The sequence below is a fragment of the Grampus griseus genome, assembly GCF_964374135.1.
Source record: "Grampus griseus genome assembly, chromosome: 1".
Taxonomy (NCBI): domain Eukaryota; kingdom Metazoa; phylum Chordata; class Mammalia; order Artiodactyla; family Delphinidae; genus Grampus; species Grampus griseus.
The window spans coordinates 21,632,758-21,776,936 of record NC_139017.1 but is presented as its reverse complement, the minus strand read 5'-3'; the positions used below and the strand labels follow the sequence as shown (position 1 = coordinate 21,776,936).

The 144,179-nt window shown below is 38.9% G+C and overlaps 2 protein-coding genes and 1 pseudogene across 5 annotated transcripts; 2 read left to right on the top strand and 1 right to left on the bottom strand.

The window, feature by feature from the left end:
- Positions 1-493: 493 nt before the first annotated feature.
- On the bottom strand, positions 494-18,286 carry CNIH4 (cornichon family member 4; the record flags this gene model as incomplete). Of its 2 annotated transcripts, XM_082665117.1 has the most annotated exons (5): positions 18,176-18,286; positions 14,672-14,740; positions 8,530-8,642; positions 3,997-4,137; positions 494-691 (listed from the first exon to the last, which is right to left on the bottom strand). In XM_082665117.1, the coding sequence occupies exons 1-5, from the start codon at positions 18,242-18,244 to the stop codon at positions 664-666; spliced, it is 420 nt and encodes a 139-aa protein (XP_082521243.1). In that variant the 5' UTR covers positions 18,245-18,286. The 2 variants fall into 2 exon arrangements, with proteins under 2 accessions (XP_082521243.1, XP_082521244.1); XM_082665118.1 differs by lacking the exon at positions 494-691 and having other exon boundaries at positions 3,997-4,090.
- A 22,444-nt stretch (positions 18,287-40,730) lies between these two features.
- On the top strand, positions 40,731-138,622 carry NVL (nuclear VCP like). 2 transcript variants are annotated; one of them, XM_082660598.1, is made up of 23 exons: positions 40,731-40,806; positions 44,432-44,505; positions 46,266-46,318; positions 46,405-46,504; positions 50,496-50,553; positions 51,313-51,585; positions 54,235-54,367; positions 54,561-54,637; positions 55,165-55,299; positions 57,275-57,376; positions 60,456-60,573; positions 65,919-66,063; positions 77,663-77,912; positions 79,617-79,835; positions 80,682-80,786; positions 84,932-84,994; positions 89,598-89,717; positions 93,138-93,237; positions 108,636-108,742; positions 119,818-119,894; positions 122,528-122,616; positions 125,755-125,825; positions 138,338-138,622. In XM_082660598.1, the coding sequence occupies exons 1-23, from the start codon at positions 40,750-40,752 to the stop codon at positions 138,380-138,382; spliced, it is 2,571 nt and encodes an 856-aa protein (XP_082516724.1). In that variant the 5' UTR covers positions 40,731-40,749; the 3' UTR covers positions 138,383-138,622. The 2 variants fall into 2 exon arrangements, with proteins under 2 accessions (XP_082516724.1, XP_082516725.1); XM_082660599.1 differs by having other exon boundaries at positions 40,756-40,806; positions 46,271-46,318.
- Positions 101,354-105,902, top strand: LOC309827968 (serine/arginine-rich splicing factor 3-like; annotated as a pseudogene). The gene is made up of 4 exons: positions 101,354-101,395; positions 104,824-105,046; positions 105,279-105,370; positions 105,717-105,902. The product of its transcript is annotated as a serine/arginine-rich splicing factor 3-like (transcript).
- Positions 138,623-144,179: the final 5,557 nt, after the last annotated feature.

Sequence of the window (144,179 nt, the reverse complement as noted above, 5' to 3'; positions counted from 1 at the left end):
AATGAAAGCTCTTGATAAAGTTTTGCTTTTTTGGTTTATTTTCCTTTCTATAAGCAGGAATTACATCGTATGTGTAATGGCTTATAAGGGTTCACAGATTCAGCAAAGAAATATTATTTTTTGAAATGTCATTTTCTGTTAACATTCTTGTGAAAAGACATTTGGCTTACAGCCCCATAAATCTGTAAACCATATTAAATACAGGAAGCTGCCGCAATATAGACAAAAGGGTAGTTTAGTTTCTTTCTTCCTTTGCCCAGACTAACAGTATCGCTTTGTACTCTGACTTCTCAGTAGACCTGAAGAGCCACTTTGCTCATCTATTACATTTTCCCTTTAAAGCGTGTCCTCTATTTCTTTGGCATGCAAGGCTGGAATGACAGTCCTATTCCTACATACAAATAACTATCTTCAACATACAGATGATGAAAAACACCTTCACATGTTGGGGGTGCAGGCTAAAGTTGAGAACCAGAAAGCTACAAAAACTCAATTCATGTTTTTTAAATACTTTATATGGTAAAAATACAGCAAAAATATTTTTTGTTCAAAGAGGAAAAAATATACTGCTATGGTCATGGTTCTAAGGATGATTTAAGTCGTCTCTGGCTCCTCAACTGTGCACTGTAGTGTGGGCTGACTTCAACTACGGCTTCTCCAGCTTCAGTCATTTATCAAAGCTAAAATCATACTGTGGAGAGAAGAAATTAATGTTACTAATGTTTCCTTAGGAATGTTCCTACAGAGTCTGGTCTGTCCAGACTTGCATCCGTAAGGCTCAGCAAGGAACACTCATTTAAGTAAAAAGCAAAAGCAATCATTTACACCTAAAGGAAAGAATATCTATATTAGGACATCAAAAGGCCCTAACGTTTTCACTAAAAGAAAAAAAAAGAAAGAAAGAAAGAAAGAAAACCGGGGTAGAGGTGGCGGTAGGGAGCATAACCTAAAAGCACTGCTGGGCTCTAGCTTAGAGAAAACAAGCTGTGTCTAGGAAAAAACTTTAATTCTCCATGGAGATCTTTGCACATGTTGTTCCTGCCCCTGGAACCCCTCCTCTCATCCCCCATCAACCCAGTAACTTCCTCTCAGACTTCAGGATCCAGCAGGCTCCATCAGGCTCCAGCACGGCCTCTGGGAAGCCAGCCTCTCGGCCCAGGGCCGTTGCCCTGCCTCTTCCTGCACACCTCAGCTCATACCCACTTTCATTCTCCAGGATGACACCCGCGTGCTGCAATCAGCAGGCTCCCAGCTTTGACACAGGGATTCTGCGCTGCTCCTTTTGTGTCACACGCAGTGCCTTACACAGTGTCTTTGACACATGGCGGTCACTCAGTAAATACTCTGTTAAAACCACCACACTTAACAAGAGTAAGAAGACTATCATTTTTTTACTGAAATCAGCCTTGCTATGCTGAGAGCAAATGACTAAAACACAGAAATACCCTTACACTACTAATGGTATAAGTGATGCGTTGTCCAAATTTAAACAAACTAAGGGTACACAGTGCACAGCACAAATTAATGGTAGTAACCAATATTTTTGAACACTTTGTTAGAGCTTACAAGAGGTCAGCACAAACCAAAGTGCTTTATGTGCATTATCTCATTTAATCCACATCACAAGCCCATAAGGCAGGTACTATTATTATCCCATTTTCAGATGAAGAAATTGAGGCACAGAGAGGATAAGAAACTTGCCCCAGGTCACACAGTGAGGGAGTGGTAGATTACACCAGGCTGGCACCTAACCAAACACCAAAGGCATAGATTCCACCAATCTCCAAAGAAGATGGGAATTTTTTCCTTTAATTCTATTTAACAAACGCTGAATGTCTGCTATGTGCAAGGCACCATACAAGTGGTAGCAGGCGATACAGAAGGAGCAGCATAAATCCCTACATTAGAAATCGGATGATTTAGAATAGTAAACACTTTTTAAAAACAGCAACCAAAGCTAAGAGAAAAGTGTTACAAGAACATCTGCGATTACTCTTCCATCCTGATCCCTTGAGCTACAAGGAACGCCAAGGGGGAAGGAAATAGCAACATGGCTAAAAATGACAAGCTGAGAAGGGAAGGGAAAAGAAAGAAAAAGAAAGGATGCATCCAGTGAGCAATGCAGCTACTCAGGCAAACCAGTTATACTGGTTGCCTATCTTTTATTTCATTGTAAAGAACCATACCTTAAACCTGCCCCAAAATTGCTTCCTGATTCCTCCAATCCCCAGTCTTCAGTCCATCTTCCCACTGCTTTAAATTCAACAACTGAGAGGTAAGAAACACTTGTCCATTTTTAAATCCTAAGACTTTGGGTCTTACTAAGCAAGATACTGCTCCCTAATCCTACATTTACACCCAAAAGTGTGACTACATTAGCTTTGCTCCCAGATGTCTCAAGAAGCTCATGTTATCAAGACCTAGGGGATGTCCACTCTAGTTTATTCTCCAAAGCATAAAACCTGGAGGGGAGAGAAGGATGAAGAAAGGATAACCACCTTGCTTTTTGTCTCCGACAAATAGAAGGGAACATATATGATGGTAAAGATACCTTCATATGGTTTGACTTTAAAAAGTAATAAAAATAAGAATAGGGCTTCCCTGGTGGCGCAGTGGTTGGGAGTCCGCCTGCCGATGCAGGGGACACGGGTTCGTGCCTCGGTCTGGGAAGATCCCACATGCCACAGAGCGGCTGGGCTCGTGAGCCATGGCCACTGAGCCTGCGCATCCGGAGCCTGTGCCCCACAAAGGGAGAGGCCACAACAGTGAGAGGCCCGCATACCACAAAAAAAAAATAATAAGAATAAGAATAGGTGTATCATTGTATTCTTCATGTTAAATTTTGCTCTTTATTCTCCATCTTTAATGCTAGGATTAAAAATTAAGCACGTTAGCAATGAGGTATGAGAACCAGAAATGTTATTAGTGTGGTTTTTCTGTCCTATTTTTTAAAATACAGAAAAGCAAATATGATAAATAGTCAAAAGGAAACCACCTAAACTCTAATTTCAATCTAATCTGTGTGTGGAATTAGCATAGCAAAAGGATTTAGGAAGCCTGCTTTTTCAGGCAGAGGCTAAAATGGCTCTGACTTCTAAGCTATTTCAGACAAAATAGCAGGTTTTTAAAACTCTTACCTTTGTACAGTTTCTAATTATTAGGACTTTTTTGAGTGACAGAAGTTTAGTTCAGTACAAGTTTTTTCCTACTTGTCTCATGCCCATGTGAAAATTAAAATTTACCTCAGAAAAAAACAGGAATGATACAATTAAGCTTGGATACAAAAGCTTGACTTTTAGCCTCTTAAAGGCTTAATCAAATCATACACACATGACAATTTTTTTCTCTTCTTTGCTGCACTCTATGGGTCTATAATGGGTAAAGGAAAAGGTGGCATGTTATCTCTAAAACTTAAGGTAATAAATATAAGTTTAAACAGGACTGCATGAGGCTTCCAGTGTCTGATAGCCAATCCTTCATATTAATTCTTACTTCCAATCTAACTGGAAGACTGATGAAATTTTACCCGAACAGACCACTTGCATCCCGGAGAAAAGGCATCACACCTAAATTCCTTAATGCCAAGAAAGATCAGCCCAACGTGGATATAAGTTGTTGAGAGCTGCTGCCAGTGCTCTGGTCCCCCGAAGACCCAGGAGTGGGAAACTCTCTGGGGGTACATATAGTAATGTTTATAACAGGCAGTGAGACCTCACAGCTGGATACCAGGGGAGCGAAAGAACAGCAAAGACAGTTTAAAGCATGTTGATAGCCTCAACAGCTAAGGAGTAACTAATAACACAGAGTAACTCTACTCCAGGTCAGACAGAATGGAATCCTGATTCAATGACATGACATAAAAAATCTACACAGCCACAAGAAATTCACATAATCCCCAAAAGCTCTGCAATGTTAATACAAAATCCTACGGTATAGTAATACCTCACCCGTCAAAAGCATATGGCATCCAGGAAAACGCCAGGACTGTAAACTCACCTATAAAGATACATGAAGAAACAGAGCAGGTGGAAACCAAGCTTGATCATGGCTTCTTTCATGTGTGACTTCAGCTGCCCTCGATTGTGTATTTCTGTTGGATCAAACACTCCCATGTTACCACTTGGCACCATAATGAACCTGGTAAATTAAAGGATGCACACACATTAGAAGGAAAATCAAATCATCAGCATAAATATTCAAAAATAAGTAAACCAGTAATAATCAACCTTCAAAAATGAACCAATCATAGCCGCCTTATATGACCAAATATGGACAAGGTATTATAATGATGTCACAGGCCATGCCTTAGTCTTCCTTTGAAAATACAATACTATTAATTTTAGGTATAATTTCTGCCCTCTGAAACAAATACATTAACACTCTAGAGAAGGATATTTTATGCACTGAGACCCTTTTACCCATCTTCTGTAGAAAACTACTGAATCGGTAATACCTATAGCTGTCTTCCATGAGACACAAGTGAAGGGGGCCCCAAAACCAAACCAACTTTATCAAGTTCTTAGAAACTTCTTTATCTACAAGGTTCTAACTTAATTAATGCAATTCTCTTCACCTTCACAACATCTCTGCAAGTTGTCTTTATGTTTAACACTTACATCTTTGTGTCAAACATAATTATTCCCATTTCACAGATGATACTAAAAAGAGAGATTCTATATCCCAAATAGAATCCTCATGTTTGGTGCTCCTGCTGATCAACAGATATGTCTCAATCTGCACTGTTAATAAACGGTACCTACTTGAAAAGAGCAATTTAAAGAAGGCAGAAATGATTTCGAATAAATGCTACTGTGGTAAAATAAAACTCTTCAGTTAAGACAGTAAATGGAGAGTTCAGATGCAAACGCAGTGCCTAACTTTACATGACACTTAAAAAGTACAGATTACATTTAATTAAAATATAAATTTTATTTTAAATTAATTTTTATGTAAATATTAAGTTAAATAATAATATTTTGACAAATAAGAGATGTACATTTTATAGTGATGGAGGTATGACCACAGTGAGGGAATGAGAACAGGGCTACAAAGACAATACGGAACCTAAAGGGCACAGTAAGCACACACCGAGTTCCATATCCAGACCAATTCAACTCAGTGCTCACACAGACTCAGACTCAAACTTAAAAAAAAATCTTCAAGATACTGTGTTTAACACGCTGTGGAGTCTTTGGGCCTCTTGAGATAACACATAACATTTCATATTTATTAAATACCACTGTGTATATAGTATTACATATGATAATCTTCTCCTTCTTCCCCAAATGATTCCTTTTACAAATAAGAAAATTGGGTTACTTTGAGAGGATCAGTGAGTTTAAGCGTCTAGGCTTCTGCATCCCAACTGTGCCATCTGCACAGCATGCACGTCCTAACCTAGCACTGATCATGACCTCTTCCTTCTCGCACGTCCAAGCTTCTCTAGTCCAACTTTGGGTTCCTCACTCTCGCCACACATTTGGTTTCTCAATTATGACTTCTTTGAAATGCAAATGGCTCTCTGAGTTTCACAAATCTAAATTCTCCCCCCAATCCCAGTAGCCCATCTATGGCTGAATAAACGGTATATATGGTATTTACAAATGAATATCTGGATAGCATCTCAACTCAATACCTATTTTCCTCGATTTACAATGGTATTATATCATGATAAACCCATCAAAAATTGAAAATGCAATTAACACACCTAACCTACCGAACATCACAGCTTAGCCTAGCCTACCTTAAACATGCTCAGAACACTTACATTAGCCTACAGTTGGGCAAAATCGTCTAATACAAAGCCTATTTTATAACATTACAAGAAAGTTTCGTACCGCATATCGCTAGTCCAGAAACAGATCAAAATTCAAAATTCGAAATACGGTTTATACTGAAATGTGTATCATTTTCACACCATCATGAAGTTGAAAAATCAAAAGTCAAACTATTGTAAATCGAGGACCATCTGTAGTCTCAAAGAGTCTTATCCTTCTCTGACTGCTAGCTTATCTAACAGGAGTGTCACCACTTCCTCAGTAGTCCTTAAAAACTTTCTCTTACTCAATTGTGACTTCTCTCTTCATCTTTCATAGGCAATAGGTTAAACTCTTGTCCATTCTTCCTTCCTATCACCACTTATATAGCCCTATCTTGTTGTTTGTTTTTTTTTTGGTACGCGGGCCTCTCACTGTTGTGGCCTCTCACGTTGCGGAGCACAGGCTCCGGACGCGCAGGCTCAGCGGCCATGGCTCACGGGCCCAGCTGCTCCGCGGCATGTGGGATCTTCCTGGACCGGGGCACGAACCCATGTCCCCTGCATCGGCAGGTGGACTCTCAACCACTGCGCCACCAGGGAAGCCCTAGCCCTATCTTTTTCATTCCCACTATCACAACTCTATTCCAGTACTATATTATCTCACCCCCGTCTCTGAACTGGTTTCCCTACCTCCTGCCTCTTTTCCATCCAATCAATACTATATAATCCTTCCAGAAAAATCTTCCCAAAGAATAATTTATATCATGCCAACTTAGCTAATCAAAAACATATGCAGCAAATGTATAAAATAAGCTACAAGGATATACTGTACAACACAGAATATAACCAATATTCTATAATAGCTATAAATGGAGTATAACCTCTAAAAATTGTGAATCACCATACTGTACACCTGTAACATATAATATTGTACATGAACTATAATTCAATAAAAAAGAAATTAACTAAAAACATATAGAGCAAGGAAGATATATGAATGGCTAATAAGCACATTAAAAAGTACTCAACATCATTAGTCACTAGGGAATGTAAATCGAAACCACAATGAGATACCACTTCACATTCAATAAGACAGCTAAAATAAAAAAGACACAACAAAAAGTGTTGGCAGGGATGTGGAGAAACTGCAACCTTCATACACAGTTGGTGGAAACGTAAAATAGTGCAGCTGCTTTTGAACACTCAGGTAGTTCCTCAAAAGGTCAAACCATAGAGTTATACCATATGACCCAGCAATTCCACTCCTAAAAGAAATGAAAATATATGTCCACACAAAAATATGCACATGAACATGAAAGGATGCTCTACATCACTAATCATTAGAGAAATGCAAAGCAAAACTACTATGAGATATTACCTCACACTGGTCAGAATGGCCTTCATCAAAAAATCTACGAACAATAAATGCTGGAGAGGGTGTGGAGAAAAGGGAACCCTCTTGCACTGTTGATGGGAATGTAAATTAATACAGCCACTATGGACAACAGTATGGAGGTTCCTTAAAAAACTAAAAATAGAACTACCATATGACCCAGCAATCCCACCACTGGGCGTATACCCTGAGAAAATCATAATTCAGAAAGAGTCATGTACCAAAATGTTCATTGCAGCTCTATTTACAATAGCCAGGACATGTAAGCAACCTAAGTGTCCATCAACAGATGAATGGATAAAGAAGATGTGGCACATACATACAATGGAATATTACTCAACCATAAAAAGAAACGAAATTGAGTTATTTGTAGTGAGGCGGATGGACCTAGAGTCTGTCATACAGAGTAAAGTAAGTCAGAAAGAGAAAAACAAATACCATATGCTAACACATATATATGGAATCTTAAGAAAGAAAAAAATTCCCTGGGCAGGGACAGGGGCAGGACAGGAATAAAGATGCAGACGTAGAGAATGGACTTGAGGACATGGGGAGGGGGAAGGGTAAGCTGGGATGAAGTGAGAGAGTGGCATGGACATATATACACTACCAAACGTAAAATCGATAGCTAGTGGGAAGCAGCCACATAGCACAGGGAGATCAGCTCGTTGCTTTGTGACCACCTAGAGGGGTGGGATAGGGAGGGTGGGAGGGAGACGCAAGAGGGAGGAGATATGGGGATATATGTATATGTATGGCTGATTCACTTTGTTATAAAGCAGAAACTAACACACCATTGTAGAGCAATTATACTCCAATAAAGATGTTAATAATAAAAAAAAGACATGATCACATTGCATTTTGGTAAATTAAAAGAATAATTTTAATGAAAAAAAATATGCACATGAATGTTCATAGAATTATTTATAATAGGCAAAAAGTGGAAACTCAAATGCCCATTAATTGCAAATGGATAAGCAAAATGTAGTACTGCCATACAATGGAATATTATTCCACAATAAAAAGAAATAAAGTACTGATACATGACACGGCATGGATGAACCCTGAAAATATTATGCTAAGTGAAAGAAGCCATAAAAGATCACATATTGATCTCTTTTAAATGATATGTCTGTCCAGAACAGGTTATTTTACAAAGACAGAAAGGAGACTAGCAGTTGCCTAGAGCTGGGGGAGGGGAGTGACTTCTAAAGGACATAGGGCTTCTTTTGGGGGTGATGAAAATGTTCTTAAATACGTTGTGGTGATGGTTGCTTACATCTATAAATATACCAAAAACATATTGGATAGTATAGTTTAAATGGGTGAACTTTATGCTACCAGTACTCATATGTATAAATAAACAAACTGTACTCACCGATATATATTCCAAGTGGCAACAGGCAAGTTGAGAAGGAAGATGAACCAGTGCAATGAAATGAGCATTAATACAGTGACAACAGTATGGCCAACCAATTCTGGAATTACCCACTGCAAGGGAAGAACACAGTATTACATCTCACTGCTGTGTCCTTCCGGAATGTACATGTTACTTGAAATTAAATCAAAGAAAGTACAGAGAATTTCCAAGCTAGTGTTTCAAGATTATTTTTAGGCTCGGATATCCCAGATTTGCATACTGCTATCACTGCTTACCCAGTGCAAATAAATCAGGACACAGCTTAAAAATGATACACTTAGTCTTTAATTACATTTTACCCTAAGCAAAGATTCAGATTCATTCTCTAAGCAGGTACAAATGACAACTAGAGAAAAAATAGAGTATTATTTACTTTCTATTCCAATATCTGTGCTAAAGCCTCTTACTCTAATTTGGGATGGTTTATATCCACATACATGCTGCCTTTCAGGTCAGAATACCGATCCTAAACATTTCCAAGCTCCAGAACCCTGAGGGAAATCATCTCACATCCACCAAAAAAAAAAAGTACTTTAACAGCTTACAATATCAGCTCAAAGTTAAACAAATATGATAATGGACCAGGATAACAGAATCCCAGACTATTGGCTTTATAGCACCCAGTGCCCTTATCTATGTTCTTTGTTTATTGTGCAATATTATAGTTCTCATATATCAACAGCTATTGTGGCAGGTTCTCAATTCACCAATAGTTTTCCTCTCCTATGAGTAGAGATTTTTCTTTTAATGGAAGTTAATAGCTAGTATTTATTGAGCCACAAACTGGCACTCCCAACTTATAGAAATGAGGAAAATAAAATTCAAGAGAGATTAAGTAACTTGCCCAAGGTCACACAGCTACTTAGTGGCAGAGCTATATAACAGAAGCCCAGACACACTGGTCCCAGGTCTCTTGCATTTAGATTTCAGATACATTTTTTTCTTTTTTCCTGGGGGGGACGGTGTCACTCTGCGACGCCTGCAGGATCTTATTTCCCCAACCAGGGAATGAACCCATGCCCTGGGCAGTGAAAGCACGGAGTCCTAACCACTGGACCACCAGGAAATTCCCTTAGATACGTTTTTTTTTTTTTTTTTGGCTGCATTGGGTCTTTGTTGCTGCGCGTGGGCTTTCTCTAGTTGCGGCGAGCAGGGGCTACTCTTCGTTGCAGTGCACGGGCTTCTCATTGGGGTGGCTTCTCTTGTTGCAGAGCACAGGCTCTAGGCTTCAGTAGTTGTGGCTCACGGGCTCTAGCGCTCAGACTCAGTAGTTGTGGTGCATGGGCTTAGTTGCTCTGCAGCATGTGGGATCTTCCCAGACAAGGGCTCAAACCCATGTCCCCTGCATTGGCAGATGGATTCTCTGCACCACCAGGGATATCCCACTTTTTCTTAATAAACAAAGAAGAAGGGCCTTAAACCTAATTTGCAATCAACCAAAATATTTTTAAGTATGTAAATGCATTTTTAAAGTGTAACCAATTTAACATAATGCTAATATGTGTAAGCTGCAAAATCAGATAAACCTGGAGTAAAACTCATGCTCTATCCTATTTATTAGCTGTGCAATTTTAGGAAGTTATCTACCCTCTCTAAATTATGACTTTCTCATCTGTAAAATGGAGATAATACTTACACCTCATGAGGTTGTTTCAGAGAATTAGACAAAATAATATATGTAAGCCACACACAAAGTAAGCACTCAATTCACATTCCCACCAGCAGTGCAAGAGTGTTCCCTTTTCTCCACACCCTCTCCAGCATTTATTGTTTCTAGATTTTTTAATGATGGCCATTCTGATACTTATCTTCTGAAAGATAGATCAGTGGAACAGGATAGAAAGCCCAGAGACAAACCCACGCACATATGGTCACCTTATCTTTGGTAAACGAGGCAGGAATGTACAGTGGAGAAAGGACAGCCTCTTCAATAAGTGGTGCTGGGAAAACTGGACAGGTACATGTAAAAGTATGAGATTAGATCACTCCCTAACACCATACACAAAAATAAGCTCAAAATGGATTAAAGACCTAAATGTAAGGCCAGAAACTATCAAACTCTTAGAGGAAAACATAGGCAGAACACTCTATGACATAAATCACAGCAAGATCCTTTTTGACCCACCTCCTAGAGAAATGGAAAGAAAAACAAAAATAAACAAATGGGACCTAATGAAACTTCAAAGTTTTTGCACAGCAGAGGAAACCATAAACAAGACGAAAAGACAACCCTCAGAATGGGAACAAGTATTTGCAAATGAAGCAACTGACAAAGGATTAATCTCTAAAATTTATAAGCAGCTCATGCAGCTCAATATCAAAAAAACAAACAACCCAATCCAAAAATGGGCAGAAGACCTAAATAGACATTTCTCCAAAGAAGATATACAGACTGCCAACAAACACATGAAAGAATGCTCAACATCATTAATCATTAGAGAAATGCAAATCAAAACTACAATGAGATATCATCAGAAGTGAGAGAGTGGCATGGACATATATATACTACCAAACGTAAAATAGATAGCTAGTGGGGGACAGCCGCATAGCACAGGGAGATCAGCTCGGTGCTTTTTGACCACCTAGAGGGGTGGGATAGGGAGGGTGGGAGGGAGGGAGACGCAAGAGGGAAGAGATATGGGAGCATATGTATATGTATAACTGATTCACTTTGTTATAAAGCAGAAACTAACACACCATTGTAAAGCAATTATACTCCAGTAAAGATGTAAAAAAAAAAAAAAGTAAGCCCTCAATAAATGTTAGCTGATGTTACTACTACTCCCCTCCATGCTATCACTTCTACCACATAGAAGTAGCTTTCAAACTTTGGATTTCTTACTGTGGGCTGCATTTTGGTTTACATAAACAAAAACCTAAAACAAACGTTTCAGGAAGCGGTACTTGACCTTATTATACTTGGATACTGACTTTCTACCAAGCCCTCTGTTCTCTTTCTCTTCCCTCCTTAATAATGTGTTCTTCCCCTAACTTAGGGGTAAGAAGCTCTAGGCTTATTTCACCCAGGCAGGAGTTTGAAAGATTCTTCTCTGGAGTAACTTAATGGCACAAGAGAAAACACCTACAAAAAAACTGCTATTTCAGGTACCCCCAAAAAAGGTAGACACCAACTACCCTCAGTGAAGTCTTACCTACCAGTCAGTCAACAGCCTGGACCACCCAATGAGCTTCCAATGAGTATTTTCGTGCCTTACCCTAAAGTATGACTAGATAGCCATGTATCAGAAATTGAGGAAAGCCCTCAATATGAAAGAAGGGGGAAAAACAAAGAGAAAGGAACTTGGAAAAAAACAGATATAATGTAGGAAGCAGAAGGAAATTTCAAAACTACTATAATCAATATCCTTGAGAACAAAGAGAGTCAAGCATGAACCAAGAGAACAAAAAGCTCTTAGAAATTAAAAATTTGACATAAATGATATACATACAAGAAAATTCAGAAGATAAAACAGAGGAAATCTTAAAACAAGAAGGTAGAAAAAAAGACAAAGGGACAAAAATAAGAAAAAGAAGAACTGGGAGATCAATCCAGCAGATAAATTATCCAGCAAATCCAAGTTACTGAAAGAGAAGAGAGAAAATAGAAGGGGAAGACATTATCAAAGAAAGAAGTAGAAGAAAATTTCCCAGATTCAAAGAACCTCTCAGATGCCCAAAACAATGAGTGAAAAAGGCCTAAACAAAGGTATACCACTGCAAAATTCCCAAACACCAAGGATTACCATAAATAAACCCAACCAAGGATAAAGGTTAAGATTCTAAAACTTCTGGAGAGGATGGAGGTAGGGGTGGGAGGAGAGGGAAAAGAGAGATCCCATCAAGACGATAAGAAATAAAAATGGCACCAGACTTCCCAACTTGAACAACACTAGAAGTTAAAAGACCTTGACCAAGCAAACTCTGAAAAAAAAATCTTTTCTAACCTAGAATTCTACACTCAGAGAACCTATCAATCAAGGGAAAGGATAAGACATTTTCAAACATGCAAGTTCTCAAAATTTAATTCCCATGTACCAAATCTCAAGAAGCTACTCCAGCAAAACGAGGTAGTAAGCCAAGAGAAAGGAAGACATGATTTCCAAGAATCAGGGGATCCAACCAGGAGTCCCAGGATGCAGACTGTGAAACAGGCCTAAAGAGCAACCAGTCCAGACTATAGCAAGAGGATGTAGGTCTTGAGGGGAAATGTCACCTAGAAACAAACAACTGACAGATTATTTTAGCATGTTTGAAACATGCAGAAAATAGTACTGAATGGCTTTAAAAGATGTTATCTGAAAAGACAAAGCTATGCAGAAAAAAAAATTGGAAAGAAAAATATGATCACTGTCTACCATAAGGCTCGGCAATAAAAAATGTTTATATAATATAATAGTATATCATAATGATATAAACATTGAATATAAACTTAAAAAGAAAATGGAAAAATAGGAGAGATGTTTAGAAGGGGGTACCTAAGAACTAAATCTGTCATATTGACTCAGAAGTCAATAGGTAATATGTAAAACTGATAAATCAAGAAATAGTGGGAGGGACTTCCCTGCTGGCGCAGTGGTTAAGAATCTGCTTGCCAATGCAGGGGACATGGGTTCAAGTTCTGGTCCAGGAAGATCCCACATGCCGCGGAGCAACTAAGCCCGTGTGCCACAACTACTGAGCCTGCACTTTAGAGCCCGTGAGCCACAACTACTGAGCCCACGTGCCACAACTACTGAAGCCCGCACGCCTAGAGCCCGTGCTCCGCAACGAGAAGCCACCGCAATGACAAGCCCGTGCACCGCAACGAAGAGTAGCCCCCACTTGCCACAACTAGAGAAAGCCCACACACAGCAACGAAGACCCAACACAGCCATAAATAAATAAATAAATAAAAAGAAATTTATAAAAAAGAAATAGTGGGAGTTCTCTGGTGGCCTACTGGTTACGATTCTGGGCATTCACTGCCGTGGTCTGGGTTCAATCCCTGGTTGGGGAACTTAGATCCTGCAAGCCATGCACCACGGCCAAAAAAAATGAAAAAGAAATAGTAGTGCAAGCACATAGAGAAATATGAATATAAGTATCAGAAAAAAATTAACAGCTCAAGTGTTGAAATCAGTTGCCCCTAAGAAGCAAGACAGATAGGATTTAAAAGGGTCAGGAAGGAACTGCTGTTTTTCACTACAAGCTTTGTAGTACCTCTGACTTTAGTTGTATGCAAGTATAACTTTCACAAAAACAAAAATTAACGTTAAAAAAACTACTTAACTTCAAACTGAAGGAGTAACTTTCTCAATAGAAGAATCCAGGTAACCTTTTTTTGTGTGTTTATTTGTATTTTTGTAAAAGAAAACCCACAAAATACCCACCTAAAATAGTGAGTAAGCAAGAAATATAAAAAGAAATACAATCCATCTGAAAAAATATATATATTATTAGATGGATCTATCTATCAGTATAAAATCATTCTTCTAAAGATGAGGAGGCCTAATCAACCATACTTCAATTTTTTAAAAAAGCAGAGGGCCCTGCCTGGCACACAGCAGGAACTTAATTTGTTTAAAATTAATTAAATTTCAATTTTTAAAAAATTAAAAATAAAGATGAGGAGGCCTGAAACTAATGCAATGTTACATGTCAATTATATCTCAAGAAAAAAAAAGAACTCTGAAAGCATAGCAGATAAACAAAATCTTTTATTTAAATCTATCACTGTATTAAACCATGTTCTGGACAATTGCGAAGGAAGGGAGGGAGGGAGAGAAGGAGGGAGGGAGAGAAGGAAGAAGGAAGGAAGGAGAGGAGAGGAGGAATATAATTTACTAGAAATTTAATTTAAATTTAATGGCCTTAAAACAAATCAACTAATTCCATTTCTCAAGGAGCCACAAAAAGGTCCTCTTTCCAGAGTAAAGAAACAAAATTTCAAGTTAGGTCTTCTGGTATAGTTTCATGATCTAAAAATATTGCAAAGCACAGTAGTTCCACAAACATTCCAATGAATATCAAATACACATATGCTGACTATCTGTAATGATCTTTAACACAGAAAATGGAGAACTACCTTCAATGCCAGAAAATGAGGAAAGAGATGTCTTACCTTGTTTAATTTTGAGCAACATGATCTAGCATTAATGTAATCACATTCTAAATCAGACAATGTAATTATCTGACAATCAAGATAAGGAATTATTAGACTTCTTTTATAACAACTATTTAAGTTTCAGAAAGCAATCACAGTTGCAAAGCGGAATTAGATTTTTGACTTGAAAAGATTAAGTTATTTCCTTAAAGTTCATTTATTAGACAACTAAATTTTCTCATTTATGTTCCTTCAGCAAGTGATTTTCACAAAATAATCCTCTTATTATGCACAATTCTAATGTGACCCATACCAGAACATTCAAGCTGGATTCCTCAAATGTCAAACAGTGGCCAAAAGAAATGGAAAATATGACCTATATAAACAGTTTAAATGTTATAAACCTGAATTCCCAATAGTAGAAAAAGTGTTTATTTATGATATATCCATAAAATGTCTTTGAAGACTTAAGATATGAAAAAAAAGGATACAAAACTATAAACTCAGCTTGGTCATATGTTAGCAGTGGTTATGTCTTGAAAGTTGGATTACAGACGGTTTGTTTTCCCAATAGTTTTCTCTATAATCAAACTTTCCACTTACATATATTATACTGGACTTAAACAAAAAGTGGGTTTTAGTACAAAATATAAACTTACAAATAAAAATGTGAGGGACAGATAGACATAAAAAGTCTTCAATTGAATGTGTGGTATTTACTTTAAAATGCACCCCCAGCCTCCCCACAATAGTTGGGAAAAAAATGAAAAAGAACGGCAAAATGTTGAAAATCACTGAAGGTGAGCAATAGAAACATGGGGTTTATTACACTACTCTCTCTACCTTTATGTTCGAAAATGTCCAATAAAATAGGTAAAAAGAAATGTTCTCAACTAAATTCTATACTTTTCCATATGGATAGTCCCCCTATCACCTCAACCCAGTCAAAGTCAAAAGCATCACTTTCTCCACAAATAGTTCCACCTCCAGTTTATTTCTGTCAATGACACAAGCATCATTTGCCCAGGCTCAAAATATGGAAAGTTATTTCTACCTTCTGTTTCATATCTCAGAATCAATCATTACCAGGTCCTATCAATCATTTCTTTTTAACACCACTCACATTAATTCCTCTTTCACCTGTCCACAATTAGTATCCCATTCCAGATCCAAATGAACCCATTCCCTAATGGTTTCTTACCTTCCAATCTTTCCTGTTTCCAACCCACTCTACAGACTTATCTTCATAATACACCACTTTGTTTATGTCAAAAATTTTCAATGGCTCCCTATTGCCTAGAGGCTAAAAATGAAAGCCCTCCTCTCCTTAACATTCAAACCCTCCAAAATCTAATCTAATCTGGCCTTTCCAAACCTGACCTGCTGCCGCCAAAATCAACCTTGTGCTCCAGATGGCCTATTCCTCCATTACCCAGAAATGCCATGAACACACCTTTCTCTTCACCTTTGCTCTTGCCTGTATCTGATTTTGAATATCCACCCCTTTCCTTCTCTGCAGGTTTCTTTATTGGTTCAAAGTCCAGAAAAACTCTTATCCCTACAGAATGTATACCCGATGATTTTCCACCTCTTGGCTCTAATATTAAGCTAGTACAACAATCCCAAAATACAATAATACAATATGCTGAATTTCATCAAAACACATCCTGAACGTACCTTAATATCTAAGTCCAACACTCCACCTAACATGTTTCTATGTACATAAACTGGTATAAGCCAAGGCTTTTTTTATTTTTTGGCTGTGCCGCCCGGCTTGCAGAATCTTAGTTCCCTGACCGGGGATGGAACCCGGGGCCCCGCTGCAGTGAGCGCACCAAGTCCTAACCACTGGACCGTCAGGAAATCCCCTAGCCAACGCTATTTTAAATTATCAAGACTAGTTTTCCAAACTGCAGTAAGATAAATCCAAGTCTCATTTCTCTGAACTTAAGCTCCTGTTCCTTATGCCACAAGAGAGATGTAGGTCATCAAAACTTCCTAAGTGATGCTGCCCTTTCAGTCAGCTCGCCAAGCCTAATAAAATTCAGGGTTCTCCTCGTCAGAAATCATCAGTTAAAGTAAAAACTGCTGTTCAATGCGTGGTAGGGAGGGAAGGCAGAGCAATATTTACTAAACATTGGCCATGGGGTAGGCATTGTGCTGCTAGGTGCTTAACACGCCCTCATTGTGCACATACCTATCTGGGAAGTAAACATTTTCCCCCATTTTAAAGATAAGAAAACTGAGGCTTAGAGAGGTGAAATAATGTGCATAGCAAATAACTAGCTGAGCAAGGAGTCCTGATTCCAAGTTTTGTCCCTTCCCACTTCAACAAGTTGCCAGGCCACAACAAAGCATGAAGCCACACTGAAAACATACTCTGTACAACCATCCTAAAGCCAGAATGCTCTGGCAAACAAACAGTTTAATTCTGTCAGAAAGGGACACATGTAATTTCCAAGGGAAAAAAATACAATGCAGAGCTTCTCATGTTTTTTCTTCGCTTACATTTAATTACTTAAAATTGGATTGTGCGTTGCATCGTTGGGTGACAACTAAGACTAGAAGCTCCCTCGAGAGTAGAGTTGTAGCCCACACGCCTTCTAGAGTGCTAGGTTCAACGACCATTTATTGGCCTGGAAAATACAGTATGAATACTGTAGCAGGAACAGCGATACAAAATACGGAAGTTTTAAACATGGGTCGACACAGAAAAGTGTAAAAGCTGATAAACGACTGAGAACTAAATTACGTGTATAGTTACTGAATTTACAGGTCTGCAACCGACAGGGGCAACCGAAATAATCAGCTGCAGCTGGTTTCTAAAACAAACCCTTCCCAACACTCCCTACAAAAAGGCATCGCGAAGGAAACACTTCACCCGTTTTTGAAATGAATCAACTCCTGGATGTGAAAGGTCGCTACAAGTTCCAACACCCGCGAGAACAAAGGGGAGGGCAGCGGGGGTGTTGCCCAGAGAATGACAAGAGGCGCCAAATCGCCTCCGCCGAGCTCAGCGCGGGACAGTCCACTAGCGACCACCCCTGGGACGTGAGCCGTCGTTCTCGGGACCCCCAGCATCCGGCGAAGGGCCCGGCCTAAGGGAGCTGCAAGAAAAACCACAACCCTGATCTCTCCAGGACCCAAAAGGAGGAAAACCGCGACCCCTCTCTCCTGAGGACCACAAGGGGAGGCCAAGTGCCAGCCCCCGCGCAGGGCAGAGCGGGTCCGGGCGTCACAGGGGCGAGCTGTGGCGGGCAGGCCGGGCCGGGGCGCTTCAAGAGAAAGGCCCGCTCGGACCCCCGAGTGAGGGGCGAAGTTGGGCAGCCGGGGTCCTCCTCCCGCCCGGGCTCGCCACATCGGTCTGGCGGGCCGGGCCAGCGCCCAGGGTACCCGCGCCGGCCGCCGGCCGCCTGCCTTGCTCCCTCGCACCTGCCCTGGCCCCCACCCAGGCCCACCCCCAGCCTACTCCCTCGGGTGGAGGGCCCCAGGTCGGCCTCCGCCCGCCTCAGGCAAGGATACGAAGTACACTGAGAGGAAGATAAGCGCGCAACAGTCAAGGAGAGAGAAGACGAACACCGCCGCCTCCATTCTACTCCGCCACCGCCGCGCCGCTCCTTCCGTCAAACTGGCTGTGGTGCCCGGACCAGCCCCGCCCCGCCCCCTGATAGGCCCTTACCCCTGCTTGTTGGAGCAACACAGTCCACTCCGCCGGGACGCGGCATGCCGGGAGTTGTAGTCTTTTCTTTTTCCAAAAAACTCTACCGCCGTGAGTCTGATGCATGCTGGGAAATGTAGTTCAGTAGTACGAATACCTATCAAAGCGGTGGGCCGGGTCTCTATCCTAAATCTGATTGATTATTTCCAAAAATGTGACAAGCAAGTAGTCAACGAGTATTTACTGATCGCTTGTAATCTTCTGGACGCAGTAGAACTTCTTTGCCATGTGCTAAATTTTCTTTCGATTCCGCACTGGACCCACTGGATCCCTGACTTGGGAATGGTAAGAGGTTTTCAAGCCACTCCACGCGGCTTCTGGGATCTTAGTTGTGGCTCACGGGCTTAGTTGCTCTGAGGCATGTGGGATCTTCCCGGCAGGGATCGAACCTGTGTCCCCTGCATTGGCAGGTGTATTCTTAACCACTGCACCACCAGGGAAGTCCATTATCCCTCTGTTCTTGCACGTTGTCTACTTTTTCCAGTAGTTCCTTAGCTTATTAATCATAGTTGTTTTAAATTCATAGTCTGATAATTATAACATGCCTGCCACAACTGAGTCTGGATCTGGTTCTTGCTCTGTCTCTTCAGACTGTGTTTTTTTGCCTGTTAGTATGCTTTGTACTAGAGCCATCTGATGGAAAAAACCAAATGAACCTTTTGGACGACCCAATGCATCTTTCTCCATCCCTATCCCCTTGCTTTTTTTTCCCTCTAATTTTATAACATATAATTGATATATAACATTGTGTAAGTTTAAGGTTTACAGTGTGATGATTTGATGCACATATATACTGCAACATAATTACCACAATAAGGTTAGTGAACACATCCTTTGCTTCACATAATTACCATTTTGTTGTTGTTATAGTGAGAACATTAAAGCTCTAATGTCATAGCAACCATGCCTTTACTTTTCATCTATATGTGTTTTTATATTGAAAGTGGGTTTCTTGTAGATGATATATAGTTGGGTTGTATTTTTGGGGAATTCCCTGGTGGTCCAGTGGTTAGGACCCTGCGCTTTCGCTGCTGAGGGCATGGGTTCAATCCCTGGTCGGGGAACTAAAATCCCACAAGCTGTGCTTTGCGGCCAAAAAAATTTTTTTTAAGTGATTATTGATATAGTTGGACCAATATTATATTGGATTCATATTTGTTACTGTTTTATTTTCATATATATATATTTATTTATTGGCTGCATTGGGTCTTCATTGCTGTGCTCAGGTTTTCTCTAGTACAGCAGTGGGGGGCTACTCTTCACTGTGGTGCACGGGCTTCTCACTGCTGTGGCTTCTCTTGTTGTGGAGCACTTTTAAATAACACTATACCATTTTGTGGCTAATGCAAGTATCTTATAATAAATTATTCCTAACTCCTCTCTCCTGTCCCTTGTATCATTTTTTTCTTGAGTCTTTTTTATTTTTTATTGAATGAAACAATAGTGCTTTACAATTTTCAAAAGTTTCACACACGTGATTTCATATAATCCCATAATAACCCTTTTTTAATCCCATAACTCTTTATTGCCCCTCCCCCCTTCCATCCCCACTGATAAGCCCTAGTTTGTGCTCTGTATCTATGAGTCTGCTTTTTTGTTTGCTTTCCTTTTCCTTTTTTTAACATCTTTATTGGAGTATAATTGCTTTACAATGGTGTGTTAGTTTCTGCTTTATAACAAAGTGAATCAGCTATACATATACATATATCTGCATATCCCCGCCCTCTTGCTTCCCCCTCCCACCCTCCCTATCCCACTCCTCTAGGTGGTCACAAAGCACCGAGCAGATCTCCCTGTGCTGAGCTGCTTCCCACTAGCTATCTATTTTACATTTGGTAGTGTATATATGTCCATGCCACTGTCTCACTTCGTCCCAGCTTGTCCTTCCTCCTCCCCACGTACTCAAGTCCATTCTCTACATCTGCATCTTTATTGCTGTCCTGCCCCTAGGTTTTTCGGAACCTTTTTTTTTTTTTTTAGATTCCAGATATATGTATTAACATAGAGTATTTGTTTTTCTCTTTCTGATTTACTTCACTCTGTATGACACTCTAGGTCCATCCACCTCACTACAAATAACTCAATTTCGATTCTTTTTATGGCTCAGTAATATTCCATTGTATGTGCCACATCTTCTTTTATCCATTCATGTGTCAAAGGACACTTAGGTTGCTTCCATGTTCTGGCTATCGTAAATAGAGCTGCAATGAAAATTGTGATACATGACTCTTTTTGAATTATGGTTTTCTCAGGGTATATGCCCAGTAGTGGAATTGCTGGCTTATACGGTAGTTCTATTTTTAGTTTTTTAAGGAACCTCCACACTGTTCTCCATAGTGGCTGTATCAATTTATATGCCCACCAACAGTGCAAGAGGGTTCCCTTTTCTCCACACCCTCTCCAGCATTTATTGTTTGTAGATTTTTTGATGAAGGCCATTCTGATGGGTGTGAGGTGATACCTCATTGTAGTTTTTGATTTGCATTTCTCTAATGATTAGTGATGTTGAGCATCCCTTCATGTGTTTGTTACAATCTGTATGTCTTCTTTGGAGAAATGTCTATTTAGGTCTTCTGCCCATTTTTGGATTGGGTTGTTTGTTTTTTTGATATTGAGCTGCATGAGCTGCTTATAAATTTTAGAGATTAATCCTTTGTCAGTTGCTTCATTTGCAAATACTTGTTCCCATTCTGAGGGTTGTCTTTTCGTCTTGTTTATGGTTTCCTCTGCTGTGCAAAAGCTTTGAAGTTTCATTAGGTCCCATTTGTTTATTTTTGTTTTTCTTTCCATTTCTCTAGGAGGTGGGTCAAAAAGGATCTCGCTGTGATTTATGTCATAGTGTTTTGCCTATGTTTTTCTCTAAGAGTTTGATAGTTTCTGGCCTTACATTTAGGTCTTTAATCCATTTTGAGCTTATTTTTGTGTATGGTGTTAGGGAGTGATCTAATCTCATACTTTTACATGTACCTGTCCAGTTTTCCCAGCACCACTTATTGAAGAGGCTGTCCTTTCTCCACTGTACATTCCTGCCTCCTTTATCAAAGATAAGGTGACCATACGTGTGTGGGTTTATCTCTGGGCTTTCTATCCTGTTCCATTGATCTATATTTCTGTTTTTGTGCCAGTACCATACTGTCTTGATTACTGTAGCTTTGTAGTATAGTCTGAAGTCCGGGAGCCTGATTCCTCCAGCTCCATTTTTCATTCTCAGGATTGCTTTAGCTATTACGGGTTTTTTGTGTTTCCATACAAAATGTGAAATTTTTTGTTCTAGTTCTGTGAAAAATGCCAGTGGTAGTTTGATAGGGATTGCCTTGAATCTGTTGATTGCTTTGGGTAGTAGAGTCATTTTCACAGTGTTGATTCTTCCAATCCAAAAATATGGTATATCTCTCCATCTGTTTGTATCATCTTTAATTTCTTTCATCAGTGTCTTATAGTTTTCTGCATACAGGTATTTTGTCTCCTTAGGTAGGTTGATTCCTAGGTATTTTATTCTATTTGTTGCAATAGTAAATGGGAGTGTTTCCTCAATTTCTCTTTCAGATTTTTCATCATTAGTGTATAGGAATGCAAGAGATTTCTGTGCATTAATTTTGTATCCTGCTACTTTACCAACTTCATTGATTAGCTCTAGTAGTTTTCTGATAGCATCTTTAGGATGCTTTGTGTATAGTATCAGTCATCTGCAAACAGTGACAGCTTTACTTCTTCTTTTCTGATTTGGATTCCTTTTATTTCTTTTTCTTCTCTGATTGCTGTGGCTAAAACTTCAAAAACTATGTTGAATAACAGAAGTGAGAGTGGACAACCTTGTCTTGTTCCTGATCTTAGAGGATATGGTTTCAGTTTTTCACCATTGAGAACAATGTTGGCTGTGGGCTTGTCATATATGGCCTTTATTATGTTCAGGTAAGTTCCCTCTATGCCTACTTTCTAGAGGATTTTTATCATCAATGGGTGTTGAATTTTGTCAAAAGATTTTTCTCCTTCTATTGAGATGATCATATGGCTTTTCTACTTCAATTTGTTAAGATGGTTTATCACATTGATTGATTTGCATATATTGAAGAATCCTTGTATTCATGGGATAAACCCCACTTGATCATGGTGTGTGATCCTTTTAATGGGCTGTTGGATTCTGTTTACTAGTATTTTGTTGAGGATTTTTGCATCTATGTTCATCAGTGATATTGGCCTGTAGTTTTCCTTTTCTGTGGCATCTGGTTTTGGTATCAGGGTGATGGTGGCTTTGTAGAATGAGTTTGGGAGTATTCCTCCCTCTGCTATATTTTGGAAGAGTTTGAGAAGGACAGGTGTTAGCTCTTTTCTAAATGTTTGATAGAATTCACCTGTGAAGCCATCTGGTCCTGGGCTTTTGTTTGTTGGAAGATTTTTAATCATAGTCTTAATTTCAGTGCTTGTGACTGGTCTGTTTAAATTTTCTATTTCTTCCTGGTTCAGTCTTGGAAGGTTGTGCTTTTCTAAGAATTTGTCCATTTCTTCCAGATTGTCCATTTTATTGGCATAGAGTTGCTTGTAGTAATCTCTCATGATCCTTTGTATTTCTGCAATGTCAGTTGTTACGTCTCCTTTTCATTTCTAACTGTTGATTTGAGTCTTCTCCCTTTTTTTCTTGATGAGTCTGGCTAATGATTTATCAATTTTGTTTACCTTCTCAAAGAACCAGCTTTTAGTTTTATTGATCTTTGCTATTGTTTCCTTCATTTCTTTTTCATATATTTCTGATCTGATCCTTATGATTTCTTTCCTTCTGCTAACTTCGGGGTTTTTTTGTTCTTCTTTCTCTAATTGCTTTAGGTGTAAGGTTAGGTTGTTTATTTGAGATATTTCTTGTTTCTTGAGGTAGGATTCTATTGCTATAAACTTCCCTCTTAGAAGAGCTTTTTCTGAATCCCATAGGTTTTGTGTCTTCGTGTTTTCATTGTCATTTGTTTCTAGGTAATTTCTGATTTCCTTTTTGCTTTCTTCAGTGACGTCTTGGTTATTTAGTAGTGTACTGTTTAGCCTCCATGTGTTTGTACTTTTTACAGATTTTTTCCTGTAATTGATATCTACTCTCACAGCATTGTGGTCAGAAAAGATACTTGATACGATTTCAATTTTCTTAAATTTACCAAGATTTGATTTGTGACCCAAGATATGATCTATCCTGGAGAATGTTCCATGAGCACTTGAGAAGAAAGTGTATTCTGTTGTTTTTGGATGGAATGTCTGGTAACTATCAATTAAGTCCATCTTGTTTAATATATCATTCATTTAAAGCTTGTGTTTCCTTATTTATTTTCATTTTGGATGATCTGTCCATTGGTGAAAGTGGGGTGTTAAAGTCCCCTACTATGATTGTGTTACTGTCGTTTTCCCCATTTATGGCTGTTAGCATTTGCCTTATGTATTGAGGTGCTCCTATGTTGGGTGCATAAATATGTACAATTGTTGTATCTTCTTCTTGGATTGGTCCCTTGATCATTATGTAGTGTCCTTCTTTGTCTCTTGTAATAGTCTTTATTTTAAAGTCTATTTTGTCTGATATGAGAATTGCTACTCCAGCTTTCTTTTGATTTCCACTTGCATGGAATATCTTTTTCCATCCCTTCACTTTCAGTCTGTATGTGTCCCTAGGTCTGAAGGGGGTCTCTTGTAGACAGCATGTATACGTGTCTTGTTTTTGTATCCATTCAGCCAGTCTATATCTTTTGGATGGAGCATTTAATCCATTTACATTTAAGGTAATTATTGATATGTGTGATCCTATTACCATTTTCTTAATTGTTTTGGGTTTGTTATTGTAGGTCTTTTCCTTCTCTTGTGTTTCCTGCCTGGAGAGGTTCCTTTAGCATTTGTTGTAAAGCTGGTTTGGTGGTGCTGAATTCTCTTAGCTTTTGCTTGTCTGTAAAGGTTTTAATTTCTCCATCAACTCTGAATGAGATTCTTGCTGGGTAGAGTAATCTTGGTTGTAGGTTTTTCCCTTTTATCACTTTAAATATGTGCTGCCACTCCCTTCTGGCTTGCAGAGTTCCTGCTGAAAGATCAGCTGTTAACCTTATGGGGACTCCCTTTTATGTTATTTGTTGTTTTTCCCTTGCTGCTTTCAATATTTTTTCTTTGTATTTAAGTTTTGATAGTTTGATTAATACGTGTCTTGGCATGTTTCTCCTTGGATTTATACTGTATGGGACTCTCTGCACTTCCTGGACCTGATTGACTATTTCCTTTCCCATATTAGGGAAGTTTTCAACTATAATCTCTTTAAATATTTTCTCAGTCCCTTTGTTTTACTCTTCTTCTTCTGGGACCCCTATAATTTGAATGTTCATGCATTTAATGTTGTCCCAGAGGTCTCTAAGTCTGTCCTAAATTCTTTTCATTCTTTTTTCTTTATTCTGCTCTGTGGTAGTTATTTCCATTATTTTATCTTCCAGATCACTTATCCATTCTTCTGCCTAAGTTATTCTGCTATTAATTCTTTCTAGAGAATTTTTAGTTTCATTTATTGTGCTGTTTATCATTGTTTGTTTGCTCTTTAGTTCTTCTAGGTTCTTGTTAAACATTTCTTGTATTTTCTCCATTGTATTTCCAAGATTTTGGATCATCTTTCCTGTAATTACTCTGAATTCTTCTTCAGGTAGTCTGCTTATTTCCTCTTCATTTGTTTGGTCTGGTAGATTTTTACCTTGCTCCTTCATCTGCTGTATATTTCTCTGTCTTCTCATTTTGCTTCACTTACTGTGTTTGGGGTCTCCTTTTCTCAGGCTGCAGGTTCGTAGTTCCCATTGTTTTTGATGTCTGTCCCCAGTGGCTAAGGTTGGTTCAGTGGGTTGTGTAGGCTTCCTGGTGGAGGGGACTAGTGCCTGCGTTCTGGTGGATGAGGCTGGATCTTGTCTTTCTGGTGGGCAGGTCCACGTCTGGTGGTGTGTTTTGGGGTGTCTGTGGACCTATTATGATTTTAGGCAGCCTCTCTGCTAATGGGTGGGGTTGTGTTCCTGTCTTGCTAGTTGTTTGGGATAGGGTGTCGAGCCCTGTACCTTGCTGGTCGTTGAGTGGAGCTGGGTCTTAGCATTGAGATGGAGACCTCTGGGAGAGCTTTTACTGTTTGATATTACGTGGAGCTGGGAGGTCTCTGGTGGACCAATGTCCTGAACTCGGCTCTCGCACCTCAGAGGCACAGGCCTGACACCCAGCCATAGCACCAAGGCTCTGTCAGCCACACGGCCAGGTATGTGGGAAGTTTCTTGCCTTTTGGGAAGTCTCAGGTCTTCTGCCAGCATTCAGTAGGTCTTCTGTAGGAGTTGTTCCACAAGTAGATGTATTTCTGATGTATTTGTGGGGAGTAAGGTGATCTCCATGTCTTACTCCTCCACCATCTTGAAGGTCTCTCCTCCCTTGTATCTTGTCATTCATTTCACTTATACATAAGCATGTATATATGTATATATATATTTGAATACATTGTTGCTATTATTATTTTGAACAAACTTAGAACAATCAAGAATAAGAAAAAGGTTTTATTTTCCTTCATTTATTCCTTCTCTAAAGATCTTCCTTTCTTTATATGCATCCGAGTTTCTGACTTATACTGGCTTCCTTCTCCCCAAAAAACTTCTTTTAACATTTCTTCCAAGGCAAGTCAACTGGCAACGAATTCTCTGTTTCTGTTTGTCTGAGAAAGTGTTTATTTCTCCCTCACATTTGAAGGATAATTTTGCAGGATACAGAATTCTAGGTTCGTGGTATTTTTCTCTCAACACTATTACTATGCTAACACTAATCAAAAGAAAGCAGGAGAAGCTATATTAATTTCAGACAGAGCAGTCTTCAGAGCAAGAAAAATTATCAGATATAAGAAAGAGCATTGCATGATGATAAAAGATCAAATCTCCAAGAAGACACAACAATATTTAATGTGTATGCACCTAACAACAGAGAATCAAAATATGTGAGCCAGAAATTGACAGAACTGCAAGGAGAAATACATGAATCTACCATTACAGTTGGAGACCTCAACAGCTCTCTAACAGAAATAGATACAGCAGGCAGAAAATCAGTAAGGACATAGCTGATCCCAATAATACCATCAATCAACTGGATGTAATTGATATCTAAGATCACTTCAAGAGCAGAATATACATTTGCTTCTCAAATTGAACTGTTCCCTCACTTGCTGGATGGCTTCTTTCAGTAGATTCTGGAGAAAGGATACATGGATGTAAGGATACATAGAAGCATAGTATGTCTAAGGATAGCTTCGTTCTACTCCTACCTTGAATTAGTACAGAATTATAGGTTGAAAATTATTTTCCAGAATAATTTTGACACCATTACTCTACTGTTTTCTAGCTTGTATTAGTGCACACATTGAAAATTTTGTGCCGTTCTAAAATTCTTGATACTATGGATGTATCCTATTTGTTCTCCCTGGAAGATTTAGGATCTTCTCTTAGCCCTGACCTGCTAAAATGTCATGATAACATGTCTTCTTCATTGTGCAAGGCACTCAGTAGGCTTGTTGAATATAAATACTAATGCCTTCCAGTTCTGATACATTTCAAGGGTTGCTTCTTTGATTATTTTTTAAAATAGTTCATTTGTTTTCTTTTTTTATAAATTTATTTATTTTATTTATTTATTTTTGGCTGCACTGGGTCTTCGTTGCTGTGCATGGGCTTTTTCTAGTTGTGACGAGCAGGGGTACTCTTCGTTGTGGTGCGCAGGCTTCTCCTTGCAGTGGCTTCTCTTGTCGCAGAGCACAGGCTCTAGGTGTGTGGGCTTCAGTAGTTGTGGCATGAGGGCTTAGTAGTTGTGGCTCGCGGGCTGTAGAGCGCAGGCTCAGTAGTTGTGGCTCACGGGCATAGTTGCTCCGTGGCATGTGGGATTTTCCCGGACCAAGACTCGAACCCATGTCCTCTGCATTGGCAAGCAGATTCTTAACCACTGTACCACCAGGGAAGTCCGTACTTCTTTGATTATTATTTTTTATTTCTGCTTTCTCCCTTCTAGCTTCATAAAACTTCTTTTAATTATAATTGAGACCTCCTAGCCTGAGGCTATTTCCTCTCCTCTTTCCATCCCTGCTGTATTTTGTGTTTTGTCCTCTGATTGTTCTTTTTTATAGCATCCTCTTCTTATTTCAGTGATACAGAATCTTCTCATTTCTATGAGGGTATAAATTTTAGTATACTTTAAATATTTTGCTCTGTGCTTTGCCTCTGTTTCCTCTCTTCTCTTCCCCCATTACTTTGTTTTGGTCTCTTCAGTTCATGTTGCTGATTACTGGCAAGCACACTTTGATCCTTGCCAGTCTTTGCATATGTTAAAAAAAAACCCAAACACTAAAAAGGTGGTTGGGGGAATTCCCTAGCAGTCCAGTGGTTGGGACTCCACGCCTTCACTGCCGAGGGCCCAGGTTCGAGCCCTGGTCAGGGAACTAAGATCCCACAAGCCATGCGGCATGGCCAAAAGAAAAAAAAAGGTGGTTGGAAGCTCAGTGTGGATGGGCAGGGCTGGTTGATTAATGGTTTCATGTGTGTTGATCAGTCATGACCTAGTTGATCAGTGGTTGACTCTCACCTCCTCAAATGTGGATCTTTTCCCTAGGGCCCTGCAGTTATTCCAGAAAAGAATCCAAGCTCTTGACTACAGTAGTATAAGCCAGGCTGCTAGTGTTCTGAGAGACAAATGGGGAAATGGAACTGTGGTTTCATATTTGAAGACTTTCACTTAATCTTCTTGTTTTCAGTGTTGTGCCTCCTTTCTGTTCTCTGCTATGTCTAGTCAGTACAATAAGGGAAGAAAAAATACTTACGGGCTGGAAAGGAGGATATTAATTTTGTCTGTGTAGATTGTCTTATTGACAAGGTTGGAGGACACAAAGTCAATACACAAGAACCAAGTGCATTTTTATATACTACCAATTAACAGTTAGAAATGAAAATTTAAAAACAGTACCACTTACAATATCACCAGAAAAGCATGAGATATTTTAGGGATAAATCTAATAAATTATCTCCAGGATCTTTTTGTGATAATTACAAAACATTCATGAAATAAATCAAACATTTAATGAATAGAGAGATAAAGCATGTTGTGGATTAGAATACTCAAAATGGTTAAAATGTCAATTCCTCCAAAACTGGTCTATAGGTTCAATGAAATTCTAATCAAAACCATAGCAGGGGGACTTCCCTGGTGTCACAGTGGTTAAGAATCTGCCTGCCAATGCAGGGGACACAGGTTCAATCCCTGGTCGGGGAAGATCCCACATGCCGTGGAGCAACTAAGCCCGTGTGCCACAACTACTGAGCCTGTGTGCCACAACTACTGAGCCTACCTACCTAGAGCCCATGCTCCGCAACAAGAGAAGCCACTGCAATAAGAAGCCTGTGCACTGCAATGGAGAGTAGCCCCTGCTCGCCACAACTAGAGAAAGCCTGTGTGTAGCAACGAAGACCCAATGCAGCCAAAAATAAAATTAAAATTAAAAAGAAAAAATAGCAGGATTTCTTTTATAGAAGTATCAACCTTATACTAAAATGTATGTGAAAATGCAAAGGAAATATAATAGCCAAGACAATTTTGAAAAACAAAGTTGAAGAATTCACATTACCTGATTTCAAGATATGTTAAAATCTATAGCAATCAAGACTTTGTGGGACTTCCTAGTGGCACAGTGTTAAGAATCTGCCTGCCAATGCAGGGGACATGGGTTCGAGCCCTGCTCCGGGAAGATCCCACATGCTGCGGAGCAACTAAGCCCGTGCACCACAACTACTGAGCCTGCATGCTGCAACTACTGAAGCCCATGTGCCTAGAGCCTGTGCTCTGCAACAAGAGAAGCCACTGCAATGAGAAGCCCATGCACCGCAACAAAGAGTAGCCTCTGCTTGCCGCAACTAGAAAAACCTGCATGCAGCAGCAAAGACCCAACACAGCCAAAAATAAATAAATAAATAGATAAAATTTTAAAAAAGGACATTGTGATATTAATAAAAATAGAGACACATAGGTAAACGGAACAAAATAGAATATTCATAAAAGACACACATATATGTGGTCAATATATCTTTTTTGATAAAGATGCAAAGACAATTGAATAATCTTTTCCAGAACATGTTATTCAGTAACTATTGGATATCCATAGGCAAAAAATGAACCTTGGCCCATAATCCTCACCTCATTCACAAATTAACTCAAAATGGAACCAGACCTAACTATAAAACCTAAAAGTACAAAAGGAAAAGACTGGGATGAAACTTTTCATTGGTGACCCCATACGCAGTAAAGCAGGAACGCAACATCCTCAGTCTTCTAAGGGAAAAATTCAACTGATATTGATTGAACATTATATCAATTAACCAAGCTGACATATAACTTACATGTCTTCCATCTAGTGCCAAACACAAAGAAATGTCACAGAAAATGAAGCATAAAAAATAAACACTAAGGTAATAAATTAAAAGGTGGGATTACCCTAGTTTCATAAACCCAAATCAGAGTAAAGCACTAAAACAGGGCTGAAAATCTCATGAGAGAATGTTAGCTATGTATAGACTGCAATCATCACAAGCTGAGACTTCAATGTCCAACTAGGAAAGTAAATCTAAGACCAAAACCTCATATGCAGGAGAGGAATGGCATAAATTACAGGAATCCTATAGAACAGCTCCATTTATAAGCAGAGTTGAGGATTAATAGAGACATAAAAAGCATATGGAAGTATCAAGGAAGCTTTACTTTGGATAGAAAAAAGAGTCACCCAAAAGGAATCAGAATTCCCATTCAGGGCCATGCTTGTATTTGATCTCATTCACACGCACATTTACACTACACACACAGGATAGATTTCTAAGGTCTGAACTTAATAGGGAAAAAATTTGTTCATGAATGAGGGAAGCACTGACAGAAGCAAACTACCAACTGAACAAAATAAAATATAAAGAAAAGACATTCGAATATCTGAGGTAATGTAATATTAAAAAGGTGCACTTTAAAAGAGTGGAGAGGGACCTCCCTGGTAGCGCAGTTGTTAAGAACCCGCCTACCAAGGCAGGGGACACGGGTTCCAGCCCGTCCGGGAAGATCCCACATGCCGCGGAGCAGCTAAGCCCGTGAGCCACGACTACTGAGCCTGCGCTCTAGAGCCCATGAGCCACAACTTTTGAGCCAATGTGCCACAACTACTGAAGCCCGCACACCTAGAGCCTGTGCTCCGCAACAAGAGAAGCCACCGCAATGAGAAGCCCGTGCACCGCAACAAAGAGTAGCCACCACTCGCCGCAACTAGAGAAGGCGTACGTGCAGCAACAAAGACCCAATGCAGCCAAAAATAAAAATAAATAAATAAATAATAAATTAAAAATATATATATATAAAATAGTGGAGAAAATAAAAAAAATAGAAATCACCCAACAATTGTGAATAGACAAATGGGTAAGAAAAAATTGTGGTGTAAACATACGATGGAATACTACCCAGCAATAAAAACAACAAACTACTGATATTATGCAAAACATGGATAAATCTCAAAGATATTACATTGAGCAAAAGAAATCAGAAACAAAAGAATACATACTATATGATTCTATTATATGAAACTTGACAAATTAAAATCTAATATAAAGTAACAGAAAACATTTCACTGGTGGCCTATATCTAGGGGACAGTGGATTGACTGGGATGAGGCATAAGGTAACATTTCAGGGTTGATAGAAATGATCTCTATCTTTGTACTGATTATACAGGTCCACATATTGTCAAAACCAATCGAATTTGAGTGACATCAGTAAAGCTGGTGGAGTAAGGAACTCCAAAAATATCTCTCTCCACAAAATATCCAAAAATAAACTGGCAAAAACTGTCAGAATCAACTTTATCAAAACCTCAGAAACTAGTCAGAAGGTTACAGCACTGAGACAAAAACAACAAGAAAAAAACAGCTAAATTTTGGCAGTTAAGAAAATCTCTGTTGAATCACTTGCTGGCCACTAAACTAAAGGAACAGAGACCTTAGTTGCCACACACAACAAAGAATACAGACTTAATAAAATTAGTTCAGAAAAGTACTAAACAAGCAAATAACAATTACAACAAGCTGAAACAATAAAACCTGGGGAGGGAGTTGTCTTATTATAACATTCAAAATGTCCAGTTTTCAACAACAACAACAAAAAAAACGAGGCATGCAAAGAAATAAGAAAGTAGGCCAATACACAAGATGCAAAGAAATTAACAGAAACTGTCTCTGAGGAAGCCCAGACACTGGATTTAATAAACAAAGACTTTAGGGACTTGCCTGGTGGTGCAGTGGTTAAGAATCTGCCTGCCAATGCAGGGGACACAGGTTCGAGCCCTGGTCTGGGAAGATCCCATATGCCGCAGAGCAACTAAGCCCGTGTGCCACAACTACTGAGCTTGTGCTCTAGAGCCTGTGAGCCACAACTACTGAGCCCACGTTACAAATACTGAAGCCCGCGTGCCACAACTACTGAAGCCTGCGTGCCTAGAGCCTGTGCTCCGAAACAAGAGAAGCCACCGCAATGAGAAGCCTGCACATCACAACCAAGAGTAGCCCCTGCTAGCCGTAACTAGAAAAAGCCCGTGCACAGCAATGAAGACCCAATGCAGTCAAAAGTAACTAAAATAAAATAAATAATTTTTTTAAATAAATAAAGATTTTAAATAAACTATTTAAAACATGCTCAAAAATCTAAAGAAAACCATTTACAAAAACACTAAAGGACACTGTGAGAATGATGTCTCACCAAATACAGAAATTAATAAAGAGATAGAAATTATGAAAAAGAATCAAATAGAAATTAAGGAGTTGAAAAGTAAAATAACTGAAATGAAAAATTCACTGGAGGGTTTTAACAGCAGATTTAGGTAGGCAGAAAAAAAATCTGCAAACTTAAAGAATAGTCAATTGAAATTACCTACTTTGAGAAGCAGAAAGAAATATGAATAAAGAAAACTAGTCAGCTTATATGAAACCTGTGGGACATTATCAAAGGTACTAACATGTATAATGGTAGTTCCAGAAGAGGAGAGAGAGAAAAGAATAGGAAGTATATTTCAAAAAATACTGACCGGGCTTCCCTGGTGGTGCAGTGGTTGAGAGTCTGCCTGCTGATGCAGGGGACACAGGTTTGTGCCCTGGTCTGGGAAGATCCCACATGCCGCGGAGCGGCTGGGCCTGTGAGCCACGGCCACTGAGCCTGCGCATCTGGAGCCTGTGCTCCGCAACGGGAGAGGCCACAACAGTGAGAGGCCCGCGTACCACACACACAAAAAAAATACTGACCAATGACTTCTCAACTTTGATGAAAGACATGAATCTGCACATCCAGGGACTTCCCTGGTGGTGCAGTGGTTAAGAATTTGCCTAACAATGCAGGGGACACAGGCTCAATCCCTGGTCCAGGAAGATCCCATGTGCCGCGGAGCAACTAAGCCCGTGTGCCACAACTACTGAGCCTGCACTCTAGAGCCCGCAAGCCACAACTACTGAGCTCACGCACCACAACTACTGAAGCCCATGCGCCCTAGAGCCTGCACGCCACAACTATTGCGCCCACACGCTGCAACTACTGAAGCCTGCGTGCTCTAGGTCCCACGTGCTGCAACTACTGAGCCCAGGTGCTGCAACTACTGAAGCCATGCACCTAGAGCCTGTGCTCTGCAACAAGAGAAGCCACCACAGCAAGAAGCCTGTGCAACACAACGAAGAGCATCCCCCACTCACTGCAGCTAGAGAAAACCCACATGCAGCAACGAAGACCCAACACAGCCAAAAAAAAATACACATTCAACAAGCGCATCAAATACCAAGTAGAAACTCTGAAAGAAAACTCAAAGAGATTCACACCAAGACACATTGTAATCAAATTATTTAAAGCCAAAGGTGGAATTCCAAAATCAGCAAGAGAGAAGTGACTAGTCTTGTACAAGGGAACCTCAATAAGATGAACAGCTGATTTCTGATCAAAAAAATCACAGACACCAGAAGACACTGGGATAACATAATTAAAGTACTGAAAGAAAAGAAACAAAACACAACAAAATTCTAAATGAAGAATTCTAGATCCAACAAAACTATTCTTAAAAAGTAAAACATAAGACCTAAAAATATAAAATGCCTAGAAGAAAACATATAGGAAAGCTTCATGACATTGGATTTGGCAAAGATTTCTTGCATATGACACCAAAAGCACAGGGAAAAAAAGCAAAAAAATAAACAAATGGAACTATATCAAACTTTAAAACTTCTGTGTTTTAAAGGAAACACAGTGCATCAAAGGAAACAACAGAGTGAAAAGGTAACCAATGGAATGGAAGAAAATATTTGAAATCATATATCTGATAAGGGATTAACATCGAGAATATATAAAGAACTGCAAATCAACAACACAAAACCAAATAACCCAATTACAAAATAGGCAAGAACTCAAATAGACATTTCTCCAAAAAAGATATACAAATAGCCAACAAGCATATGAAAGGATACTCAACATCATTAATAATCAGTATATGGCAAATCAAAACCATAATGAGATATTTCTTCACACCCACTAGGTTGACCACTGTCAAAAAAAAAAAAAAAGAAAAAAAACAGAAAATACCAAGTATTGGTGAAGATATGGAGAAAATGGAACTCTTGTGTACCGTTGATGAGAATGTAAAATGGTGCAGCCCTTATAAAAAACAGAATGGAGGTTTCTTAAAAAATTCAAAATAGAATTACCATATGATCCAGCAATCTCACTTCTGGGTATATATACAAAAGAATTGAAAGCAAAATCTTGAAGGGATATTTGCACACCACTGCAGTATTTTTCACAGTAGCAAAGAGGTGAAAACAACCCAAATGTCCCTTGACAGATAAATGGATAAAGAAAATGTGGTATACAATAGAACATTATTCAGCCTTTCAAAAGAAGGATACCCTGTCACATGCTATGACATGGATAAACCTTTACGATATTATGCTAAGTTGAAATAAGCCACCACAAAAAGACAAATACTGAATGATTCCACTTATATGAGATACTCTAGTAGTCAAACTCATAGAAACAGAGAGTAGAATGGTGGTTTCCAGGGGCTGGATTGAAGAGGAAATGGGGACTTTTTGTTCAATGCATACAGAGTTTCAGTTTTGCAAGAGGAAAAAGTTCTAGAGATGTGTTGCCCAACAATGTTAATATGACTAACACTACTAAAATGTACACTTAGAAATGGTTAAGATGGTAAACTCTGTTACACGTTTTTTACTGAAATTTAAAATGGTTTTAAATGAAGCAAGAATAAAGACATTCCCAGATAAACAAAAACTGAGAGATTGCTTTGCCAGTAGACCTGCCCTACAAAAAAGGTAAAGGGTGTCAGTCCTTTAGGCTGAAATGAAGGACATTAACTTGAAACCATATGAGGAAATAAAGAATTCCGGTAAAAGTAACTACATAAGTAAATTTAAAAGTCGGTATTAATTTAATTTTGGTTTGTAATTCTTCTTTCTTTCCTATATGATTTAAAATACAGCTACATAAAACTATAAAGCTATTGATGGGCACACAATGTATAAATATGTAATATGTGACAAGGTAATGAGGGGGACAAAGCTATATATATAGTAGCAGCAAAGTTTATTCAAAGTAAATTGTTATAAATTAACATGTTTAATTGTACTTTCCAGGGCAGCTATTAAGAAATTAACTTTAGGGAAATGCAAATCAAAATCACAATGAGATTATCATTTCACACCCACTAGGATGGCTGTAATTAAGAAAATAAAAAGACAGAAAAAAGGTTTGGGCAGGATATGGAGAAACTGGAACCTTCATACACTGCTGGTGGGAATGTAAAATAGTGCAGCTCCTGTGGAAAACAGTTTGGTTGTTTTTCAAAAAGATAAACATTGAATGCCCACATGACCTAGCAATCCCAATCTTAGGTATATACCCAAAAAAACTGAAACCAGGTATTCATAGAAAAATTTGTATACAAATGCTCATAGCAGCATTATTCTTACAAGCTAAAAAGATGAAATAATCCTAAATGTCAACCAACTGATTAATTGATAAGTAAAATGTGACATATCTTTACAATGAAATCTTATTCAACCACAAAAAGGAATGAAAAAAAAAAAAAAAGAATGAAGTACCAGTACATGCTACAACCTGGATAAACCTTGGAAAGAAACTATGCTGAGTGAAAGAAGCCAGACACAAAAAGTCACATATTGTAACGTTCCATGCATATGAAATGTCCATAATAGGCAAATCCACAGAGATAAAAAGTAGCTCAGGGCTTCCCTGGTGGTGTAGTGGTTAAGAATTCGCCTGCCAATGCAGGGGACACAGGTTCAAGCCCTGGTCTGGGAAGATCCCACATGCTGCAGAGCAACTAAGCCCGTGGGCTGAGCCTGTGCGCCACAACTACTGAGCCCATGTGCCACAACTACTGAAGCCCGTGCGCCTAGAGCCCGTGCTCCGCAAGAAGAGAAGCCACTGCAATGAGAAGCCTGCTCACCGCAACAAAGAGTAGCCCCCGCTCGCCACAACTAGAGAAAGCCCGCGCACAGCAACGAAGACCAAACACAGCCAAAATAAATAAAATTTAAAAATTTATTAAAAAAAAAAGTAGCTTAGTGTTTTCCAGGGGCTGGGAAAAGGGAGGAACTGGGAGTGATTGGTTAAGGTATACGGGGCTTCTTTTGGGGATGATGAAAATGTTCTCGAACTGTGTATTCATGATACTGGCCCAACACTGTAAATATACTTAAAGCTACTAAATTTTATCTGTGATATAGTTTAAATGGTGAATTTTATGTTAATTTTACCTCAATTTTTAAAATATTGAACCATACACTAAAATGGACACATTTTATTATAGATAAAAGATACATCAATAGTTTTTTTTTAAAAAAAAGAGTAATGATATTGAATTCTTATTCAAGAATCTTTTGCTCTTCTTGACCATTTGTTCTTTCACATTAATCTTAGACTCAACTTTTGAAATTCCTCCAAATTACCCATATCCACTCAAATTAATGTTGGTTGTGAATGACAGAAACCTCAAATACTGGTGATTTAAACAAGAAAGAAGTATATTTTCTCTCTTTCTCTTCCTAGAACAGGTCAACATCTTTCCTGCTTTAGGGACTTTGCACACTCTATCTGAAATTCTCTTTCAGCAACCAGTTCTGCTATCTTTAAGGTTCTCACATGTCACATTCTCAGAAATTCTTCTGCTAACTACTGAGACTGAGGTAGGCTGCTTTTGCTATTCTTTATCACAGTACCCTGATTATTTATGTCACAGTTTTCATTCATTTACTTAGCAATCATTCACTGAAAACCTATATAAAAGGTACAGTTCCAAGGGCTATGAAATCCTCATTATTTTTCATTTTTGTAATTATATGTTAATTGTTTTGCCAGCCCACCGCTTGACCCTCTCACTAGAACATAAGTTCCCAGACCATATCTGTTTGATCATCACTGTATCCTCTGACTTTAGCATAGTAACTGCTATATAGTAGACAAACGTTTGTAGATCGAATGCATAAAATGCCAGCTCAGATATTATTTTTATTCTATTCAAGATTAGAGACATGAATGAGGCATTCATCTCAAAGGAGAACAAACTTGATTAGAAATCGGAATTATTGGCCTTTACAAAATAAATCAAATCAAAGATTTTTTTTCTTAACCTCAGGAAACATGGATACAGACTCAGTCTCCAGCTCCCAGCAAGCAGGCAACCTCCTTTTTGAACCTTGGTAAGGAACCTCGGTCATGCACACTCTCACCGTTTTTCTCCATGTTCCTATTATACATTGATGACCATATAATTAATTGTCCAAACTGGAACCCTATGAGAGATAAAGATGAGAAACTGAATATACAAATAAACAATGGCCAGACCCTGTAAAAAAAATAAAAAACAAAACAATACTCTGACTTATAATCTGCAGCAACCAGTCCAGGAAACCAACCTACTATCTGCAGGTACCAAACCAGGAAGCCAGCCTGCTATCTACAGGTTGGACTTGTAGGAAGTCAGAACAATATCTCTAGCAAACAATCCGGGAAGCCAAACAATAAACCCTGTAGCACTGGCCCCAAATGTCCAGAACTCCATTGACAGCTTCTCTAATTTTCGTCCCTGCTTCAAACTTAGGACTCACCAGAGAAAGCCAAATATACTCCCCTAACTAGTCACATAGGATGCCCTGCTTTTAGTTAGCCCTCCTACAGCTTCCCCATACCAACAGTCTTCAATCAGGGCATATCTGAAACCTTCCCTTTTTCAGCTATAAAGCTTTCCCAATCCTTTACCTGCCTTTGAGTGTCTGCCAAAATGCAAGTGATGGTGGCCAACTCCCTTGCTATTATTGCAAGCTCTGAATAGTCTTTGCCTGTTCTCATTTGGGTGACTTTCATTTATTTCCACAAAAGGAATACTGTTAATAATTGTGCTTGATCAAGAGGCAAAAATCGGGACTGTCTTGAGTAAATCAGGACATAGATCACCCTAATTAAGAAGCACAATTAGACAAGAGGCTGTTTGCTAGTGAGATACGAAATTTGGGAGGGCAAAGGTATGATGAACAGAAGGTAAAATGTGCCACTACCACTAGGTGGGGTTGCACCATTAAAGAATGGAGGACAATTCAATTACTGCAGGAAGTTCTTGAGATGTATATGCACTCAAGTTACTATTCAGTAATGTTTTTGGTTTAGGTGTATGGTACTGTAAAATCTAAACCCTGGAATTAAGGTAAAATTGTCTTCAGGGCAATGATTACTGGAAATAATTCCAATGGGAAATGTTCTAGCCTACAGTTATTGATGCCTAGTATTAACTTACTTTCAGTTATCACCTACTGCACCTGATGCAGTAAATAGGTGAAAAACACACTGCTTGCCCTTAACAAGTTTGCATTCTAGAGTACTTAAGGTTCAAATGAGTTACATAATTTTCAGGGCCCAATGCAAAATTAAAATAAGGGGCCACTTGTTCAAACAGTATTAAGAATTTCAAGATAGCAACTGCAGAGCATTAAACCAAGCGTGGAGCCCTTCTGAGCACAAAGCCCTTTGCGGCTGCACAGATCACACACCCATGAAGCTGACCCTAAGTGTAGAATAGTACTCTCCAACAAATTATAGACTAATACACTATGCTGCTTGGTATATGTTGTAATGTTGCTGGGCCCTTTAGCCTGTTTTATTCTATGTGGTACATTTGGTATGCACAGAATAAAATTACATTTAAAAAGTTACTGGGCAATGAGTATATTTGTGCTATTTGCTGTAAGGAATCTTCACTAAAGTTTAATCAAGCACGTAAATACTTAATCTAATTTAAAATATTATAAAAGTTACAATTATAATTATTTTGCTTTTCCCCACAAGACTCACGGGCAGGGCAGGGACTTATACTGGTAGGTATTCAGTAAATACTTGTTGAATGAATGAAAGGAGGCTTCACTGGGTGGAGATTTTAATAAAAGGAAATATCAGGAAAGGCTGTAAGGGAATGGTTAGCTAGGATGCTGAAACTCATAGGCTGGCCAGGAAGGACATTGTAGATAAGAGGAAATGTCAGTGAAAGCAAAGTGCTGTGTATAATTTATTTATCTGTTTATCATTATTACCTTCCAATAGAACTATAAGTCCCATAGAAGCAGGAATCTTTTCTGTTTCTTCATAGCTGTACTCAGTGCCTGTGACATAGTAGGTCTTCAATAAATATTCATTGGCTGAATAAATGCAGGCAATGCTGCTTAGCTAAAAGCAGAGTACCTATATAGTGAAGAAGTAGGAAATGAAGTTGGAGCCACGTTGCCCAACGTTTTGAATATCAGAGTGAGAATCTATACTTCATCCAGTATACAGATAACAACCATTAAAAAGAACAGTGTTATACTCTAAACTCTGAACAGAAAGTAAGTCAGTGGTACCCTGGCTAGAAGATTATCTGTTGTCGACTGAAAAAATGCATACCCTAAAAGTTGAGGATTATGTTTTATTTGGCAGACTTACTGAGGACTATACCCCTGGGAACCAGCCTCTGTGATAGCTGTGTGATCCAAAGAGGTAAGGGAGGAGCCAGGATGCATAGGAAGTTTTGCTGAAAACAAAAACAAAAACCTTTAGTTGAACATCAAAAGATTACCGCTAATCACAAAAAACAGACATCTCAGTCAATGATTTTAGTGCTTTTTTATGTACGGGAAGATGCAAGAGTCTGGCCTTATTGAAATTATACCTTTGATATGCACCTTAACTATCTAGGGTCAGTATCCTGTTTTTCTCCATCCTGAATTCCTCTCAGGGTGCACCACTGGGGGCAGCAAGAGTGGCTGATGGCTTTATGGCCACAATATCCTTTGTTTACTAAAATGGCAGGCAACATGCTTTAGCCACACTGTCAACATCTCACCATCTTCTCTTAATTCCATCACTACTTAGGCCACACTTAATATTGTCATAAGCCAAGTAAGCCTCAAATAAGAATACTGAAAACACGATTAAAACAAGCAAACAAACAGAAACTAAAGCCAGTAAATTTTTTGATAATGGTTCCTTTATTTGTGTCTCCTTCGCTGCAAGATGAACTTCTTGCGGGCAAACAGATACGTTTAATAAAATTCTGGGCAGTTTCTAAGCCAAGATGGAGTCTGCCACTGGATGTGCTCAATGAATTATCTGTCGAAAATACCATAATAGCAAGTAATTTCCAAATGTAACAGATGGTTTGGTTATCTGGGTAAGCTAATCTTTCCTTCTCTTTTGACACCAAGCCCCTTTGTCGGGTCTCAGTAATGCGCGTCACTGGGTGGGAAAGCAAGCAGCAGGGTGGCGGTGTGTTTTTATCCTGATCTAATCGTCCCAAGTATCTAGTTTTTGTTTTGTTAAGATTCTAAGTCAAGATTAACTTTACATTCGCAAACGGTGCGCCTGGAACGCCTAGAATCTGACAACCGAAACCGGCTACAAACAGATGCGTGGGACCAGGCGCCCGCACTAACCTCCCCGCAGACGCCTATGCGCTTCACCTCACAGTTGGGAACAATAAAGTTGAGCGTGTTCAAACAGGTCCTTGTCTTCCAGGGCCTCTCGGACAAGCCTGTAAAATAAGACTCCTAGAAACTCCCTACTGCTTTCAAGTCTTCTCTGTGTGTTTTCGGTAGTTTTTTTTCCTCACTCGCCATACAAAACTCCTGAGGGGAACGGCACGGGCTAGGCCGGCTTGGGGAGCATTTCTCGGAGAAGCCGGCCCGGCGTTCGCCGCGGGCAGCCTCGGGGAGGCCCTCGGTTCACGTGAAGCCCAGGCTGCGGCGACGGAAGCAGAAGCGATGAAGCCCAGGCCCGCGAGGTTTGTGGATAATAAGCTGAAGCAGCGCGTCGTCCAGGTGTGTATCCCGAACGGCCAGGCCTCACAGTGGTCCGCGTTCGGTGCCCAGGGTCACCGCAGGCCCCTTCTCGGGGGGCTCCCAGCTCGAACCCGATTAGCCGCCTGCTCTAGTCTGGGTGCGGGCGTGGAGCTGTTGACAACTCCGCTTCTTTGCGAGCGGTTCGAGGCCTTCCCTTCTCACTGTGGGTCGGGGTTTCACGGAGCAGCCCGAGACCGTGGGAGGCTGCGGCTTGATGGGGCCCAGCCCGGATCTGCTTGACCTCAGTGCAGATCAGCAAGGAGAGTGCAGATGGCCTTTGAGTTTAAATCTTCCTGTCTTGTGAAGTAGGGACGGAAACATTCTTCGAAAGCCCGTGTGGGCGAAGCGCTTTGGGGGCCATGAAGAATACGTAAATTTCCATTCTCAGGAAATTTGGGGTCGGGTTGGGACACAGTAAAAACAGGTACTCTGGATCTGACTTTATAATGGGCACTTTACCTACGGTTTTTTTTCATTTTCATAATCACCAGTGGAATGCATTGTGTGGTAAATGTCTTGGAATGGTATAGTCAGCACGCAATCTTAGTTAGAAAGAGAGACAGATACTTTAAGAGCTATATACTCTCCTTCTGTCTCTTTTACTTTTCCGGCCACTGTACAGTCTCCTTTTTGGATCTGTCTCTTCCTATCATCTGTTGGAAGTGCCTTTGAGCACCTGTGCTCTTACCTTCTCTTCCGTTATCCTCGTACTTCTCTCTTATCCATCCACACTTCTAGGTGATCTCATGCAGTCTAGTACCTTTAAATACTATTTACACATTCATGACTTCTAAATTTATATTATAATCCAATGCAGATTTTATCTTGAATTCCAGATTGATACGTCTGGCTGCCTACTCAACATCTCCTCTTGAGTGTCTGATAGATATTTCAACTTAACGTATACAAACTAAACTTTTGATATTCTCCTCCAAACCTGTCCTTTCTTAGTGTTCTTTATCTCAGTAAATAACATCCATTTGTTAAGGCCAAAAACCTTAAGACTCATTCTGACTTTTGCTTCCTGTAACCAATTAATCAGCAACCTATTTGGCTTTACCTTCAAAATATACTTCAAACCTAACCACTTTTTACCATCTCCTCCAACATGCTAGTCCATATCACACTCCCTATTAGAGTATTGCAGTAGCTTCCCAATTGATCTCTCTAATTCTGGTTTTACTTAAAGTCTGTTCCCCACAGAGCAGCCAGGAAGATCCTTTTAGAGGGAAAATTGGAGTTTGCCAGGGCCCTGCTCAAAACCCTGTGGTGGACTTTCAGACGTTTGGAGTAAAATCCATCCGAAATAGCCCTATGTACTTTGGCCCCATCTACCTTTTTGTCCCTTTCGATCTCTCCCTTGATTGCCTTGTCTTACATACACGGACCTTCTCAAACATGCCAAGCACAGGACTTTCGCTGTTGTAGTTCACTCCGTCTCAGTTACTCTTCCGCTGGATGTTTGCACAACTTGCTCCTTCACTTTATTCAGGTCTCTGAGCAGTGACTCCTAATGGCTAAATCCAGTGGCCTCTTCTCAGTCCTTGCCACACTTGACTGCTCTTCAGCATTTGACATTAGCAGTTTTCCTCTCTTGCTTTTACTTTGGTTCATTATAAAAGTAGTAGGTTCTTATGGTTTAAAATAAAACCATAAGAGGGAGGGTATAAAATGAAAAGAAAGAATTCCTTTCATCTCCACTCCATTTCTCCACAGGTAATCAGGGAGAGTTTCTGTTGTATCTTTCTTAAAATTTTGTATGCATATATGCCCTTATAGATGTATTAATTTTTTTTAATCACACACATGGGCTCATCTGCATCTATTCTGCTGCCTGCTTGTTTCACTTAGCAGTATGTTTTAGACATCTTCCCACAAGTAGTACACTTGCCTCCTTTTAACTAGCATATTAGTTATCTATTGCTGTATAACAAATTACTCTAAGACTTAGCAGATTAAAGTGGTTTTAGTTCTGTTGCGTTTTGGTTTGCAGTGGGTATGAGATATACATGTATATGTATAATTCAAGATTAACTGTGGTAAATGACAGCATGTTACAGGAGTTCAGAGAAGGGGAAGATTAACAAGAACGGTCCAGCTGTGGATACCTAGTCTCTTGTCATTGGAGGCATTTATGCAGAGACTGTTCTTATGTGTTAGGGATCCTTGAGAAGAAATTGCTGTATGAAATGGGGAACCTAGACTGGATAACTAGCAAGTAGTGAAACTTGAGAGTTGATGGTTAGACCTTCCAGGTTTGAAATCTGGCCGTGTAACTTATGTGCTGGTGAGCAAGTAACTAACCTTTTAAAGCCTCCTATAAAATGGGGGGAGATTGACATCTACCTCATAGCATTGTGAGTACTAAAAGAGATAATGTGTAAAAGGCCCCTAGAACAGGTTTACCAGGCCCTTAGTTTCTTAGTAATTTTTTTCACGATGCTACTAGGCCCAAAGTAATACCTAATGGGTTTGTTTATTAAGTAGTTAGGTTCAAGCAACTTAATAACTATTTAGTCCAAATAACTTATTAGCTTTTTGAACAAATAATACAAAAAGTGCAAGGAAAGTTAATGCATTTGTATTTCATTCTTAAAATAACCACAGTTATTTACTAGTGGGATTTGTGAGTCCATTGGGCACAGCACAACTTCTCATACCTTCGGATCAGATTGACACTGCTCCTCTCATTTCGTGTTCCACCTTGATTTTTTCTTTTCTTTTTTAAAATTAATTAATTAATTAATTTATTTATTTACTTTTGGCTGCATCGGGTGTTCGTTGCTGCACGTGGGCTTTCTCTAGTTGCGGTGAGCGGGGGCCACTCTTCGTTGCGGTGCGCGGGCTTCTCATTGCGGTGGCTTCTCTTGTTGCGGAGCACGGCCACTTTGATTTTTATTACAGCAAATGCTTAAAAAGCCAGTTTTGCAAAGATATGACATCATCAAAAGGTGATTTAATATTGCAGCTGTGAATTGTCTCAGGCTGGTACAGTGGACCCTGGAACAATCCGGGGGTGTGGTGCTGACCACCTCCCCCCACCCCCACCCCTACTCAGTTGAAAATCTGTGTATAAGTGTACAGTTGGCCCTCCATGTGTGGTTCTGCGTTGACATATTCAACCAGCCCTGGGTCACCCAGTACTGTAATACATATTTATTAAAAAAATCTGCTGTAAGTGGACTGGTGCAGTTCAAACCCGTGCTGTTCAAGGGGCAACTGTAGTTCCTGCACTGTTGGACAGATACCGAATATTACCGTGTTCCCTCAAACTTAAATTATCCCTCGGTGCTCTCACAAGTTGAGTGCTTTGTTCTGGTATATTTGGGAACCTAGGGTATAAGAAGCCCTCACCTACTTACTGCCTTATAGCTATCCTAGTTATTATTGTTGTGTTGTCATAGTGATTAATAATGTTAATTAAATTCTTTGATTCAGATTTGATAATTATTTGGTGATTTTTATTTGTATTTCCAGTATACTTTATTAATGGAGAGTTTACATTAACATATGACATGTTTGAGTAGCTCAGTCGCTTACTTGTCGATTAAAGTCACTGAGTTTGAACTATATTGTCTTGTATTTATCATGTTTTCTGTTTTAGTACCTCACCAGTAACCGATGTGGCAAATATGTGGACACTGGAGTCTTAGCATCCGATTTACAAAGAATGTACAGGTAAAGAAATGTAGTCTCCAGATTCTTGCTTTTCTTTCCTACCATTTTTAAAGTTTACATCTTGCCTAAATTTCCAACCGATATTAATAGCCGCTGGCAGTAGTTCACCAGTCCATACGTTTAGAATTCAGTTTATCTATACAAACATTTATCAGGCACTTGTGATGTGTAAGGAGCCGTCCTTGTTGCTAAGGAGAATGGCTGCTTCTTATGTTTCGCACACGACTCTGGTCAGGAGTATACTGCTTTTCCTGCTTCATTAAAAAATTAAAACCGTTAGGCATGATCTCCCTCAGTCTCCTGACTATCTAAAAATGTGTAGTAGTCTTTGAGTAGTCTTTCCACTGAAGATTAAATCCTCCTTTTGTGCCTCTAATCCCACTTCTTCTGCTCTGTTGCCTCTCTAATTGTCTCTGCTTTGTGTATTTCACTATTTCTATTTTCTTGACTTCCTTAGTCTGTATATTAGTTTGCTAAGGCTGCTGTAAGAAAGTATCACAGAGTAGGTGGCTTGAACAACAGAAATTTTATTTCCTAATGTTGTGGAGGCTCCAAGTCCATGATCTAGGCATTGTCAGGGTTGGTTTCTTTCGAGCTCTCTCCCTGGCTTACAGGTGGCTGTCTTCTCCCTGTGTCTTTACATGGTCTTTCCTCTGTGTGTGTCTGTATCCTAATCTCTTATTTTTATAAAGACACCAGTCATGTTGGATTAGGGCCCACCCATATGACTTCATTTTACCTTATTTACCGCTTAAAAGGCCATGCCTCCAAATGCAGTCACATCCTGAGGTGCTGGGGTTAGGACTTAAAACATACGAATTTTGGAGGGACACAGTTGAGCCCATAACACTCTGCCCTCTTGCCCCCCACATTCATGTCTTTATTGTTTGCACATATACTCCCTCCATCCCAGCGGCCCTGGAAGTCTTAACCAATTTCAACATCAACTCTAAATCCACAGTCTCATCTGAATATCATCTAACTCAGGTATGAGTGTGACTGGAAGTATGATTCCTCCTGAGGCGAAATTCCTCTCCAGCTGTGAACTTGTGAAGTCAGGCAACAAGTTATCTGTTCCCAAAATATGATGATGGGACAGGCATACGATAGACATTCTCATTCCAGAGCGGGGAAATTGGGAAGAAGAAAGGGGTCATGGTCTCAAGGAAGTCCGAAACCTAGCAGGGGAAATTCCACTAAACTTTAAGAATAATCCTCTTTGACTCAGTGCTCTGTCCTGTGGGCTCACTGGGATGACTGCCCTGCCATTTGGAACCGAGTGGGAGACTGTGCCTCTCCCTGGACCTGTGTCCTCTGGGCGCGTGGTATCAGTGGCAACCCTGACACCTTCGGAGCCTCCTTTGTAGTCATTCTTTCCTTTTTTTGAAGGATAAATGTGTTCGCAGCTGCATTCCTCTTTTGGCCTGCCCTGTGGAATCCAAGAAGTCCAGTGGCCTTCCTTCATTTCATCCCTTCTCTGTCTTCTTCAGTACAAGCTGGCAATGTTGCTGCTGCTATAACCCTATTTCTAATCTAGAAAAATTACACAGTTGTAAAAATATAAACTCAGAAGTTGTTTGAAAATAGGTTTATGGTCAGTGTGAATACAGTGACATAATTATATATTCAGTGTGAATACAGTGACATAATTATATAAATATATATATATGAGAGCAAATTTATATTCTCAATTTAGATTGAGCTTAATGGGAAAATATTGGTGGAGACCACTGTACTAAACTTCTGGTTATGTTTTTCAGTATAGACTATGGTCGAAGAAAAAGAAATGCTTTTAGGATTCAGGTAGAAAAAGGTGAGTCTTTTAGTGTTAGAGCTGCATTATTAATAAAGTCATAGAAAGAATTGTTTTAGCTCATGGCATTTTTCTTTTCGTTTCAGTATTTAGCATAATTAGTAGTGAGAAGGAACTTAAGGATCTACCAGAATTAGAAGATGAACATCTGGCTAAAAGAGCAAGACACGGTGAAGAGGATAATGAGTAAGGATTATAGAATGGAGACATTTTTCCTAAAACATGAACCTGATCACGTTACATTTCTACTTGTAAAACTTCAGTGGCTCTTCATTGCCAGTGAGGCCCAGCATGATACTTACCTGTCCAGACTTTTACCTCAGACCACTGAATGCTCACTGTTCCCCAGAGAGGTCAGCTTCTTTCTTTGTGCCTTTGTGTGGGTGGTTTTCTGTAGCTGGAATGTTCATTACCCCTTTTGGAACTTTTATTCAGCTTTCAAGAGTTAGCTTTCTTTTTTGGGGTGGGGGGGTTATAACATCTTTATTGGAGTATAATTGCTTTACAATGGTGTGTTAGTTTCTGCAGGAGTCAGCTTTCAAAAGGCTATGTTATTGCTTTTTCACGCCTTTTTGGACTCCTCCTTTCTCAGCATTTCCTTAACTCTTAGTTATAGATATTTAGTGTAGCATGTCTATCATATTATATTGAGAGTATTTGTTTACGTGTTTGTGTTACTAACAGAACTGTCTCATTAGCTCTCTTTTTCTCTGCCCTAATACAATGCCACATACATAAAAAGGTACCAATTAATTTTGTGTTTAAGAAGTAATATTGTTGGGGCTTCCCTGGTGGTGCAGTGGTTGGGGGTCCGCCTGCCGATGCAGGGGACATGGGTTCGTGCCCCGGTCCAGGAGGATCCCACGTGCCGCGGAGTGGCTGGGCCCATGAGCCATGGCCGCTGGGCCTGTGCGTCCGGAGCCTGTTGCTCCGCAACGGGAGAGGCCGTGACGGTGAGAGGCCTGCGTACTGCAAAAAAAAAAAAAAAAAAAAAAAGCAGTGATATTGTTGAGTTTTTTATGACTGTCTTGCAGTAAAATTGACATACAGTAAGCTGTACTTTTTTTTTTAAGTTCCTTTACTCTTTTTTTAAAATTTTATTTATTTATTTTTTGCTGCGCTGGGTCTTGGTTGCTGTGCGTGGGCTTTCTCTAGTTGCGGCGAGCAGGGCTACTCTTCATTGTGGTGCGCGGGCTTCTCATTGCGGTGGCTTCTCTTGTTGCGGAGCACGGGCTGTAGGCACGTGGGCTTCAGTAGTTGTGGCACACGGGCTTAGTTGCTCTGAGGCATGTGGGATCTTCCCAGACCAGGCCTCGAACCTGTGTCCCCTGCATTGGCAGGCAGATTCTAAACCACTGCGCCACCAGGGAAGTCCTAAGCTGTACATTTTTAAAATGTACAATTTGTTGGGTTTTGACATGTGTATATACTCTCATTAAACCATCACCATAAGCAAGTTACTGAACATATCCAACCTCACAGGGTTTTTTTTGCCCACTTGCAATTTGTTTCTCCTTGCATCCCTGTTCCGAGACAGCCGTTGATTTGCTTTCTGTCACTATATGTTTACATTTTCTAGAATTTTATATAAATGGAATCATAGAGTATGTACTTTAAAAATTTGGATTCTTTCAGGATAATGATTTTGAGGCTTATCAACGTTGTGTGTATCAATATTTCATTGCTTTTTATTGCTCTGTATGTATGTATATGCCACTATTTTTTTACCCATCTACCTGCTGTTGGACAGTTGGGTTGTTTCTACTTTTTGGTTATTACAGATAAAGCTACTGTGATAACTTATGTCCAGGAATTTGTGTGGAAAGTGTTTTCATTTCCCTTCGTAAATACCTGAGAGTGGAATAGCTGAGTCACCTGGTAACTGCATATTTAACTTTATAAGAAACTGCCAGACTGTTTCCAAAGTGTTTGTGCCATTTTACATTTATATCAGCAGTATGTGAGAGTTCCACTAGTTCCACATATTACCAACATTTGGTATGGTCAGTTTTTAACTTTAGATAGTCTGTAAGTATAATGTTAGCTGTAGGTTTTTTAAATAGGTACCCTTTATCAGATTGAGAAAATTTCCTAATATTCCTAGTTTGCTCAGAGTTTTTATCATGAATGGGTATAACATTTGTCTAATGCTTTTTATGCAGGTATTGAAAGATTTTATTATTGGCTTTCTCCCCTTATTAATTTGGTGAATTACATTGATTTTTGAGTGTTAAGCCAGTCTTGCCTTCTTGGGATAAACCCTACTTGGTTCTAATATAGTATTCTTTTTATATATTTAATTTTTTTTTAAATAAATTTATTTATTTACTTTTTGGCTGCATTGGGTCTTCATTGCTGTGCGTGGGCTTTCTCTAGTTGCGGCAGGCAGGGCCTACCCTTCGTCGTGGTGTGCGTGCTTCTCTTTGCGGTGGCTTCTCTTACTGCAGAGCATGGGCTCTAGGCGCGGGCTTCAGTAGTTGTGGCACACGGGCTCAGTAGTTGTGGCGCAGAGGCTTAGTTGCTCCACGGCATGTGGGATCTTCCCAGACCAGGGATCAAACCTGGGCCCCCTGCATTGGGAGCGCGAAGTCTTGTCCACTGGGCCACCAGGGAAGTCCCGATTTTTGCCAGTTTTATGGGCAAAAAAATTGATTGTATTATTTTTATTTGTAATTTTTTGAAAACTAGTGAGGTTAAGTTTTTTGATTGTTTCATGTTTCCTTTGTGAATTTCTTGTTTATGGGTTTTATCTCTCATCTGAGAGCTATTTGAATTTTCCTTATTAGTTGTCAGAGCTCTTTGTATAAAATAGCACCTGTTTTTCTATGTATTACAAATGCTTGTCACAGTTTGCCATTTGCCTTTTATTTTTGTTTATGGCATCTTTTAATTAGAGGAGTTTTGCATCTTTACCTAGTCAAGTCTTTCTACCTATTTCTTTATGGTTTGTTTATGCTGATGTACTTAGAAAGACCTCTGTCACAAGAGTGTATAGAATAATTACCTATACATTTTTCTTGTGTCTTTATGGTATTTCATTTAACTCTTTATAATTAATTTTGTTAACTTATAATTAATTTTATTTGTAGGGCATGAATTGTAGAGCAAAACATTTTTTTTCCAAGTATTTGAATAATCCACCTTTTTTTTTTTTTTTTTTTTTGCGATACACGGGCCTCTCACTGCTGTGGCCTCTCCCGTTGCAGAGCACAGGCTCCGGACGCGCAGGCTCAGCGGCCATGGCTCACGGGCCCAGCCGCTCCACGGCATCTGGGATCTTCCCGGACCAGGGCACGAACCCATGTCCCCTGCATCGGCAGGCGGACTCTCAACCACTGAGCCACCAGGGAAGCCCAATCCACCTTTTTTAACTTGATTAGAAATGCCCCAGATTATACTGATTGAATTTAATGAATAACGAAACAATTCATGTCTTAATTATAAAGGTGGGCGTAGAATTTATATAAATCTTTTTACTTAGGAAAGGTCCATTTCTTGTTTATTTTCTAAAGAAACTATATTAAATGGTAACAGAGTCCTATAGTTACTTTAAGCTATTAGATATCAGCTGTCAGTTATAATGAACTGAGATTGCAACTTCAGTTTGTAGTTACTAGGATTTATAGTTGTTTTTGGCCGTATTATATGAAAAACTCTTTGTACCTTCATTTCTCATGAATGGACTTGGAGAAGTTGCATTTGGTTACATGGCTTGGTCCTGTTGAATTTGTTACTCAAACTGCTTTATCATGGCTTGCTGGAATATTTCTTCTGCTGGCATCTCACGTTCCTAAATGAGACCCTTGGATCTGATGGGAATTTGTATGTCACTTTGCTAGAATAAAGATAACCACAATTTATTAAGCGTTTACTATGTGCTAAGGACTTTGCAAGCTTTCATTTAATCCTCTGTTAAGCCAGTGAGATAGACATTATTTATTATCTCCATTTTATAGATAAGGAAGCTGAGGCTCAGAGAGGTTAAGTAGAAGCTAGTAACTTCTAGAAGCTAGAAGCTAGTAAAGCTGGATTTTGAATCCAGATTTCTCTGATTCCAAAGCCTGGACTCTCACTACCATAGTATTTTGCCTCAGTATATTTTCTTGTTTTGGGAAGTAATTTTTTTGGGATGTGGGAGAAAAGCCTTTACAATGTTTCTTTTCTTCTTTTTACTGAGGTATAATGAAAGCTATTCTGATGATGATTCAAATATGGAAGATTACCCAGATCCACAGGTAAGTCAGATATTTAATGGACCAACTTTGATTTTTTAAAAATCATTATGAATCCTTCTTAGAAAAGATCAATAAGGAATAGAATAAGAGACTTTGAACATCTTCATCAGTAAATAATTGAATATTTCTGTGTACAGCCTTGATGAACCCTTGGATTGGCCATCCTTCCAGTATTTGTGTGTATAGCCTATTATATAGTGGAAAGAAGGGAAGAGGATGGCCAGAAATATGGGCAGACAAGAAAAGAACGGGCAATTAATAGTAAAAATGGAGAAAAGAATACCTTTTCTGCCAAAGAGCTGGCATTGACAATAAATAGGCTTGGATTAAAGGGAAGTATGGGAATAATATGTGAAATTATTTATAATTTTCTTTTTTTTTTCCATTGATAATTAAGCTTTTGAATTTATTAACTAAGTCATGATGATACTGTTATATTTGATCCAGTTTTGAATTGATATTTGATCCAACTCATTTTCATTATATTTCATTCTATTATATTTTTTAAAAACAACCATTCTTATTTGGTTTTATTTAACTGCTAATTATGAATTTGTACATTAACTTGGAGTGGAGGGGGTACATCTTTTTGAATAGTAAATGTTTGTGAATTATCCTATTGTAAACTCCTGTATTTTCTGACTGCAGTTGTTTTGAGAAGAGGTGTTGAGAGGAAAAAGTAGAAAGCTTCTTAATATAGGTAATCAAACTTTCATGAGTACCTATTGAGTAATTTATGCTAAAATCATGTTTCTACAGTCAGCAAATCAGATGAACAGTTCCCTGCTCTCCTTATACCGGAAAGGAAATCCTGATTCTGTTTCAAGTACTCCTGACATGGAGCGAAGAGAAACCACGATTTCAACACCACGGATAACTTCCAAAACAGGCTCCATTCGTTTGAAGACCCCTGCCAGAGGTTCTGAAGGAGGATGGTTTATTGACAAAACCCCGGGTGGGAAGAAAGACAGTTTTTTCTCAGACCTATCAGATGAGAAAAGTAATGATAAGAAGCCGATCTCTGAGATAGAGGTATTTTTATAGTGGAATTTTAGCCCCACGTAGTTGGAGCACATTATACCCTTTTCATTGAACGTAATATCAGGCAGATTCTTGTGTTTTGTAAAAGACTTAGAAACTTTGAGATACATGTAGAAGTTGATCACTTCCCACTACCGTCATCATTTTCATCCTAGTCCAAGCCTCTACTCTTTCTTTCCTTAACTATTGAAATAACCTTCCAACTGGAGTCTGCTTCCATTCTTGTTCCCCTAGTTTATTCTTCACACAGAGATAACTTTTTTACAAGTTAAGTCCGATCATTGTCATTCTTTTATTAAAAACTCTCCAGTGGCTTCATTCATTCTACGGTCAGAGATCTTGCAGTTGCCAGGAAAGCCCTATATGATTTGGCTGCCCTGCTGCCCTCCTCCCCCACCTCCCAGCGTTGCTTCAGCCACAGCTGGGCTGTTTCTAGAATATACCAACCAGGGGACTTCCCTGGTGGCACAGTGGTTAAGAATCCGCCTGCCAATGCAGGGGACACGGGTTCGAGCCCTGCTCTGGGAAGATCCCACATGCCACGGAGCAGCTAAGCCCATGTGCCACAACTACTGAACTTGTGCTCTAGAGCCCACAAGCCACAACTACTGAAGCCCGTGTGCCTAGAGCCTGTGCTCTGCAGCAAGAGAAGCCCACAACAAAGAGTAGCCCCGGCTTGCCACAGCTAGAGAAAGCCCGCGCACGGCGACAGAGACCCAACGCAGCCATAAATAAATAAATAAATTTATTTATTTTTAAAAAAGAAAGAATATACCAAACCTTCTCTCACTTGGGGCATTCATACTTGTACTTTCTGTTTAGAACATCTTTCCTGAGATTCCTGTGGCTCACTCCATCATTTCTTCACATCTCTTTTCACATGTAATCTTCGGAGAAGGGCCTTCCCTGACATGTAAACTAGCACATCATTGGATACTTTGTTTCCTAACCCTGCTTTATTTCTTTTTTTTTAAAGTACTTAAAAAATTACTTATTAATCCCTTGAGGGATTAATGACATAAATGGGTACACTATGAAAATGGACAAAATAAGTAGACACTTTTTTTTTATCTTTTTAAATTGAAATATACCATATATAAAGAAAAGTAAAGCTTGATGGATTATCACAAAGCTAGCATAATTGGACATAATTCTTTTTTTTAAAATTAATTTATTTATTTTGGCTGCACCGGGTCTTAGTTACAGTATGTGGGATCTTTAGTTGTGGCATGCGGACTTCTTAGTTGCGGCATGCAGACTCTTAGTTGTGGCACGTGTGTGGGATCTAGTTCCCCGACCAGGGATTGAACCCGGGCTCCCTGCACTGGAGCGTGGAGTCTTACCCACTGGACCACCAGGGAAGTCCCCTGGACATCATTCCTACCTGATTCTTTTAATGCATGGCAAAGAGGGGGTTTAAGGTAATCTGTCTCCCGGTAGAGTGGCTGTCTGTGCTCTGGGGCTTGCTGTCCAGTGTGGGAGATATTAGCTACATGTGGCTGTTGAGCCTTTGAAATGCGGTTAGTGCAAATGAGGAACTGAGTTTTTAATTTAAATTTAAAAACTAATAGTTCAGTTATTAGAAAACTTCTAAGTATACTTAGAATAACTTCTACTTTTTCAGCTGTAAATTTTATAAAATCTAAATACAAATCTAAATACAAAGTATTTCCCATGAAAATTTAGTGTCTGACTTGAGATGTGCAGTAAGCATGAAGTATCCATTGGACTTTGACGACTTACTACAATGTTTTACAAAAACAATGTAAAACATCTCAATAATTTTTATACTGACTATATGTTGAAATAATAATGTTTTGAATATATTTGGTTAAATAAAATAGATTATTAATTTCCCCCCCAAATTATTTTCCCTTGTTTCTTTTTTCCTTTTTTAAATGTGGCTACTAGAATATTTAAAATTACATATGTGGTTGGTATTATATTTCTGTCGGATGATGCTGCTCTAAGTGGTTTTCAAGCACCAAGCCCTTTGATTTGGCAAAACCTCTCCCCTCCCCTTTTGAATTATTAGTGGGCCTTTTCCAAATCTATTTACTTTAGTCATTTGTCTCTAAAGAACATTATTATCGTTGGCAAGGTCAAGGGAAAAACTTGACCCTTATGTTGAATTATACTGTTTTACGGCTGTCAGAGCAGCTCTGTCATCATATTTAATTTAGTGATTGATCAGACATCAAATGAACACCAACTGTGTAAAAGGCTCAGTGAGAAATAAAAGATGAACGTTAGTGTCCTAACTCCAACTCCAGAAGCACACAATTCAGTGACGGAGACATAGACAGGTGAGTCACTCAAATACAAGGCCGACTGTGGTAGGCTGTACTACAGTTGCAAATTTAGTGTTCTGAGTGTGAAGAAGAGATTAATTCTAATTAGAAGAATCAGGAAAGGAGGTTTTCAAATGTTAGGATATAAAATGAGAATTAAGGCTATGGAAAAGGACATCCCCAGCAGAGATCAGCCTTAAGCAAATAGGTTGGGAATAGCTAACAGGTGAAAGTGCTAGGGCAGGAATGATTTTTTTAATAATGCCCATCTTTTAAAAAAACATATTGGCATTATAATTCCAAGCATGGCACATTTAAATTTCCTTCTCCCCCCCCACCCCACCCCCAGAATTCAAAAGATTCTTCTCTTCTGGAGAGTAATAAAAAAAGAAAAGGCAGGCTAAACAGCAAAAGAGGCAAAAGGAAGAAAGAAGATCTTCAGGAAGTAGATGGAGAAATAGAGGCTGTCCTGCTAAAGAAAGGTGAGACGCCAGTCTTGTGGGTGGTGGCAGCTGTGTTTGCTCTGAGAGAGGCATCATGATTCCAAGCTATTTTGCATGGGGGACCTTCTGTGTGCAGAGACATTTACTAGAATTGTTTACTTAAAGATTATTCAATATAGTTCTGATTTGCTACTGAATCACTAATCCTTTCACCTCCTTTTTTGTTTACCAGCTAAAGCCAGGGGGCTAGAATTGCAGATCTCCAAGGTGAAGTTTGAAGATGTTGGAGGCAATGATACGACATTAAAAGTTAGTTCAAATTCAGAATTTCTACCTTAGATGGATATGGCCAATCAGTTATTCAAACAAAGCCTTTCTCTTTTTATCTAATAGGAACTGAGTATAGAAAAGAAAGCCAGGAAGGTGAGAAGGGCAAGCCTGGCTGTACTCTTCAGGGTAGTGAGGGATAAAAGAAACATGTCTTCAACTTTTTTCACCATTTTAATTATAGTGTACATAAGATACATGCTTTATAAGGAGTATTACTTTAACAGTTGTAAAAGTTACTATTTTTTGGTGTTTGTTTCAGTTACAATCTAGTTACTATTCATTGTATTTGCAAGGTAGATATTATTACAGCTTAGGAAATGGAAGCTCAGAGAGGGTATTGCTAAAGTCACAGGACAGGTACTAGAGCTGGGATTCTCAGGTGTAAGCCTAACGCCTGTTCTCTGTCTACTGTACTTTGCTGCTCCAAAGAATAGGTCCTTTCATTACACATTGATCCTTTCTCTTTGGGGCTGTGAAGATCATCATTCCTATTTATTCCCTAACAGGAGGTCTGCAAGATGCTCATACACATGCGTCACCCAGAGGTGTACCACCACCTGGGCGTCATACCCCCACGCGGAGTTCTTCTTCATGGACCACCGGGCTGTGGGAAGACGTTGCTTGCACATGCAATTGCTGGGGTGAGGTTTGCTGACACTTGTTTGCTTTTGTAATTTTTGTTGTTACTCGTTTTTATTTTTTCTCTTTGGTCACCTTGAACCACACTTGGCATATTCTCAGGAGGACTGATCCTTTCTTCATTTTTTTACCTCTTTTCATGCTGCTATGTGTGAGATGCTGTTTTAATGTATCCAGTTATTTATATGGCAGGGGTTGGGTGGGAAGCAAAATAATACAGCTGTAAACAACTCTTTTTTTAACCACACAGTTTACATTTTAGTCACTTCTCTTTCTCTTTAAGCCAGTGGTTCTCAAGAGCAGTAAAATAAGAAAACTGAAGATTGTATTGTCCATAGAACTAAATATTCAGAATTTCCATTCAGAGTCATGTTTTTATCCTTTTTAGTGTTAAAATATCTTTTCTAAAATGGTGATACTAGGTACTCACTTGGCAAAATAAAAAGCAATCTTAATTTTAGTCCCATCAGATTTCTTGGAAACTGTGTTGGATGGTAAAATGCAAAATGTCCAAGTAACTTCAGTTTGAAGAATAGCATACTATGCCAATCATTAACAGATAGTGCTCTATGAAAGCAAATTATTTTTATAGGAGAACTTGATTGATTTACCTCATTTATTCATTTATTGAATAAATCTTTTGTGTGACTGCTGCATGCCAGACATTGAAATATAGTGATAAGTAAAACAAACTCGGTTGTTATCTTTAAGGAGTTTTTCAATCAAATGAGAGACAGACATTAAACAGTCTTTCACACAAATAAATGTTGCTCATGATTACAATTACAGTGAGTGAGTGGGAGACACAGGTGTAGAATGCTATGTGGTATGTTGTTGGTATGTTGTCTTAAGCCAAGTTAAGAGTTAGGATCAAAGAGAATATCATTGAGGAAGTGAAATTTCAAGATAGCCAGAAGAATAGTAGGGTTTAGGCAGGGTTGCTGCCATCTGTATTGGTGGGACGGTGGTAGTTTCTCTTCCTTTACTTTAAGAACCTGCCTCCTCTGACTAGTAACTGGCTATTTCTGTGGGTTCAGGGAGGGAGAAACGCCGGTGGGGTGTGTGGGAGACCACTGTGTCACACCCCCCTGCTATTTCCTTTCCAGCAGATAAATAACAGATGAAGTTGTTTTGGCTCAGCTCTAAGTGGGGGCAAACATATTTCTTAAGATTCAAGACCCTTTATTCAGAAGAGATAATAACAGTTTTATAGTGATATCTACAGAGTAAAAACAAGTAGAAGGTATCCAGTCATAAAGAAGATGTGGCACATATATACAATGGAATATTACTCAGCCATAAAAAGAAACGAAATTGAGCTATTTGTAATGAGGTGGATAGACCTAGAGTCTGTCATACAGAGTGAAGTAAGTCAGAAAGAGAAAGACAAATACCGTATGCTAACACATATATGTGGAATTTAAGAAAAAAAAAGTGTCATGAAGAACCTAGGGGTAAGACAGGAATAAAGACACAGACATACTAGAGAATGGACTTGAGGATATGGGGAGGAGGAAGGGTAAGCTGTGACAAAGCGAGAGAGAGGCATGGACATATATACACTACCAAACGTAGCTAGTGGGAAGCAGCCTCATAGCACAGGGAGATCATCTCGGTGCTTTGTGACCGCCTGGAGGGGTGGAATAGGAAGGGAGACGCAAGAGGGAAGAGATATGGGAACATATGTGTATGTATAACTGATTCACTTTGTTATAAAGCAGAAACTAACGCACCATTGTAAAAAAAAAAGAATAAACCATTTCTCTATCATCAAAAAAAAAAAAAGGTATCCAGTCAAAGTGTTTGGATTAAATTTTAGATTTTTAGGTAATGTTTTTCATTGGACCAACACAAGATGAGGTTCCTCAGAAAATTGGTCATTTATAAAATGTAATTTTGAGAGAGGGACTGAGTGAGGAAAAAGTAGGGAAGTGAAAATTTGACAATTTGGTCATTCTTTTATATATTTGTGCATAGGAACTTGACCTTCCAATATTGAAAGTAGCTGCTACAGAGATTGTATCTGGAGTATCTGGAGAATCGGAACAGAAGCTGAGAGAGCTATTTGAACAAGCTGTGGTGAGTCAGCTAATGGCTCTAATTTTAGGTGTTCAAATATAAGGCTACGTGGAAGATCCTATTTTCTCTAACGCTGGTATTTGTTAACCTGTTCACTGGCCATTCTTTTCTAAACATGGTAGTTTGTTACTCATGGTGGCTAAATGTTTAAAGTAGATTAACTAACATAGACTGTTGGATAAAATAATCTGTTTAATCTGAAAATAACGTAATTGGTGAGAAGTTCTGGGCTGTCATACCCAATAGCGATATGCTGAAAGGAGATTTTCTTTGTGATACTTTTTTCACTTTTACTTTCCTTAACGTAGGTTTGACCGAACAACCTGTAAGCAGTGTGAACATTTTTAACATTTAAGGATTATCACATTATAAAAGCACCCATGGACATGCCAGGATAAACTCTTCTCTATTTGTATAATTGAAGCTGTGAAAAGAAAATTCTGTTACCAGAGAAATTACAGATTGGATATTATTCTGATTATAATTCATGTTATCAAAATTTGGATGCTTAAGAACTTATGAGGAAGATGACATTTGTATCTCATGAAAGTTTTATCTTCAGTGTAGTGTTATGGTTAAATGTACTCTCAAGTCAGAAACATGGGTTCAGTTCCTTATGCCACCACATACTAATTGTGTAATCTTGGGCAAGAGATTTAACCACTCTAACCCTTAGTTTCCTTACTAGTAAACTGTTAATAATACTACTTAAATCTCATGAGGTTGTTGATTGTATTAAATGAGAGGGTTCATATAAAATCTTTAATGTAGTGTTTAGCACACAGCAAAAGCCAAAAACGTTAGCTATGACGTGCTCACTTGAGCAGTCACTAGTCATCACTGGTTGAAAACTAAAAAATAGCAAAAAGTTTAAATTTATGTTGTCATCATTTGCACCCCAATTATATAGGGCCTGGTGAACATGGCCAATGCATCTGAAATGCAAAGCTGATGGGAAATTAGAAGAGAAAGTGTATTTTATCAGTACTTGAAAATGTTTTTTTAAATGGCAAGAATGTAGCAAAATTTGTTACCTAGTCCAAGCTAGTATTGTTTGCTGCCGTAGGCCAGTAAATGGGGAGACAAGTTGTTGGAGCAAGGAATAGAGACTTTATTTGGAAAGCCAGCCAACGAAAAAGAAGGCTTCTTTTATTCTAAAATGGGGAAGAGGTAAAGTCCTGGTTCTGGTCAGACCCCAGAAGGGATGTGTTGATTTTTTCCTTCCTGCAGTTATTCACACAGGTGAGCCTGGTCAGGATGTTTCCTGTGACTTAAACATAGACTGTCATTGGAAAAGCTGTGGATGCACAAGGAAGGTGCAGAGGAAGGGTGGGAAGGGTACTGTGCAGAGCAAATCTAAATTCTTTCAGGTGTTACCTGTTTTCCAAAATGAGCTTGATTTGATTGTTAATTGGCACACAGCTGGAAGACAAGTAATAACTTTCGTGTTTATGGTAAACACAATGATGAATGAGGATAAAAGAGGCAAAGGGCAAAATTAGTTTGTTAGTTGTGTGTTTATATCTCTCTCGAACCAGTACTGAGCTGGTACTATGCCTAACAGCAGATGCTCAGTAAATGTATGGTCTAGCTCCCCTCTTTCCTGGACCCCCTGTTTCCTGATGAAAGTCAGTACAATAAGGTATGTGTGAATCAGAGAACAAAAAGGTAAAATCAGATCAAATCGTTCTTTGTTGAAAACTACATGCTTGCTTTAGGCTAAATTCTGATGACCATCATTTATTCTTTTTTCCTTTTTTTCTCATTCAGTTTTCCAGAACATTGACAAATACTATTGCCCTTGCTTTCTGAGACCTTTGCTGTCTGTAACTTTACTCTTTTGTAACTGGGTAATGTGTCGAGCAGTCAGAGGTTCTCCTTTGCAAACATTATCATGAAGAGGATTGGAAAGAGAGGCAGCTAGTGGCAGGCCAAATTTCTTTCCCTTTAAAATGCAGTGGTTCACACACTTTTTAGATATCTTAGCCAGGCTGGCAGTCTGACTCTTAGCATAATCAGTGTCGCTCCTAACTAAATAACTAAGGATGAGCTGTGCTTTAGATTGTAAATCTACATCTTTTTATTTAAATTTCTCATTTTAACTGATTCTTAATCTGTTTGTTTTTTATTGTGGTAAAATATATTTAACATAAAACGTGCCATTTTAAACATTTTTACAGTTTGGTGGCATTAAGCACACTCATATTGTTATGTGACCATCACCCCTATCCATCTCCAGAACTTTCCATCTTCCCAAGCTGAAACTCTGTACCCAGTAATCACTAACTTTTCATTTTCCCCTGCCCCTAGCCCCTGGCAACTGCTGTGCTACTTTCCGCCTCTGTGAATTTGACTATTCCAGGTAGTTGTTGCTTATATTGTATCTTAACTTAACTCTCTCTGAACTCTATCTAGTTTATGTTTAAAAAAAGACTGAAGGTGATCGTTGTCCACATTGAATGTATTGGAACTTTAGCCTCCTTTCTTACTCAATGTAGTCTTCAAACTAAGCCTCTGGTATTTTCAGTTGGGGATGATGAAAACAACGTAAACGTATTTAATGCCACTAAAGCATACACTTAAAATGGTTAAGATGGTACCACAATAAAAAAAATAAAAGCAAAGCCTCTGGTGCTTCCTAAATTCCTCTTATAGCAGATTCTAGGGAAAAGCTTGGATGTTTTTATGTTGGTAGGAACATTCATGAAACGTTTGTAGTGAACTTAGTTTTTCTAGTTTAAAATTTATAAACTTATACTATTTTTAAATTTCAGAACATAGCAAATGTGCCTAATTTACGAAAGAATTTCAGTAGTTTTATCATCACAGAACATGGATTGATAAGAAGACTATAAATGTGTTATCCTATATGTAGTCTCTTACTGTTCTCTTTTAATCCTTTCAGTTCTCCTAAGTCAGATAAAAATCAGAAGTAAATCACTGTGAACTGCCTTCTTTAGGGTTATTCTTTTGGTGAATGATCCTTGAACTTTAAGATTGAAAAAATGTATATACTTAACTATGCTGCAGTACAGGGAATACATTTATGATTGTATTTTTGTGATATTCTTATTTCTAGTCAAATGCACCATGTATCCTTTTTATTGATGAAATTGATGCTATTACCCCCAAAAGAGAAGTTGCTTCAAAAGATATGGAACGAAGAATTGTAGCCCAGCTCCTAACCTGCATGGACGGTCAGTTTGAAATAATGAATTCATTTTAAGAAAATGAATTTTCTTTTTTTAGTGTAAGATGTGAAGATATGAAACATTCAAGTAGCATAAAAGAGTAAAAGCAGAAATCTTTTCTTTTCATAAAAGATTGCATCGTTAATTTTTGGAGTATATCTTACAGTTATTTTTAATGCATTTACACACACTGTATAAATACAGTAACATTGTTTTGCTTTTTACAATACTCTGATTGCACCATACACACTATTCTATAACTTGCTCTTTGTATCTTAATATTTCTTGGAAATGTTGCCACTTTAATGCATTTGTATCTACCTCTTTTTAATTGCTGCTTGGTATCCTTTAGGATAAATTTATCACATTGTACTTAAATATTTCCATTTTGATGGATATTCAAGTTGTTTTGGTTTTTGCTTTACAACAAGTTGTAGGGAATATCCTTAAATGGTCCTTTTTGATACACATGTATTTTTCTAAGACGAAGCAATGGTTAAAGAGTGTACATTTAAAATTTTTATAGGAAATGGCAAATTGCCTTCCAAAAAGACTGCCATTTACATCTTTACCGGCGCTATATGAGAATCACTCTTTCTCCAGATCCTTCACAACATTGAATTGTTTTAATTTTTGCCAGTCTGAAGGATGAAAATTGGTATCTTTGTTGTAATTTGCATTTCCCTGATTACCATTGATGTAGATCATCTTTCCATACTTTTTTGGCTGTTCATATTATTTACAAAGTCCCTTTTCTCATCCTTTTCCCATTGTTCTATTGAATTTTTAAAAAAATTTGAGTGAATATTATATTTCAATATACTATGGAAACAAATCTTTTGTTAAATATACTGCAATTACTTCCTATCTGTAATTTGTTTTTCAATTTTGTTTAATGGTTTTTGGATACAAATTTGGAGGAAAGGACTCAGCACGAGTAGAACTTTTGGAACTAAATCTTACCTACTGTGAAATAGCATGTTTTATGTACATAAGAAAATTTGAAGTAATACATATTTTGCATTCCTTGGGATGCTAGGTTGTAGATTGCTTATTCTGCTGTTTTATTTTTATGTAAAATTTTCTTGCCATGTTTTAAGGACTATGTTCTTTTTTTTAAATATCTGCATCAATTCTTTTTTTTTTAATTAATTTATTCATTTATTTATTTTTGGCTGCATTGGGTCTTCATTGCTGCACGCGGGCTTTCTCTAGTTGCGGCGAGCGGGGGCTACTCTTCGTTGTGGGGCGCGGGCTTCTCATTGCGGTGGCTTCTCTTGTTGTGGAGCACGGGTTCTAGGCAAGTGGGCTTTGGTAGTTGTGGCACGTGGGCTCAGTAGTTGTGGCTTGCAGGCTCTAGAGCGCAGGCTCAGCAGTTGTGGCGCACGGGCTTACTTGCTCCGCGGCATGTGGGATCTTCCCGGACCAGGACTCGAACCCTTGTCCCCTGCACTGGCAGGCGGATTCTTAACCACTGCACCACCAGGGAAGTCCCAGGACTGTGTTCTGAATTATGATTATTTTATTGAAGCTAATTTGTTATCAGTTATAAGATACACCATTATTTTATGTACCTCTGAGAAGGAAAATGGCAAAACACCAATCAAAGTATGACATAACGCTTATCACATTGATAGTATAAGCATTCTGATTTCAGAGATACTAAAATGTGGAAAAATGAACAAGTACAGGAATTAAGCAGACTACTTATTACTAGAACATTACTGAAAGCCCTGTTAGTTGGGATTTTTGGTGTGTCTTTGTGTGTTTTAAGTTTCCCCTTTATAAACCAAAGTAAGGAAAACAGTAAATAATTCAACTTACATAGTCATCCTTTTACTGAACTGAACTTGGATCCAGTTGCCCAATGCCCAGCAAAGCCAGTTTACTGACATGGGTTGTGGTGAAGGAAAGCACAGTGTTTATTGCAGGGCACCAAGCAAGGAGAGTAGGCAGCTAATGCTTAAAAGACCTGAAGTCCTGATGCTTTCAGGCAAGGTTTTTTAAAGGTGATATTAGGGGAGGGTCTCAGGGTACATGATCAGCTCCTGGGCATTTTTCTGATTGGTTGGTGGAAAGGTAACAGGGTGATGTTTTGGGAATTTTAATCACCAGCCAGTCTGGGGGCTCTGTGCTTGTGGTCAGCATGTAGTTACCATCCTCCACTGGGTGGAGGGTCTTAGTTTCTGTAGAACCACTGAAAGGTATGCGTCAGATTGTTATCTATATATCCCTTCTGGAGGAACTATGAGTCCTGTGACTCTGTTGTTGTAATTGTTAGCTGCTTGGGTTCACTTTTTAGAACTCGGCAAAGGCCAAACAAGAAGCAGAGGACACAGAGGGGCTTGTACGCAGGAGGGCTCTGCAGAGTCCTGCTCACTCTCAGTTCTCCCTTTTCTTTCATACTCCTTAATCCTGAGGGGAACAGGGGTGGGACAAGAAACGGAATAAAGTTTTGCATAGAGATGTGAATCATAAACTCAGTGGAGGAACTCGGTTTTATGGGGACTTGTTACTTTCTCTCGCCCCAAATAGCCTGTACCATGTGGTCATTTTTTTCCCTACGGTTTGAGAATTTTGTAAAACCTTATTATTAAATCAGAGTTTATAAATCTGAAATTGTAAGAAGTTAACACTTTTAGGTAAATTAATATGAACAAGATAATTAAGGAGACCACTTAAAAAAAACTAATTTCACCTAATTTTAAAAACTTAAACTCAGACATAATTCTAATTATTAAGATCTGCGAAGGATCTTAAAATATCATCATTTGTTTATGAGGAAACTGATGCACAGAGAGCTAAGGGCCAGATACATACAGTGAGTCATTAGCAAAGCATAGGCCAGAATCCAGATGTTTATTTATACATATGCAATTAATGAGCTACCACAAATACTTTATTTATGAGAATTATTATCCCAGAAACACATTAACTAGTTTTTGTTTTTGTTTTTTTTTACTCTGTGTAAAAACAAGTAAAACTTCATTTTTTTAATAATCAGAAATTCATACTTTTGACTAATGTAACTTCAATTTAAAATGATCAGATCCTCTAAAAGTGAGAAAAAGAATGGGATTTATCTTGTAGTAAGTGGCCAATCCTAGCTAGGGTCTGATTTTTATCTTTCTAGCTTTTGAAACAGCACTTGTGTTACTAAGTATTGACTTCCTGTGGAAGGATATTTTCATTACTGAAGATTTAACAGATTTCCATGATTGTTCTTGTTGAATTCTGTTATTAACCCTTGCTATGTTTAGAGCATATCACCAAGACTGTAGTGTCTGAGCAACGTGAACTAGAAAAAGGAATCAGACTCCTACCCTAGGTCATTGTTTTAGCTGTGAGACGGAAAGCATCCCTGAATCAGCAGTGGAACAGCTTTGGCTCTATACCAGCATTAGTGCAGGGAGGGTTCAGCATAGGAACATCTTCCTGTGACTGCAAGTTTGTAGCTTGTGGTGCTACGTCAATTCTGAGGTGTCACCTCGTTTTCTGTAAAGTAGTTCTGCTTGTTCAGGGATCTCCTCTTGTAGCGTGAGTCTCTTTTTTAAACTGATTCCTTTTATTCAGTTTTCAAAAAATATTAAAGAGCTTTTTGTCTCGCTCAAACGTATACCTTATGCCTCTTTTCTTTTCAATCCAAATTTATCCAAAGAGTAGTCACTGCCAATTAAATGTTTCTATTTCAGTTCTATTCTGTAACCCCACCCCTACAGTTGTCTCTCTGCCTCTACCATTCCACTGAAACAGTCATAGAAAAACCGTTGATGATCACCGTTGGCCACATCTTTTGGTTTGCTCTTAGCCCTCACCCCTCTGAACCCACCTCTTACAGTTGTTATCTGGGGATAGCGATTGTACCTAGAGTAGTTCCTGGCGCGGGGTGAGCACCCAGTGAGTGTTACTGGTGGTGGTTGAGAGCATTTGATACTGTGATCACCTTGTCCTTGTCGTTGTTATCACACTTGGCTTGAGTAACACTCTGTCCTTCTGTTCTCTGACAACTCCCTACTGCTTTCCTTCACTTACTTGCCTCCTTTTCTCCATCCCTTAAAGAAAGATATCCCATAAGCACTTACACTTGATCTTCTTTTCTTCTTGCCCTCGCCACTTCCCAACTATCTCCTGTTCAGTGCATTGAAAAACCGTCAAATTACATCTCTAATCTTCATTTCTGGTAGGCGTGCAACCCATCTTCGCAGCTGCCTGTCAGATACTTGCAGGTGACTGTCCCACGTGCCCTCACACTCGGTGTGTCCAGAGCTCCACTGGCTTCCCCTGTGGCCCTTTCTGCATGTCTGACCTCCCTCCTGTATTCCATATTTAAGTTAACAGCATCCAAACTGAGTTGTCTTTGTCTCTTCCTTCTCTTCCGCCTTCACATTGAATCATTTGCTTAGTGCTTTTGATTCTATCTACAACTTGGACCTTAAACTGGGCTTTTCGTTTTCATCTCCTATGTTCCTGCCTTCACTCATCTCTCACCTGATTATTGTATTCAAATCACAACAAACTCTTTTTGCATTTATTCCTCTTTATTCGATTCAAAATTATTATTAGAGTTATCTTTCTAAAATACAAATGTTACCAGAGGAACCTTTCATGGCTTCCTGTTGGCAAAAGAATATCCTCTAAATTCCTCACTACTTGGCTGATAGAGGACTTAGTTACCTGTGAGGGGGTGTAACCTCAGACTCTCTGCTAGTCACCCCTGGTTCAGTTGAGAGAAATAATACTTGTGGAAAATACACTTTAGGCCCTGCATTCTGTCCATTAATAAAAATCTGTATCTGGATTAGGCCAGAGCAACTGGAGACTATATTGTATTCCCCGATCTCAGTGCTGTGAGTCTGTTTTGAGATACATACTACTCTGTCTTGCCGAGGCTCCCTATTGGTGGACCACTCACCTTGTCTTAACATGCCACACCTGTTTGTACCTCTGTGCTTTTCGCTCATTCCATTTCTTCCATGTAAAATTGCATTAACCTATGTTTCAGCTTATCAATATCCTATTTACCCTTCAAGCCTTTTCTAGAATGTTACCTCCTCCCTAAGTTCTCCCTGATTCCTCAGTCTGAATTCATATCTTCCATCGTATCACTGTGGTGCTTTGTTTATGCTTACTGTGCTTCAAATAGATTGAGCTGCTTGAGGACAAAGTTTGTATTTTCCTTACATCTTTCCCATACTAGACATTTAGTGAATGTTAGTTTTATATACATGTATATATATTGCTATCAGTGTGTAATACTCTCTCTCTAACCACGTAAATGACTTGTGTAAGCATTATTATCCTTAACGTCAAGTGTCTTGTTCACCACTCATCCTGTGTCTGGTTCTTACTAGATCTGAATGACATGGCCGCTACAGCTCGGGTCCTAGTCATCGGAGCTACTAACCGACCAGACTCCTTAGACCCTGCTTTGAGACGTGCAGGAAGGTTCGACCGAGAGATATGCCTAGGTATCCCAGATGAAGCATCCAGGGAAAGGTATACTCTTAGAGAATGAAGTTTATATGCCACTACATCATCTGAACTGAATGCTTTGAAAATGAGGGTTGAGAAATATGATGTAGCCTTTTCTTTCTCTCTCTCTTTATGTGTCAGTGAAATTGATTTGGAAAGGAAAAAGCCCACATTAAATTAATGCTTAAGAAAACAATTTACTCATTAATACGGCAGTTGTTTCAGGCTGCTTTTTTCAGTAGTGATATTGGACTTATGTATCCATACTCATTTATCTGGTCTTATTAAAAGTGTCTTGTGTTTTTTAGGTGGCCGATCAGCCTAGGGAGAGTGTCTAGAGCTATGGAATAGTGCTCACTGGTCCACATGCAGGCTAAATCTGCGTTTAACAAGTATTTTAACTTGTTGCACTAATCTGCCTAAGGTCACAGGTTCCCTGACAAATAATTAAATGGTAGCCAGAGAGTTGAAAGCTGTCTGTTTGCTCTAGGACCAACCTTTCCTAGTAATTGGGGTTGAATGTCCATAGAGCAAAGAAACACCCACCAATATCTCAGTAACAAAAATATCTCGGGAGGCACTGTTGAGGCAATGGAGTAAAGAAAATCTAGTAATGTGCTGAAGTACCGTATTTTTTTTTTTTTTTAGCTGAGTTGGGTCTTCGTTGCTGCGCGCAGACTTTTTCTAGTTGCGGTGAGCAGGGGCTACTCTCCATTGCGGTGCGCAGGCTTCTAATCGTGGTGGCGTCTCGGATTCTTAATCACTGTGCCACCAGGGAAGCCCTGAAATACCGTATTTACAATGACTTTCAGCTTAAGTTAGACACTGAATTGCTGTACACGATCGCCAGTGGCTTTTAGAGAAAGTGGTATGTAGTGAAAGGATAGTTAAGGGGACAGTGGAGAAGGGAAGAGGTGAAGGACAGGAGACTTCATGAATGCAGAACATAAAAGTGATCAGAAGACACTTTGGACAGGAGAAAGCATTCGAAAGGAACAGGTCATCCTTACCTTCTTCCCAGTGATTAATGTGACTTCAACTTTTCATTCATTGACATTTTCTTCTTAAGCTGTTGTATTCAGTGTCATCTATAGGTATGCTCATTGCATTCTCACATATATAATCTTTAAATAGTTACTCAGCCATTCAGGTTTCTTTACTAACATGTTTATACCCACAGCAAAATAATATTATTTAGTATTTAAGTTGTCTGTATTTATTCAGCAAACATGTATTGAGCATATAGTATATGTATATACCACTGGGGTAGGTAATGAGGAATATAAAAAATTGTAAGTCCTTGCTTTCAGGATGCTTATAGTACAGAAAGAGAAATAAGGCCTGTATCCTTTATCAAGCCTTTTTTTGATTAAGTGCCAAACTTAATGGTAGAGACATAGACACAGTAGAGCCCATCATCCCTGCTAGATAAAATCCTTTGTCCATTGATCACTATTCCATAATCAACAAAGTTCTTAAAGGGCTTTCCTAGATAGCCATATTTTGAAAATTTTCAAGCCTACGGAAAAGTTGAAAAAATAATACAATAAATATCTGTCCTTTAGCTGAATTTATCACTTGTTAACATTTTACCATATTTACTTTCACTCTGTATATAAAAACGTCAGGGCTTCCCTGGTGGCACAGTGGTTGAGAGTCTGCCTGCCAATGCAGGGGACACGGGTTCGTGCCCCGGTCCGGGAGGATCCCACATGCCGCTGAGCCTGCGCGTCTGGCGCCTGTGCTCCGCAATGGGAGAGGCCACAACAGTGAGAGGCCCGCATACCGCAAAAAAAACCCAAAAAACCACAAAATGTCATATATTTGTGTGTGTGTGTATATTTTATTTTATTTTATTTTATTTTATTTTTATTTATTTATTTTATTTTTTGCGGTACGCGGGCCTCTCACTGTTGTGGCCTCTCCCGTTGCGGAGCACAGGCGCCAGACGCGCAGGCTCAGCGGTCATGGCTCACGGGCCTAGCTGCTCCGCGGCATGTGGGATCCTCCTGGACCGGGGCACGAACCCGTGTCCCCTGCATCGGCAGGCGGACTCTCAACCGCTGTGCCACCAGGGAAGCCCTATTTTATTTTTTTTGCCAGCCCATTTGAAGGATAGTTGAAGACATCATGACACTTTAGCTGTAAATACTTCTCCTGTGTAACTATCATACCATTTTCCATACTAAAGCAATTTAACACTGACAATAATATTATTTAATACACAATCTATTCTAATTTTCCCAGTTGCCCCAAAACTGTCCATTGTACCTTTAATCTTTCATTTTGTTTAGCTTTTTTTTTTACCCTGGATTCAATAAAGAGCAAACCTACTATGTAGCTGGCATGTCCCTTTAATCTCCTTGAATCTGCCTTTTTGGGGGGGAGAGTACTTTCATGACATCGACATTTTTTTTTTTTTTTTTTTTTTTTGCGGTACGTGGGCCTCTCCCACCGCGGAGCACAGGCTCCGGACGCGCAGGCTCAGCGGCCATGGCTCACAGGCCCAGCCGCTCCGCGGCACGTGGGATCCTCCCGGACCGGGGCACGAACCCGTGTCCGCTGCATCGGCAGGCGGACTCTCAACCACTGCGCCACCAGGGAAGCCCGACATCGACATTTTTGAATTGTCTAGATAAGTCTTTTGTAGATCACTCTACAACTTAAATTTATCTGATTGCTTTTTCACGATTAGATTCGGGTTAAATATTTTGAGCAAGAATGCTACATTCATGGTGAGGTGTCTCAGAACATTTCAGGAAGTTTGTAGTGTCAGTTTGTATCGTTGTTGATGTTAAGTTTGATCACTTGAAAAATTTGTCAGAGTTCTCTCCTCTAAAGGTACCTTTTCTTTTGTACTTAATAAATAAAATCCATCTGTTTCTGGTATCTACAGTTATTTATGATTGCCTTTTGTTGGTTTGTTCAAACTCCATTTTAGATTCAGGAAGTAAATTCTATAGGCATACATGGTGTTTTATGTAGGCTGTAATCGTCTAGCTAAGTCTTAGACGGCTAGGGGAAGAATTTTTATGAGACTAAAGAGGGGTATTAAATGTTTACTATGTTTAAGGCCAATTGGGAAGAGCAAGGTCAAGCCTGAAAGAAGATAGCTCTTGAATATAATTATGAGGTAGAATTTTTTAAGGAAGAAGTTTTGTTTTTTCTTAAAATTTTTTGTGGTAAAAAAACACAAACTTTGATATCTTAACCTTTTTTTTTTTTTTTTTTTTGCGGTACGCGGGCCTCTCACAGCTGTGGCCTCTCACAGCTGTGGCCCCTCCCACTGCGGAGCACAGGCTCCGGACGCCCAGGCTCAGCAGCCATGGCTCACGGGCCCAGCTGCTCTGCGGCATGTGGGATCCTCCCAGACCGGGGCACGAACCTGCGCCTCCTGCATCGGCAGGCGGACTCTCAACCACTGCGCCACCAGGGAAGCCCTTAACCATTTTTAAGAGTACAGTTCGGTAGTGTTATATATACTCACATTGTAATGAATCTCTAGAACTTTTTCTGTCTTACAAAACTGAAACTCCATACCCATTAAACACGAATTTCCCCTCCTAAGGAAGTGTGTCTCTCTTTTTCTTTCTTTTTTTTAATAGTTTTAAAAAATTAATTAATTTATTTTGGCCGTGCTGGGTCTTTGTTGGGGCTCTCGGGCTCTTTGTTGCAGCGCACAGGCTTCTCTAGTTGCAGTGCGCGGGCTCAGTAGTTGTGGTGTGTGGGCTTAGTTGCCGTATGTGAGATCTTAGTTCGCCGACCAGGAATCGAACCCGGGCCCGCTGCATTGGGAGCGCAGAGTCTAAACCACTGGACCACCAGGGAAGTCCCGGAAGAGTATTTCTGATTGAGTCTTTGACAAAGGCAGAATACAGTTTTCTTATTTTTATACTTTTGTCTAGCTCTGAAGGCAGAAGCAAACTAGTTATATTATTATATGTAGATGTTAATGAGTTAAATTCTAAGATGGGGAAATTATATAAATAGAATTAATATATTAATAGAATTACATCAGTGTTTATTTTATCAATAATTCTTAGAAATAATAATTCTTAGGAAGTCATTAATTGAAGAAATATTTAAGCACCTGTTGTTTACCAAGGAGACACAATGGTTGGCACTTCAGTCACCACTTTAAATAATCAGAAGTGTGATGAGTACAAAAAGACAAAGACAGGGTCTTAGGGAGGATATATATATCAGGCAAAGCTAACATGGTCTGGAGGTTCTCTTTTTTTTTAAATTTAATTTAATTTAATGTTTTTTTAATTTATTTGTTGTTTATTTGGCTGCACCTGGTCTTAGTTGTGGCATGCAGAATCTAGTTCCCTGACCAGGGATCGAACCCAGGCCCCCTGCATTGGGAGGGCGGAGTCTTAGCCACTTGACCACCAGGGAAGTCCCGGTCTGGCGGTTCTTAGGTTCTTAAAGACGTCTCTGAGGAAGCTGAGACTCAAAGAATAAATAGCAATTAACTGATCACATGGTGAGAGTGATGAGAGTATTGGTAGGAATAGCATGTGTAAAGGCCCTAAGGTGACTGAGAGCTTAGTGTGTCCAGGGAACTGGAAGAAGAATATGGCTATAGAAGTAGAGATAGGATGTGGAAAGGCTGCAGAGGTGTACAGAATCCAGCTCACAGATACCTTGGTAAGGGTTTTGGACTTATTCTGTAAGTGGTAGGAAGCAATTAAATTAAGCAGGACAGTGATAGAAACAGATTTTTGTTTTGAGAAGGTCGCTGTAGCTGCAGTGTGAATAAGGAATGACAGGAGAGCAAGATGGGTTGTGGTAGCCCAGTGAGGGAGCTGTTGTGATATCCAGAGGCAATGGTGGGTGGGCTTAAAGAGGTGGGAGTGCAAATCGAGATAACTGGAGACATTTAGGAAGTAGAATCAATAAGTTATGTTTATCAATAGAATATATGTGTGGAGAGGTGAGGGCTATGAACAAGAGGGAAATATTCCCAGATTTCTCGCTTAAGCACCTGATGGTTTTCAGGTGCTTAAGGGGTGGGAAATACTGGAGGATAAGCAGATTTTAGAAGAGGATTTAGGGATAGATGGAGTTTAGAGGCAATTGCAGGATGTCCAAGTAGAGATGTCAAGTTGGCAATTGGACAAATGAGTCTGGATCTCCACAGAAGCCAACATTTAGGAATCATCAATGTATTGATGGCAGTTGGAGTTAAAGTAGATGAGATTGTCCAGAGAGAGTGTGAAGAGAACATGTCAGAGGTTCTGGGACAGGCCCGAAGAGGCCAACAGGCTCAGGATGTAGGAAGAGCAGCCAGAAGCATTGGGAAAATGAAGAGAAAGTTGCGTAATGGAAGCCAAGAGAAGTCTGTGTTTCCAGAGGGAGGAATGAGAGGTCCAGGGAGGGAGGGCTGAAAAAATGTCTTTGAATTGAGCAGCCTAGAGGTCACCAGTGACCTTAACAAAAAGCTGTTTGAGTGGAATGGTAGAGGTAAACTCCAGGTTGGAATGGTTGAGGAGTAAAGGGAAACTGAGAAAGCGAGAGCAGCAGACTTCCACGGTTCACTCAGGAGAGTCTGCAGCGAGGGAGAAGGCAGAAGGTTGTGGTGGCTTCATGAGGTGGTAATGGGGTGTCTAGAGAGGACTTTTCTAAGGTGGGAGAAGCTTGAGTGGTGTCCTTACGGGTTGATGGAAAGGAGAAATGGGAGGAGCAGGGAGTCAGAGCTTATGTATCGGTGCTGGCCTTAGAACGAGGGTTAATTTGTTGACATGATAGTAAAGGGAGAAAGAATGGATATGCAGGCAAGAAGGATTATCAGTTTGGTACTAGAAAATTGAGGGCGTTGTCTCTATGAATTAAAAAGCGAGATCTTCAGATGAAAGTGAGGCTCATGATGGATAGGTTAGAGGTTTGAGGAGGATGAAGGTCTGAAATTACTTCCTTGGCTAATTTGAGATGAACTGGCTGGGGTAACAGGATTTTCAGGCAGTGTTTAGGATTGGGGTATGGAATGGTACCAGTAGCGCTGGTTTAATGATTTTTTTTCCCATAGCAATGCTCAACATTCTAGGTTCAGGCACAGAGAAAGCAGAGATTTAGAATTTAGATTAAGAAAGAAAAAAAGAGACTATGGACTCTTAATTGTAAAAATAGGACTATTTGATGAGGCGGTGGTGAATCCGAGAACCTACTGAGGTTTGAAAACAGGTGTGTGGGAGACTGAGCAAAGAGGAGATGCTGGAGCTAGTGATTTCAGAGGTGGGACAGATCCAGGTGCTGATAAGGTCCAGGGCATGACGGTCCATGAAGTGGAGAAGAGGGCAGAGGCAGGTGAGACGGGGGTGCAGAGGCCTTCAGTAGGTGCTGGAACTTTGAGTCATTGAAGGAAATTATCTGGGAATCCAAGCGCTGCCCGTATGTCCTGTGCTTTTTTCTAGATGTTTAACATTTCCCAGCTTTAGTTTATTTATCTGAAATACAGTAATAGTAATAATAACAAGACCTTACTTGATTTGTAAAATGATAATAATACTTTAACTTGAAGGCTTCTCGTAAGAATTAAATCAGTGGACCTAGCATAACATTTGGCACATAGCAGGAAAAGAAGTTTTTGAGGTAGTTATTGGTATTTTTCTGAACTTTAAAAGCATTTTATTATGTAAAATGTGTTCGCAGAAGGAGGCTAATATAATTGTTTCGGTTTCTATTCTTGCAAAACAAAGCACCCCCAAGTTTATTTTTATTGTTTCTCACCATTTCTGTGGATAAAGAATTCAGAGAGGCTCAGCCAGCTGGTTATGTCTCAGGGTCTCCCGTGGCTGCAGAGACTCTAGCTGGAGCTAGAACATGTGGAGGATTGGGGCAGCGGGGCTGTGCTTGTCTGCCTACTTAGCTATCTGTATACCTATCATTTGATCTTGTCTGTTCCTTGCCTCCTGCCCCCCCAACCCCTTTCTCGTCTTGTCCGCTGAAGGCCTCTCACGTGGCACCCTTTACAGGGTAGTGTGGGCTTGCTCAGAGTCGGGCAGCCTCAGGGTGGAAGGGTTCGTCCATGGCAGGTTAGGGCTGCAGCATGAGGATTGCAGGAAACAGGCTGAAGTGACACTGCTGTTCATTTTATGTTATGTTTTGTTATGTTTCCTTATGTTATGTTATAGTTGTGCTGGGTCTTAGTTGCAGCTCGTGGGCTCCTTAGCTGCGGCTCACCGGTTCCTTAGTCATGGCATGCAAACTCTTAGTTGCAGCATGCATGTGGGATCTAGTTCCCTGACCAGGGATGGAACCCGGGCCCCCTGCACTGGGAGCTTGGGCAGCACTGCTGTTCTTGACCTCAGGATTTGTAAAACATTACATCAAAGGGAGGAAAAAACAGCAGTCAAAACCAGCCACTCTTAACACACCCCAGCCCTGTCACCTGGGCGTGTGACTCTCCCCTAGGAGGCCCAGGAAGAGGCAGGTCCTGGGAGCAAGGATCTGCATCCTCCGGTCACCAGTCCACCTGGGGCCATGCTGGAGGGGGTGGCTTGGACTTGGACATTGAGGTCTAAGCTCTTTCTACAGCAGATCTTCTAGCCTTGGAAGTGAGGTCACATAGCATCAATTCCACTATCCTTTGTTGGTTGATTGCTCACTCAGGTCAGCCCAGATTTGAGAAGAGGAGTCATAGCCCCACCTCCCACTGAGAGGAGGGTTGAGAATTTACAAACATGCTTTTTAGAACGGTCACAGTAATGAGCCCCCATGTTTTTATCACCCAGTTTCAATAATTATCAACATTTTCACAGTTTTATTTTATTTATCCCCCACTTTTTTTTTCTTGGAGTGTTTTAATGCAAATCCCAGGCATATCATTTCAGGTATAAATACGTCCATAGCTAATGAATAAAGACTTTTTATTTAGCATTACACAATGCCTTTATATACCTAACAAATAATAATTTATCTGATATCCAAACATGTTCATATATTTGTACTATGTAGTTGTATTATGAAGTTTGACTATATCCATATTTAGCATTTTCATTTCTCATCTTTATAAATATTGTTCCTATATGAGGATCACATTTCATTTATTCACCTTTGTAACTTTTCTGAAATTCATGATTGCCAATTTTTTTTCATTTGCTAGCCCTCTTACAATTTTTTCTGAACTGTTTCCTCCAAGTTTTTTTTTTTTCTTTGTGTATGTATATGTGTTTGTTTGAGTCTGTATATTATACTGCAGTGAGAAATGCTATCTTTATAAAGTCATAATAACAGGACCTGGCATGTGGTAAGTCTTGACAGTTGAGAGCTGTTACTATTACTATTTCATGCTGGCAGCTTAAGAGTGAGGCTGATTGCATGTGTGCAATACAGGCCACTTTGTTGAAGTGTGAGTGCCATTGTAAAGCAGTCATATGACCAGCTAACTTTTGAGCTAGAAAACTCCAAATATCTATTTCTGTAGATTCTTTTTGTTGAACCAATTCAGATTTTTCAGAAAAAGATCTTCAGACAACACCATGGGGCTGTCCATCTAGCTGCTGGTCTTCTGACAGGGGCAGGGGCAGGAGGTTGAGCGACTGGACACAGACTTTGACCTTTTTTTCTGATGGAGTTGATCTTACTGTTGTCCACAAACCTGGGGCTTCCCTCTCCTGGTTCAGTTTCACCAGAGGGTACATTGCTGGTCTCCTGCTGGTTGACAGGGTGGAGGGTATGTGGCGACTTCAGACTTCTTATGCAGATTTTCAGATAATTTCTGTGTTTTGGCTCCCTGCTGTGGCCCTAATTTCTGTAGTTCAACACTTTGGTGCCTCTGGTTCATGGTCTTTGAGGTTCCACCAGACAAATATACTTCCTTCTCAATAGCGCACCTTTCTGCAAAATGTTAATTTTGACTTTGTGCCCTCTGCAGGGTCATTTACCATTCTCCACAAGTTTTTTCATAAATTTTGGTTCAAGATTACAGATAGTCAAGTATTTGTTAGTCTATACTGATAGAAATAAATGATTGAATAAATCAATGGGTGAGAATAGGCAAGTCTCTGGTGCAAAAGAATTTCAAATAATTTTTGTGGTTGCATTGCCCTTAAGGAGGTGGAGTATAGCTCCCTATTTCTTAAATGTGAGCCAGACGTAAGTGACTTACTTCCAGAGAGTGTAGTATGGAAAGGGAGGGAAGAGTAACTTCAAAGGGAAAACCCTTTCAAACACTGTCTCAAGGTAGTCAAGGTTCACATCTACAACAATAAGTCGTGTTGACAGTATGTATCCTTGATAATGAATGATATGATGAGAATGACACTCTACCTCTGTGGTCTTCTTCCCAAAAATGCTTTACTCTAGTCTAATCATGACAAAAATATCAGACCAATCCCAGTTGAAGGACATTCTACAAAATACTGGGCCAGTAATCCTGAAAATTTTCCTTAATGACAGGAGAGGTGTATGAGGTGTACAGAGTTCTCTGGACTATCTTTGCACTAATTCTATAAATCTAAAACTTTATAAAATAAAAGGTTTATTTTTTAAAAATTAGTTAAAACTCATCCCATTTACAGTCAACTATATTATTAAACCTGAGTTTTTATTCTGGGAATTCCTAATACTTGAATATAGGGATTTATAGTTCTTAGGGCACCAGCTAGAGCTGACACGGAGAGACCCATGTTGGGTGGCCTTTGTCTTCTTTGGTAGTAAAATATGCATATATCAGCACCCTCCCACACACAAATATCTGTTTCCTTCAATATCTCACATCAATGTAGATACCTGTCTTTATTATAGAGCCATACTGAAGCCTATAGCCTAAGACAAGTGTTGATAGCTTTTTAAAGACCTCACGGAGATAAAGACTGATCCTCTGTTGCAAATTCTTTGCCGTACTTCCAGGATAGGATGGGGGGGTTTGGGGTGAGGGAGTAGAGTACAGATAATTTCCTAGGTTCTTTGACCATGGAGTTTGTGTTCCTGTTTGTTGTTCTTGTTTTGTTTGTTTGTTTTTGTTTTGGAGGTGGGGTGAGGAGGAAATATTGCTGAAACACTTTTACTCAACCGTGTTGAAACTGGAAATCTCTTAATGGTTATTTTCTCCTCCTGTGGAGTTATAGTATGATGACCAAAATTACATTTTTTCAGGAGTAGACTGTAACTGAAAAAAAGGATGATATTTATTTTATCTTAGCTAGTTTCCTTAACATTCTAAATTTCTTAGTATTCTTATGCATAGCAGCAAATCAGGTCTGTATCTTTAGGAAGCAGTTCTATAATGGGACTTCTTCTTGGCTCCTATTGTTTACAGTATCAAAGTGAATTATTTTTCATTTGTCAGAAATGTTTATCTGCTTCTATTCTATTCACTTACATGATCCCAAATGACATTTGTATAGTAACTTATTCTCCAGTAACTTGACATTTGAAAATATTAGTCTCCTACAAATTTGGAAATTTCAAAATATATTTTCTTGTCCAAGTTAATTTATAATATCACAATATGTAACTAATAATAATAACAAACATTTATTGGGCACTTATTGTGGATCAGTCACTGTTCTAGGAGCTTTGCATGTATTCACTTAACATCCCTACTATTAAGTGCTACTGTAATATATATTTAACAAATGGAAAAACTGGAGTACAAAAATGAAATAACAGAGAGTGACAGAGCTGGCATTCAGACTCAAGTGGTCTGGCATCAGACCTTTTTTTTTTTTTTTCCGCTGCCTTGGGTCTTAGTTGTGGCATGTGGGATCTTTCGTTGCAGCGTGTGGGCTTCTCTTTAGTTGTGGCACATAGGCTTCTCTCTGGTTGTGGCACGTGGGCTCTGTAGTTGCGGCATACGGGCTCTCTAGTTGTGGTGCATGGGCTTAGTTGCCCCATGGCCTGTGGGATCTTAGTTCCCTGACCAGGGACCGAACTGGCGTCCTCTGCATTGCAAGATGGATTCTTAACCATTGGACCACCGGGGAAGTCCCTGGCATCAGACCTTTTGTCCTGAATATCTTTACTGCTTTTAAGTTTTATTCAGTAAATCTTACCAGAAATTGTTTAAGATATTCCTTTAATAATAATAATTATCCAGAGTCCATATTTCATTGACACATACCATGTTGCCAGTTCAGTTGAGCAAAATTTTTCACACATAAGTACAAAGGATGAGCAGTAAATAAAGATGAAGTTGGAGAAGTAACTGTCCTAATATAAAATTGGATATTAAAGTTTGTATCAGTATAACTTTTCATGATGAATAAAATTAATGGTTGATTTTGAGTTTAGAGACTTTTTTATTGCTGGCAGATGTCCATTTAAACTACTCTAAAAGTAGAATTTACCTTATATCCTCATAAATCATTTGTCTTATTTCCTCTGTAATATTGTAAAATTCTTAAAGGCAGAATATTTTTTAAAAACCAATTTTTTATTCTTCACAGAATTTAATATAGTTTCTAAAAAAGCAGATATGTGTATATATTAACCCCTGTTGGAATAAGGTAGGATATATTATAGCGATTTAGCATTTGCTGAATGAGTGAGCTATTTGATCTTATTACCTGTTATGATACCATTGACAGAGAGGAAAGGCTTCAAATAAATATATTCCGTGACTTGTTTTTACTAGTAGGTTAGGAATCTGAATTTCTTTTCCTTGTCTTTTCTACAGAATACTTCAAACTTTGTGCAGAAAAGTAAGACTTCCCGAAACTTTTCATTTTCGTCACTTAGCACACCTAACGCCGGGCTTCGTTGGTGCTGACCTGATGGCACTCTGCCGAGAGGCAGCCATGTGTGCAGTCAACAGGGTCTTAATGAAGCTGCAGGAGCAGCAGCAGAAGAATCCTGAGATTGAAGGTTTGCCCTCTGAAGGAGGCCAGGAAGAAAGGATTGGAACTGAGCCCACTTCTAAAACACAGGTGCTTTCTCTATAGGTACCTTAAACTGTCATTTAAACATTTTTAATATGTGTTATCTTACAAGCAGGCAAGTGTCCATATAGTTGGGGTTTATGATTTTGTTTCATTGGCATTGTATCTTTAGAGTAATTATCAGTTACACCCAGAGTGTCTATAATTTCAAAAGTACAAGTTGTTTTACTTTTTTCAGTTGATTCTGAATAAATTTCTTTTACAATAATGATTATGAAATCTACAGCAGGTGTTGGCAAACTATGGCCCACCTGCTCACTGCCTGTTTTTGTAAATTAAAGTTATATTGGAGCACAGCCATTCTCCTTTATTTTATTTTTTAATACTTTTTTTTTTCTTTTTGGTTGCGCCGGGTCTTAATTGCGGCTCGCGGGCTCCTCAGTTGTGGCATGCGAACTCTTAGTTGTGGCAGGCATGTGAAATCTAGTTCCCTGACCAGGATCCAACCTGGGCCCCCTGTATTGAAGCGCAGAATCTTATAACCACTGTGCCACCAGGGAGGTCCCCATGCGCCTTTGTTGACACGGAGTCTTTTTCTACTTTCACACTTCACAGCTGAATTCGCATAGACGTCCATACAGCAGAGACCGCATGGCCCATAAAGCCTTTGGTGTTTATTCTAATTCTTTACAGAAAATGTTTTCCAGCTCTTATGAGAACATTGGCATTTTGTTATATTTCCAGGTTACCTTTTGGTTTGATATACTAAGATAGTCTGCTGATGCAACCATATCCTTGTCCCTACCTGCAAATGGTGCTGGAGGACAGTGCTGAGAATGTGAGAGGGACATTTATTATCCAAGATCTGTTAAAATTTTGAGTTTTGTGAGTCATGAAAACTCAGTATAACATTTATATAGCATTTTATAGCTGGCACAGGGCGCTTTTACATATTATATAACTTGCTCCATATAACTTTGTTAAGTAAATATCATTACTTTTCCCATTTCATAATCAAAGAAACTAACCTTAAGAGATAGTGACTTGCCCGAGGCTACACGGCCTCTACTTTCCAGAGCAGGAACTTAGATCTAAGTCTTTTGTTTTCAGATCATTTGTTTGTTCCGTACTCATTTGGAACCACAATGATATCTGTTAAAAATAATAGTAAACTCATTCCTTTTATAATATTGCATATAAATTAGACTTTTATAAGTTGAATTATTCAGAGTTACTTTCTACACCTGTTCTTTCATTTTCCTCGCAAAGCAAGAAATCTGCCTTTGAAGTTCAAGATTCATTCGTACTAGGAAAATTGCCTGCTTTCTGTTTAGTTGATAAACTATCACGGAGCCATATTATGAAATTAAACTGCCGCCAGAGTAACTTTGTTTTAATTTCATCAAAATTCAGCTGTTTCATGAATATTTGTAAATGAAAAATGGAAATAACATGATTGTTGAAATGAATATTTGCCAACTGCTTATGTTTGCTATAGCTAGCCCTAGTAGAGTAAATAAAAATCATTCTTCTATAGTTGATGATAGTCGATGTATTTTTGCTTGACTAAATCAAATAATCCATTTGGAGCAAAATAAGTGATCTCTGTCAATAGAGAAAATTATTTTAATGCATAGAAGTTCGTGTAGTTGACAGAAATATTGGAGTAATAATATTTTAAAGTACAAACAATAACGTTTTCAACAAACTTTGTGGTTTTTCATTTTTTCCCCCTCATTTGTTCCCTTTCAGGATGAATTGCAAAGCCTCTTGGGGTTGCTGAGGAACCAAGATCCCCTCTCAGAGGAGCAGCTGCAAGGGCTGTGCCTTGAGTTGAATGATTTCATTGTTGCTCTATCCTCTGTCCAACCCTCTGCTAAAAGGGAAGGCTTTGTCACTGTCCCTAATGTGACATGGGCAGATATTGGTGCCCTGGAAGACATTAGAGAGGAGCTCACCATGGCAATATTGGTAGGTATATCTGCCGCTAACTGTTGTTGGCGTGTATGATGGGTAAACGACCATGCGTGTGTACTAGGTTGTATGTCTAAATTGGCTTAACTATATGTTTCTTTTATCTGTTGTATTATTATTAAGCCCCCAATGATGGTTTTTCATTCTTCTGAGATCTGCTTTAGATTTTTTCTTTTGGTTGTGCTTGAATTCTATGGCAGTGAGTTTAAAGAAGAAAAGAAAAGAAAACATTTTAGGTTTTAACCGAGAATAAATTATTAGAAATACTTTCTGAACTTGATCACGCTTATAAGGGTCAAAGCAGTTTTAATGCCCGTGAAACTTTGGATTTTCATTTACTCCTACTTTTCTACTTCCCTGATCATTTCATGGTTCATTAATGATGTATGATCCATTTAGAGGTGTGTAACTACTGAAAGAGAAAATACGTGGAGATGATAGTGAACAGGTGTCTCTTGCTTTTGATTACACAGAGTACCGCTGCTTCTGATTTCTTAAAGGGGGCCATTGCTTAAAATCTTTATAACCTAGAAATCTAGGTTATAGATTTAGATTATAGATTTAGAAAATCTACGTTTTCTAAAAATTGAGTTTAAAATGTTGAAATACTGTATCTAAAATGTTTTCAGAACTTACATTTAGTATGAATTTTTCAAGAGCAGGGATTTTAAATTTATCATCACTTACCTCATGCTTGAAACAGGGGTAAGCACTCTGTGCCAGGCACTGTTCTTATCTTCAGGCCTCACAATCAGTGTTGAAAATAAGCATCTAGAGATGATTTGAATATGCAGTAGAAAGTGGACATTTGTAACAGATTGATGTTGGGATTGTTTTTTCCAGGCACCAGTACGTAACCCAGATCAGTTCAAAGCTCTTGGGTTGGAGACTCCAGCTGGAGTTCTCCTTGCTGGTCCCCCTGGCTGTGGGAAAACTCTGCTGGCAAAGGTATGGAATAATTCAACTGCATGTATTTTATTTCTTACTATCAGTTAGGATAACATGGATTTAACTTTAAATGTTACAGTGAGATATTTTTGCATATTTTCATATTATTAGAATTTCATTTTGGAAAGACTGACAATTTTCTTCAGGAAAGTTTCCCACTTTAATTTTAATTACACAAGGTATATCATTGCAAATTTGGAAAAGAAAATTTTAAATCTACCATAACCCCATTGATTTTAACACAGAAATTTTCATGTTTTCTTTGTATTATATTCTGAGTTTTTAATGAACATTATTGCATAGTTGTAGTTTATAGCTGACCTTGTTTCCTGCTTTGATATAGTTATTATTTATAAGTTAAGTATTTTACGTTCCTTATTGCAAATGTTATTTTGAAAAATTAGTTTTTTACAATAGAAAATATAGATAAGCAAAGGGAAAAGCATTACTTATAATCCTCTCACTATTGCCTACTAGTAACCACTGTTTCATTTTGTTGTTAGTCCTTCCACATGTTCTTTTGTACATATATATCAAGATAATATGAATAACTTTTATACATATATTTACAACTATAAGGTTTTTAAACATGCATTTCTCACTTATCAATATTTCTTGAACATCTTCCCATGTCAGAATATGCAGATACACATCGGTATTTTTAATGCCTGCGTAGTATTCTGCCATAAAGCTGCTCTATAATTGGGCTCCCCTGGTGGCGCAGTGGTTGAGAGTCCGCCTGCCAATGCAGGGGACACGGGTTCGTGCCCTGGTCCGGGAGGATCCCACATGCCGTGGAGCGGCTGGGCCCGTGAGCCATGGCTTCTGAGCCTGCGCGTCCGGAGCCTGTGCTTCGCGATGGGAGAGGCCACAACAGTGAGAGGCCCGCATACCGCAAAAAAAAAAAAAAAAAAAAAAATTGGATTACTTGTAAATAAGAAATCAAAATTAATGGCATTTTTAATAAGTTTCACAGCAGCCGAATAATCTGCGGCTCCTCAGTAAATACCAAATATCCACAGTGCCATTTGCCCATGTATATATATATACCTATATAATATACATGTACATTTTTAAAAACATTTTTACTTGTATTACTAAATTTCCTTGCTTAATGCTTTCAGTACTCTTACAAGGCATTGCTGTAAAGGAGTTTGGAAACAAAGGAGGGAAAGGAGAACACCACAGTTGCTGGTCTATGTTTTTTCACAACAGTTTTAGAAAATCATAGCCAGAAAGAAGGTCCTGCAAGCTAATATGTGAATTCACTGGGTGGATGCAGTTCCCTTGCCTGAGTGCCTTGTAATGTTTGTTTGTGTTTTAGTTATATCTGCCTTTGACTAATTCTGCTCACAGCAGAAAGGAGATAGCTTAGATCATTTGAAATCCCTAAATAATGTTAAGGCATCATAGATCACATTTTTCCTCTTCTTCCCACCCGCCGCCTCCCCAAATTGCCAACATTTTGGTCCCTCTCTGTTCAGTCAGATTTCTGGTATCTGACCATTTAGAGCAGGGAATCTTACCTAGGACTCCATGGATGGACTTCAACAGCTCACCGGATCCATGAGCCCAGGCAATATATTATGAGTATATGTATTTTTTCCAGGGAGAAAGTTCACACTTTTATTAGATGCTTCAAGAGATTCATGACTACATGCCCTAGAATCTAGAAGTAATAGAAAATGTCCTGGAATGGCAGAAGCAAAGTGTTACTGGAGTAAGGTTATGGAACCACTTATGGGTCAGAACCTGGCAACCTAGAATTGGTTATAAAATTAAGATTTTGGATGACCTTGGTTGTTTTGTTTACTCATGATAACAATAACATAATGAAAAATTTCTAAGCACTAGCACATATTATATAAATAGCATCAAGTAAAGGCATGTGATTGCTGGGGGCCAACACACTGAAAATTGGTGACTAATAAGGAAACTGGAAAGAGAACAGTAAAAATCATTTAGTCATCTGCAACTATATAGTATGGAAGCAAACAGCTCCTAACACTGAGTACAAGATTCATGATGATATCCATGAAAAAATTAAATTATATCCACTGTATTTCATTTATCAATAGAAGACAAAAGATTTCTGATAATTTCAGGAACTCTGTTGGGTGTTTTAATGGGTGAAATCTTAGTTATCTCGCATATGGATGTTGAAAACCTAATGTAGAGGAATCATGCTTTATTAGATGTGTATCCTGACTCTACTTAGAACGTGAGAGGTAGGAAAGTCAAGAAATTGGCAGCCGGAAAGACAGAGATTTCGAGATGTGGATAAGCTACATATTGAGCAGTTTTTGCCTGGCAGCGCCTGCATGCATTCATTTATTCAACCAGTATTTGTTGAGCTACATACACTTTGCCAGAACTTGTGCAAGGTGCTAGGGATAAACTAGTGAACATGACACCTACTCTAATGGAATTTATTGTCTGTCTTGAAGAGGCAGGCAGTAAACAAAACAATAAAATTGCAGATTCAGCTAAGTTATGATGGAAATAAACAAACTGTTGTGGCTATTTTAGGTTTGGTATTTAGGGGATGGTGATATTTAACAGAGTCCTGAAGGACTAGATAGCCACATGAAGAGGCAGGGAAAGAAGGGGAAGAGTCTTCCAGATAGAGGGAACAGCAGTTGCAAAATCCCTGAAGTGGGAAAGGGCTTGGTGAATTCTAGAACCAGAGAAAGATCTAGTGGCTGGGCTAAGAAGAAACTGTCATGTCACAAAATATAGGCTTGCAAGCCATGGTGAATATTTCAATTTGTACTTGAAAATAAATGAGAAACATAGTAAAACTATATGATCTCATTTACATTTAAAAAAATCTTTTATTGGATTATAGTTGATTTACAGTGTTGTGTTAGTTTCAGGTGTACAGCAAAGTGAATCAGTTATACATATATATATCTCCACTCTTTTTTTTTAGATTCTTTTCCCATATAGGCCATTACAGAGTACTGAGTAGAGTTCCCTGTGCTATACAGCAGATTCTTATTATCTATTTTATATATAGTAATGTGTATATGTCAGCCCCAATCTCCCAGTTTATCCCTCCCCCCTTCATTTACATTTTTGAGTTAAGTGGAGAATGGATTGGAGGAAAGCAAAGAGAGAGAGGAAGCCAGTTAGGGTTTTTTTGGTTTGGTTTGGTTTGGTTTTTTTGCATGTCCAGACAGTAGGTGATGCTGGTCTGGATGAGGATTGTGGTATAGTGGAGAAATAGGAAGTATCAGACTCACCTACATTTTAGCATTAGAGCTAATAGAACTTACAGATGGATTGGCTGACCTGACAAGACAAGAGATCAAGGGGAGACACTGGTTTTGGCTTAGAAAATATATTTACTGGGATAGGGAGAAAAAGAGTTTGGGGTGTGGGATTTGGGGAGAGTTGGGAGAAATTCAGGAGTCCTGCTTTGGAAATGACAGATTTGAAAATCCTATGAGATCCAAATGCGAAATGAAAAAAAGAAAAAAAAAATCCAAGGGGAGATGCTGAGGAATGTGTTGAACATAAATCTTGAGCTCAGATATCAGGTTCTAAGAATAGGAAAGAACTTTATTCCCTGATCATTTTGAAGTTGTGAGTGATTTTATTCGGGTTTCATCTCTACATTCTCAGTGTAATTTTTGTATTCTTCTTCACATATAACCATATATTTCTCCTTTGTTATTCTCTTTGGCTTTCAGCCATGCAGTTTAATCTTTATTTATTAAACAAAATAACCTGTAAATACTGTAAAGACTGGTACCGATGCTTTTGACTTCTGGTTTATGAATGATTGCTTTCATTGGGCACAGCATTTGTTTATACAGAGATTATGATTTCACTAGTATTCTAAGCTAAGGCTACAAATATACTTACATATACCATGTTTATGTCAACAAAACATTTACATAAATGTTTCAAGTCATTTCCATCTGATTTCTAGTCTGATTTCTAGTCTGTGGAAAGTTTTAGTTTCACATTTACTTCCTTTGATTTTCTTTTTATTCCCATTTGTCTCCTCTCCTTGAGAAAGAGGCAGCTATAAAAAGGGGAAAGTAGAGTATAAACCACAAAAAGTCCTTGCATTATCACAAATTATTGTTATTATTATTTTATTATATGTTTGTCTTGTGTCTTTTTTCTCTTACTAGGCTGTTGCAAATGAGTCTGGGTTAAATTTTATATCTGTCAAGGGGCCTGAGTTACTAAATATGGTAAGTTGTTGTGGCATTAGCCATTATTTTTGATTAGGAAAAGTAATGGTCATTCAAATTACAGGGTCCTCAGATCATTGAAACAGTTGAGTTTTTTGGTAAAATCACTGCAATAGGAGTGAAGAGATTGAGCTTTGCTCTGCTGTACTATTTACTGTGTATAAATGCTTTCTTAATTAAGTCTGTTAACCTCTAAGCCTAAGTTTTCTCACCAGCAAAATGGAAATAATCAAAATAGTCAACATTAAAAGTGTTAACTCTGAATTTGTCAAGCCCTTTATATATATTATTCTTCAACACCCTGTGAGATGCAAATTGTTTTTTTTCTCTGATTCACAGATGAGGAAACTTAAGTTTGAAGGGGTCGTATAACTTGGCCAATGTCCAACAGCTTGGGGATAGTGGAGCTGACATTTGATCTGCTTTCCTTGTCCTGTTGTTGTATAGCTCAAATGAGTTAAGGATTAATAAATAAAAATACTTGGGAAAGAAATCACTAAACTACTATATAATAACTTCTTTCTGCATTTAAGCAGCTTATATCTTAAATTTAAGAGACTTTGAATTTCTTATTTCTTGTTCATGCCTATGAAGAGTAAAATGCCATTCCATAATATTCAAACAAAGAAGAAATGAAAGTGGTATCATTTGTTTTAAAAGGCTTTTTCAATTTATCCCCCCTCTAATTTTTTTTGTTTCCTATTAAATATGTTACTTTGCTCCTAAAATAAGGATTTGTACTTTTATCTTGACTCTTCTTACACTTCATTTTGGCTTTCTAGTGGAGGAGGTACTCAAAATAAGCGCTGAGGGGAAGGGGTTGATGGGGGGTGAAGGGTGAGGCTGGAAAAAAAGTAATAGCCAGGCAGTGCAGGGCCTTCATACCAAGCTAGAGTCAAAATGTTACCTTTAGCATATTAGAGAGCTAACAGAGTGTAACTTTTTTTTTAAGAGTGTAATATTTTTAAAATTTTACTATGAAATATTTCAAGCATATAACAAGTTATAAAGAGTAATATAATGACCCCTCCATGTATCTAACATCCAGCCTTAAAAAAAAAAACCAATATATACTCAAAGCCCCCTGCAAACCTTCCCTAATCACGTCCTCAATTCTCTTTCCCATAGAATTTACTATAATCCTGAATTTGGTGTTTATTAATTCTGTACACTTCTTTCTACATTTACTGTAAATGTTATATATTTATCCCTAAATAACATGTAGTATTATTTTACATGTTTCAAAAAATAAGTTTATGAGAATTGGAAATGTGAACACCTACTGGACACTTTATATTAAGAAAATAACTTTTAAGTGTGATAATGATGTAGTTATGTTAAAACCATTATCTTTGGACTTCCCTGGTGGCTCAGTGGTTAAGAATCCGCCTGCCAATGCAGGGGACACAGATGCGAGCCCTGGTCCGGGAAGATCCCACGTGCCACAGAGCAACTAAGCCCTGTGTGCCACAACTACTGAGCCCACATGCCACAACTACTGCAGCCCATGCACCTAGAGCCCGTGCTCTGCAACAAGAGAAGCCACCACAATGAGAAGCCCACGCACCACAACAAAGAGTAGCCCCCGCTTGCCGCAACTAGAGAAAGCCTGCACACAGCAACGAAGACCCAACACAGCCATAAATAAATACATTTATAAATGATGGGATTTTAAAATATATATATATTTTAAAACATTATCTTTTAGAGACAATAAAATATTTACAAATAAAGTTATGATGTCTGGGCTTTCCATCAAAATACCAAGTAGAAAGAAAAGTGGACAGAGTATAGATAAAGTAAGTTGATCATGAATTGAGCTGATAATAATGAAGCAGGGTGATGGGTATATCTGGGGTTTATTAAGGTATTATATCTACTTTTATTATATGTTTGGAACTCCTTTTATAAATGGTAAAGCAAAAACAAAGCCACTTTATATAAATGGTATGTGTTCTTTTGTAACTTGATTTTATTGTTATTTTTGTTGAACATTATATTTGTAATATTTATCTTTATTGATATATTTACCTCTAGTTATTAATTCTTTGTACAATAGTCCATTGAATGAGTATAACCACACTTTTAAAAAAATCAGTTTTTTTTCTTTTTTTTTAAAAAAATATTTATTTATTTATTTGGTTGCACCAGGTGTTAGTTGTGGCAGACGGGCTCCTTAGTTGCTGCTCGCCGGCTCCTTAGTTGTGGCATGCAAACTCTTAGTTGCAGCGTGCATGTGGGATCTAGTTCCCTGACCAGGGATGGAACCCAGGCCCCCTGCACTGGGAGCACGGAGTCTTAACCGCTGTGCCACCAGGGAAGTCGCTTAAAAACATCAGTTTTTTTCTTGATTCATGTTTAGGTTGAACATTATATACATATGTCCTTACGCATATTTGTGAGATATTTTCACCCTAGGGTATGTACTCAGCAGTAGAATTGCTGTATCTTACAGTATATACACTTTCAAAAATATTAAGTATTGCCCACTTTTTTCCCAGAGTGGTTCTTATTGAGTTTTACTTTCACCAGCAGTGAATGAAAGTTACTTACGTTTTTGCCAGTCTGATGAGTATGAAATTTTATCTCATTGTCATCTGGTTTGTTTTTTAGAGGTAAATGTGGGAAGAGTTCTGTGGAAGAGTCCAGAATGACTCTGAGAGATTAAGTGATCTAATGAGGAAGATAGACATCTTGGGGTTAGAAAATGAGTTTGCTCTAGGACGTTTTAGATTTAAAGAGCCATTTGGAGGGATTCAGCAAACTATAGGAAATGTGAATCTGGAGCTCTGAAGAGATTTGGGAGTAAGTATCAATCTAAATGGCACCTAAAACCTAGGGAATGGGTAAGGTTGTGTAGTATTGTAAGGTGGTCTCTGACAGAACCTTGGAAGACACCAACATTTACGGGCCAGGAAAGGAAAAGCTGGCAAAGGAGACTGTTCCGAAGGTGGAGGACGCCCAAGACTTTCTAAGCCTGAAAACCTAGGGAAGATAATTTTTTCCACCTGTCAATATAGCCATACAATAGAAAAGAAATTGAAAGAAGGGCTCTGGGTTTAGCAATTAGAATGTCACCAGTGACTTTAGGGAAAATATTTTCAATAATTATGTTTGCAAAAGCCAGATTATAATGGTTGAAAACTGATGGCAAGTAGGAATTAGAAATAATAAGTATAGGATCCTTACTTGAAATAGTTCTTAAAGGCCAATGTAGTGGGAATTTTAATCATTGTTACATTTCTTAAGATGAATTGATTTTAATCTGTCCTTTTGAAACTTTAGGTTTACCTTCCCCTAAATTAAATTTCCTTTTACTTAGTCATTTTGGTTAGCTATATCCAAAGTCCCTTTGCCGGCTGTATTGATTCTTCTCTTTCATCCCTGTTTGAAACTCTCTGTCCCAACCCCCTGATATCTTTTCTTTAAAAATATCTACTGAATGTCTTTTCAGCATTCCAAATATAGTTTTTGCTGATTTAGATTTTTCAGGAAACTAAATAGATCTGCTGTATTTGTACACTGAGCAGGATGTTATGATCAGAGAAAAATTTGAAACTGTCATGACTTCTGCTTTCCAAGGACTTTATGATGTAATATAGTGAAGGTAGAGTAGCTCAGAAGTTATAATAGTAGGAAGTGCTGCAAGAGCAAAGAAGAGAGGGTGGTGGGAAGAAAGATTAGTGATCTTGATCTAGAATGCAAGAGCTGTTTTAGAGGTAGGTTGGAGAAGCAGTTCAAGTGAGAGAAGCAGAATAAGCAAAAGTACAAAGAAAAGTTACAGGACAGATCTGAGGAAAAGAAGTTCTACTCAAATAGAAAATAAAAGTAATCATTGTCATCTGTGATGTATTCTATGCCTTAATTACTTTATTATGACCATATAGTCATAACATAAAAATAATCTTATGATATAATTGGCACCATAAAGACATTTTCAGATTGTCTTATTTAGCAGTATTATTATGAGAAACAAAGCTTTTCTTAGTTAACTAATTTGAAATTTTACAAGAACAATTTCTTGTGCTTAGCTGAAAGTAAAGCTGTATTTTTACATATAACTTTTTATATTAATTAGTCCTCATGTTATAGCTGCTTGTGAATTGCTTTGTATTTTGATTTTACCATACATTATGCATTATGAAACCTGGTAGATGTCTAACTGGCTCAGTTTGCCTCCTCTGATGTTGTATGACCGTTAGCTCTTCCTTTAGCAAGATGGCTTGTGTAGAAACGGCAGTAGAACAGTAAATTGTCTTGTTCACATTTAAAATACTGTTGAATTAATGAAGATTACTGCTGGGTATTTTATATGCATAAAGCTTTGATCCATTCTAAAATACCATATAATTGTGGAATTCTTTTGAGCTAGAGGAGACCTTTCATTCTATTTAGTCTTCATTTTATAAATGAGGAAATTTATAATAAGCTTAAGTAATAGCTAATCTTATTAAGTTGAACCACATATAACTGGCTATTTTTGACATAATACTTTTTGGACTCTGACATATAAATGTCATTTAAAACTAGTACTACTATAATTTGGCCCAGACTCCAAAGTTGAAACATCTCTACATTTTATTTCTTTTCTGTATATGGCTAGTATGTTGGTGAAAGCGAGCGTGCTGTGCGACAGGTTTTTCAGCGAGCCAAGAATTCAGCACCCTGTGTGATATTCTTTGATGAAGTGGATGCCTTATGTCCTCGAAGATCAGTCCGAGAGGTAGGTATCGTAGTTTGGTGATTACAGATTTTTTTTTTAAGCACCATAAACCTTTTGTAAGTTCTTACAAAGTTACGTAAAGTTCAAATAGTTCTTATAAAGTCATTCATTGAGAACACTGAGACTCTTTAAGTGAAGAAACCTAGTAATTTGAAAACAGGGCCTAGGGATAACAATTGTATTTTTATTAGCCTCTGTATCCATTTTTCTTTCTGTGTATTATTTTGGTTGCACATATCTGATTCACACAAATGAGTTTTTGGGAATGGAAATGATTATTAGTTTTGGATAGCCTACCTTGTAATCGTATGATTGTCTTCAGAGTTCTTGGAGAAAATATAATTTAAGACACCATGCACTCAAAGTAGGGTCAGATGATATGCTTTAAGACGTAGCACCATTTCTATCTGGGGAAGATATAAATTCGTGGCATTAAAGACCACTTGCATTACTACACTGAGTCACCATTCTTAGAAATTTTGGTACAGTGATTACCTGGAAAACAGTTATCAGGAATGCTGTTTGAATCATAGTGAAGCATAATATAAAGAATATATTTTAAATATATATATATAACCTTTTGAAGAGGATAGCAAAGACTGTGTAGTAAGTACATTTATTACCAGATGATTGAGGAAATGATTATATTTCTTATGTGATTTGTTTTCACATAGTTACTCTGTGTGTGTTCTTGGGTTGTGAAACATTTATTAGGTGCCTCGTTTTGCTTAAAATTCCCAGCATTCCGAAGTTGCAAAACAAAACTTGACTAGGATAAGTGTGCTTTATATCATAGCAATTTTGTTTGCTCACCCAGCAGTCAGCAATATCACAGAAAATCCTTATTACAGTCTTATCTCTGATAGTGATGTCAGTGGCCAGGGCAGAGATCCTTCCCGGGTTCTCCTGCCGGCCGTCACGTTCCAAAATCTAATGTGGGATCCAGAGCAAAATCCTACACACTATATCCAGCTGGTGGGGGCATGGTATGCTCTGAAATTTACTCCTTTTTATTTATTCCCTTTTGCTGTGAATTAAACCCTTTGTTCATTGATAGCCCATTTCATTGGTTTGCATCTCTCTGTTATCAAGTGGTAATTTAAATTAGGAGGTATATCCAGTCAACTCCTTGCCCTCAGAGAAGTCTGTGTTCTTATGAACTACATTTCTAACTTCTAGGTTATCTCTCTTGGGTGTCAGCTACCACACATCCCTGTAATCAGATACATGTGTTTTGCTTTAACATTTTCACCTGAAGGGGATTCTGAAAATATTTTAAAATTGAACATATTCTTTTTTTAATGATGCAAGTTATTCATGAATACATGCTTGTGAAAAATGCAAATAAATACAAGTATAGAGTCAAGTCTTTCTTCCAGTTCTCCTCCCTGTTACTCTTCTTGCAGGTTACTTCTGCTGACAGTTTAGTGTTTTGCATTTGTGGTCTAGAACTTTTTCTATAAGCTTAAAAACATGTGTGATTGAAACTTATTTTTTTTATATAAATGTGGTCATTCTATCTGACACTTTACCCATGTACTTAATAACTTATTTTGTAACTATTGAATAAATATTCCACAGTCTGGATAGGGAAGAATTAATTCAACAATTCCCCTGTTTTGGACATTTACATTGTTTCCAGTTGTTTCCCCTATAAACACAACTGTGTTAAACATTCTTATCACATATTTTTGTGCACATGTGGGAATATGTGAGACTTTTGGAAGTAGAATTTCTGGGTAGAAGATGTATACAAATATTTTGAAAGCTAAAACAGTCATTCTTTGCAAAAACTACCAGTTACATACACCTACCAACTAAAAATAACCATTTTCTACACCTTTGTCAACAATGGGTAATACCCATCTTTTTATTTTTCTCAATTTTATTGGCAAAACATGATGTTAAATTTTAGTATTCATGTCTCTGACCCTTTTGCTGTTGAAATGTTTTTCTGTGCTCACTTTGGCAGCACATACACTGAAAATGAAATGTTCCCCCCTCCCTTTTTTTAAGATTTTTTTTTTTTTTTGGATGTGGACCATTTTTAAAGTCTCAATTTATTGAATTTGTTACAGTATTGCTTCTGTTTGATGTTTTGGTTTTTTGGCCCCAAGGTACGTGGGATCTTAGCTCCCGCACCAGGGATTGAACCCACACCCCCTGCATTGGAAGGCAAAGTCTTAACCACTGGACCGCCAGGGAAGTTCCATCTTCCCCTTTTTTTGTTGTTAATTTATAAGAGCTTTTTATATGTGATGGAAATTAGTCTATTGTCCAATTATGTGTGTTGGTACTATTTTTCCCAGTTTTATCACTTATCTTTTTTTATTATATAAAATTTTATATATAGTAAAGTCTGTCAGCCTTTTCCTGAATTGATTGTGAGGTTTTTGTCTTGCTTAGGTAGGACAGTGTTTTGGGTTTTTTTTGTTTGTTTGTTTTTTTAAAACCAGTACTTCTTTATTTTTTTGAGTCCTGATTATAATTCTTTTAAGCTCCTAACGGTTAATACTGTGTCTCCAAGGGGTGATAATAAGGTGCACCAAATTTTTTTTCTGGAGAAATCAGTATGTTAAACTCATTACCACCTCTGTACATGAAATTTATGTTGAAGAAAGGCAATTAATGACAAAAAGAAACACAGCACCACTTTTCTCATTTCCTACATTGTGCATTTTAAAAATTTCTGCATTTAAGGGATAAACATCCCCCGATTCACCAACTCCTTGAACGTCTTAGATATTGCCCTGAGGTAGTTTAACTTTGTACTGCATGCTTCAAGGAAAAGAGAAAAGGCCTCAGTGTCCCAGCTGAAAGCTCTGGAATATCCAGTATCCTGGGGAGTCTGATCTGGCATTCAAAAGCTGAGTCTAGATTTGTCCAAAAGGAAATTCGTTGTGGCTATTAGATCTTTTTTTAAAAATTTATTTTATTGGAGTATAATTGATTTACAATGTGTTAATTTCTACTGTACAGCAAATTGATTCAGTTAGACACATATATATTCTTTTTCATATTCATTTCCATTATGGTTTATCACAGGATATTGAATATAATTCTCAGTTCTTAGATCTTTGGATAGCTCAGAGGCATAAGACTGTGGGATCAGCTAAGCCTGAGATTGAATTTCATCTCTACCCTTATGTAGCTTTGAGACCTTGGACAAATAGCCTCTCTAAGCCTCAGTTTCCTCATCTGAATTGTGGATGATAGCAGGATTGCTGGGAAAGCACACTGATGAGAATATGTTTTGCACAGTGCTTAGATATAGTGACTTCTCAGGAAATAATTGTTACATCTTTTGACAAAAGCTTTCATTCAAGTTAGCAAATGTATTATTTTGCATGGAAAAAAAAAAACTGGTGATGTATTTTTCTTTTATTGGGAGCTGATGTAGCTGTATTTATTTGTTTTTAGACAGGGGCAAGTGTCCGGGTGGTAAATCAGCTACTTACAGAGATGGATGGTCTGGAAACACGTCAGCAGGTTTTTATTATGGCAGCCACTAACAGACCAGGTAAGAAAGAAGAATATAAAACAGATGAGTCTAAAAACTTACAGCGTTTACGAACAGTATAATTTATATACGTCCTAGTAAAGGAAGAATAAGTTTGGGATATCCCTTTTTGGTTCATAAGTTGGAATAAAACCTTAGAAAGCTTTTATGTAAGCTATAGTAAAAACAAAAAACAAAAAAAAACAGTATAACATTATTGCTTGGATTCTGTAAGATTTTTTTTCTGTGTTGGTGCATAGAAAATTGTCTTATTAGCAGAGAACCCTTGTAACATACACTTTTGACCACAAAGTATTATCAGAATTTATGTCCCATGGTTTCTCTCAAGCTTATAGGAGACAAGAACCAGTCTCTTTTTCAGTGTATCTGAAGGTTAAAGATAGGTTTTTAAGGTTTTATACTGGAAGCATGTCCATATACCTGCACTTAACTATTTTTTTTAAATTGTTAAAAAGCCTAAGTACTAGTGAGGGATTTAGAAAAAGTCTCAAAACTTCAAAAGTACCGAAGGTGGCTTTTACTTTGGGTCCTCAGTTCTCTTCATATTGTTTAATACTTTGCCATCCATATGCGCCGCTGTATCATAGCTGCTCCTGCATTGATATTTGTGTTAACTATGTCTACCGGCAGTGACTTGGGACTTTAATTGCTTAAATGGATTTTTCAGTTTTCAAGCTGATGTAATTTTTCTTGTAAGTTAGTACAGATACTAAAACCTTCATGAATTATATACCATTTCATTTTAAAATGAAAAATCGAAAGGTTTGAATTAGACTCTTATCTTTGAATTAGAAATACTCTGAGTTAGGCAGAACTGGGTTTGAGTCCTGGCTCTAGCTCTTCATATCTTACTAACTGTTCTCTTTCAACCCTAACTAGTGTATACCAACTGAGTAGATTATAATTCAGGTCTGACACTAACCACCTGAAGTTGATGTCAGAACCTGCAGGTTAAGGGGTCAGTTGTCTACAAGACTGCCCTACTTCAGATACCAGATGCAAGTGGTGTCTCCAGGACACACGCACTTCTGACCAGCCTGCTACAAACTTGGGGATTCCCGTCACCCCTTTCAGGTTCACTAATTTGCTAAAAAGACTAACAAAATGAAGAAAAGCACTATACTTACAATTACAGTTTATTATAAAGGGTACACTTAGGGCTAGGTCTCAGAGGGAGTGCAGAACTTCCATGCCCTCTCTCCATGGAGTCAGGGCACATCACCCTCCTGAGACATCACTGTGTTCATCAGCGAGGAATCTCCCTCAAGTTTGATGTCCAGAGTTTTTATTGGGATTTTGTTATGTATCCATGATTGACTGACTCATTGGCCATGTGATTGAACTCAGTCTCCAGCCCCGCCCTACCTCCCCAGATGTCTGGCTCCAAGTTCCAACCCTCTAATCAGATGGTAAGTTGTTCTGGTAACCAGCCCCATCCTGAAGTTATCTGCAGGGCCAACCTTGAGTCATCTCATTAGCACAACAAAGACACTCCTGTTACTCAGAAAGCTCTAGCCAGGAACCAGGGGCAAAGACCAAATGTATTTATTCCTTATTATGCCACATTAATCCTGGGCATGTATTACTTCATCTTGCTAACCAGTACTTCCTCATCTATAAAATGAGGATAATAACACCTAATAGGCAGTATTGTCCCAAAGCTTAAGTGATATTGGTAATGTATCTATCATAGTGCATGGCAAGTAGCTGTTTAGTATTATTATCATTATCATGAGCACTTTTGGTATTAGCAGTAGGAGCAGTCATTAGGTCATAAAATCTGAGAGTCATCCTCGAAGAAACCTTGAAGGTCTCTCAGATTTGGACAGAATCACATCCTACCTTTCCTGAGCAGCTACAGATTTTTCTAGTAGATTTCAAGAAGACAGTCTTTGGTGTGCTCTAATAACCTATTCTGTCTTTAACCGTACTCACCATTTTTCATATTTATTTATTGTAAGCACTGTTATCTTTTAGTTTAATCTCTGTAGATTAGAAAATAACAGGTCCTTCAGTGTTACTCAAATAATAGGTCCTTAAATGTTACTACTAGGTTTTACTTAAATCCCTTCCTTCAAAAGGGTTCAGGTACGTTACCTTTCCTCATGGGTTTTTTTTTTTCCCTCCGATCTCTTTATTCATCTTTGAATTCCTTAGGATTCTCCAGATTCTCCTTAGTTGTAAAACCCAGAACTGAGTACAGTAGTCTCTTGAGTTTAGCTAGTGAATGACAGGATGAATGTGGTACCTCTGTTTTGTTCTTTCCAGTGTTCTTGAGTATTGTCTTCCTCTCCACTGTACCTCACCCATCCCTTTCTCCCCATAACAAACCCCATTACGTTGAGGATCCACATAAATTTAAAAATAGATGTTTTAGATCTTTTCACTTGTATTGATGCCTGTTTGGCAGTTCTGTTCCATTGTATTCTATCCTGTGACATTTTGTTTGATTGTTTATAACTTGGATTCTGCTCAGCTTTAAGAAACCCCTTCTTGCCCGACGTCCTGGTCAGCTCTTGCTGCATGGTGAACTACTGCGATACTTAGTGGCTTAAAATCACCATTTTTGCATTTTTCAGAATTTTGTAGGTCAGGAATTCAGGGAGGGCTTGTCCAGGTGGTTCGTCTCTGATCCACATGCCACCAGCAGGCATGGCTGGGCCAGAGGATCCCCTTTCAAGGTCACTTCTTTTCTCACATGTCTGGTGCTTTGGTGCGCCTCGGCATTCTGCACACCCCCTCCCCCCAGCCCATCCCCACCACCAGTTGTCATCTTCCAGGGCCTCTCCATGTGGCTTGGCTTCCATTAGAATGGTTCTCTGAGTACTCACATTTCGTACTTGACAGCTGGATTCCAAGAGATAAAGGTGGAAGCTGCCATTCCTTTGAAGGCAAGGCCCAGAATACACAAATTTTCTTGGTCAGGGCAGTGACAGGAAGGGCCAGATTCGAAAGGAGAGAAGTAGAAAGGGAAAAAAAGGGGAGTTTTCTTTAATCTTTCTTATGTATATTTTTCTTTTATCACATTCTTTGTTTTATGGTGCAAGTTATACATTCCGCCTTACAGCTTGGTGTTGTAGGTCAGTCATACCAGTATAATTTTCTTTAGTCTCTCAGGTTTACTCCTTCACTCATCAGATATTTATTGAATTTTTATTATATACCTGATCCTACTGAACTTTGGGAATTCAAAAGTTAACAATTCAGAAAAATTCTTTGCCTGCATGTATTCTGATTTGGGACTGGGGAACAGGGGGTAAATAATAGACAATCAAATAAATAAAATAAAACAGGGTAAGAGGATGGAGAATGACGGGTGTTTGGGGAGAGGAATGCTACTTTAGATATCATAGTCCGGGAAAGCTTCTTCTTCAGAAGTAATGTCAGCACGCACCCAAATAATGTGAAGTATCAAGCCATGCAAAAATCTGGGAGAAGGCATTCCAGGCAGAGAACAAACAATAAGTATAAAGGCCCTGAAGTGAGAAGTTTGGAGAACCAGCAAGAAGGCCAGTGTCTAGAGTGAAAAGAGTTGGGGGGCAGTGATGGAGAAGTGCAAGGGGCCTTTTAGGCCACAGAAAGGGGTGTGGATTTTATTCTGCCATGAAGGGTTTTTAAAATAAATTTATTTATTTATTTATTTTTGGGCTGCGTTGGGTCTTCGTTGCTGTGCACGGGCTTTCTTTAATTGCGGCAGGCAGGGGCTACTCTTTGTTGTGGTGTGCAGCCTTCTCATTGTGGTGGCTTCTCTTTGTTGCGGAGCATGGGCTCTAGGCATAACACGGGCTGCAGTAGCTGTGGCTCGTGGGCTCAGTAGCTGTGGCTCGCGGGCTCTAGAGCTCAGGCTCAGTAGTTGTGGTGCACAGCCTTAGTTGCTCCACGGCACGTGGGATCTTCCCGGACCACCTGTGTCCCCTGCATTGGCAGGTGGATTCTTAACCACTGCACCACCAGGGAAGTCCCATGAACGTTTTCTAAGTGGGGGAGTGAAGTGATCTGATTTTGTTTTTCTTTTTATAAAATATGTGACTTTTATTTTTACTTTGTATTTTGAAACAATTATAAATTCAAAAGAAATTAGAAAAATAATGCACAGAAGTTCCATGTACCCAGTTTAACTCAGTTGTTACATTTTACATAACTATGGTACAAAATCAAAACCAGGAAATAGACATTTGTGTAATTTGTCTATTTTGTTGCCATTTTAGCACACGTGTAGATTCATGTGATCACCACTGCAGTCAATACAGGAACTATTCCATCACCACAAAGATCTCCCTCATGCTATGCTAGTAACAACCACCTCTCTCCCACCATGTCTAACTCAAGGCAACTGCTAATCTGTTCTCCATCTCTATAATTGTGCCACTTTAAGAATTTTATATAAAAGTAATCATACAAAATGTGATCTTTTAGGTTGGCTTTATTCACCTATTCTAACGCCTTGAAATCTATTCAAATACTTGTGTGTATCAGTAGATTGTTCCTTTTCAGTACTGTGTAGTATTCTGTGGTGTGGAGGTTCTAGTTTGTTTAACCATTCTCTTCTGGGGGCATTATGATCATTTCCAGTTTTTGACTGTTTCATATAAAGCTACTCTGAACATCTACATATAGGTTCTTATGCGGACATAAGGTTTCAATTCTTTGGGATAGATGCCCAGGAGCATGATTGCTGGGTCGTATGTTAAGTATACGTTCAGTTTTTTAAAGAGGTTGTCAAAGTCTTCCTGAGTGGCTATAATTTCTATCAGTAATACTAAGGGAGATTCAGTTTCTTTGCATCTTTGCTGGTATTTTGTATTGTCACTGTTTTTATTTTACCTTTTCCAAGAGATGTATAGTGATATCTCATCATGGTTTTATTTGTATTTCTCTGATGGCCGATAAGAACTTCTTTTCATGTGTTTCTTTACCATCCTTATATCTTCTTCAGTGAATTGTCTCTTTGTGTCCTTTGCCCATTTTCTAAAATTGGAATGTGTATTCTTTTTTATTGTTGAGTTTTGAGAGTTCTGTATATATTCTAGATGTGAGTCCTTTGTCAGATACGTAATTTGCAACTTTTTGTCCCAGTCTGCATCTTGTCTTTTCATCTTCTTAATCACAGAGATCCAAATTATTAATATTTCCTTTTATTTTAAATAAAATAATAAATAATTTAAATAATTTAAGGTTATTTCCTTAAGAACTGAGGTGTCTTCAGTTCTAAAGTATCTCTAAAGGGGGTGAAAATAAATCCATCCCATTTTCTTTACTTAAAACTCATCAAATCAACTATACTCCAGTAAAAAAAAATTTTAATTAAAAAAAAAACTCATCAGTGATAATAACTGGAGTTCATGGAGCCTTGCTAAATAAATGCTAAGCACTTTGTTAACACATTTTTGACCAGATGTATTATGGCCACAGGCAGCAGTTTCTGCAAAAATCCCCCAGTCAGTAATGTGTTAAGTGTTCACCTTGTTAAACCTCACAAAAACCCTGTGAGGAAAGTACCATGATGTATATACTTACTGTTGCAAAAGTTAACTTATTTTAATTTAATTAAATTAGGTTAAATTATTTGCCCAAGTAGAACTAAGGGTGGAGCAGCAATTTGAATCTCAGTCTGCCTGAGTCCAAATAATCATAATTATCATGTGAGCACTTGTATTCCAACCAGTGCAGTGAGTGCTTCCCATATTCTGTCAGGTAATCCTCACTGTAAAGCTCACAGTAATTAGTAGATTCCAATTAGTTTGCCACCAGATAAGTTAGCAGTGGCAAAACCAAGATTTGACCCTCAGGCACCAACCAAATTATATTTTCTTTAAAGCACAAGTTCATTTCCTCTACATTCTGTACCATAGTCACCTCTGCATACTGAAGTTTGTTTTGTTATGTCTCAGATTTTGAACAGTGTTTGTTTTGTGTGACACGGCTGTGGTAAATTGACAAACTCCGTAAGAGAATGGCCATAATAAGCCGTGAGGTTGTGGATCCAGTTGGTGAATGGCATGAAAAAGAAAAACCCACACAGGGAGATATCAGTTAAACATCAAATGACACCGAAAAGCTGGGCTTCCCTGGTGGCGCAGTGGTTGAGAGTCCGCCTGCCGATGCAGGGGACACGGGTTCGTGCCCCGGTCTGGGAAGATCCCACATGCCGCAAAGCGGCTGGGCCCGTGAGCCATGGCCGCTGAGCCTGCGCGTCCGGAGCCTGTGCTCCGCAACAGGAGAGGCCACAGCAGTGAGAGGACCGCGTACCGCAAAACAAAACAAAAGAAAACAAAACAAAAAAAACCAAATGACACCGAAAAGCTTATAACAAAAACTGTTGGTCCTCTGTGTCCCCCAGCCCCCATCCCAGAGGCTTCTACTTGTAAAATCCTTGAGCTATTTTTTTTTTTGCTGTATTTCCTCCATATTTTCAAATAATGTGCTCATACTGCTATGTCTTATCAATTTCACACACTACCCATTAACTTCTTTTCAATGAATGAAGATTCATTATCTTACATTCACCCTTTCTCCACACACATAGCCCAGCCCACCATCACTGCCACACCATGCCCACCATCTGTTCTCGCCACTCCAGCCTCCCAATATTATAATATAGATTTATTATAACTTCTGGTTAAATCACTAGTCAACACTTACATTACCATGACTTTGAAAAAATCTCTCTCTGCTGACCCAAGAATCACAGGATGATTAGGTTTCCTTCTCCTAAAACCTTTTTTATTCTTAGATTTAGTAACCCTCATTTTTTTCTTTTGCTTTGTTTTCTGTGTTCCCATTCTTCATCAACTATGTTATACATCAGTCAGTATTATTTATCTAGATGATGTATCAATTCCATTTGACGTTTTGTTTGCTTTTGGAGGTCTCCCTTCTGGAGCTTTCTGTCATGCTCCAGTCTGGACTGGTGCCATCTAGGTCTGTGATATAAATGGCTGTCATTTCAGGACTTCCCTTTCCTGCTTTCCTTTGTTTTGCACTGTTTCTGATCTTATGTTTGTCTCTTGCTTTACTCTTAAATTTTGCTAGAGCTTATCTTTCAGTGGCTTTCTTAAGAAAGGTCATGTAGGAGGTAAATTTTTTTTGAATTCTTATATATGTGAAAATATCTTTATTCTAGTCTCATTATTGATTGGTAGCCTGGCTGGATATAGAATTTTGAGTTGAAAATTTTGTTTTTTGGAATTTGTAGGCATTGCTTTTTCTCTTTTAAAAGTTCTAGGTCATTCTGATCCTTTTTATGTGACTTTTTTGTTTGTTTCACTTGTATGCATCGCACTTGGTGGGTTTTAAACCTCTTGAATTGATCTACTAAAGTTCTTCTTTTCACCTATTTTCCATCTCTTTATCCTTTTTCCCTGATTTTTGAGGTACTGATTTTTAGGAAGTAAATTAAAATCCTGTCCTCTCACCATTCTACCTCTGGTTGTTCTGAGAAACTGTGACAGCCTTCTTCTAACTTGTGGTATACCAAAGTCCATACCCTCTTCTGGAAATAAACCAGTTCCCTGTGCTCAACCAAAGGAGATGGAGCTCCTGGTGCAAATTACATCTTGAGCACAGATGCCCTAAATTTAACTCTCCTGTACACATCTTTGCATTGCATTCTTCAGATACCAAGTCCTGTAAAGGATGTTTTCATTTGAGGAACAGTTCCCACTTAACCCCTGTCTAGCTGGTTAAAAACACTCCTGAGCAGCACGCATAGGTTATGGAACCCAGATGGCCACACTAGCTTATTACTTTTTCTTCTATTGAGTAGGTGTCTATTTCTTACCAGTAGCAATTCAGTATCTAGAATGAGTTTCTGCTCTCCATGTATGGTGCAGTCCAAAAAATAAATAAGTAAATTATGATGTGTAAGCTTCTTCTAGGCAAGGAGTAAGTCTGCAGTCTTATATTTGAGAGAGAGCTTCAAGTTCAGGGTTTCTACCTATTGTACGCCCACAGTTATTTGTCAGATGAAAGAGTGGGTGACTTAAAAGAAGATACTGATTTTATTATAGTAAGATATTCAGCCACTTAAGTACCAAGTCAAATGCAATGCTCCCTTACCTATTTATTCTGAATGGCCTTGGATTATGGTTGAATGCTTCTTGAAGGCAGTTGAACAATGACTTGGTGCCATGGTCAAGCCAGTATATCTTGCCCTTTGGTAAGTACTGCCCTTATAAAATTAACATAGGCCCTGGCATTACTTCTGCTGATATACAGGTACCCTGGTGCATCCTAGAACTCAGTAAATATTTGTTTATGAATCATAAGAAGAGATCTACTTCTGATTCATGAAGGCTGTCTGATCTTATAATAACTTTTATTTCACTGGACATACTGATAATCTCTTCAGTCTGAGGATCTAATTTAAAAAAAACAGCTTTATTTAGATATGTGGTGTACCATAAATTTTCCCCGTTTTAAGTATACAATTCAGTGGTTTTGTGTATATTTACAGAGTTGTGCAGCCATACCAATAATCTAATTTTAGAACATTTCCATCACCCTAAGAAGAAAATCTGTGTCTGTTAGCAGTCACTCCCTATTCTTCCCCCACTGCCAGCCCTAGGCAACCATTAGTCTACTTACTGTCTCTGTAGATTTCCGTATTCTGGATATTTTATGTAAGTGGAATCATACAGTATTTGGGCTATTGTATCTAGCTTCTTTCACTCAGCATGCCTTCAAGTTTCATCCATGTTATAGAATGTATCAATACTTCATTCCTTTTTATTGCTGGATAATATTCCAGTGTATGGATATACCACATACTATTTATTCACCAGTTGATGGACATTTAGGTTGTTTGTACTTTTTAGCTATTATGATAATGCTGCTATGAACATTCATGTACAAGTTTTTGTTTGGATATATGTTATAATTTATCTTAGGCAGATACCCAAGAGTGGAATTGCTGGGTCATACGGTAACTCTATGTTTACCATTTCGAGAAACTGCCAAATTCTTTTCCAAAATGTCTGAATTGTTTTATATTCGCACTAGTAATTGTGACAAGGCAGTGTATGAGGCTTCCAGTTTCTCCACATCCTCACCAACACCTGTTATCGTCTTTTTTATTATAGCCATGTAGTAGATGTGAGGAAGTATTTCATTGTAGTTTGATTTGCATTCCCCTGATAATTAATGATGCTGAACATCTTTTCTTTTGCTTGTTGGCCGTTTATATATCTTCTTTGGAGAAATGTCTGTTTGAATCCTTCCCCCAGTTTTTAATTGGGTTAATGCCTTCTTGTCATTGAGTAGTAAGAGTTCTTTATTTATTCTAGATACAAGTCCATAATCAGATATGTGATTAGCATATATATTTTCTCCCAATCTGTGAGTTTTCTGTTTACTTTCTTGATGGTATCATTTGAAGAACAAAAGTTTTAAATTGGTAAAGTTCAATTTATTTATTTCTTTTTTTAATCACATGTACTTTTGATGTCATACCTAAGAAATCACTGTGTAACCCAGGGTCATGTTTTCTTACAAGAGTTTTAAACTTTTAGTGCTCACATTTAGGTCTTTGGTCCACTTTGAGTTAATTTTTTGTATGTTGTGAAGAAGGTGTCCATTCATCCTTTTGTATGTGGATAGTCACGTGTCTCAGCATCCTTTGTTGCAAAGACTGATCTTTTCCCCATAGAATTGTCTTGGCACCATTGTTGAAAATTGAGGGTCCATTTGTAACAAAATACTGTTTTCCTAAAGTTGAAAGTTGCTACCATTAGCTCTTAAATTTTAGCGCTTTTTTGGTACTTAATAGAATAGTAGTTGCTTTTTAATCAGCAGATCTGAGGGAGAGTTCCTCCTCTTCAGGCATCGGTCTCATTTGTAAGTGAATGGATTTTGTCCTTAGATCTTTGGAATTGTTGGTGACTTCTTCATTGCAAAGATAAGAATTGTTATCTTGCCGTCTTCCACCTAAAATTCTGACACAATTAGGTAGGGAACCACTTAGGAAGTTGTAAAAATAATCTAAGTGCTGCAAGATACTTTGAACCAGGTGACACCTGGGAATGTAGAAGGAATCTGAATATACTGTGTCATACAGTTGACAGGATTTGCTAATGGATTGGATATAGATGTGGAAGAATGAAATCAAACATGACTCCAAGTTTTAGGCCTGAAAAACTGGAAGGATGAATTGCCATTAACCAAGATGGGAAGAGCAATGGTAGGGCCCTGTTTGGGGAGGTGATGGGAAAAGATCTGGATCTCAGTCTTAAATATGCCGTGTTTAAGATGCCTGTTAGTGGGCTTCCCTGGTGGCGCAGTGGTTGAGAGTCCGCCTGCCGATGCAGGGGACACAGGTTCATGCCCTGGTCCGGGAAGATCCCACATGCCACTGAGCCTGCGCGTCCGGAGCCTGTGCTCTGCAACGGGAGAGGCCACAACAGTGAGAGGCCCATGTACCGCAAAAAAAAAAAAAAAAAGATGCCTGTTAGTGAAACAGAATTGTTGAGTATGAGCCAGCTTTTCTTTGAGAAAAGATGTAATATGTAGAATTTTGTAAGAGCTTCTGGTAGAGCATAGTTTAAATCATCTAACACATATATACACACACATACTTTATGGTATATAGATTGCTCAGGATGCTTTTTACTGTAATTAAAATAAGTAAATAATTTCTTAAAATAATAAACAACAAAATACTAAATGTGATGTTGTCAGAGAATTTAAATGATTATAAAAGTCCTAAACTAAGAATACTTTCTAAGTACAATTGGGATTCTTTATATCAAGCTTTATTTTGGGGCATGCAGATCTGGTTTTAAGATCTCTGTTTGTATATTTAAGATAAAAGATGTTTTCACAGTATGGTATTGGCATAGACATAGACATATAGATCATTGGATAGTAGAATTAAAAAATGTTCCCACAAATATCTGGACAATTGATTTTTTTTTTTATAGAGCACAAAGGCAATACAGTGGAAAAAGAATAGCCTTTTCAGTAGTTGCTGGAACAGTTGGATATCCATAGGCAAGAAAAATGAACTTTAATCCCTATCGTTTACCATATGCAAAAATTAACCCAAATGAATCAAAGACCAGTGAAAACCCATAGCTATAAAACTGCTGGAAGAAAACACAGGAGAAAATTTTTTCTATCTTGGATTAAGCAAAGATTTCTTAGATGGATAAATTGAACTGCTCTTCAAAAGATGCCACTAAGAGAATACAGAGACAAACCACAGACTGAGAGAAAATACTTGCAAAGTATATTATTTCTTAAAGAATATATAATGAACTCAACGACATAACTCAAAACTCAACAACAACAAAAAAGGCATTAAAAATACGCAAAAGAATTGTACAGACACCTCACCATAGAAAGTATACAGGTGGCAAATAAACACATGAAAAGGTGCTCAACATTGTTAGTCATCAAGAAAATGCAAATTAAAGCCTCAGTGAGATATCACTGCAAACCTTAGAATGACTGACTAAAATGAAAAAGACTAACTATAGGTCATTTCATGGACGCTGGGTTTGCGAGAGCATCTGCGGGTGCCTGGCGGGAGGGGACCGGAAAGACCCAGCTGAGGGTGTGTGGATTTGAGCCTCCGCGTTTCTAGCCCAGGATCTCGAAATCCATTGTGGTTCCTGTCCATTAGACTGTAAGCTTTATGTAGGTAATCTTAGAAACAATGGTAGTGACCGAATTGGAACAAGCTTTTGGCCATTGTGGACCCATCCAAAGTGTGTGGGTTGCTAGAAACCCTTCTGGCTTTGCTTCTGTGGAATTTGAAGATCCCAGAGAGGCAGAGCTAGATGGCAGAACACTTTGTGGCGGCCGAGTAAGAGTGGAACTGTTTTTGTTTGTTTGTTTGTTTGTTTGTTGCGGTACGCGGGCCTCTCACTGCTGTGGCCTCTCCCATTTCGGAGCACAGCTCCGGACACGCAGGCTCAGCGGCCATGGCTCACGGGCCTAGCCGCTCCGCGGCATGTGGGATCCTCCCGAAACAGGGCACGAACCCGTGTCCCCTGCATCGGCAGGCGGACTCTCAACCACTGTGCCACCAGGGAAGCCCAAGAGTGGAACTGTTAAATGGTGAAAAGAGAAGTCGAAATCTTGGCCCACCTCCTTCTTGGGGTCGTCACCCTCAAGATGATGATTATTTTTATTTATTTTTGGCTGCATTGGGTCTTCGTTGCTGCAGGCAGGCTTTCTCTAGTTGGGGTGAGCAGGGGCTACTCTTTGTTGCGGTGCGCAGGCTTCTCATTGTGGCGGCTTCTCTTGCTGTGGAGCACAGGCTCTAGGCGCGCGGGCTTCAGTAGTTGTGGCACGTGGGCTCAGTAGTTGTGGCTCGCGGGCTCTAGAGTGCAGGCTTAGTAGTTGTGCTGCATGGGCTTAGTTGCTCTGCAGCATGTGGGATCCTCCTGGACCAGGGATCGAACCTGTGTCCCCTGCATTGACAGGTGGATTCTTAACCACCGCGCCACCAGGGAAGTCCCTGAAGATGATTATTGAAGGAGGAGGCCTCCCTCGCCGCAGATCCACAGATTTCCAAGACAGAGAACCTTCTCCTACAGCTGGAGCAGGTCCCTTTCTAGAGATAGGAGAAGAGAGAGAAATCGCCGTTCTGGGAGAGAAATCACAAGCCGTCCTGAACTTTCTCTAGGTCTCGTAGCCGATCTAGGTCAAATGAAAGGAAATAGAAGACCAGTTTGCAAGAGGAGGAGTGTTGTACAGGAAATAACTTCATTTGACAGGAGTATGTACAGAAAAGTCAAGTTTTGTTTGAGAATTCATAAGCTTGGTGCATTTCTTTTTTAATAAATTTATTTATTTTTGGCTGCATTGGGTCTTCGTTGCTGCGCACGGGCTTTCTCTCGCTGCAGCCAGTGGGGGCTACTCTTCGTTGTGGTGTGCAGACTTATTTCGGTGGCTTCTGTTTTGCGGAGCACTGGCTCTAGGTGCACAGGCTTCAGTAGTTGTGGCTCGCGGGCTTAGCTGCTCCGCGGCATGTGGGATCTTCCCAGACCAGGGCTCGAACTCGTGTCCCCTGCATTGGCAGGTGGATTCTTAACACTGTGCCACCAGGGAAATCCAAGCTTGGTGCATTTTTAAGATGTTTTAGCTGTTCACATTTGTCTGTCTGTTGGCACAGTGACGCATAAAGGTGTAATTCTCTGTGGTTTGAAATGGACTATATGAGGCATGTAATATCAAGAATTGTTACTTTACAATGTTCCCTTAAGCAAAATTGAATTTGCTTTGAATTTTAGTCTTGCGTAGACTGATAATAAATCTCCAACTCCTGCCCAGCTAAAGTATGGTGTTTAATATTATGGAAACAAAACTGGCAAAAATTGAGAAGACGTTTTCCATAGCTGGGATATGGTATGCAGCTGTAGTTAAGCAAGCAGTCTTTAAAACCTACTATGAACACAAGCCAGCAGGTAAAAATTAAAGCTGCACCCTTAACCTAGATTAGAGGTTTAAAAATTCCACTAGTGTTCACACTGGACAAGAGGTTGTCCAGTTGGTGTAGAATCGAAGAAGTTTCAAGAAATTAGTTTACCTTTGCTTTAGGTCAGAAGTTCCTTCTGTGATTGCTGTATATGAATACATAGCTCTTTGTAACATGATTTATTTGGAAATTTGAGACTATTTAAGATACCAGTGTCCTGCCAGTTTAAGGGTACATTGTAGAGCTGAACTTTGAGTTGCTGTGCAAGATTTTTTTTCATGCTGTCATTTGTTATATGTTTTGTGAGAATCCTTGGGATTAAAGTTTTGGTTACAAATTGTTGTTTAACCTGAAAGCCTGGTTTTCCTTGCAAAACTAAAATTTGAGCTTGGTACCAAGTCCAGGTATAACATTCCTATTGGAAGCCATACTTATATTTTCTTGTAAAGTACTTCTGAAAATAAAATATTAGCATAACTGTGTAATAGTTGAACCCACCATTACCATAGATAGTTCTTGTCCCATAGAAGGCAATTGGTTACACAAATCTTATTTTGTAAGAAACAGAGTTGCAGCTTTTGAAGTGAAGGGAGTTTTTGGTTGTCCACCTAAGTGATGATAACATTTTTAGGAGTAGAAGCCAGTTCAAAGTCCATGATATTCAGTGATCAACATTTTAAGGTAGAGCCACCTGATACATTATAATCCAAAGTTGCCCATTAAAAAAACGGCTTTTATCGTTAGCATGAAAGCTTTACACAAAGCTTTAAAAATTGCTTCCATTTTATATAATTTGAGGTGTTTCATGGGAATTCGAAGTTGATCCATCATGATGTAAAATTCACTATGTGGTTCAAATGTAACAGTGCAGAATTGAATAGGGAGGTATGCATAACCTTGCTTTTAGAAATCTAGAGGAGGTGTAATTTCAAATTTTTGTGCCATTAGATTAAATCATAATGCAGCAACAACAACAAAAGACTAACGTATTGACAAGGATATAGAGGATCTTGAACTCTCATATACTACTGCTGTTGGGAGTGTAAAATGGTACAACTCATTTGGAAAATAGCTTGTTGATTTTTTAAAGTTAAATGTACACCTACAGGGTGTTATAGCCGTACTGCTTTGCATCCCACACTTAGGTATTTACTAAAGAGAGATGAAAGCATATACAAAGACTTGTACTTGAGCGTTCATAGCAGCTCTATTTGTAGTAGTTCAAAACTAGAAACAAACCAAATGTTTGTCACCAGAAGAACTAAAAAACAAATGTGGCATACCCATACAATGGAATGCTGCTCAGCAATAAAAAAGAATTAAGTACTAATACAAATAACAACCTAGGTGAATCTCAAAATAAGTATGTTGAGTAAAAGAAAGCCAATAGTATATGCTGTATGATAAAGTACAAAGGTTTCCTGAGACCAGAATTTTGAGAACCTTTGCCCTGTAGAGTCAGGTGACCCTTAGACTTTTCGGAGACATGAGGGTGCAAGTGTTAGGCTTCAATCTGCAGTGGGAAGCGGGAGTTGAGAGAATTGAATATGTATTTTAGGAAGATACCCTTGGCAGCATTCTAAGGGGTCCCAGAGAGGGGAAGTTTAGAAATACGACCAGTTAGGAGGGCATTACATTTGGCCTTGACTTAGGGTCTAGGTAATGGGAGGCGGACTCGATAGAATTGATAGAATGTATCTCCAGTTAGAGGGAAGGGAGAAACCTGCCTGGTATGTGGAGGGGCAGGTGGGGGTCTTCATCTGAGATTGAGAATCCTGAAGGAAAAGTAGGTTTGAGGCAGGAAGGAGGCGGGTGGACTTCACTTTCTTAAGGATGAGCAGAATCTTTTAACTGTAAAAAAGTCTAAATTATCAACTTTTTCTCTTAAAAATGTACTCTTCCTGTCTCTCATGTTAATTATATTTTGTAAAAGATTCTGTTTCATTTATTTAAGCCTTTTTCCTCCCTTCGTCTCTAGATATCATTGACCCTGCAATCCTGCGCCCAGGCCGCCTGGACAAAACACTCTTTGTGGGTTTGCCACCCCCAGCAGATCGTCTCGCCATCTTAAAAACTATCACAAAAGTGAGTAAAGGAAATGGTACATTTTTGTGTATGTTTCTTGCATTTTAAATACAGAAAACTAATCATTTACGGTGCCTAATCACTGTCTTTTCTGTAGCTTTAAATATTTGCCCAGCCTATAAGATCTTTGTTACTTTAAAGGAATTGTTCTCAGAGCATATTTGAAATGGAATAGAAGCTTTTGGAGATGAAAAGTAAATAGATAATAGGCCCATTTTAAATATCCAGAGAAAAATTGAGTTTTGAAGCCACAATGTTGAATTCTATCCTCCATGTTGGTATATGCCAACTTTTAAGATGCCTGTACAGTATTGACTTTGCTCTTTTTATAAAAATCATAAGTAGTGCATACAAAATACAAAGAAGAAAGCAGATCACCCTAAATTGAACTACTGCAAAATAATCTGCATTAACATTTAGTGCAGACATCGTTCCAAACATCTTTATACACAGTGGGTTGTTGGATGGCTGGATGGTTGAGTGAATGAGGAGGAAGGGGAATAAATTTAACACATTATTTAAAGTTAAATTTATTTGAAATTTAACAGAAAACAAAACTAAAGGAATTATTAAACTTCCAAGTACACGTTTCATTTTAGATGGCATCAGTTTAATTTCTGCTCTGAAAGTTAATTAGCATTCTTATATTTCCCTTTTTCCACTTACCAGCTTTTCTTCCCTGTATATTTTTTATTTGCCCAGTGTCATCAAGTTTACATTCTGTTCTAGAGTCATATTCTTAGTTTCACATTTATATAGATACAGTACTCACAACCAGCACTTTTGCCACAGCTTTTATGTTTTGTAGTTTAGTTCATTTCGTCATTTGGTTGACTGTATTTCATCATCCGGTTTATTCCATTTATTAATAGTTTATTCAACTGTATTCCTCAAGTTCATGATTAAGAATGTCTGCCTGTTGTCGTTATAATTAAATGATATATTAGCTTTATACTTAAATGATATATTAAATGATATAATTTTTCCTTGGTCACACAGTCTTTCTGGTCTTTGTAGAAATTGCAGCATGAGTTTGGGCATTGAATGTGTTTGTAAAATGTCTGAGGTCAGTCTGATCTTTGTTTTCTCTTTGGTAGGTGACTTGCTTTTTCTGCTTGGATCCCTGAAAAATTCTTTATCTCTGAAGTTTAATAACTGAAATAAGATATGTCCCTGTCAATTTTTTGTTGTTGCTGTTGCTGGTGGTGGTGATAGTGGGGTTTTATTTTGACTAGTGAAGAACTAAAGTCTGGTGTGCCTTTTTATTTTGTAGGTGCAATTCTTCCTTCATTCCAGGGAAATGTTTCTGTGTTGTATGTATGAATACTTTTTCTGTATCATTTGTTGGATTTATTTCTTCAAGGTCACTGATTATTCTTATATTAGATACCCTTTGTCTTCTGTATCTTTTGTCTACTTGTTTTATTTTTTATTTACTTTTTAAATTAATTTATTTAATTTTATTTTTGGCTGCGTTGGGTCTTTGCTGCTGCGCACAGGCTTTCTTCAGTTGAGGCGAGCTGGGGCTACTCTTCATTGTGGTGCGCAGGCTTCTCATTGCGGTGGCCTCTCCTGCCGCGGAGCATGGGCTCCAGGTGTGTGTGTTTCAGTAGTTGTGGCACGTGGGCTCAGTAGTTGTGGCTCACGGGCTCTAGAGTGCAGGCTCAGTAGCTGTGGCGCAAGGGCTCAGCTGCTCCGCGGCCTGTGGGATCTTCCCAGACCAGGGCTCGAACCCATGTCCCCCACATTGGCAGGCAGACTCTTAACCACTGCGCCACCAGGGAAGCCCCAGTCTACTTGCTTTAATTTGTCTTTTTCTGCTGCACTCACTGTGATTAAACTTGAAGTCTTCTCTTTTTTTCCTTTTTTCCTTCCTTTCATTGGAACCCCCAAGTTCATGAAATGAACTTGATGGTTACTTCATCCATACCTTCTCTTTGTCCCAATGTAGAGTGAATGAGTTCTCTCATCACCCTCTCACTCTACCTGGAACTAGTTTTCTTACACTTCCCACATTACAATTTGAGGTCTGGTTAATTGCTTTCTGTCCACATTTTTATAGCCTGGGGGTGGGAAAGAGTGCTAAGCTGGTACTGATTTGACCATTATAAGGAAGCCTGAACTTATTCTCTTCTGAAAGAGACCCTGTGAAATGCATGATGCCTGGACCTGCTTTCTTCATGCAGAGCGTGTCTCATTCCCATGTGCTTGTGCCCCCAGTGCTGCACAGCTCCTGGGGAATGGCATACCTTGGCGTTTCTTCCTGATTCTGCTAAAATCCCGATAGTATATCTGAAGGTTTGTGTTTAGCTTTTCCCAGGGATATCTGCTCCAAAGACTGCTTCTCTCCAGATTGGAATCTTAATGGACATTCATAAGATTTTGTTAGCTTCTTTCCTCAGTGCTGCTTCCCAGGAATGGAGGCCTAATTAATAGCTACTCCAGAATGATCTCTTTCCTTGGAACCCACTTTTCAACATTTACAACATAAAGTTTACCCCCTTTCTTTATGTGGTTGCCACTGGTAAATTTTTAAACTTAACTTTTTTTTTTTAGTATTTTCTTTCTGTGTTGGCAAAGAAAGAGTCTGTGTTCCTACTTCACTGGGCCACCCTTACTTAAAAGTGCATAGAGCAGTGTTCATAACTATCTCCCGCAGGAGGGGAAACAGGAAGATAATCAGCTCTGTGGGTTAACAAGACCCCACTGCCAGCAGTATGGAAGCCAACTTGGAGAAACGTGAAAGTCAAGGTTGTAAAATGAGGCATGCCGGAACTAAGGCAGTATCGGGGGAATAGCAAAGAGGACATAGATGTGGGGACTATTTAAAGGTTTTAGTTAATAGGACATTGGATTAACTATAGAGTTAGGGGGGTAAAGCAAAAGGAAGATGATTTCTCAGCTTGAGCAGCTGAATCGATGGTGTTGTCTATCAACACAAGAGATTGAGGAATGAGGAGGTGATGTCATTTGAGTTTCAGGTGCTTGGGCACTATCCACGGGGAGACGTGTAGCAGGATGTTAGTCCTGTGGTTGGGAGTTCAGAGGAGTCCTCTGGCTGGGTTATGGTTTCACCTGTCATCAGCACATAGCTGGTGGTCAAAGCCATGAAAACACATTGCTTTAGTTCAGTGGCTCTCAACCTAGGTCAGTTTTACCATCACCAACAACCCATCTCACCCCAAGGGCAATGTCTCGGGACATTTGTTTATCACCAAGGCAGGGGAGTGATGGTGCTACTGGACATCCTACAACATACAAAACAGCCCCACAACAAAGAATTTTCCAACTCAAAATATCAATAATGCCAAAATTAAGAACCTCTTCTTTAGTTATATGTACTTGTTTCTTTGTATCATCGAGTTTGATGATGATGCATCAAGGCACTTCTCTCCCTTTCCTTGGCTCTGTCATTAGAGACTATGATAGTGAGATTCTGTTTGCTTTGGTTAATGTCTGTTTAGATCTTCCGCCCATTTTTTGTTTGGGTTGTTTGTTTTTTTGATGTTGAGCTTCATGAGCTGTCTGTATATTTTGGAGATTAATCCCTTGTCGGTTGCTTCATTTGCAAATATTTTCTCCCATTCTGAGGGTTGTCTTTTTGTTTTGTTTACAGTTTCCTTTGCTGTGCAAAAGCTTTTATGTTTAGTTAGATTTGTTTATTTTTGTTTTTGTTTCCATTACTCTAGGAGGTGGATCAAAAAAGATCTTGCTGCAATTTATGTCAAAGTGTGTTCTGCCTATGTTTTCCTCTAAGAGTTTTATAGTGTCCAGCCTTCCATTTAGGTCTTTAATCCATTTTGAGTTTACTTTTGTGTATGATGTTAGGGAGTGTTCTGATTTCATTCTTTTACATGTAGCTGTCCAGTTTTCCCAGGACCACTTATTGAAGAGACTGTCTTCTCCATTGTATATTCTTGCCTCCTTTGTCATAGATTAGGTGACCATAGGTACGTGGGTTTATCTCTGGGCTTTCTGTCCTGTTCCATGGATCTGTATTTCTGTTTTTATGCCAGTACCATATTGTTTTGATTGCTTTGGTTAACGTATGTGTGTATGTATACACACACAAGCACATTTATACAATCCTAATTTGTTTCTGTAAATTTCTTATAGTTATAATGATATAATGATGATACTTTCACACTTGTCTGTGGGAGATCACTAATTAAAGGCAAAGATTGGAGTAATAATTCATGAGGTATTTGGTGTTGAGGGCCTTAGAGATTTGGACCCAGAAGAATGACTGGCTCATTCTTCCAAACGTGTGTCATCCACTGTATGGTACTCAGCACTGTGGAACAACTTTACACTTCCTTCATCTAGAATTTCAGCGCTATTTTCTACAATTGTTAGCTCTTGGACTCAGGGGTAAAGGCCCCACTTCAAAGATAAAATTATTAGGAAAATAAGATACTAGAATATTAACCTAAATGAATGATCTTCTAGTCAGTCAACAAGTATTTATTGTAAACTAAATATATCCCTGGTTGTGTGTATACCATGGGGAGACTAAGACACGGAAGACATAGTCCTTACATATAAGGAGCTTTTCTTCTAGATGAAAAGATAATATGAATGTTTCTAAAACAACAACAGGCATATTAATTCATTCCTTAGAAAGGGAGAAAAATGAAGGCAACTGTAACCTAGAGATTTCAACTATATAAAGAAATATAAAGAAAAAAGTCAAGAAGAAAACATAGCAAAATATGAACAGTGCTTGCCTCTTGGGGATGGGCTTACAGGTTACTTCTTCTGCCTTCTCAGTGCCCTCCAGTCAGAGACCAGGAACACACTTGGAGTTGAACAAGCAGGGCTTGTTTCTCTTTGAAGTGAGGGAGGACCCGCACCACAGAGAACTGTAGGAGTGGGGTGTCTCAGTAAGAGGATGTTAGAAAGGACTTCAGTGATGTGTGTTTGTGTTAGGTTTGGGAAGAGTTTAAGGGGTTTTGCTCTGAATTGCTTTCAAAAACCAGGCATTATTCTGTGATTGAGGGTCTTAATAAATCTTACCAAGAAGGAAGGCTAGACCAAGGCTAAGGCTGTGATTGGGAAAGAAGCAGCTGTCATTTACATTAGCCGGGACAGGCAATGTTTGACCATTCTGTGGTTTGGACAGTGTTTATGTTTTATCTGTGTTCAGACATGATTATGCAGGAATCTTGTTTTTCCCTTGATCCATCCTGGTCATGGAGTGGCCTTCTCTGATGTTGATGTTCTGTGAAATTGTTTATATTCAACAGGAGAGCAGCACTGCCTAGCTGTGAGGGCCCAGCCAGCTCGTAGCAACACCAAAGCCCACTTGCTGGATGTCAGGGCCTGCTTGTCTCTGTCTCAGTGGCTTTATATTTCCAAATTTTCTATCATGAGCATATATGCATATAGCGGGGGGAGGGGTACGGAGAATGTTTTGTGGTTTTTTTTTTTTAAACAAAAACATAAATGTTGAGGTTAAGGAGGAAGGGCCTAGAATTAGATAGAAAGGCCCTTTGGGCAGCCTCCATGCACAAAGTTGTGACTATAGAAAGAAAAGAAACCAGAAAAAGACATTTTGATAAAAATCTATTTGACTTTAAAAGCAACTTTTGTGAGACTGTGGTTTAGACTGTTATATAGTCAGTTCTCAGCATCTGTCTATGCTAAAGGCAAAGGAGGGCTTTTGGCTGTTTAGACTATTTTTGCAGCGGTTATGGGCGTGTCATGTTCTCAGACCCGCTCCAGAGGAAGGGGCCAACACAGGCCTGAGTGACGGTGCACTTGCTGTTGCCCTCTGAGGAGAGCTGCTTGCACTGCATTTCACATCCTTATCTTACTTTTTCAAACCTCCAGAGGCCTTGAATGTTTTTGCTTAAAGATCTTTGTTGATGGCTAAAGCTAAAGCAGGGTAGAGGGAGAGGAAGCAGAATCTCTAATTTCCGGGCAGAGTCCACAAGGCAGACCTCCTCCTCATGGCAGTCTTTATGAAGACTCAGCCAAAAGTGAGAAAAATTGGCCTTTTTAATGTTTAATAAACCTTTCTATTTCAAAGTTTGCTGGCTTTTTACTTAAATTCCCCAGATTGTTTTATATATACTATTTCCTCTTTTTCCAATTAATACTTGAAATATTTTGGGAAGATTAGAATAAAATTCTTTAGTCTTGGTCCTAAAAATCTAAAGATCTGTGGGTCAGAGCAACTTCTCAGTATCTTTTGGAGTCTAAGTTTCTTAAGAGAAAAACGAGCAATGACATAATACTTTTTTATATATTCTATTTGGTGTTTCTGGTAATGTTGTGGTAATAAGAGGTTTATCACTAAAAACCCCTTGGACAAGTAGAACATTTTTTTCTTAATTTCTGTTTCTTCCTATAAATGTCATTAAAACTTGCCCTTATCTCAGAAAGCCAGAAAGGTTATTTGATGTCTGCCAAGTGCTTTGAGGTAATATGCAGTCTTTAAAATAGTAATAAAAATTCCACTAAGAGACCCAAAATTCTCAATATGTTTTTTAAAATGTGCCCCGTAAGACTAAAACATATAATATCTCACCAAGAAACATATCTGTTAAATTTTCATGAGCTAAGATAATAATATCTGATAGAATAAAAAGTGATACTTATTAAGCACTTACTGTGTTCTAGGTACTTCACAGATATGAATATGCTTAATCCTTGCAACTGCCTTTTGAACTGTTTGAATTGAATATTTAAATATTCAAATGAATATTATTTCCATTTTACTGATGAGCAAACTTTATCTCACAAAAACAGGATACAAAGATGTGTTTTTTCTTTTATTGAAGAGATATAGTTGACTTACAATGTTGTGTTAATTTCTGCTATACAACAAAGTGATTCAGTTCTTTATATATATAAAAGAATATATATTCTTTTTCATATTCTTTTCCATTATGGTTTATCACAGGATATTGAATATAATTTCCTGTGCTATACAGTAGGACCTTGTTGTTTATCCATTCTGTATATAATAGTTTGCATCTGCTAATCCCAAACTCCCAATCCATCCCTCCCCCACCCCCCTTGGCAACCACAAGTCTATTCTCTATGTCTGTGAGTCTGTTTCTGTTTCATAGATAAGTTCATTTGTATCATATTTTATTTTATTATTTTTATTTATTTATTTAAAAAAATTTTTTTTTCTTCTGTACGCAGGCCTCTCACTGTTGTGGCCTCTCCCGTCGCGGAGCACAGGCTCCGGACATGCACGCTCAGTGGCCATGGCTCACGGGCCCAGCCGCTCCGCGGCATGTGGGATCCTTCCCGGACCGGGGCACAAACCCGTGTCCCCTGCATCGGCAGGCGGACTCCCAACCACTGCGCCACCAGGGAAGCCCCCATTTTACTTCTTACTGCCACATTTCAGTTAAGAATAATTAGATTTTAATGATACAGAGATTCCTCAGCCCTTATTTCTACTAATTGGAAAGTAATGTTGCTATTGAAACGTTTGGAAGTATGCTATGTAGACCACACTCCCCAAAAACAGGCAGTTTGTTACTTTCTTTCAATTGATAGTATTTTGGGGGTTTATTTTTCTAAAAAACTAATCTCCTAAGAATTAGAAAATTTCTGAGAATCTAAATTTCTAAGAATTAATTATTTTTCTAAAATATTACTTTTAGATAAGCATTTGTTTATTGTGTTCCTTTATATATTGAGCTTTCTCAAAAGATTTAACTTAAAGAGTGCCCTAAATATGGCAAGTTGGCAATTGCTCCCCGTATGCAGTTGTGAGAAAAATTTCTCCTCTGGATTCTCATAAAGAAGACACTCAGTTGTGATAGAAGTTTTTACCAATATCCCTATCATAAACACAATAATAAGCCTTTCAGGACTGAAGCTGGTGGTTCTCCTAATGTAAGCTGCAGACATAACTAAAAGCCAGTTCATTAAAAACAACTTCATGAGAGGTCAAAGAAATGCACTTCGAGGATGTGTGAGCCTTTATGAAAGTCCAGCTTGACCCAAGAGTAGAATTTAGATATTGAGAAGTATAAAAGAATTATCCTTAGGCAGTCCTCCATGAATCAGTTTCTTATGATTGAGCTTTTGATTAAAACAGGACAGTAGGGACTTCCCTGGTAGCACAGTGGTTAAGAATCCACCTGCCAATGCAGGGACACGGGTTCAATCCCTGGTCCGGGAAGATCCTACATGCCGCAGAACAACTAAGCCCGTGTGCCACGACTACTGAGCCTGCGCTCTAGAGCCCATGAGCCACACTACTGAGCCCACGTGCCACAACTACTGAAGCCCACACGCTGTAGGGCCCGAGAGTCGCAACTACTGAGCCCGAGTGCCTCAACTACTGAAGCCCGCATGCCTAGAGCCTGTGTTCCACAACAAGAGAAGCCCCCTCTTGCCACAACTAGAGAAAGCCCGCACGTAGCAACAAAGACCCAACACAGCCAAAAATAAATTAAAAACAAAAAAAAAACAGGACAGTAGATAGTTTGAGGTAAAATTCTCTAGCAGCACAGGGAACATCCATGTGCTGGGTGGCCATCAAGGTAGGGTTGATAGTTCCTTCCTTCCTTCCTTCCTTCCTTCCTTCCTTCCTTCCTTCCTTCCTTCCTTCCTTTCTCATCGCAGTGGCTTCTCTTGTTGCAGAGCACGGGCTCTAGGTGCATGAGCTTCAGTAGTTGTGGCGCGTGGGCTCAGTAGTTGTGGCTCATGGGCTGTAGAGCGCAGGCTCAGTAGTTGTTGCACACGGGCTTAGTTGCCCCGTGCATGTGAGATCTTCCCAGGCCAGGGCTCGAACCCGTGTCCCCTGCATTCGCAGGCGGATTCTTAACCACTGTGCCACCAGGGAAGCCCTAATAGTTTCTTAAGAACATTAAAGAATCTCAAAAGGGTTCATGCCTAATGAGGTAGCCTCTTGCCCCACCTCCTACCTCCTCCTACTAGTAGATTGAGGGACTCAACAGGGCAGTGTCCTCAGGCTTTCCCACTTCCGACATAGCTTGGAAAGTCCAAACATTTCTGTTCGGCATCATGATAAATCCTTATTACCTGTTCATCATCACTATTTAAACAAGACTTCCCCTCCCCCTCCCCTTCCCCTCCCAAATATAGCACCAAATTATCTCTCCTTATCTGGAGATAAGATACTGGGTTTTGGGGGGAATTCCCTGGTCCAGTGGTTAGGACTCAGTGCTGTGAACTCGGGTTCAATCCCTGGTCAGGGAACTAAGATCCCACAAGATGCTTGGCCAAAAATAAAAATTTTTTTAAATTAAAAAAAAAGATGCTGGGTTTTTTTAATTATGAAAATACGCAATAAAGATTTGGGGCCTTACCAACTGTCCATTCAGTTGCAGATTTGAACTTCAGAACTCAAGTTTTTAAATTCCTGGTTCAGTGTTATTTCCACTTTTCAGACCTTTTTATTAAAGTATAATGCACGTACAGAAAAGTGGACATATCATTAAATGTCCAACTTCATGCGTTTTTATAAACAAAACCTTCAAGAAAGAATATTAGCAGTTAATTTCATGGAGACAGAAAGTAGAATGGCGGCTGCCAGGGGCTGGTGGAGCAGGGGGGTGGAATAGGGGAGGGTAGGGTTGTCCCTTAACACAAACAAAGTTCCATTTTGGGAAGGTGGCTGGTTATGTTTTAGAGATTGATGGTTGCACAGTAACAATGTAATTAATGCCACTAAACTATACATTTTTAAATGGTTAAAATGATAAATTTTGTTACATAAATTTTACCACAGTAGAAGAGAGAACATTACCAGAGCCACAGAAGCTGGCCTCCTGCTTCCTTCAGGCATTGCCCACCTCTTCCCGCACAAGGTTAACTGATGAGATTGAAGGAAACTTAGGGATCACACAGTCTGACCATCTAGTTTTACACACAACCAGAGGGAGAAAAGAAAAAAGCACAAAGATTGTTTCCTAAGGTCGCACAGAAAGTTTATCTTCCCATGTTTATTTCGCAGGTCGAAGTGGATTGAATGGGAAACATAACTGTTTCTTGAACCTGTGTTAGATGAACATTTGCATTTTATCAAATAATAGCAGCTAACAGATGTACAGTTGATTAAATTCTTAAACATGCCCAGCTGGGAGGACATGAGAGGACACCCTCTGAGCATGGACCAAGCAGGTGATAGCTCAAGGTGCTGGGTCGTCTGACCCTCTGTTTGGAGCACCTGCCGAGCTAATATTTACACTTGAGGCTTAATGACATATGTTTATTTACTTTTTTCCTGTGTGTTTCTTCTTAAACTGTTTATTTCCATGTAATATTCGCTACCAAGGAAAGACAATATGCAATGTAGATTTAAGTTATGAATCAGAATAAGTCAGAATAATAAAGCAGATACTCACAAACCTACCATCTTAACAATGTCCTGTACTTTAAGTTACTAAGAACTGTTTTGTTTGCCTCTGCAGTTTAAGTCACTAAAAATGTTATTAAGTGTGTACTGTATGCATGCAAGGTACTGTGTTAAGTGTTGTTGGAATTCTAAGGCTGTTCTGATACTTGTCCTTTCTAGCATCTCTTGGTATGAGCTGAAGGGGAATTGGCACCAAAGTCAGGGTTGAGTTTTAGTTAAGGGTTAGGAAAGAACACATTGAGCACAGAGGGCTTTTGGCTTTTTTTTGTAAAACAATTTGCTGATTGTTCTCTCCTGGCCACGTTCAATGTTATTTCTCCCTTCCTAGCCAGCCTCACACCAAAACTAAGCACATATGCACGTCAAAACTTATCACTGTTTATGTACTTGCCATATTTAATCAGGCAAAGGAAATGTGATTCTTCACCATTGGAAAGATTGAGGGTGGTGGGTTTTGTTCTTGGTGTTTTGTTTTTGCTGTAGTACTTACAAATTCTTCAGACTTCACCAGCATAAATTGTTTGCCTTCAGCTTTCCCCAGTTTGGGATCTACTTCTTAACCTCATTTCTCAAAATTGAAATTTGTAAAAATCTGTTACACTAGTCTGGGAGTCAGTTATATTCATTTAGTCAAGCAGCCATTACTATTTATTTAGAACCTATTATGTGGGAAAATATAGATCTTTAAAGCCTCAGTGAAAGTGGATTTTTCTCTCTTACTCAGAATGGCACCAAACCCCCACTGGATGCAGATGTAAATTTGGAAGCAGTTGCTGGTGACCTTCGCTGTGATTGCTATACGTGAGTATCTCCATCTCCAGTCAGTTAACTCTCTGAGGCTCAGTTTTCTCATGTGCAAAATGAGGGAGAATGATGTTGGGAGGGTTAAATTAGGAATCCTGGAAAGCACCCAGCGTCTGGCTTTTCCTCCTTCTTCCTTCTTGGAGAAGGGACTACCCGTTTTGAGGCTCTGAGGAGTTCCCAGGAGTACGGGGAATCCTCTCATATGTTCACTCTTGGTACTCAGCTACCCTGACCACCATCACTGCCTTTCACAAATTGTCTCTGTCGTACCAGAATATTAAAGCAGACATTTCATTACCAGCTGCCAAATTATCGAGGTGCTTCAGCACTTAAAAGAAAATAATCTACAGGTTTTTCAAGGCTCAGAATGCATTTTTCACAGCACACCTGTTAATATTCACACAGCCTGTAGTAAAAGCAGGAGGTCAAATATTTCTGCCTTCAGCTTTCATATGTGTGTGGTGGTTGTTGATTTTGTTGTTTCCTTCATGTGTTTTTAAGTAAATTTGTTAACTTTCCTCATTTTGGTTCATAGGGAAGAAAACGAAATTCACGTTGGACTAACAGGGGACATCTCTCCCTCTGGCTTATTTAAAAAGCCCTGTTGATTGTCCACAATATACTCGGGTGTTCACGGTCAAATAATGTGCTTTCTGAAGCTAAGTCAGTCAAGGAGAGCAGTGTTTTAATCTTTGAGGTCTTCAGGAGTCTGTTGTTCAGCAGTGTAAATTTACATCCAAGGAACATAGCCACCGGTACTGATATAGGCACTCAGTTCTTTCCAGTTCTGGTTGAAGAATTTCACATAACTGTCTGTCTCTTTTTTTTTTTTAAATAAATTTATTTATTTATTTATTCATTTTTGTCTGCGTTGGGTCTTCGTTGCTGTGCGCGGGCTTTCTCTAGTTGTGGCGAGCGGGGGCTACTCTTCATTGTGGTGCGCGGACTTCTCATTGCGTTGGCTTCTCTTGTTGTGGAGCACGGGCTCTAGGCACACAGGCTGCAGTAGTTGTGGCATGTGGGTTCAGTAGTTGCGGCATACGGGCTTCGTTGCTTCGCGGCATGTGGGATCTTCCTGGACCAGGGCTCGAACCCGTGTCCCCTGCATTGGCAGGCGGATTCTTAACCACTGCGCCACCAGGGAAGCCCACATAACCATCTCTTATTAAGATGATTCCACTTGAAACCATGCTGGTCATTTTTAGGGCGTGTGGCCAGGATCCAAAATTTAATGTCCAGTTTTCTCATATATGAACATCTAGGGATCTGAGTCTTGATCTTTGTTCTGCCACCTCAACCCCAACGCACCTGAGAGATTTGCCGCACTCTGGTCAGGACTCTTGGCTCACTTAAGAAAGCAGTGACTGTCTCAGTGAAAGGGAAATGGTCCCCCAGGCCGTGGTGGTGAGGGGCGTATGTAAAAGCCCTACCTTAACTTTAAGGAGAATGTCTCTCTTCCCCTCATTGGGAGTCAAATGCATGCCAGTCTATAATTAATGAACTTACTGCTAAAGAAAATAAGACTTAAGTGAGTAGTTTACATGTTTGAGTGCTAAAATCTGAAGATTTTCAGTTGGTAGCAGAGGCAGTTTTGATGGCAGAACCTTCCCTGGGCCAAATCTTCTGGATTATACCACATAAGGAGTCAGTTAATAAATGGGTTAGGGTTAAAGTTGAATGTTGTATGTTTTGAGTTTTAATGCCACTGTCTTCACAGTTTGAAAGGCAGTATAATACTACAGTCTTCAGCTACTTGTTACATTATTGGTTAATGTGTGTGATTATTAAATAATGTTACAAACCTAACACATAACCAACAGAAAGATTGGATTCAGTTAATAATTTAAACTCTGTGGGTCTTTAATTTTATTAGTTATGTGTGTTGTCACATTATATGTTAAATGTTTGTCTAGAAATGAGGTTCTTATCCCCCAATTCAAAATCTTTCTCAAAGCATCTGTAAGAATCCTGTTAAAGATGTAATGTATTGAAACACCAGTCAGCCCCAATGTCTTTCATTGAACTCAAGAACCATGCTGACTCAGTATATTACACAGAACCATTAAATGAAGGTTTGTTAGTTCTTGTCATATTTTAAGTAATTTATGATGTATGCATTCAGCTTGAGCTTGAATCAAGTGCATCAAAGACTTTTTAGCATTTGTATTTTCCTTTTTTGAACTAAGGGTCATAAATGATTTCTTATATAAGCTTAGTTTAGACATTAGGTAATATACTATTGGTATATACTGGTAATGGGCCAGTTAGCACTTTAGCATGGGCCTTGTGAATGAAAGTTTTACAATAAATAATGTATAAGTTGCTTTCTACTGACTGGTTGTTTTAGACTTTTTATATTATCATTAGTATCTATAGAGATTAGCATGGGAATATTTATGATTCATTGCATTGTTTCCTTCATAATTTCCTTTCTTCTGAAAGTTAGAAATATTTTAGGTGAAAGCTAAAAGCTCTTTCCTACTGACCATGATCAGTTTATCCCACCATTATTGGTTAGTGTCTTTCCTGATTGTTTAATATGTGACTTAAAAAGAAATTGCTGTCAGACTTTTTTCTGGGCTTTTGCAGTGTCTAAGAATAAATGAATAAGAACGGTTCTTTTATTACAGGGGTGCAGATCTCTCTGCTTTGGTACGGGAGGCTTCTATCTGTGCCTTGAAGCAGGAAATGGCAAGACAGAAGAGTGGAAGTGAAAAAGGTACAGTTCTCTACAGAATCTCTCAGTCCTAGTTAATTATGACTCTGGATACCTAAAATCACTGTTAACCTGGAAAATGTCCATTTTCTAACATCTATCATCTGTGATATTAAAACTGACATTTTTCTGATGAGACCTTTAGCAGCTGTTCTGGAATATTACATAACCTCTGTGGCTGACAACTATAATAATAGCAAAGTTATTTGGTGCCTAATAAAATGTTTTCTATCCTTCCTTATCATCATATACAAATGTTTAGAGTTAGGCAAGTAGGTCCATTTACTGTCTTCATCATGAGTTTGGTCTGTTTATCAATACTGGAAAACTTTCTCATTCTTTTTCTAAGGTGATATCTACTTTACTGTTAAAATGTAGCCTAAATTGAAGAGCTTAGAAAACACACAAACAAGTAAAAATTGAAATAACTTCCCATATACTTACATTTTCCTTTGGGGCCATGTCAGCAGCTTTGCATTGTTCCTCACATTTGACAGTGTCTTTGATTGTATTATTTGGGTTACAAAACAATTCATTTGTGACCTGCAGGCCGACCATGCCAAGTACAAAAATAGCCTCTACTTTGCTTGGTTCCTGGGACAGTTGTTTGATCAGTTGCAGTGTGTGGCTATCTTCCTTACAGTACTGTCGAATACCTTCTTCAAAAGACCTGCCTTGTCCTCAAAACCTGTACTTTGATCTGAAGTTCAAGTCTAGGTTGATCTCATTTTATTCAGTAGATTTCCCAGAAGATGTCTTTCTTTATTCATATTTATTTCTTTTATTCTTTTCCCTTTTTTCTTTGGCTACCAGGAATCTTGGAGCTAAATTTTCTTTACAGTTGCAGCAGCATATGCTGAGCTTAGATTTGTCAACATATGTATCTTGATTGTGAAGTCCCTCATTTTTTTGGTTGTTTAAGGTTCAGTTATCTGAACTTCTTTTATTGTAAGCTATTTTAAGTTCATTTTGGAAGTGGGTGGGATATAATTAGCAAAATTAGTATGTCTTATAAGAAATCATTATGTGGTAGTATGCTACCTGAGAGCTGAATCTGATGACTATCTTTGGATTTGTTTGTCACTAAAAATTAGCAGGCCTCTGTATATGTATTAGCTGCTACTAATAATTCTGATTGGGGACTTCCCTGGTGTTCTAGTGGTTAAGACTCCATGCTCCCAATGCATGGGGCCCAGGTTTGATCCCTGGTCAGGGAACTAGATTCCGCATGCCGCAACTAAAGATCCCACATGCCACAACAAAGATCCCGCACATGGCAATGAAGATCCTGCGTGCCGCAACTGAGACCCGGCACAGCCAAATAAATAAATAAATGTTTTTTTTAAAAAAAATAATAATTCTGATTGGATGTTACTTTATAAACATGTGTAACAAATTTTGACATCCCTGCTTTGCTACAGTTTGCATTTGCAGCTGCCTGTCCTTCAGGGACTTTTTTTTTTTTTTTTTTTTGCAGTACGCGGGCCTCTCACTGTTGTGGCCTCTCCCATTGCGGAGCGCAGGCTCCAGACGCGCAGGCTCAGCGGCCATGGCTCACGGGCCCAGCCGCTCTGCGGCATGTGGGATCTTCCCAGACCGGGGCACAAACCCGTGTCTCCTGCATTGGCAGGCGGACTCTCAACCACTGCGCCACCAGGGAAGCCCCTTCAGGGACTTTTCATTGATATCTTATAGAACCTGAAATCAGTAATGCCATTCAACTTCCATTTGACCTGTTCAGCAACACATTGTATTTTACTTTTAAATACACTATCTTAATATCTGTATAAAAGTTTACTATTTTAAGTATAAATTGTCATCACTTAAGTTGTCATACTAAAATTGTAAACCAAGGCTTATTTAACATTTAGTTATTAAATTTCTCTTACTGTGTGATGGCATAACCTTTTAAGGAATTAAAACACCCTTCTATTCCAGTGTTGTGATATGACCTATATATATTATGTATTATGATATAATTCCATAGCATCTAATTACGTGTATGCACTTTTGAATACTATGGAATCCTACTTTCCATTCTTAGTTAAATTTATTTGAATTATCCTGAAAGAGAACAGTTCTACTTTTTCATGAACATTGCCATTAAGTTAAAGTAAACAGTACAAAGATAACAAAGGATTATCTGTTTATGAGTGATAGTTTTCTTTGGGTGGTACTGCATTAAAATCTGAGGAGCAGAATGTGGGGAAAATGGGGAGATACTGGTCAAAGGTTACAAACTTCCTGCTGCAAGATGAGTAAGTTCTGAGGATCCAGTGTAATAATTAGCAATACTGTGTTATATGCAGTTAACCCTTGAACAACATGGGTTTGAACTGTGCAGATGCACTTACACGTGGATTCTTTTCAGTAGATGTGTAGTATAGCACTACACAATCGACAGTCAGTTGAATCCGCAGATAATGGAACCGCAGATTCGGAGGGCCAACTTTAACATTATATGCAGATTTTTGACTGAGGGTCACCACTCCTAACCCTGGCATTGTTCAAGTGTGAGCTGTACTTGAAAGTTGTTTGGAAAGTAGATCTTAAAAATTATCACCACAAAAATTAAAAAGCTGTCATGAGGGGATAGAGGTGTTAACTAACCCTACTGTGATAACTATTTTGCAATATATTCACCCACCATATCATCATGTTGTACTCCTTAAACTTGAATGTGTTATATGCCAACAATATCTCAATAAAGCTGGGGAGAAAAACAAAGTAACAAAACACATGAACTGTTTTCTTTAAAGGATAAGAATCTTTAATTAAGTCTGGACAAAGTACTTTTTGGTGTAATTTGTTCCACAATAAACTGTTTTGATTGCTGGGGGAAAAAAGATTACAAATAAAAAGATTACACTTTTTAATATAGGATATTGTAAACATTACACATTTATGTAAAATTAAATGTGGTCAGGTATTTGTAAATTAAATTAAAATTAAAAAGTGTCTAAAAACTTGAGCAGAATATATCTGGCTTGAGTATTGTTCTGAAAAAGAGTAGAACCACTGTCATCATTAATTTCCTCAGTGTTCCCCTTGAATGCTTAGAAGTCTCTCAAGAGAAATTAAGTTGTAAATCACAATTAGCATACTGTACCAGATATGTATATTTATGCATTTGCTCCACAGGTGAACTCAAGGTTAGTCAGAAGCACTTTGAAGAAGCTTTCAAGAAAGTAAAGTCATCTGTATCAAAAGAGGTAAGCAGTGCTCTTTTTTTTTAACATCTTTATTGGGGTATAATTGCTTTACAATGGTGTGTTAGTTTCTGCTTTATAACAAAGTGAATCAGTTATACATATACATATGCTCCCATATCTCTTCCCTCTTGCGTCTCCCTCCCTCCCACCCTCCCTGTCCCACCCCTCTAGGTGGTCACAGACCACCTAGCTGATCACCCTGTGCTATGCAGCTGCTTCCCACTAGCTATCTACCTTACGTTTGGTAGTGTATATATGTCCATGCCCCTCTCTTGCTTTGTCACAGCTCACCCTTCCCCCTCCCCATATCCTCAAGTCCATTCTCTAGTAGGTCTGTGTCTTTATTCCTGTCTTACCCCTAGGTTCTTCATGACATTTTTTTCCTTAAATTCCATATATATGTGTTAGCATACGGTATTTGTCTTTCTCTTTCTGACTTACTTCACTCTGTATGACAGACTCTAGGTCTATCCACCTCATTACAAATAGCTCAATTTCGTTTCTTTTTATGGCTGAGTAATATTCCATTGTATATATGTGCCACATTTCTTTATCCATTCATCCGATGATGGACACTTAGGTTGTTTCCATCTCCGGGCTATTGTAAATAGAGCTGCAATGAACATTTTGGTACATGACTCTTTTTGAATTATGGTTTTCTCAGGGTATATGCCCAGTAGTGGGATTGCTGGGTCGTATGGTAAGTCTATTTGTAGTTTTTTAAGGAACCTCCATACTGTTCTCCATAGTGGCTGTATCAATTCACATTCCCTCCAGCAGTGCAAGAGTGTTCCCTTTTCTCCACACCCTCTCCAGCATTTATTGTTTCTAGATTTTTTGATGATGGCCATTCTGACTGGTATGAGATGATATCTTATTGTAGTTTTGATTTGCATTTCTTTAATGATTAATGATGTTGAGCATTCTTTCATGTGTTTGTTGGCAATCTGTATATCTTCTTTGGAGAAATGTCTTTTTAGGTCTTCTGCCCATTTTTGGATTGGGTTGTAAGCAGTGCTCTTAAAGGTATAAGAGAAAAGCGACTAGAATTGAGTGTAGTAGGCATGTGAACTCATGAAAACGAGCAAAACAGTTGCCTTTGTGAGAGTGTTCTTGAGAGACTGTAATGTTGAATGTTTTTAGAGACTAAACACAAAGAGAAAATGACCTCTTGTGTCTGTTTCCACAAGCTCAGAATTTTTAATCAGTCTCATTCAAGTATTATTGGACCTGCTTCATTTCACCCTTTTAAACAAATAATTTCTTATCTTCTTCAACCTAAGCTGCCCAGACTAAGCACTATGGACTTACCCGTAGTTTCAGGAGACTAAAATACCTTCACCATAAGGTCAGAGAAGGGTTAAAAATCACTGTGACTTGTCCTTACAAAAACTACCGGACTTTCCCATATTTATTTCTTACTGTGTTGAGGTATTCTGTTTGTAATAAGTTAAATATTTGCTATTAAGGGAAGTCAGGTTACTATGACACTTACAAAGAGAGCAACAAAATATCCAACCCTAAGAGATGCATAAATTGAAAACTGTTGTGATAAGTTTTGTTCACTTGGATATCTTGTGTTTCTGAACTCCTAGAATGTGCCTTAGCCACGAGATCCTGTTTATTGACTATACTAAAAGTTCCTTTAAGTCGTTTGCCATTTATTACTCCAGGCTCAGTGTTTATGATTACTCATTGAAAACACTTAAGTCCAAGTTCAAACACTTACTGGGTTGACCAAAAAAGTTCGTTCAGGTTTTTCCATAACATCTTACAGAAAAACCCGAAAGAACTTTTTTGGCCAACCCAATATATGCGATGGGTTGCTTTGTTCCAGTGCCTCCGGTTTTGGTGTAAATGCTCTAAGTTAGTTGACCATCTTATCACTTTTAACTAAAATAATCAGTTAAGGGGTTTGGGCTGGTGGTGGTATCTTTTAGGCCTATGACTTACTTCTTTTTCTGCTAGAGTAAAGTCAAGTCTGCTGAACTTGGACTGGTTCTTCTACCATATTTGGAGAAACGAAAGTCTGCTTTGACCTCTCAGGCATTTTTGTATACTAGAGGAAATGTTTTTATTTTACTGAATATCTTTGAATAAGATAATCTTATTAATTAAAATCAGAAACAGTTTTACAGTTAATCTTACTGGAAGTTTTCATTCTGATCAACAAGAGAGTACTGATATGTGTCCTCCCAAAGATTTAGTTATTAAAAAAAAATCTTTTTAACTGAAATTGTTTCTTATCTACAGCCAAGTTTTAAGGCTTTTCAGGAATTAGGACATACTGACATAGCTCTGCATTTGGCACTCTCATGCTGTAACCTTTTTTTAATTGAAATTTAATTTACCTATGTAATGCACAAGTACAGTTCTGTAAGTTTTGGCAAATGTAACCAGCACTACAATCAATATAGAGGACATTTTAATCACTTCAGAAAGTCCCTTGTGTTCTTTTGTAGTTGTCAGTCCCTTTCTAAACGCTGCTCTAGGTAACCCCTGATCTGACATCTGTCATCATGCTCAAACTTTGCCTGTTTTAGAACTTTATGTAAATGCAGTCATACATGCAGTCATACAATATATACTCATTTGTCTGGCTTCTTTTGCTCAGTTTATTGTTTTAGAGACTCATCCACTTCACTCAGTTTTTCACTAGCTTGATGTATCCTCTTGCTGAGTAGTTTCCCATTATATGAATATACCACAATTTGCTTATCCTTTCCCCTGTTGGTGGACACTTCAGTTGTTTCCAGTTTTTGGCTTTTATGGATAATGGTGCTCTGAATGTGTGTGGGTTTTTTTTGAGGGGGTGGGGGAACATGTGTTTTTATTTCTCTTGAGTAAATAACCAAGAGAGGGGACTTCCTTGGTGGTCCAGTGGCTAAGACCATGCTGCCAACGCAGGGGGCCCCAGTTCGATCCCTGGTCAGGGAACTAGATCCCACATGCTGCAACTAAAAAATTTACCACAACTAAAAAATCCCAGATGCCGCAACTAAGTCCCAATGCAGCCAAATAAATAAATAAATACACATTAAAGGAAAAAAATGACCAGGAGAGGAATTGGTGGGTCTTATGGTGAATTTATGTTTAACTTTATAGAGAACTGCCAGCCTTCTTTCCAAAGTGGCTGTAATACCGTTTTACATTTTATGAGAGTTCTAGTTGGCTCACAGTCTCACCAACACTTAAATATTTTCAGTCTTTTAATTTTAGCCATTCTACTGGATGTGGAATAGTATCCTTTTGTAGTCTAAATGTGTGTTCCCCTAATGACTAAAATGTTGAGCATTGTTTCATATGCTTATTGGTCATTTGGATATCTTATTTTGTGTCCTCATCTTTTGCTCTTAAAAAATTGAGTTGTTTCCTTATTATTCAGTTGTACAAATTCTTAGTTCATCTTAGATAGAAGCCTTTTATCAGATATGCATATTGAGGATATTTTCTCCTAACCTGTTGTTGACCTTTTTATTTTCTAAAGGCATCTATTGAAGAGCAGAAGTTTTTAATTTAGATGAAGTTCAATTTATCTTTTTTTTTATAATTTGTGTGCTTCTGTCAGAAGAAATCTTGACTATCCTAAGTTTGCAAAAATGTTCTCCTTTGCTTTTTTTCTAGTAGTTTAATAGTTTCTGCTTTATAACAAAGTGAATCAGCTATACATTTACATATATCCCCATATCTCCTCCCTCTTGCATTTCCCTCCCACCCTCTCTATCCCACTGTATCAGTTTATATTGATACAGTGGATGTATCAATTTACATTCCCCCCAACAGTTCAAGAGTGTTCCCTTTTCTCCACACCCTCTCCAGCATTTATTGTTTCTAGATTTTTTGTTGATGACCATTCTGACCGGTGTGAGATGATATCTCATTGTAGTTTTGATTTGCATTTCTCTAATGATTAATGATGTTGAGCATTCTTTCATGTGTTTGTTGGCAGTCTGTATATCTTATTTGGAGAAATGTCTTTTTAGGTCTTCTGCCCATTTTTGGATTGCGTTGTTTGTTTTTTTGTTATTGAGCTGCATGAGCTGCTTGTAAATTTTGGAGATTAATCCTTTGTCAGTTGCTTCATTTACAAATATTTTCTCCCATTCTGAGGGTTGTCTTTTTGTCTTGTTTATGGTTTCCTTTGCTGTGTGAAAGCTTTGAAATTTCATTAGGTCCCATTTGTTTATTTTTGTTTTTCTTTCCATTTCTCTAGGAGGTGGGTCAAAAAGGATCTTGCTGTGATTTATGTCATAGAGTGTTCTGCCTATGTTTTCCTCTAAGAGTTTGATAGTTTCTGGCCTTACATTTAGGTCTTTAATCCATTTTGAGTTTATTTTTGTGTATGGTGTTAGGGAGTGTTCTAATTTCATATTTTTACATGCAGCTGTCCAGTTTTCCCAGCACCACTTCTTGAAGATGCTGTCTTTTCTCCACTGTATATTCTTGCCTCCTTTATCAAAGATAAGGTGACCACATGTGTGTGGGTTTACCTCTGGGATTTCTATCCTGTTATATTGATCAATATTTCGGTTTTTGTGCCAGTACCATACTGTCTTGATTACTGTAGCTTTGTAGTATAGTCTGAAGGCAGGGAGCCTGATTCCTCCAGCTCCATTTTTCGTTCTCAGGATTGCTTTGGCTATTGGGGGTCTTTTGTGTTTCCATATAAATTGTGAAATTTTTTGTTCTAGTTCTGTGAAAAATGCCAGTGGTAGTTTGATAGGGATTGCATTGAATCTGTAGATTGCTTTGGGTAGTAGAGTCATTTTCACAATGTTGATTCTTCCAATCCAAGAACATGGTATATCTGTCCATCTGTTTTATCATCTTTAATTTCTTCCATCAGTGTCTTATAGTTTTCTGCAAACAGGTCTTTTGTCTCCTTAGGTAGGTTTATTCCTAGATACTTTATTCTTTTTGTTGCAGTGGTAAATGGGAGTGTTTTCTTAATTTCTCTTTCAGACTTTTCATCATTAGTGTATAGTAATGCCAGAGATTTCTGTGCATTAATTTTGTATCCTGCTACTTTACCAAATTCATTGATTAGCTCTAGCAGTTTTCTGGTAACATCTTTACGATTCTCTATGGATAGTATCATGCCATCTGCAAACAGTGACAGCTTTACTTCTTCTTTTCCAATTTGGATTCCTTTTATTTCTTTTTCTTCCCTTTGCTGTGACTAAAACTTCCAAAGCTATGTTGAATAATAGTGGTGAGAGTGGGCAACCTTGTCTTGTTCCTGATCTTAGTGGAAATGGTTTCAGTTTTTCACCATTGAGAATGATGTTAGCTGTGGGTTTGTCATATATGGCCTTTATTATGTTGAGGAAAGTTCCCTCTATGCCTACTTCCTGCAGGGTTTTATCATAAATGGGCGTTGAATTTTGTTAAAAGCTTTCTCTGCATCTATTGAGATGATCATATGGTTTTTCTCCTTCAGTTTGTTAATATGGTGTATCACGTTGATTGGTTTGCATGTATTGAAGAATCCTTGCATTCCTGGAATAAACCCTACCTGATCATGGTGTATGATCCTTTTAATGTGCTGTTGGATTCTGTTTGCTAGTATTTTGTTGAGGATTTTTGCATCTGTGTTCATTAGTGATATTGAGGATTTTTGCATCTGTGTTCATTAGTGATATTGGCCTGTAGTTTTCTTTTTTGTGACGTCCTTGTCTGATTTTGGTATCAGGGTGATGGTGGCCTCGTAGAATGAGTTTGGGAGTGTTGCTCCCTCTGCTGTATTTTGGAAGAGTTTGAGAAGGTAAGGTGTTAGCTCTTCTCTAAATGTTTGATATAATTTGCCTGTGAAGCTATCTGTCCTGGGCTTTTGTTTGTTAGAAGATTTTTAATCACAGTTTCAATTTCAGTGCTTGTGATTGGTCTGTTCATATTTTCTGTTTCTTCTTGGTTCAGTCTTGGCAGGTTGTGCATTTCTAAGAATTTGTCCATTTCTTCCAGGTTGTCCATTTTATTGGCATAGAGTTGCTTGTAGTAATCTCCCATGATCCTTTGTATTTCTGCAGTGTCAGTTGTTACTTCTCCTTTTTCATTTGTAGTTCTATTGATTTGAGTCTTCTCCCTTTTTTTTCTTGATGAGTCTGGCTAATGGTTTATCAATTTTGTTTATCTTCTCAAAGAACCACCTTTTAGTTTTATTGATCTTTGTTATCGTTTCCTTCATTTCTTTTTCATTTATTTCTGATCTGATGTTTATGATTTCTTTCCTTCTGCTAACTTTGGGGTTTTGTTGTTCTTCTTTCTCTAATTTGCTTGCTGTAATTTTGAAAAGCTTCTGTGTTCAATGTTCAAGTAATTTTATTACAGATGGCTACAAACATATCATGCAAAGTTTGAAAATTGTTTGGCCTGTCCTTAAATTTGGCCACGTTTTCATCCTTGCAGGTATAATAATTAAAGATTAAATCTTTATTTTACCACCTTTGCTTACTCTTTGCAGGTAAATTTGAAACCAGTGTTACGTTATGTTTATTGGGGCCTCAGTCCTTTCTTGTTCTGGTTCTAGTCCTTCACAGTTCAAAGCTGTACCAAAGAACTTCTTCCTTCCTTAAATTTTTTTTTTAATTGAAGTATAGTTGATTAACAATGTTGTGTTAGTTTCTGGTGTTCAGCAAAGTGATGCAGATATATATATATGTATATGATATGTATGTATATATATTCTTTTTCATTTTCTTTTCCATTATGGTTTATTATGAGATACTAAATATAGTTCCCTGTGCTACACAGTAGGACCTTGTTGTTTATTTTATATACAGTAGTTTGTATCTGCAATCCCAAACTCCTAATTTATCCTTCCCCTTTATAGCCCCTTTGGTAGCCATAAGTTTGTTTTCTATGTCTGTGAGTGTTTCTGTTTTGTAAATAAGTTCATTTGTATCATATTTTAGAGTCTATATATAAGTAATATCATATGGTATTTGTCTTTATCTGACTTACTTCACTTAGTACGATAATCTCTAGGTGTGTCCATGTTGCTTCAAATGGCATTATTTCATTCTTTTTATGGCTGAGTAGTGTTCCATTGTATATATATACTACATCTTCTTTATCCATTCATCTGTTGATGGACATTTAGGTTGCATCCATGTCTTGATTGTTGTAAATAGTGCTGCTGTGAACATTGGGGTACATATATCTTTTCGAACTAGAGTTTTTTTCTGGATATATGCCCAGGGGTGGGATTGCTGGATTCTATGCCAGCTCTATTTTTAGAGGAACTTCTTCCTTCTAATTTAGGAGAATTCAGTTGAAATTAGAGGAGTTGTATGGTCAAATAAAATCCATTTCAAAAATCAGACCAAAAGAAAAACATATCAAACCAAAAGAAAGGTGTGGCATTTGTTGAGATGTTTTTCTGAACGTAAGGTTGAGCAGCTCATTTATCAGCCACCCCTTTCTACTTTTAATATTAGGGCTCTTTTAGTTGTAAATGACAGAAACCCAACTCAAACTAATGTAAGTGGGAAAAAAGAGGAACTTATTGGTCCACATAACAAGGAAGTTGAGAGTACTGCTGGCTTCAGGCATGTGAGATCCATAAACCTCATTGCTTCATCTCATGGGGGTAGATGGCTGCCTGCAGGCCCAGACACACAGGGGGTTTATTAATCCCCAGAGCAAGAGAATTCCCTGATAGCTCTGGCAGGAGAGTTTCAGGGAGCCTGTGATTAGTCCAGCTCAGGTTAGAGCCCATGACAAAACCAATCACTATGACTCACTAGGAAATTAGATACTCTGGCCAGGCAGATCCTAAAGGGCATAGTTTTGTAAAGGTCATGACTTCAAGCCCTAGAATGAAAAGCTGTAGATAAGACACTGGCATCAAGTTAATTGACTTGTTAGCGGCAGGGTAGTGTTTTCACACTAAAAGAGAATCACTAGATTTTGTTAAATGTAAAAGGAACACTTACTACATTTTAACATTTCAGACATACTTACAGAGATAGCAGTTGCTTTGAAGTGAGTTAACATTAAATAAATGATCAGGAGATGTCAAAAAAGGAAAAGGAAAACTGAAAGAAGAAGGGTGTGCACATTCTCTCCCAAAGTCCGCAGAGCTGGTCTTTACAGTTCTGAAATATTCATCATGCTCTCCTGCCAGGTAAATCATTCCTACTAGCTGGTGCCTTCTTCCTTGAAGCAGTTGGCTCCCAGGTGCCACATGGTTGTTAATTTGAGGTTGGGCAACAACGGCATGTGAAGTGAATTCCGTGTCCAGCAATTGGCTGACATGATAGTAGGGTGTAGTTTAGAGGCCAAATGCAGCAACGTGTCACCTGACCCAGTAAATCCTTGGTAACCAGTTGAGGGTGGAAAGTGAACACATGAGCAAATATTCCTTCTCTGAGTCTCTACCCGTATTCCTCATTCATTCCCACTTCATTGGTACCAAACTTTTAGGCTCCATCTGAAGGTACCTGCCCTGTCCTAGTTTCTGGTGAGAGGCCATGTCCTATTGTGGTCCTAAGAAGACTTAATAGACTGGTAATTTGTTATGACAGATATCCCAACAAAGAAGATTGAACTCTTTTTGCCAGTTGCTTCTCAGTCACTGTTAATTCTCTCCCCTCAATTAAGTCAAATTCTCTTGTCCAACATGTGTCACTTCATAGACCTATGAAGCATAACTTATTTTGCTGGTTTGGTTTTTTCAGTAATAACTGCTCACCAGAGACCTGAGGCTAGGTTAACTATTAATAAATGTTGAGACCTTGAGATTATTTTCCCAGCTATTATCTCAAATTATAGCCTTTTCACTCTGCCTACTATTGCATTGTTCAGATGTCAGGAAGGAAACCTCACTCAAACATAAATTATAATTTTTTTTTCCTCCTCTACTAAAGCCACACCATAGAAACTCTCCTGTTTTATTAACTCATTGTTTTAGTGTTTTCCACACCCACTGGCTGGAACACATTGATTCTCTTCTTCACACTCAGGGTTATATGGTTCATCCATTTGCTTGATCAAGCCTGTCACATTGACATTTATGAGAGAAAAACTTCCCAAGTATAGTGCCTCTTGCCTCTAGCTGTGTATTGAGTTGCCTAAGATCCCATCCATCCATAAATATCACATACCTACTGTACATATGCCAGCCTCTGTGCTAGACTCACAAGATATATTTAAAATCACATAAGATGTGGATTAGGAACCATTTTGAGCCATTAAGAGTTGTATGGTAAGCACTACCATAGATGTGTACATAGAATACATATTAACCTGCTCACTCAATTCTGTTAATGTTAGAAAATTGTTTGCAAGCAGCTTTTGCTTCAGAGGTATCAACTACAGTATGACAAAGGCCATATGACTGATTTTATTAAAAAACTGGACCTATAATTCCACACAAGGTAGAATTTTTTTTATCCTCTTAGGAACATCCCTTGGAAGGCTACATGTATGCCCTAGTGATGCTACTTGATTCTAATATATTCTCTTTAATATTTTTGGTGATCATAAATCTTTAAGTATTTGATCTCTGGAAACTACACTAGTGAATAAGAAGATATTCTCTTTTGGAGGTAGGCATGGTATGAATTTTGAGTAAACGATAAATGAGACAGATGACCAAGCTGATTATTACTTTGTTTGATCTTTTAAAAAAATAAGGCACAACATTAAGGTAAAGAGACTACTTTCCTTGTTTGGCATATTAACTGGCCCTTATGAAATTATTACTTATGAAACTAACAGTGGTGGCTTGTGGGAAAAGAAACTGAGTAACTGGAGGACAGAGGTGTGAAAGTTGACCTTCCATCCTGTTTGAATTTTGAACCATGTGAATGTATTACCTATCTTTAAAAATTAAATACTTAAAAAATAATAATTTAAAAGATCTGTAAGGCCAAAATAGTAATAATAGTTATCTTTGGAAATTAAGGATTAATTTCTTTTTTTTTTGCTTATCTGTATTTTCTTTACATTTCTACAAAAATATTGTTTTATAACTTAAAATGTTATTTTATTATTAAAAAGGAATTGCTTTAATCTGGCTATAAGCAAAGCATGCTTAAAATGTCTTTACATATATTATTTAGCAGTGGTGTTGAAATACAGAGGCCCTTTTATCCTATTTCAGAGTTAATTCAGCATTTCACTAATACCTATTTTCTGTTCACCTTTGACACGGTTTGAGAGGTACTTGAGGGGAGTCGGTCCAGTGGTTAGGACTTGGTGCTTTCACTGCCGAGGGCCTGGGTTCGATTGCTGGTCAGGGAACATTACATTTATCATGCACTTTATTGTAATATATAATGAAATAATTATACAACTCACCATAATGCTGACAGGAGGCGGAGCTCAGGCAGTAATGCGAGCGATGGGGAGCGGCTGCAAACACAGATGAAGCTTTGCTCGCTCACCTGCCACTCACCTCCTGCTGTGTGGCCCAGTTCCTAACAGGCCACGGACCAGTACCAGGGGTTGGGGACCCCTGTTCTATGGGATTTGACAAATACGTAATGACATAAATCTACCACCATAGTGTCTTACAGTATAGTTTCACTGCTCTGTGCTCAACACTCCCTCCCCCAACCGCTGATATTTTTACTGTCTCTATAGCTTTGCCTTTTCCAGAATGTCCTACAGTTGGAATCATACATTAGTGTTTTCAGGTTGACTTCTTTCACAGTGATACGCATGTAAGGTTCCTCTCTGTCCTTCATGGCTTGATAGTCCACTTCTTTCTAGCACTAAATGTTCCATTGTCTGGATGTGCCATAATTTATCCATTCACATACTGAAGGCCATCTTGGTTGCTTTCAGGTTTTGGCAATTATGAATAAAGCTGCTGTAAACATTTGTATGCATGTTTTTGTGTGGACATACATTTTCAACTCAGTTGATTAAATACCATGGAGCATGATTGCTGGATTTTCTAGTAAGAGCATGTTTAGTTTGGTAAGAAACTGCCAAACTGTCTTCCAGAATGGCCGCACCATTTTGCATTCCCACCAGCAATAGATGAGAATTCTTGTTGCTCCACAGCCTCACCAAAAAAAAAAAAAAGAAAGTGTGACCACAGTGAGAATCCACTACACATCTACCAGAATGACTAAAATTTAAGGGACTGACAACAGGACTTCCCTGGTGGTTCAGTGGTTAAGAATCCTCCTGCCAATGAAGGGGGCATGGGTTCGAGCCCTGGTCCAGGAAGATCCCACATGCCACAGAGCAACTAAGCCCGTGTGCCACAACTACTGAAGCCCACGTGCCTAGAGCCCGTGCTCCACAACAAAAGAAGCCACTGCAATGAGAAGCCCGCGCACCGCAACAAAAAGTAGCCCCCACTCGCCGCAACTAGAGAAAGCCCGCGCACAGCAACAAAGACCCAACGCAGCCAAACATATATACATAGATAAATAAAAGACTGACAGCACCAAATGGTGGCAGGGATGTGAAGCAACTAGAACTTTCATACATTGTTACTGAAAATGTAGAATGATACCACCAACTGGAAAATGCTGTGGCAGTTTACAAATGTTAATGTAGTATAAGATGCCTCTGCTTCTGCCTCCCATTTTCATCTGGACCCAGTACAGTTTAGAGTTTTGCTTTCTTCATTAAATAGATATAGACATAAGAATCTTTTAATCTGATTTTTACAGCAAACTTTAGTCAACAATTATAAGAGTCGTGGGCATTCCCTGTAAAAAGGAGTCTGTATGGACTTTAGATCAGGGAGGTAAGCCACCTCTCTTTGTTTGCTCCGGTTGCTATAACAAAGTACCACCAACTGGGTGGCTTAAACCACAGAAATTTATTTTCTTACAGATCTGGAAATTAGAAGTCCAAGATCAAGGTACTGGCAGGGTTGGTTTCTTCTGGGCCCTGTTTGGAGATGACGGTCTTCTCCCTGTGTCTTTACATGGTCTTCCCTCTGTGCGTGTCTGTGTCTTAATCATCTCTTCTTTTTTTTTTTTTTTAATTAATTAATTTATTTATTTTTGGCTGTGTTGGGTCTTCGTTGCTGCGTGTGGGCTTTCTCTAGTTGTGGCGAGCGGGGGCTGTTCTTCATTGCCGCCCGCGACTTCTCATTGTGGTGGCTTCTCGTTGCAGAGCATGGGCTCTAGGCACGCAGCCTTCAGTAGTTGTGGCATGCAGGCTCATAGTTGTGGCTCGTGGGCTCTAGAGCACAGGCTCAGTAGTTGTGGCGCGCGGGCTTAGTTGCTCCGCGGCATGTGGGATCTTCCTGGACCAGGGCTCAAACCCATGTCCCCTGTATTGGCAGGAGGATTCTTAACCACTGCACCACCAGGGAAGTCCTTAATCATCTGTTCTTATAAAGACACCAAGTTGTATTGGATGTAGTAGAGCCCACCCTAATGACTTCATTTTAACTTAATCACCACTTTTAAGACCCTGTCTCCAAATCCAGTCACACTCTGAGGTACTGGGGGTGAGGACTTCAACATCTGAATTTTGGGGAACACAGGTAAACCCATGTCAGACAGTGACCAGCTCTATATTCTGTCCTCTCCTCTCAGGATCAAGCAATGTATGAAGCTCTGCAGTGGTCCCTCAGCCGGTGACTTCTCCAGCAGCAGGCCTTCAGGGAGTCCAGGGCATCGAGCTGCCAAAGATACCCACGTGCTCTGAGCTGTCCACTTTCAACTTGACACAGATGTGGTCTCATGTAAGCATTTTATGCTCAAATTAATGAGGCCAAGTCAGAGCTAAAGATTCTTCCCATCTGGCCAACCTTGTACGGAAACACCCTATACCTCCTGTTTAAGAAAAAGAAAATAATTTTTAACTGTCAAAATAAAATAAGATACCTTTTTTAAATAGAATGTTTATTTTGAAACAACCTTGACTCTACTACAGGAAAGTTGCAGTCACAATAGAAAGAACTCCCCCTCCCCCCGAACTGTCTGAGAGTATTGGCCAACCTGATGCCCCATCACCCCCAAATACTTTAATGTACACTTCCTACACACCAGGTTTCCCTGCATAACCAGCCATCAACATCAGGACATCAGCTGTGATACTTTGCTACCATGTAATCCTCAGGCTCCATTCAGGTTTCTCCAGTTGTCCCAATAATGTCCTTTATAACAAAGGGATCTAGTTTAGAATTAGCTATTGCAACCGGTTGCTGTTTCTCTTTAGTTTCCTTAAAGTCTGGAACAGCTCCTGTCTTGACTTTTGACACTCTTGAAGGTTATAGGCCAGTTACTTTGTAAAATGCCCTCAATCTGGATTTGTCTGATGTTTCCTCGTGATTAGACACAGGTTGTGCATCTTTGGCAGGAATATCACGAGGTGATGCTCTTCTCACTGCGTCGTGTCAGGTGATGTGCAGTTTTGATTTGCCCCAATACTGGTGATGTTCACTTTGGTCACTTAATTAAGGTGGTTCTGCCAAGCTTCTTACACTGTAAAGTTACTCTTTTCCTTTGTAATTCATACGTGTGTTGTGTGGAGGTACTTGGAAACTATGTAAATATCCCATTCCTCATCAAACTCAGGTATTACTACTTCTGCAGTGTGTTTTCCATTACTCTCATTATATGATGTTCAGATTGTCTGAGATTCAGCCAGTTGGGAGCCCCTTCACACTGTCCTCTGTGCACCTTTCACAGGTCTCTAGCTGATACTTTGGGGAGGGTTTAATTTGTGTCATGTTTCATCTCATCCCTCATTTACAGTGCTGCTCACGGTGTATTCTTAGGTTGTATAGACGGCCTTGGTTACCTCCTTTTTTCCTTCCAAAATTTCTACTCCACCTCAGTCTATAAAAATGTTTATGCTACTTTTAAGAATGTAATTGATAAGATGGAAAAAATATTAATAGATCAAAGCAAGTCAGGTAAGTAAGACACAGTCCTTTTTTTCAAGGAGTTCACAGATGGATACAGACATCTAAACAGAATATCACAATGCCCAAGGAAGGGGCATGGAAAGGAGGGTGCTGTAGGACCCCAGAGGAAGGAAGACCAAAAGAAAAAGCAAATCAGGATCATGTCCTAGGCAGAGATGATTAGGAATGAAAGTTAAATTAGAAGGTGGGCCAGAAGGTCTTAAACAGTTATGAAATTTGAGGAGTAGATTTGATCGTGCGTGATATCAGCCAGATCAAAAGAGAAACACGCGGAGTTCCCTGGTGGCCTCGTGGTTAGGATTCTGGGCTTTCACTGCCATGGCTCGGGTTCAATCCCTGGTTAGGGACCTGAGATCCCTCAAGCCACATGGTCAAAAAAGAGAGACACAGTCTGGTATATCATATATGTAGGTTATGAGGGATTTTCTTGACGATTGAATTTTCTTGACAATTTCTAGACAATTAGGTCTACCTACCGAACTTTCTGGTAGTTTAGCTTAGCCTAAACATAAAATGTCGACCGCATCAGAGATCAGATGGGCTGCATGTCCATCAGCTTTGCAAATCAGCTGCTGTGTAGGTTGGACAGCGGCAGTTATTGGGCAGAAAGCTAACCAACTAATGTCACAGTGGATATTGCCAGCCCTTCTCCATAAGGAAGGAAAGATAACATGTTCTAAGTACCATCTGTGTGCTAGACACTGTCGTACTCCCCATACAATGGGGATCGGATGGCATCCCCATTAAAAAGAATAAGGTTCAGGGCTTCCCTGGTGGCGCAGTGGTTGAGAGTCCGCCTGCCGATGCAGGGGACACGGGTTCGTGCCCCGGTCTGGGAAGATCCCACATGCTATGGAGTGGCTGGGCCCGTGAGCCATGGCCGCTGAGCCTGCGCGTCCGGAGCCTGTGCTCTGCAATGGGAGAGGCCACAACAGTAAGAGGCCCACGTACCAAAAAAAAAAAAAAAAAAAAGAATAAGGTTCAGAGCTTGTTCAAAGTCACCTGTATGTATACATGCATAAGAAGAGTCAGAATTCTGGTCTACAGCTGTCCAGCTTTTCTTTCTTTTGTGAACAACGTCCAGTCCTCTGTTGAGAAACATCTGGAGTTGTATCCTCTGTAGCATCGTGAAAGATTAGGCAGTTTCATTAAATGCTTTGTGCTGAGCACTGATAACATAATGGTCAACAAACTCAGAACCTACTGCCTAATTTGGCCTAGTTTGTTGCCTAGTTTCCGCCTAATTTGTTAGCAGAAATAGCTGATTGTCCCATACTATCCGTTCATCCCTTCTTCCTTTGAGTAGGAGAGTGATTAAGTTCTGGCTAGTGTGATATGAACTCAGGTGATGAGTGCAGCTTCTGGCCACATCCTTACAAAGAAGCAGCAGCTTGGAGACTTGGCGGTCCGGTGGTTAGGACTCCGCATTTCCATTGCAGGGAGCGTGGGTTCAATCCCCGGTCGCAGAACTAAGATACTGTGTGCCGCCCAGCGAGGGCCACGACCCCCGCCCCCCCCCCCAAAAAAAAGAAGCGGCTTGGACTGCGAACCCATTATTAACTGGGGGCAGCCTGCCTCGAACTCATGCATCTTAGCCCATAGGCAGACTCTGGGAATGTCCTCAGAAACCACAACTGGTTTAAAAAAGAGGAAAACTCTGCTTGCTCTCTTAATTCCACTTTTCCTTTTCCAGGGCTAGAATGTGATGAAGTGATGATGAACCAGCTGTGACCATATAAATGGAGACATTCTAGGGGGTGACAGAGCAATAAGACATAAAAAGCCAAGGTCCCTGGACACTTGTGGAGCAGTTTTCTCACTGCTCAGACACAGTTGGCCTAGACTTTTATATGTGACCTTTATCGTGCTTAAGCAATTATATTTTGATCTCTGTTAAAGCAGCCAAATTAATGTCCTAATTAATACAGTGAAACAAGTAAAGAGGCAGTTGCAAAACAGCCTGAGAATGACTGTGAAGGGATAAGAATAGATGCCATTCATTAGGAGGAGCACAGAGGAAGGGCAGTGGCGTCCAGGGAGAGTTCTCCGGAGAAAATGATGCCTCAGCTGAGTCCTGAAGGCTGAGAGGGAAATGCAGGAAGGGAATACATGATCTAACTGACAATAGAGACCTGCAGAGGGGAGAGGGGCTGGTGTCTGAGAAACTAAAGACAGGTGCGCTCTAACATTCATCCACAGGATATTGCTGAAAACACATCAAAGTTGTGTTTACAGGAGCATCTTATTTCCAAAAGCTAAAATAGTTAGAAAGCACCTAGTTACATGTTAGGCACAATCTTTAGTCATTGTTAATATCTCTCACTGTTGAAGTTCTCACTACCTGAACTCAGGAACTGAATGGATTTGGATACATTTTTGCACTGCCCATGTTCCAGAGCTGAGAGGCCAGATAGATTTGGGGTAAAATGGAATCCCACATCATTCAGAGGCTACCCTTAACTCCATTGCTTTAGGTCCATGAGACCTATGCTTATCACTGGCATCAGCATTTTTAATTTTCAACTTATTTTTACAAAATAAGGACAAACAAAAATATTCAGTTAAATGTGCAGGCATTATAGTTGTCTGACTTGGGGTGTCCTGCTAAGTTTCGTGAGGAAGGGATCCTGTCAGTCTTGTCTCCTTAGCATCCAGCCCAGTGCCTGGATCACAGGAAGCATTTAATAAATGTTAAATGAATTACCTTTCTTAGACAACAGGACTGTCAAAATTAGACTGCTGGCTGTGCCCAGCCCCTCCCTCCACGTGAGAACTAAAAATGTTGATTCATTGGGTAATAGAAATCTCACTTTGTCCTATGAGAAAAGATAAAGGGACATGTGAATAGCTTATAACCCAGCAGTTCCACTCTGACATATGTATCCAACAGAAGTGCACACACCAAAATAGCAAAATTCATAATTGACCAAAAATGGAAACAACTTAAATATCCATCAGCTGTAGAATGGATAAACATGGTGTTTTCATGCACTAGAATACTACACAGCAATGATGAACTGTATGCAACAGCACGGGTGATTCTCACAGATACTGAGAGGAAGATGCCAGTCTTGAAATCATCTCGTGTGATTCTACTTATTAATGTATAAAATTCAAAAAGGCAACTGATCGATACCATTAGAAGTCAGGTTTATGGTTAGTATTGGAGGGCAGTGCCTGGAAGGAGCACCAAGTGGGCCAGCCTCTGGGATGCTGGCCACGCCCTCCTTGATCTGGTGATGGCTTCATGCATGTGTTTTCTTACTGATGATTCATTGCACCGTGTGCTTATCATAGCTCTTTTCTATAAGTATGTTCACTTCAGTTAAAAAGATTTTTTAGGGCTTCCCTGGTGGCACAGTGGTTAAGAACCTGCCTGCCAACGCAGGGGACACGGGTTCGAGCCCTGGTTTGGGAAGATTCCGCATGCCGCGGAGCAACTAAGCCCGTGAGCCACAACTACTGAGCCCACGCACCATAACTATTGAAGCCCACGTGCCTAGAGCCCGTGCTACGCAACAAGAGAAGCCACCACAACCAGAAGCCTGCGCACCGCAACCAAGAGTAGCCCCCGCTCGCCGCAACTAGAGAAAGCCCACACGCAGCAACAAAGACCCAACACAGCCAAAAATAAATAAGTAAAAATAAATAAAATAAATTTATTTTAAAAAAAGGTTTTTTAAAAACTTATGAAAATTTTTTCTGTAATTCATGATTCTTCATCTGATTTTATTTATAATAAACATTTCAAAAATTTAAAACAATAGGAGTATCAATATTGAAAACATGGGTCACTTAAAAGTAAAGAGGTGCATAGAGCCCAGTATACTTGAGGATAAGCCAGCCACTCTTTTCTCTTTCCCCTTAAAACATCAGGCGTTTTGCTCATACTATCCTCCCATCTGGTCAGTGGTGAGAAAATAAAGTTGAAGAGGTGAGTGGGAGTGGAATTTTGTTATTTAAATTAGCCCAACACTAATATTCTCTCTTCCTGGGAGAATATGAGCTTCAAAGATGCCTGCAGCCATCGAGGTTGTCTGGGCCAATGCTGCCTTTGGGAATGTTTCCTTAGATGGCATGTTGCCCATGCAGTCTGGTTCCACTGCCAGGTAGGCCTTGCCCCTGAGAGGGGGAGGGAGGGAGGAACTCACCAAAGTGTGTTCCAAAGAACTTCTTAGGTGTGGAGATAAGCAGTCCATGTTACATCGCAGCCAAGGACGTTCTGTTTTCCAAGACCACAGTAAGTGTCAAGAGGGAGAAACTCGACAGCTCCTTAGCTTCCCTTCCCTCTATCTGAACACCTGCTCTGTCTCCCACAGTCCTCATCACCCAAGCTAGGAAGGTGGAAGGCATCTTCAGTTCTTCTGTTCAGTGATCAGGCATTTATTACTTAGATGTACTTATTCTCACAGACACCTAGCTCAAGCTGTCTTTGTCTTTCATACGTTTACTTTGGCCTCCTATTTAATCTCCTATTCCAATCTCTTACACACTGAAACCGGGGT

What these genes read in the sequence shown, in the direction of transcription:
- NVL (XM_082660598.1), top strand. Translation starts at nt 40,750, where the DNA reads ATGAAGCCCAGGCCCGCGAGGTTTGTGGATAATAAGCTGAAGCAGCGC. An exon ending in AGCCGATCTCTGAGATAGAG is followed by an intron (nt 51,586 to 54,234) that starts GTATTTTTATAG and finishes CCCCACCCCCAG; the next exon opens with AATTCAAAAGATTCTTCTCT. An exon ending in GGCAGCCACTAACAGACCAG is followed by an intron (nt 93,238 to 108,635) that starts GTAAGAAAGAAG and finishes CTTCGTCTCTAG; the next exon opens with ATATCATTGACCCTGCAATC.